The following is a 144,179-nucleotide window of genomic DNA, read 5'->3' on the forward strand; positions in this document are numbered from 1 at the left end:
CGGCAGTTTTCCAGCAACCCAAACAATTTGCAATTTATTAGAAAGGGCAAATAAAAATAAGACGGGGACAAGCGGCGTGGGCATTGTGTGAGTGGACTAATGTTAGAGTGAGGAGGCTTTGGCTCAACAAGTTCACAGATTGGGTGAGGTAAGTATCTGGTAAGTTGCTTCTTCTACATGCTTCATTCTTCATCTGTTAGTGCATAGTTAGAGCAGTGATAATGGCTCCAGTGGCTGTGTTGCATTCTTTGTACGAGATGTGTAAATTCTGGGAGACCACCAGCCTCCCAGATAACCACGCCTGCACCAGATGCATTGAGCTGCAGCTCCTCAGGGAATGTGTTAGCAAAATAGAGCTGCAGCTTGATGACCTTCAGCTCATATGGGAAACAGAGGGGACGATAGATATGAGCTAAAGGGAAGTAGTCACACCTAAGTTGCAGGAGGCAGGTACCTGAGTGACTGTCAGGAGACGGAAAGGAAATGGGCACCAGTACAGACTACCCTGTGCCCATTCCCTCAATAATAAGGGGGAACAACTAACTAAGGGGGGACCCCAGCGACCTAAACTCTGGCATTGGCTCATAGGGAAGTGGGGAGAAGAGGACAGCTGTTGTAACAGGAAATTCCAGAGTTAGAAGAGCAAACATGAGTTTCTGTGGACGCGATAAAGACAAGAGGATGGGATATTGCCTCCCAGGTGCCAGGGTCAGGGACTTCTTGGATTGGGTCCATGGCATTCTAAAGGAGGAGAGAGAGTAGCCAGAAACGTTGGTACATATTGGTACTAATGACATAGGTAGGAAAAGGGAGGAGGTCCTAAAGAGAGAATTTAGGGAGCTAGGTAGAAAGCTGCAAAGCAGGATCTCCAGGGTATTGCTGCCTACGCCACGCACCAGTGAGGATAAGAGCAGGATGATTTGGCAGATGAATGCTTTGCTGAGGAACTGGTGAAGGGGGCAGGGGTTCAGATTTATGGATCATAGGGATCTCTTCTGGGGAAGGTATGACCTGTACAAAAGGGACTGGTTACAGCTGAACCCAAGGGGGATCAATATCCTTGCAGATAAGTTTGCCAGAACTGTTGGGGAGGGTTTAAACTAATTTGGCAGGAAGGTGGGAATGGAAGTAATTGGGCTGAGTTGGGATACCAATAGAGCCAGTGGGCAGTGAAATTGTCAGGAAGGACAGGCTGATGATAGAGCAAATTTGCAGTCAATGAGATGAGTTGCAGTGTAGCAAGATGACAAAATTGAAAAGGGTAACAAATACAGGGCTGAAGGTGTTATATTTGAATGCTTGCAGCATATGGAATACGATAGATATTCTTGGAATGCAGTTAGAGATTAGCAGGTATGACATTGTGAGCGTCACTGAGTTATGGCTGAAAGAAGATTATAGTTGGGAGCTTAACATTCAAGGATGCAGAAGGAGTGGAGTGGCTCTGTTGGTAAAAAATGAAATCAAATCCTTAGAAAAAGGTGACATAGGATTGGAAGATGTGGGTAGAGTTATGAAACTGTAAAGGCAGAAAAACCCTGACTGGAATTATATACAGGCCTCAAACAGTAGCTAAGATGTGGTCTATAAGTTACAACGGGAGATAGAAAAGGCATATCAAAAGGGCAATATTACAATAATCATGGGAGATTTCAAAATGCAGATAGATTGGGAAAATTAGTTTGATGCTGGATCCCAAGAAAGAGAATTTGTAGAATGCCTATGAAGTGGCTTTTTAGAGCAGCTTGTGGTTGAGCCCACTAGGGGATCAGCTATTTTGGGTTGGGTGTTGTATAATTGACTGAATTTGATGAGGAAGCTTAAGGTAAAGGAACCCTTAGGAGTCAGTGATCATTATATGAGAGAGAATTATGAGAGTGTTCCTTTACCTTAAGCTCCCTAAACCCTGCAATTTGAGAGGGAAGCTGAAGTCAGATATATCAGTATCACAGTGGATTAAAGGAAATTACAGTGCATGAGAGGGGAGGTGGCCAAAGTTGATTGAAAGGGAACACTAGCAGGGATGACAGAAGAGCAGCAATGGCTGAAGTTTCTGGGAGCAATTCAGAAGTCACAGGATAGATGCATTCCAAAGAGGAAGAAGTATTCTAAAGGCAGGATGATGTAACTGTGGCTGACAAGGGAAGTCAAAGCCTATATAAAAGCAAAAGAGAGGGCATATAATAGAGCAAAAATTAGTGCAAAGTTAGAGGGTTGGGAAGCTTTTAAAATTCAACTAACAACAACTTAAAAAGCCATAAGGAGGGGGAAGATGAAATATGAAAGTAGCTAGCCGATAATATCAAAGAGGATACCAGAAGATTTTTCAGATACTGTACATAAACAGTAAAAGCGCGATGACAGTAGATATTGGACTGCTGGAAAATAATGCTGGAGAGTTACTGATGGGGGACAAGGAAAATGTGGATGAACTGAATCAGTCTTTACTGTGGAAGACACTAGCAGTATGCTGGAAGATTGAGAATGTCAGGGGGCAGAAGTGAATGTGGTTGCTAAAATTAGGGAGAAGATGCTTGGGAAGCTGAAATGTTTGAAGGTAGATAAGTCACCTGGACCAGATGGACTATACCCCAGGGTTCTGAAAGATGTAGCCAAAGAAATTTTGAAGGTATTAGTAATGATCTTCCAAGAATCAATAGATTCTGGCATGTTTCCGGAGGACTAGAAAATTGAAAATGTCACTCTACTGTTCAAGAAGGGATGGAGGCAGAAGAAAGGAAAGTATAGGCCAGTTAGTCTGCTCTCAGTGGATGGGAAAATGTTGGAGTTGATAGTTAAGGATGATATTTCGGGGTACTTGGAGAGACATGATAAAATAGGCCAAAATCAGCATGGTTTACTTAAGGGAAAATCTTGCCTGACAAATCTATTGGAATTTTTTGAGGAAATAACAAGCAGGACAGACAAAGGAGAATTGGTGGATGTTGTGTACTTGGATTTTCAGAAAGTCATTGACAAGGTGCTGCACATGAGGCTGCTTAACAAGGTAAGAGTCCATGATATTACAGGAAAGGTACTAGCATGGATAGAGCATTGGCTGATTGGCAGGGGTGTGAATAAAGGGAACATTTTCTAATTGGCTGCCGGTGACAGGTGGTGATTCACAAAGATAGGTGTTGGGACCTCTCCTTTTTTACATTGTATGCCAATAACTTGAATGATGGATTCAATGGTTTTTTGGCCAAATTTGCGGATGATATAAAGATAGGCAGAGGGGCAGGTAGTGTTGAGGAAGCAGGGAGGCAGCAGAAGGACTTAGAGAGATTAGGAGAATGGACAAAGAAGTGACAGATGGAATACAGTGTCGGGAAGTGCATGGTCATGCACTTTGGTAAAAGGAATAAAAGCATAGAGTATTTTCTAAACAGGGAGAAAATTCAAAAATCTGAGGTGTAAAGTGACTTGGGAGTCCTCATGTAGGATTCCCTAAAGTTTAACTTGCTGGTTGAGTCAGTGGTGCGGAAGGCAAATGCAATGTTAGCAAACACGAGTAACTTTTATATGTGTTGCTTGCAATGTTAGCATTTATTTTGAGAGGACTAGAATATAAAAGCAAAGATGTAAAGCTAAGGCTTTAGAAGGCACTGGTGAAGCCTCATTTGGAGTATTGTGAACAGTTTTGGAACTTATCTGAGAAAAAATGTGCTGACATTGGAGAGGTTTCAGAGGTGGTTTACAAGAATGATTCCAGGAATGAAGAGGTTATCATATGAGGAGCATTTGTTGGCTCTGGATCTGTACTCACTGGAACTTAGAAGAATGAGGGGGATCTCATTGAAACCTATCAAATGTTGAAAAGCATAAATAGAGTGGATGTGTAGAGGGACATCCTCAGAGTAAAGGAACATCCATTTGGAATGGATATGAGAAGGAATATCTTTAACGAAACGGTGAATCTGCGAAATTCATTGTCACAAGTGGCTGTACAGGCCAGGTTATTGGGCATATTTGAGGTAGAGAATGATACATTCTTGATTAGTCAGGCTGTGAAAGGTTATGGGGAGAAGGCAGGAAAATGGAGTTGAGAGGAAAATGGATCAGCCATGATGAAATGGCACAGTAGACTCAATGGGCTGAATGGCCCAATTCTGCTCCTATGTCTAATGATCTTATAATAGACAATAGGTGCAGGAGTAGGCCATTCAGCCCTTCGAGCCAGCACCACCATTCACTGCGATCATGGCTGATCATCCACAATCAGTATCCAGTTCCTGCCTTATCCCCATAACCTTTGATTCTGCTATCTTTAAGAGCTCTAGCCATCTCTTTCTTCAAAGCATCCAGAGACTTGGCCTCCACTGCCTTCTGGGGCAGAGCATTCCACATATCCACCACTCTCTGGATGAAAAAGTTCTTCCTCAACTCCGTTCTAAATGGCCTACCCCTTATTCTTAAACTGTGGCCTCTGGTTCTGGACTCACCCATCAGCGGGACATTGCTTCCTGCCTCCAGTGTGTCCAATCCCTTAATAATCTTATATGTTTTGATCAGATCCCCTCTCAGCCTTCTAAATTCCAGTGTATACAAGCCCAGTCACTCCAATCTTTCAACATATGACTGCCCTGCCATCCCGGGATTTAACCTTGTGAACCTACGCTGCACTCCCTCAATAGCAAGAATGTTCTTCCTCAAATTTGGAGACCAAAACTGCACACAATACTCCAGGTGTGGTCTCACCAGGGCCCTGTACAGCTGCAGAAGGACCTCTTTGCTCCTCTACTCAATTCCCCTTGTTATGAAGACCAACGTGCCATTAGCTTTCTTCACTGCCTGCTGTACCTGCATGCTTACTTTCTGTGACTGATGTGCAAGTACACCTAGATCTCATTGTACTTCCCCTTTTCCTAACTTGACTCCATTTAGATAATAATCTGCCTTCCTGTTCTTACCACCAAAGTGGATAACCTCACATTTATCCACATTAAACTGCATCTGCCATGCACCTGCCCACTCACCCAGCCTGTCCAAGTCACCCTGCATTCTCATAACATCCTCCTCACATTTCACACTGCCACCCAGCTTTGTGTCATCTGCAAATTTGCTAATGTTACTTTTAATCCCTTCATCTAAATCATTAATGTATATTGTAAACAGCTGCAGTCCCAGCACTGAACCCTGCGGTACCCCACTGGTCACCGCCTGCTATTCCGAAAGGGACCCGTTAATCGTTACTCTTTGTTTCCTGTCAGCCAGCCAATTTTCAATCCATGTCAGTACCATGCCCCCAATACCATGTGCCCTAATTTTGCCCACTAACCTCCTATGTGGGACTTTATCAAAGGCTTTCTGAAAGTCCAGGTACACTATATCCACTGGCTCTCCCTTGTCCATTTTCATAGTTACATCCTCAAAAAATTCCAGAAGATTAGTCAAGCACGATACTCCTTTCGTAAATCCATGCTGACTCGGACCTATCCTGTTACTGCTATCCAGATGTGTCGTAATTTCATCTTTTATAATTGACTCTAGCATCTTTCCCACCACTGACGTCAGGCTAACCGGTCTATAATTCCCTGTTTTCTCTATCCCTCCTTTCTTGAAAAGTGGGACAACATTAGCCACCCTCCAATCCACAGGAACTGATCCTGAATCTATAGAACATTGGAAAATGATTACCAATGCGTCCACGATTTCTAAAGCCACCTCCTTAAGTACCCTAGGATGCAGACCATCATGTCCCGGGGACTTATCAGCATTCAGATCCAACAGTCTATCCAACACCATTGCCTGTCTAATATAAATTTCCTTCAGTTCATCCATTACCCTCGGCCCTTTGGCCACTATTATATCTGGGAGATTGTGTCTTCCCTACTGAAGACAGATCCAAAGTACCTGTTAGATATGTAAAAAGGAAAAGACTGGTAAAGACAAATGTAGGTCCCCTGCAGACAGAAACAGGTGAATTGATTATGGGGAGCAAGGACATGGCAGACCAATTGAATAGTTACTTTGGTTCTGTCTTCACTAAGGAGGACATAAATAATCTTCCAGAAATAGTAGGGGACAGAGGGTCCAGTGGGATGGAGGAACTGAGCGAAATACATGTTAGTAGGGAAGTGGTGTTAGGTAAATTGAAGGGATTGAAGGCAGATAAATCCCCAGGGCCAGATGGTCTGCATCCTAGAGTACTTAAAGAAGTAGCCCAAGAAATAGTGGATGCATTAGTGATAATTTTTCAAAACTCGTTAGATTCTGGACTAGTTCCTGAGGATTGGAGGGTGGCTAATGTAACCCCACTTTTTAAAAAAGGAGGGAGAGAAAAACCGGGGAATTATAGACCGGTTAGCCTAACGTCAGTGGTGGGGAAACTGCTGGAGTCAGTTATCAAGGATGTGATAACAGCACGTTTGGAAAGCAGTGAAATGATCGGACAAAGTCAGCATGGATTTGTGAAAGGAAAATCATGTCTGACGAATCTCATTGAATTTTTTGAGGATGTAACTAGTAGAGTGGATAGGGGAGAACCAGTGGATGTGGTATATTTGGATTTTCAAAAGGCTTTTGACAAGGTCCCACACAGGAGATTGGTGTGCAAACTTAAAGCACACGGTATTGGGGGTAAGGTATTGGTGTGGGTGGAGAATTGGTTAGCAGACAGGAAGCAAAGAGTGGGAATAAACGGGACCTTTTCAGAATGGCAGGCGGTGACTAGTGGGGTACCGCAAGGCTCAGTGCTGGGACCACAGTTGTTTACAATATATATTAATGACTTGGATGAGGGAAATAAATGCAGCATCTCCAAGTTTGCGGATGACACGAAGCTGGGTCGCAGTGTTAGCACTGAGGAGGATGCTAAGAGGATGCAGGGTGACTTGGATAGGTTGGGTGAGTGGGCAAGTTCATGGCAGATGCAATTTAATGTGGATAAATGTGAAGTTATCCACTTTGGTGGCAAAAATAGGAAAACAGATTATTATCTGAATGGTGGCCGATTAGGAAAAGGGGAGGTGCAACGAGACCTGGGTGTCATTATACACCAGTCATTGAAAGTGGGCATGCAGGTACAGCAGGCGGTGAAAAAGGCGAATGGTATGCTGGCATTTATAGCGAGAGGATTCAAGTACAGGAGCAGGGACGTACTACTGCAGTTGTACAAGGCCTTGGTGAGACCACACCTGGAGTATTGTGTGCAGTTTTGGTCCCCTAATCTGAGGAAAGACATCTTTGCCATAGAGGGAGTACAAAGAAGGTTCAGCAGATTGATTCCTGGGATGGCGGGACTTTCATATGAAGAAAGACTGGATGAATTGGGCTTGTACTCGTTGGAATTTAGAAGATTGAGGGGGGATCTGATTGAAACATATAAGATCCTAAAGGGATTGGACAGGCTAGATGTAGGAAGATTGTTCCCAATGTTGGGGAAGTCCAGAACGAGGGGTCACAGTTTGAGGATAGAGGGGAAGCCTTTTAGGACCGAGATTAGGAAAAACTTCTTCACACAGAGAGGGGTGAATCTGTGGAATTCTCTGCCACAGGAAACTGTTGAGGCCAGTTCATTGGCTATGTTTAAGAGGGAGTTAGATATGGCCCTTGTGGCTACAGGGGTCAGGGGGTATGGAGGGAAGGCTGGGGTGGGGTTCTGAGTTGGATGATCAGCCATGATCATAATAAATGGCGCTGCAGGCTCGAAGGGCCAAATGGCCTACTCCTGCACCTATTTTCTATGTTTCTATGTTCAACTCGTCTGCCATTTCCTTGTTCCCCATAATAAATTCACTTGTTTCTGTCTTCAAGGGCCCAATTTTGGTCTTAACTATTTTTTTCCCTTTCACATACCTAAATACATACATAACAACAAATTTCACAAGATATATGCCGGCAATAACACACCTGATTCTGGTTCTGATGGTAGGTGTCAAGGCCACTGGACAGTTTCATTTAGGTACATTATCCTTCAGCTTTTTATGTGCATTGTTCCAGATATCCAGCATCTACAGTCTCTATTTCATCTTGTGTAGGTTAGATAATTGCTTAGTAACAACAAAAGCTTGCTGTTTTGCACCTTGTTGGTAAGAAACATAGAAACATGGAAATCTACCAGCACACTACAGGCCCTTCAGCCCACAATGCTGTGCTGACCATGTAACCTCCTCTAGAAACTGCGTAGAATTACCCTACTGCATAGCCCTCTATTTTTCTAAACTCTGTGTACCTATCTAAGAGTCTCTTAAAAGACCCTACTCTATCCTCTTCTACCGCTGTCGCTGGGAGCGCATTCCACATACCCACCTTGGTACTTTGGAGCTCCCAACAGTCTACTACAAACAACATTAAGTACTGTCTAAAACTGAAGTTTAAAGAGCCCAGGTTCTGTATTCTGTTTCTCTGTTATGTCAGTGATGGGATAAGTTTCATAGCGGTGTTGTGCCTCTACCACTACCACTCTCTGAATGTTTAGAGCCTGAAACTAATTGCTTTTATATTGCTCATTCCCCAATCTTATACAAATGATGAGGATTCAAAATTAAACACAATAGTAATAAAGGGTGGTAATAAAATTCCATCTATTTACTTTACACTGCAACTCAATTTGCATATCAATTCAATGTTCTTTAAGTAAACTAAATGAGGTAATTGAGAACAAAGAAGCACTAACAAGAACTGGATGCCTTTGAATGGCTCTCCCGATGCATCAGGTCCAGACTCATTTTTATTCAATAAAGCACTTCCTCTAATGATACCAAATGACAGCTCATTGTGATGAATTTGACATGCACTTTAACACTTAGAGAGATGCAAAACACTTTGGCCACAGGCTATGGAGAATCCTGGCATAGTCTGAATACTTCCTCTACAAGTATGGACGTGTCCAAACTCCACACATCGGGTGTATAATGACACAGTTCAGGGTTAATGGAAGCCAGTCAGCTGGTTCCTGTTTAGAGTTCAGTCATCAAGGTTTTTAAGGGTAGCAATAACAGTTTTCAATTGCACAATGAGCAGTAGTTTCTACATCCTGTACATAATTTTCTCAAGTCCAAAAACATGCGAAAGTTACCTTTATGTGCTCGTAAATTGGTGTACTGTAAAGGGCTGAGATTGTGGCGCGCTGTATCTTCCCTCACTAATATGAGTGGCATTCAGAGACGGCAGCTCCTGTTTCTCAGAGAATCATATTGCATTAGAGCAAGTTAATGCTCTAGTTAATTGTAAACTGGTTATTATTTAAGAGTGAAACTTACAGCAAGGATTGCACACCAGAAATGGGTGAAATCTGATCTCTAGGCAGCTTATCATTCAGCAGACCCCACTATAAGACCAATACTCCAGCCTTGCATCATTTCATGTGGCAACATTGGCACTTACTCAACAATGTGGAAAGTTGTTGTTTTGTGTACATCTAGTTCACAAAAAGCAGGAAAAGTCCAATCCAGCTAATTGCCACCAGAACAACCACTGACAAGTCGTGGAAGCTGTTACTGGCATTGCTTTCGTGCAGCATTTATCAATAGCTTACTGACTGAAGTCTAGTTAATGATTCCCCAGGATTTTGCTCAAGAGCTCTTCTGGTTTTTGTCCAACAGAGGCCCAAGAAATGAATTCCAGAGGTGAGGTGAGAGTGATATGGCAGCATTTGAGTGTGATTCAAGGTACACTGATAAAGCTGAAGACCATGTGTATCAATGGAAAAACAACCCAGTGAATGCGGTCATCTCTTGTGCCAAGGAAAATGACTCTGGTAATCAGGCTTCAATCATTCAAAGTTCAAAGTAAATTTTATTTTCAAAGTACATATATGTCACCATATACAACCCTGAGATTCATTTTCCTGTGGACATATTCAGCAAATCTATAGAATAGTAACTATAACAGGATCAATGAAAGATCAACCAGCGTGCAGGAGACAACAAACTGCAAATGCAATTATAAATCAATACGACTAAATAACAGGAACATGAGATGGTGAAATGAAGAGGCCTTAAAAGTGAGATCATTGGTTGTGGGAACATCTCAATGTATGGGCAAGTGAAGTTGAGTGTCGTTATCCCCCTTTATTCCAGAGGGGGTTGATTGAGAGGTAGTAACTATTCTTGAATCATTCTATTCCTAAGACATCACTGCAGGATACAGTCCTGAGTGCACAGTTCTTGGGCCATCCAGTTTCATCAATGACTTTACATCCACCAAGGTAGCGTAATGGTTAGCACAACGCTATTACTGCTCGAGATGTTGGAGTTTGGAGTAAAATTCTGTCATCACTGGCAAAGAGTCTGTATGTCCTTCCCATGGAATGCATGGGTTTTCTCCAGATCCTCTGGTTTCTTCTCACAGTCCGAAGACATACTGGCTAGTATGTTAATTGGTCATTGTAAATTCAAAGGTTCCTTGCCTTGCCCGACGCCAGCCCCCTAGGCCTGAGTTGTCATAGTAGTAGTAAGGTACATTTTAATGTCAGAGAAATGTATACAATATACATCCTGAAATGCTTTTTCTTCGCAACCATCCACAAAAACAGAGAGTGCCTCCAAAGAATGAACGACAGTTAAATGTAAGAACCCCAAAGTCCCCCTCAGCTCCCCTCCCTCCCACACATAAGTGGCAGCAAGCAACAATCCCCCACCGGCAAAAAAAAGCATTGACACCCACCACCGAGCACTCAAGCATGAGCAAAGCAACAGCAAAGACACAGACCTGCAGTACTCCAAAGACTGCTTATTCACCCGGCATTCGACGTGCCACAGGCTCTCTCTTTCCCTAATAAGGGAGAAAGAGGTGTCCCCATTTCACAGCGAGAGGGGAGACATAACAAACAACTCACTGGTTTATGATGTTAAAAATCCGTTGCGTCACTTTTTCCAAGCTCTGTGCCCAAAGATCTCAGGTCTCTGGGCACACAGTCTTAGATCTTCCGACTCCCACGACACACTGATCTTCTGCTTGGACACCGACCTCCAATTCCCACCCCCGTCCTCAGAGCCATGAAAGCTTGGTCCTCTGAAGGCGAACAGAGCTCTTAGGCCGAGTCCTTGGCATGCCAAACAATGGCTAGTTGTGAAACCCTGAGAGTGGGTCTCATTCCCGCAAAGAACTGTAGTCAGCGCGTAACTCCAGGTTAGGGTCTTTGAAATAACCCTGAAAGGAAAAAATAGAGATGTTAAGGATGGAAATAGAGCTGTTTCTGAAGATGCAAGCAAAGGAGTTGCCGTTAAGAGCCACTAACCCTCCTAAGCTCTGCCTTAGGAGGGTTAAACTGGGGATTGCTGGGTGGTGTGGCTCAAAGGGCCAGAAGGGCCTACTCTGTATCTCTAAATAAAATAAAAAATTAGGTGACAATTGGAGATGTTGGCTGATGGTTGCACAATATTCAATTATGCAACTCCTCAGCAGATGAAACAGCCCTTATCTACACGCAGAGAGATCTGAACAAGAATAATTGTCTGGTAAATGGGAGGGAGCAGCCAGGCCACAAAAGGGCTGATCAATACCACCTCCAACAATAGTGAGTCGAAACACCTACCCTCGGCATTCTGTCACATTAGCTTTGCCACATGCCCCACCATCAGTGTGCTGTGCTAACTGCTGACATAAGTACCATGGTTTCGGATCAGTCACAGGCTAGACATCCTGACACCTGCTGATATTCCAAGATTTTCCAGCAGCTATCCCCCCGCTGGATGAGTGCAGCTCTAACAATCTCAAGAAGTGTGATGCCATCTAGGACAAAGTACCCCATCAGTTATATTAAATAGTCATACATTACCGCAAGGCACATCAACACTAATGTGCTCCACCTGCAGTTTATTTACTTGGTGATAGTAAGGAGTAGGCTCTCCCAGCTCGTCAAGCCACGAAGCTGATAAACCCGACTAATCCTAACCTACTCTTGGGACAATTTACAATGACTCACGAACCCACTCGCTACATCTTTGGACTGTGGGAGGAAAGCAGAGCATCCAGGGAAAAGCCATGCATTCCACGGGGAGGATGTACAGATTCCTCATAGGAGAGTACCAGAACTGAACTCCAAACTCCAGAATGCCCTCGCCTGTATTAGCATTGTGCTAACCGCTAAACTACCATGGCGCGTAGCATGGTCCAGAGTACTTCAAAAACACCATCCAGATCTACAGACTCTTCCACCAAAATGGGGATATGACTGAACATCCCAAATCGCAGGGATATTTTTTAAAAGTTACCTAATAAGAAAAATTCTTACTCTGCTGGAATGGGTGAACTGTGAACAAGTAGGTAGAGGTGAGAACACTGACCATAATTTAAATCATCAATGATCTTTGTTTATGTGTAGTTTTTCATTGATTGTGAATGCCTGCAAGAAAATGAATCTCGGGGTTGTATGGTGCCATATACGTAAATCAACAATAAATTTATTTTGAACTTTGAACATTGCATTTGCCTTCCTTACCACTATCTCAACCTGCAAGTTAACCTTTAGGGAATCCTGCTCAAGGACTCTGATTTGGTTTTAGTTAAGGATCTGAGAGTATGGCCTTGGCTCCCCCACCACCAGATTCAGGAACAGCTATTACCCTGCAAACATCAAACTCCTGAACTGGCGAGGATTAATTCAATCACCATTACTCTAAACTGATTCTTAGAGCTAGAAACTCACTTTCAAGGACTCTTTACAGCTCATGTTCTCAGCAGAGGGTGCGAGGCGATAGATGGAGGAGGCAAAAGGCTGACGATGGAGTCTCTTGGAGGAGAACGGTGGAGCATGGAATCAGGTGAGGAGAGGTGGGAGAATGGGGAGGGGAACAAGAGGAAGGATTTTGTGGGTGATGGGTGGAGTGAGTGGGTGGAGGGGTAAGAAACAGGGTGATGGAGACTGGGGTGGATGTAGGAAGAGCTGGGCAGACCCAGACAGTGGGGGAGCAGTTTACTGGAAGCTGGAGAATTCAATGCTCATGACATCAGGTTGTAGTATTTTTCCCTTCAGCCCTATCACCTCCATTCAAATAAATGGCTTTTCAGATCCTGCAGCTGGTCTAACCCATCACATACAATGCATGGAATTGGCTGAAGGCTGACTGGGAGTCTGAGGAGACCCGAATGGATCGTCTACTATGCATTTCTGTCTGAGTATGGTCTTGAACATGCATCTTTTGTAACCGTGTGCTGAGCTCTATCATCACCTCCTTCTCATAGTATTTTTTTTTGAGTTGTCTACCACCATTTAGACTGGATAAGCTGACTCTGATATCTAACTTGCACGTGTTTTAGCTATAGCCGGCGGGGGGAGGTGGGGGGGGAGCAGATAATTTTCAGTTACTTGCTGGTGCTAACCCTCGCTGTTTTCTAAACTCATGCAACAGAGTTGGCTTTGGCTTATTGGCAATGTCAGAGTCGAGGGGCAAGGGTTTAGATTTGTAGAAGATACCTGACCCAGGAGTATGCCACTAGTTCATCAAATCCATACTGATTGACGAAAGAGCCACTCAACCTGATTCCAACTCCGCCAGGTTTATTTCCCAGCAGTCCAAACCTGAGAATGATTGAATTGTGATGTGTGGTTTCACATCCAACATGTTGTTAAGATGTGAGGTCCAGGCTCTTACGATCTTCTGGGTAAAAATAGTTTTCACATCTCCCTTCTAATCCTTATACTAATTAGCAACATAGTTTTCTGATTCATCTTCAAAAGTAACAAGATCCTGCCTAATTATGCTTTTTGGACAAGTCATAATTTTATGCTCCTCAATTTGATAGCCCTTTAACCTTTATTGTTCAAAAAAATTCCCAGCGTATTGATTGATTGATTGATTTATTTGTATTTAAGGATACATCACAGAACATCTCTTTCCAACCCAGTGAGCCACAACCTATGTATTCAACCCTAGCCTAATCACAGGAGAATTTACAATGTCCAATTAACCTACTAACCAGCACATATTTTATTTATTTAATTCCTTTAGTGATACACCATGATGTTGGCCTTTCCAGCCCTTCGAGCTGCACCACCCCAGCTACCCCCAACAGCCCCGATTTAACCCCAGCTAATCAATGGGACAATTTACAATGACCAATGAACCTACCCAGTATGTCTTTGGGCTACACACATCAAAGTTGCTGGTGAACGCAGCAGGCCAAGCAGCATCTGTAGGAAGAGGTGCAGTCGACGTTTCAGGCCGAGACCCTTCGTCAGGACTACAGATGATGCTTGGCCTGCTGCGTTCACCAGCAACTTTGATGTGTGTTGCTTGAATTTCCAGCATCTGCAGAATTCTTGTTGTTTATGTCTTTGGGCTGTAGGAGGAAAGGAGAGCATGCATTCCATGGGGGAAGACGTACAAGCCCCTCACAGCAGATGCCAGAATTGGACTATGAACTCTAACACCCCGAGATGAAATAGCGTCATGCTAACTGCTATGTTACCGTGGCACGCACAGCCAGGATCATCCAGCCCGGGTAGAATTGTAATGAATCTTCTCCACTGTAATTAGATTTCTCCTGTATTGTCACCAGAGCTGTACATGGGGCTAAGTTGCTGTCTCATTTGTATTTTGCTCATTTATTCAATGTCTTAGCTAATAAAACATTCCATGTAGCCAAAACATGCTGACCTATATACCCAATTTCTAATAGGAACCTACATGCTTCCTTAGCCTTCTTAACTGCGCCTCCTCCCACTCAGCTTCCCATAAGGACTTTATTTCTTTCTCACAGTTTCTCTTGTTTGGTTATTTCTGTTCTGATGTGGAGATTTTTGTCTATACAACGCAAACACAAGGAATTCTGCAGATGCTGGAAATTCAGGCAACACACATCAAAGTTGCTGGTGAACGCAGCAGGCCAGGCAGCATCTCTAGGAAGAGGTACAGTCGACGATTCGGTCCGAGACCCTTCGTCAGGACTAACTGAAGGAAGAGACAGTAAGAGGTTTGAAGGTAGGAGGGGGAGGGGGAGATCCAAAATGATAGGAGAAGACAGGAGGGGGAGGGATGGAGCCAAGAGCTGGACAGGTGATTGGCAAAAGGGATATGTAGCCTCCAACCTGAAGGCATGAACATTGGCTTCTCTAACTTCCGCTAATGCCCCCCCTCCCCCTCGTACCCCATCCGTTATTTATTTTTATACACACATTCTTTCTCTCTCTCTCTCCTTTTTCTCCCTCTGTCCCTCTGACTATACCCCTTGCCCATCCACTGGGTTTTCCCCCCCTCTCCCTTTTCCTTCTCCCTAGGCCTCCTGGCCGATGATCCTCTCATATCCCTTTGCCAATCACCTGTCCAGCTCTTAGCTCCATCCCTCCCCCTCCTGTCTTCTCCTATCATTTTGGATCTTCCCCTCCCCTTCCCACTTTCAAATCTCTTACTATCTCTTCCTTCAGTTAGTCCTGATGAAGCGTCTCGGCCTGAAACGTTGACTGTACCTCTTCCTAGAGATGCTGCCTGGCCTGCTGCGTTCACCAGCAACTTTGATGTGTGTTGTTTGTCTATACAAGTCTTCTCATTTTCCTTGAGCACAAAGTCCTCTATACAACAAGATGAAAGGGGTTTCAGACATAATCAATGCCTTTTTTATTTTAAATTTATTTATTCACATTTTTTAAATGTCATAATGAGAATTGAATTAGCAGGCTAAACTTTATAATAGTATTGTATTATAATTTTAGACTGAAAATTGTGAGTATATTGCCCAGATGCATTGTTAATTGCAATGCCCATTATTAGTTTGTATTTCCAACTAAATTTGTCAGTAAAAGTGTGTTAAAATTTAAAACATGGATAAACAAGCCTTACATTGCAGCTGCAATACCTGGTCAATTATTTTGGTCAAAAATGTTTGCCTTTTTAAAGGACCCTGGTTTGCACACATTCATTAACTGTATGGCAATTTGGGATGTCTTGAGGATGTGGAAAGTGAAATGTTGATTTATTTCCTCTAAACATTATAGATATATTTCAGCTAATAAAGCAAATGTATGAAAACAAATTACAATGTTTTTTTGGTGTGAAGACATTAGAAGATTACAACTTTATTTATTGTAAGGATTAACATCACTGTCAATGAGTGCAGGCTTGGAAAAGCTGCTTCTTAATTGAAGTGATGCACTGGTGATCCATTTACACATTACGTTTGCCCACTAATTGTACCCAGTGTACTCAAGCTGAAAATACAAAACACATCCAACGACCATGAAAAAAATTCCATGTGTTATTTAGACTGATTTAGTCTGGAGAATTTCCTGTCTGCCTTTCTAAATTGGTATCTTTAGGGCACTAAACATTCTCTTGTCACTCTGAAAAATGTTAGTAATACTTTTGCACGTAGACGCCATTTGAAACAAATGCTGATTATCAGAAGTGATGTATTGACATCAATTTATTTCCAAGTGAAGGGCTTTCCATGGTAGGGCTACTAGTGTTTCCTTAGGTAAAATCTGTTCCCCTTTCCTCAGCAGCAGATTCATCATTGTTCCATGAAAAACTGGACCCCTGACCTTACCAGTTGGACAATGGAGCTAGATTTATAGGTTTCGAGCTATTCTACTGTCTCGGAATACAAGTTAAACCAAGAGATGTAAGATTGAGATCTGAGTTTGGGGAATAAAATTGGGTAATGCGATTGGTTTCATACAAGTTGAACCTCATGTTCAGAAGAAAGAAAAGCAGAATCTGCTTTTATATAGCAGTTCTAATTGTCTGCATATAAACTCCCAACCTACATTTATGGTCATCACCTCAACTATGCCCTATGAAATATCTCTCTTAAATCCTATCATGTCAATATTGGTAACACCATTATACTCGCTTCACTTCCACACCCTCCTTCACTCCATGCCAGCCCCCAGAGACTGAAAAAAATCTCTTCCAAAGTCCCAATTGATTTGGTGCAACTGCTTTTGGGAATGAAGAGAGAAATCTCTTGCCACAGAATGCCTATCCTCCATCCCCTTATTATAGCTACTGATTTTATGTGGCAGTGCAATTAAATAATGAAAGGACTTCAACCTGAGACATCATATAAATATCTGTCTATATCTCTATCTCTACCTCTATCTCTATCTCCATCTCTACCTCTATCTCTAGCTCCATCTCTACCTTTACCTCTACCTCTATCTCTATATCTCCATCTCTACCTCTACCTCTATCTCCATCTCTACCTCTCTCTACCTCTTTTTCTATCTCCATCTCTACCTCTACTTCTATCTCTACCTCTGCCTCTATCTCTACCTCTATCTCTATCTTTATCTCTATCTCTATCTCCATCTTGACGTTGACCTCGACCTCAACCTCCATCTCCATCTCCATCTTCATCTCTATCTCTATCTCTATCTCTATCTCTACCTCTATCTCTATCTGTACCTGTACCTGTACCTCTACCTCTATCTCCATCTCCATCTCCATCTCTATTTCCATCTCCACCTCTACCTCTATCTCTTCCTCTATCTCCATCTCTACCTCTAACTCTACATCTACCTCTACCTCCATCTCCATCTCTCTATCTGTATCTCTCTCTCTCTCTATCTCTATCATTATCTCTACCTCTGTCTCTACCTCTATATCTCTACCTCTACCTCTATCTCTCTCTCCCGCCATTGATGCGGCCTGACTTGTTCAATGCTTCCAATATCTTCTATTTTAATTTCAGATTTCTAGCATTTGCAGTTTTATTTGATTTTGATAAGGTAAATGTCATTTAGTTTCAGCTATGGGGCCCCCACCCAAGAGCAGGGAGCGAGGCAATGTGGGAGGAGAAGATGATGGCGTGACGCAGCTCGCAGCGGCCACTTCGGTGGTGATGTCTGTTATTTGTCAAGTAGGGTGCCGTGCACAATCCTGATTTGATGGAGACAGACATGAGAGCACAGAGGAACATCTGGAGAAACTTCTGAAATGCCTGCTTCGATGCTGCTGTTACTGTGTGGTCCAGAATCTCCGGAGGGGAAGGCCCCGAGTCGTCAGCTTTGCTTGTTGCTTGGCGGCCGGGGTGGGATCGAAGCGCTCAGCAGAGGATGGTGCTTGGAGAGGCTGTGTTGGAGGCTCAAAGTTTTTGGACGGACTCAAAGCCCGCTGTGGTCGGGTGCTTCCAATGTTGCTGCATCGGAAAGTTTGTGGTGCTTGGAGGTTCATGGCAGGGAGAGTTTCTCCCTTCTGCTGCCTGCGTCAGATGATGGGGCTATCAGAACTTTGAGACTTTCTTTTACCGTGCCCATGGTCTGCTCTTTATCAAATTATGGTATTGCTTTGCACTGTTGTAACTATATGTTATAACTATGTGGTTTTGTAAGTTTTAGTCTTGGTATGTCCTGTGTTTTCTTGTGACATTATTCTGGAACGTTGTATCATTTTTTGATGCATGCATTTCTAAATGACAATAAACGAGGACTGAGTGGCCTCATAATCTAACCTAATGTTTGCCCATCGATGGAGTGGACTTGGAGCCAATTTGAAGTGTCAGATCCAAGGCGAGTCAGAGTCGAGACAGTGGAGCCTGGGCCCAGGCGAGAGGAACAAGCCAATGGTTGACCAATTTAAGCACCAAGCCAGATTGGAAAGATCAGGTATGGGCCGAATCAAGATGGCTGCTCCTGGGCCTGAGAGCATTAAAAAGCAGCAGGGCCTGGGTCTGAGAGTGGGGAACAACCTGCTGTTAGCCAGTTTGAGTGCTGGGCCAGATTGAAAAGGTCAGTGCGTCGGGGTCAGAGGAGATGGATGGGCCAGTGTTCAGCTTGCTGCTTGTAACGTTTATTCATCTCTGTGCTGAACTAAAGTTGTGGCCTGTAACTAACAGGCTCCTGGATCAGCTGTGACTGGCTTTGTGGCTGTCAACTCACTTTCGTGGCCGTCAGTTCTGAATGTCATTTGCTTACTTTTATTGTTTGCACAATTTGGGTTTTTTTCTGCACAACGGGTGTTTGACCGTCTTTTTTTAATAGGTTCTATTGGGTTTCATTGTTTAGTGCCTGCCTGTGAGGACACAAATCTCAAGATTTTATATAGCATACAAACTTTGAAAATAAATGCACTTTGAACTTTGATGTTCATTGAGGATTAAGTATTGATCTGGAGAAAATTGCCATGGGATATTTTCCCAGTTTTCTGAGAAGGCATTCAAGAGATTGATATAAATTTTCACTTGAAAAGCAGCACCTTCTCCAAACAGCACTGAAAAGTAAGTCCAAAGTGAAATGCCCATATCCCCAACCTGGACAAATCTTCTGTATCGGAAGCAGAACAAAGAGAATTACTTTTCTCTCAAGGGCTTTTGAATCTCTGCCATGTTCTACAGCATGGAACTGAGGATTCTTTGTCATTGATTATATATAAAACTAATATCAATAGATTTTTTGGACACCAAAGGAAATCAAGAGATATGGGGAAAGGACAGGAATGTGAAGGTGGGGATAAAATCAGCCAAGAAAGGGAATGGTGAGCACCTCTACTTTTCACTGGTTATAATTTGTCATGATCAACCAGTGTTACTGGTTGACACATAATGCCGACAGACTGAAAATACATCTTTTAAAAAGATAGGAACCTAGAGTAAATTTATTTTTTATTGCTTTTCTTTAATTTATCTGAACTGTAAGGATATTGAGAGCCTGTCACATCAACACTGTATACTATTGGGACAGATCACTTACTGAGATTTTAGAACATGAATTAATAACATTAACATCTTCACCATTATAAGTTAAGTTGCTGAATCATAAAATGTACTGTGATTTTTGACTGTTACGATGTTGGACAGATTAATGTCCCCTCATGAACAAATATTCTAAAGAGAGAACATGGCGACAGTGAACCATGCCGCCAAGGGCGACACCCTTCAGACTGCACAAAGCTACTTCTTTAATTTTTTTTACAGCTTCTTTTTCTTTCAGATGTGGCTCTGCTAATGTTGAAGCCTGTGATCTACATCTTGGTGGTTTATTTTTCGGGCTGATTGAGTGATTTGGTGCTTTGCTGTCTCTGAAGGAGTTTGGTGAGGTCTCAAGTGAATTGCATGGCCTTGAGGCCAAGAAGCCTGGCAGACTGGCTCTGCGGCCTAACAAACGACATAGCACTAGATTGAACTGAACTGAGATAAACTGAACATGCCTGGACTCGATTACTTTCTGGGTTGGTGTTTTATATTCCGCGTTTTTTGCTTTTTTTTTTGCTGTTAGTGCAATGTGTTTTTTTGCACACGGGGTGGGGGGGGGGTGTTCTGATGTTTTTCCTTGAACGGGTTCCATGGTATTTCTTTGTTTCATGGCTGTGGGAAGACGAATCTCAGGGTTGTATGCTGCAGACATACTTTGATAATAAATTTATTGCGGATCTTTGAATTGGTAGATCACAGATCCCATATTATCCAGATACAAAGAGATGGATGTGATGGAATCTCTGCACATTACAAAAAAAGCTTATCTTACCTTTTTCCCAAAAGTCAAAGCCAACTATATTCTATACAAATAATTATGATATGCCCTATTTTAAAGAAGTGAGGCCATCTGGCCTGGAATACAACTTAGCTAAAGGATATGTCGGAGAAGTGCCACATTATCAACCACACACTTGTAAGTAACACACCTGTTTCTTCAAACATCGAATTTGGCTGACCATTTAATCACCACTTTGCATTGTGAATAACGTCCAGCTCTCAACATCTCTCCTTCACTGCAGAGCGCAGTGCAGGTACAATTGTGAAAAACGTCCGGCTCTCCACGTCTCTCCTTTGCTGCAGAATGCAGTGCAGGTACAATTGTGAGTAATGTCCAGCTCTCGACATCTCTCCTTCACTGCAGAGCGCAGTACAGGTACAATTGTGAATAACATCCGGCTCTCAACATCTCTCCTTTGCTGCAGAATGCAGTGCAGGTACAATTGTGAGTAATGTCCAGCTCTCGACATCTCTCCTTCACTGCAGAGCGCAGTGCAGGTACAATTGGGCTTTTGGTTGCTTATCCCTAAATCTGAGCCTCTGTAAATCTTACAGGGCAGACCATTTTAATACCAAGTCAACAACCAAAATGGTCAACAATGCTGTTGTGCCCATCTATAGCACCTCCTGGAGTGTCCACGAATATCCGAACGATGCATTATAAAACTTTTGGTGAGACCAATCATAAATTGGGGGATCGCTTCGTCAAGCACCTCCACACCACCTGCCACAAGCCTGACTTCCTGGCGGGCAAAAATTTTAAATCCTTTTCTCATTCCTCATCCTTCTCTTGTGCCAAGATGAAGTCACCTTCAGGGTGAAAGAGCAGCACTTTATAATCCATCTGGGTAGCCTTCAACCTGATGGTATGAATATTGATTTCTCCTTCCCCTTCTTCTTCTGTTCCCTTTTCTGACTTTTCACCTCCTCTCACCTACCTATTACTTCCCACTGGGTCCCCTCTTCCTTCCCTTTCTCCTATGTTCCACTCTCCTCTCCTCTCAGATTTTTTCTTCTCCAGCCCTTGACCTTTCCCACCCACCTGGCTTCACCTATCACTTTCCAGCTAGCCTCTTTCTCCTCTCCCCACCTTTTTTTTGGCATCTTCCCCCATCCTGCTCAGCCCTGAAGAAGGGTCCCAGCCCGAAGTGCCGACTATCTATTCATTTCCATGGATGCTCCTGACCTGCTGAGTTCCCCTAGTATTTTGTGTGTGTTGCTTTGGATTTCATCTGCAGACTTTCTCGTGTTTATAATAGTACTGCAGTACTTCTGATTCTCCAATCCTTTGTTGCATTTTTTCTTTTAATTTCAGCCTCTTAAAAACTAGTAATTATTAAATTATTTGTACTTATGAAGCAAAAAAGACTTCGAGTGTTGGAAATCTGAAATAAATGCAGGAAGTGCTGGAAATACTCCACAGGTCAAACAGTGACTGCGGAAAAAGAAACAGACTTGAAGTTTTGTTTGTCAGAAAAGGGGAAAGAGATGAAAAAGGCAGTTTTACATGGCAGGGATGGTGGGGAGGATGGATAAGGAAAAGGGGATATTTTTGAAAGGCTAGGGGATGGTGACTCGACAGCACCCAACAAAAACAACAAAGCCAGGGTTGCCATGGTAATTAACTGTTGGAGAAGCTACCTGGTTGATAGATTGGTCAGGAAAAAAAAGACATAAAAGCTGTGAGAACACTATGGAATGGCCTGCAGGTCAGCTAGGCTAATAGAGAGAGAAAAACTGAATCATTATTACAGATAGATGGTCTTCAGAAAACCTGGACAGGATTGATACAGACAAAGAAAATGAGTTTCCTGCAGCTGTTTACTCTGATATTAAAGGCCGCGAATGTCCACATTGAAGTTGAGATGCTATTCCTCAAACTCACTTTAAGTCTCATTATACTAGTGAGTGGGTTGGGGATGGAGAATTAAAAAAACAGTGAACTAGAAGTTCGTGGTTGCACTGCCCGCTGAATGCAGGCTCTTTGCAACGTGGTACTTAAATCCTCATTTGAACGTTTGCACCGTAGGAGAAACCACATTGTGAGCACCAGTGCAAGCACTGGAATGCAAGTGAAGTGCTGATCTCCAGGAAGGACAGGGTGGGTTGTGAGAAGGTTGGAAGTGAGGAGGTGAAAAAAGAGGTGAAGCAGCTTCTTGCATTGCCCTCCGAATGGGAGTGGACAGTGGAGATGGAAGAGCTGAAGAGGAATTGTAAGGGGAATGGTCTCTTCAGCACACTGAAAGGGAGGGGAGGATGTGACTGGTGGTGGAATCTCATTGTAGTTCGAGGAAATTGTGAAGGATGATCTGTGAGTGCAGAGGCTGGTGGTTGAAGGGTCAGGATCATGGGACTTCCAGCCTTTGCACTGTACAAGTGGAGAGGGGGTGAGAGCAGAATCAGAATCAGGTTTATTATCACCGGCATGTGACGTAAAAATTGTTAACTTAGCAGCAGCAGTTCAATGCAAGACATAATCTAGCAGAGAGAGAAAATAAAATAATAATAATAAATGAACAAGTAAATCAATTACGTATATAGAAAAGAATTTTTTAAAGTGCAAAAACAGAAATACTGTATATTAAAAAAAGTGACTTAGTGTCCAAAGATTCAATGTCCATTTAGGAATTGAATGGCAGAGAGGAAGGAGCTGTTCCTGAATCGCTGAGTGTGTGCCTTCAGGCTTCTGTACCTCCTACCTGATGGTTACAGTGAGAAAAGGGCATGTCCTGGGTGCTGGAGGTCCTTAATAATGGACGCTGCCTTTCTGAGACACCACTCCCTGAAGATGTCCTGGGTACTTTGTAGGCTAGTGCCCATAATGGAGCTGACTAGATTTACAACCTTCTGCAGCTTCTTTTGGTCCTGTGCAGTAGCCCCTCCATATCAGACAGTGTTGCAACCTGTCAGAATGCTCTCCACGGTACAACTATAGAAGTTTTTGAGTGTATTTCTTGACATTCCACATCTCTTCAAACTCCTAATAAAGTATGGCCACTGTCTTGCCTTCTTTATACCTACCTCGATAAGTTGGGACCAGGTTAGATCCTCAGAGATCTTGACACCCAGGAACTTGAAACTGCTCACTCTCTCCACTTCTGATCCCACTATGAGGATTGATATGTGTTCCTTCATCTTACCTGTCCTGAAGTCCACAATCAACAGAAAATAGAGGTGCAGGAAATAGATGAGATGTGGGCTCTGACTACTCTGGGAGAGGGGAAGCCACAGTTCAAGAAGAAAGCTGATAGGTATTCTTTCAATTCATGTTGAATCTTATTGAAAATTGATAAAAGTAAAATGCAGGCAGTTTAACTAGAAAAAATAGTTGAAGGAAGGAGGTTGTCCAGTGAAGCCCCCAGGACCACATCCAAACAGAGTTGATAATGCATTTATGTGTAACAGTATACAAAGAAAAGTTCAAAGTTAATTTTATTATCAGAGTATATATATGTTACCACATATATATAGATTTCAGTAAGACATTTGGTAAGGTTCCCCATTCAAGGCTCATTCAGAAAGTAAGGAGGCATGGGATCCAAGGAGACCTTGCTTTGTGGATCCAGTATTGTCTTACCCACTGAAGGCAAAGGGTGCTTGTAGATGGCTCGTATTCTGCATGGAGGTCAGTGACCAGTGGTGTTCCTCAGGGATCTGTCCTGGGACCCCTCCGCTTTGTAATTTTTATAAATGACCTGGATGAAGAAGTAGAAGGGGGGGTTAGTAAGTTTGCTAATGACACAAAGGTTGGGGGTGTTGTGGATAGTCTGGGCTGAGAAGTGGTAGGTGGACTTCAACACAGATAAGTGTGAAGTGGTTCATTTTGGAAGGTCAAATTTGAAGACAGAACATAATATTAATTGTAAGATTCTTGACAGTGTGAAGGATTTGAGAGATCTTGGGGTCCATGTCCACACAACACTCAAAGCTGCTGCGCAGGTTGATTGTGTTGTTAAGAAGGAGTACGGTGTGCTGGCATTCATCAACCGTAAATGGAGTTCAGGAGCCATGAGGTAATGTTACAGCTATATAAGACCGTAGTTAGACCCTATTTGGAGTACTGTGTTCATTTCTGGTCACCTCACTACAGGAAGGATGTGGATGCTGTAGAGAGAGTGCAGAGGAGATTTACGAGGATGTTGTCTGGATTGGAGGGTGTACCTTATGAGAATAGGTTGAGTGAACTTGGCATTTTCTCCTTGGAGCGACAGAGGATGAGAGGTGACCTGACAGAGGTGATGAGAGGCATTGATCGTATGGATAGCCAGAGGCTTTTTCCCAGGGCTGAAATGGCTAACAGTAGTGGGCATAGTTTTAAGGTGCTTGGAAACAGGTACCGAGGGGATGTCAGGGGTAAGTTTTTTACACAGAGAGTGGTGGGTGTGTGGTTTGCATTGCCGGCAATAGTGGTGGAAGCAGATACAATAGAGTATTTTAAGAGACTTTTAGATAGGTACATGGACCTCAGAAAAATAGAGGGACATGTGGTAAAGAAAGTCTAGGCAGCTTCTAGAGTAGGTTACCTGGTCAGCACAACATTGTGGGCCAAAGGGCCTGTAATGTGCTGTAGATTTCTATGTTCTACGTTCTATATAAGCGAGATTCATTTTTCTGCAAGGAAGGGAGTGTGTTTCATGATCGAAGTAAGCGAGTGTGCAGGAGAAAGGTTCAGAGACAGGGAAAGCAACACCCACAAAATGCTGAAGGAACTCAGTAAGTCAGGCAGCATCTGTGGAAATGTATTCCTCCGGAATTTTGTATGTGTTGCTTTGGATCTCCTGCACCTACAGACTTTCTTCTGTTTATTATAGAGAGAGAAAGTGTGTTCAGGGCTATGCTTGTGATTATGTATAGATGTACACAAGTGCTTTTCAAGGCCTGTAACATACGATTACCTTAGGATTTTAGGCGAAGAAAGCTTCTTCTGTGGTTGACACCTATTCAAATAAGTGCATAAACTTCTGGTGTCGGGGGCTAGAACACTGGACGTCTCATTATCCTGTGCTCACCTGTTCCTCCTTCCATTCTCACTGTGGTCTTCTATAACTTGTGTACAAATACCCAGAAGGAGAGCTTTGCAAATAACACCTATCACTATATTAAGCATTCAAATAAACAATGTCCTCCGGAAGGAAGGTGCAACATGAAGATCAAAGGCCTTTACAGCTTAAAGATGATCGCATGGCACCTTCAACCAATCTTTCAAAAGAATTTTGGGTTGTAAAGGTGACGTCTTTACATTGTCTTACAACAAACAATTGGATTTGTGAACATAAACACATTAGAGACTTTCAAGAGTGTTTATCTGGTATTAATGTTCTCTAATTAAAGAGCAAGTTAAAAGGAGAGGTATTTACAGCCCGGCTGAACAGAACCCCAGCCACCTGGAAAAACAAACGTTCAGATTGTAACAAGATATGGAGTGTATTGGAAGGGGTAACAAATAAAACTAAAGAGTTAAACAAAAGGCCTCGAGGGTCATTAGCACTTCTCTGTAACATTAATGGGATGAGCCCGCCTCAATACTTTACTGGCTTTAGGCACAGGCAGTAAAAAGAATGGCTGAAGAAGTTTTCAAAGTGAGTTTTAACCGATAGCTTCAAAGCTTTAGAGGTAGTTTGATGCCGTGAGGACCCTTGCTATGTCACCAAAGACTCGTGCAAGTTTCTATAGATGTACTGTGAAGAGCATTCTAACTGGTTGCATGACCGCCTGCTATGGAGGGGCCACTGCACAGAACCGGAAAAAGCTGCAGAAAGTTGTAAACTCAGCCAGCTCCATCATGGGAACTAGCCTCCCCAGTATCAAGGACACCTTCAAATGGCAAAGCCCCATCATTAAGGACCCACATCAACCAAGACATGCCCTCTTCTCATTGCTACCTGCAGGGAGGAGATACAGGAGTCTGGAGACACCACTCAATGCTTCAGGAACAACTTTTTCCCCTCTGCCGGTTAGATTTCAAAATGGACAGTAAACCCATGAACGTTACCTTACTAATTTTTTGCTCTCTTTTTTACACTACTTACTTAATTTAATTGCTTATATCTTTCTTATTGTAATTTGTAATTTTAAAAAATTATTATGTATAGCAGTATACTGCTGCCACAAAACAACAAGTTTCACAACACATTCCAGCCTGTATCTTTAGAACATAACAAATAGGTAAAGGAGTAGGTCATTAGCCCCTCTTGCTTGCTCTGCAATTTAGTAAGATTATGGCTGACCATTACAGTACAGTAAACCTTAGCCACCCTAGATTTTTTATATGGTTTTAAATGGTGTGACCTCCACAGAGCCCAGATCTTGACATCATTGAGGCTGTTTGGGATTACCTGGAGAGACAGAAGCAAACATGTCAGCCAAAGTCTGCAGAAGAAATGTGACAAGTTCTCCAAGATTTTCTTATAAAACTGCACGACAGTGTACCCAAGAGAATTGATGCAGTTTTAAAGGCAAAGGATGGTCACACCAAATATTGATTTGATTTATTTTTGTACTGTTTACTGATATTTGTAGTAAATTTTTTTATCTTTAGAAACTTTTTGTTTCATTATTTTTGAAAGCATCTTCGTTTTACAGAACTTTTTAGCATGTGCCTAAAACTTTTGCACAGTACTGTACATGAACAGCAATATCATGCACACTAACCCGTGTAACGCGCTATAAGGATTCATTGCTAATGTTATAGCTTCTCTGTAATGTTTCAGTGCTGAGGTAACAGTTTCTCTGTAGCAGCAATGTTTGGGTTATGGCTGGAGATAACAGGATTGTGGTTGTGCATGTTAGCCAATCAGGAGATTGTTGCACTGTCTTGTGGATCTGGAAAGAGACTTTTCACGGTCTTTTGTCGAGGAGAGATGAAGAGGGAAGACGCGTGGAGAGAGCTGGCAGACCACCGGATGGAGTGGACTGGGATCTGAGGGTCTGAAGGTCGGCAACACTCGGAGGAGATCGATGGTGGAAGAATGGTGATTGAGTGAGCTCCAACGTGCACTTTTGACTTTTCCTTGAAATGGGCCCTTTTAAAATTTTCATTATTAACCCTATACTCAGATTAGGATTCATAAAGTTTTATCATTTATTTGCATATGGTGTACTGTCTGATATTTTGCGTTGCAGGTTTGTAACTGGGGGTACGTTACACAGCATCCACACGAATGTGATTTCTCAGTTTGGCGGGGCCAGAGGCTGTTATCCCCTAGACAAACACGAGCTGGGCAAGCCTGAGGCTCACACCCATATCCCTTGATTCCCTTCACATCCAGCCACCTCTTTCTCTCTCCTGAATAGTGGACATTTGATAGAGCTGTTCAAAATTATGAAAGGTATAGATAAGGTAAATGCAAGCAGGCTTTTTACACTTAGGTAAGGTGAGACAAGAACTAGAAGTCAGGAGTTAGGAGTGAAAGATTAAATATTTAAGGAGAACCTGAAGGGGAGCTTCTTCACTCAGAGGGTGGTGCAATTGTGGAACAGGCAGCCAGTGGAAGTGGTGAATATGGGTCTAATTGCAACACTTAAGGGAAGTTTGGATGGGGGTATGAAAGACTATTGCCCAGGTGCAGGTCAATGGGAGTAGGCAGAAAAACAGTTTGGCACTGATTCGATGGGCCAAAGGGCCTCTTTCTGTGCTGTAATGCTCTATGACTCTATGAATATACTCAGCAACCAAGTCTCCATAAGTCCCCTCTGTCAGAGAATTCCAAAAGTTCACACCTTCTGGGCAAAGAAACTTCTTTTCAGTTTTGCCCCTCATTTGTTGATTATGGCCCTTGTTTCCAGTCGCCCCAGCCAGGGAACAACCATCCCTGCATTGCTGTTGTATGGCATGTGACTCAGTTTACCCACGAGTTCCGCAATAGAGTGGTCATGATGCCCTCTGCTTCACCAAACTTCATGGATTTATCCATTAGCTCTCAAGAGTAGACAGAACAGGCAGTATTTCTGCAGAAAAAGTACATCAGGGTTGTTTGTGGTGACATGTATGTACTCTGATAATAAACTTTACTTTGAACTTTGAACATTTGCCCCATTGTAGCCCTTCCCAAGATGCAGGTGGTCAGAAGCTGCACTTATGTACTAAGGGAGAGCTCCCTGGTAACTTCATTCAAAGTGCACCAAACTGTATCCCTGGAGGTATTCTGTCTGGGTGGCAGCTTCAAACAGAGGATATCTCTTCTGCGGGAGATGTATTCCACCAGTGTTTGGGTGCCTTGTCAGTAAATCTTAAGAGGCTGCTTCCTGCCACCTGGTGAGAGAGGGTGAAGAGAGCCTTGCGTGTTAGCACCTTGAAGGGCTGGTTGATAAGCCCTTAGCTGTGTGCTTAAGTGCTGGAAGCCGTGAGAATTTTCATCAATCATAGATTGCCAGAGAAATTAAAGGTAATATTAAACCTAATAAAAAGGCTGATAACAGTTCCAGAAAAAATTCAATTCACCTACAGATTGGGAGTACTTTAGAATACAGCAAAAGATGACCAAGGGAAAACAGAATATGGTAGCTCAATAACAAAATATATAAAACCAGATTGTAAGAGATTCTATAATTTTTGTAAAAAGGAAAAGGAATAGCAGGGCAAAGCTGGGAGGGGAGTCCTGTATTGATAGAACTGAAAGAATTTATAATTGGCAATGGGCAGAAGAATTAAATTAATAGTTTATCTAACATCACAGATGAAGATACAAAATGCCTACCAGATTCACCAGACAACCTAAGGCAGAGCAAATGAGGAAATAGAAAGAATTAGTCTTAGTTAAAAATAACTACTGTAAATCGGCAAAAACCTTATGATTTATATTTTACTGATCTGCATCTGAAAGAAGTGGTTATAGATATAAGGAGAGGGAGAAAACAAGGACAATGCTGAAATCTATAACAAAGTACATAATTTTAGAACATGCAAAAAGGAATGACAGGAATGAATAGAGTTAGTACAGATTTATAAAAGGAAATTATGTTTGACTAACCTACGGGAGGGGAGTATGACTAGTAAAATGGATAGAGGGGAAAGAATGGACGTAGTATATTTAGATTTTCAGAAGGTTCCATTTAGGAGGTTGATCAGCAGAATTAAAGCAGATGGAAATGGGGCAATATACAGGTAAGAACCAGTTATAAGACAAAAAAGCAAGGTATTTAAATAAATAGGTTAATTTCAGCTTAGCAGACTTTGACTTGGATTGGTGTGTCGACCTCAAATATTCATATTATATTGGCTTAGAAGGGCAAATACCACAGTTTCGGGTTTGACCCACAGAGTTATAGAAGTCTGCGGAATGTGTGAGTGTGTTGCCTGTGCGGCTGTAATGGGAGGGGGTGGGGAGAACATGAATGTATTTAACTTGTATACCAATAATCGAGCAATGTTTTGGCCGGAAGCCCCAACAGTTTCTTCCCCAGCCCAGACATGCTGCTCAACCCGCTGAATTCCTCCAGCAGACTGTTTGCTGTTCTGGTGCCCAGCAGTTGTGCACAGCACCAGTCACACCTTGATGTTGATGTAGCATCACACCTGTCAGATCTCACCTGCCTCCTGTTGTTCTACTGGTTTGAGACTCAATGGCAACACCTTCCAGCCCCTTCTCCTCCATTACTCATCAGCTGAAATAATGCCATCGCTTGCTCAATCACCCCTAAAAACCTCTCTCCAGCACGTGTCCCTGTCAACTTTAGCCTAAGTGGATAGTATAAAGGACATGGGCCAATTTGTAATTATTGACCCTTCAAACTTCTCTATCTCAAGTCAAAATGTTAGTTTATGAAAAGCTGGGTGGTGGGACGGGTTCTGTGAATTAAGTTACTTTGTGCTTGGGTGTGTTTTTCATTACACTTCAGTGCAGGTAATCTTGTCATATCTGGTCTATTCATCAAATTTCTTCCACCATTGAGTCAGAAGTATCCCAGTGACCTCTTCTCAAGCACAGTGAGTGCCAGACCACGGCTACCCCTCCAGTCCTGAGCCCACTACCCACTATTTCATGCATTAAATTTGTTGACTAAATCTAAGCAACCTCACCACCCCACCCCTTGCTGAAGGCTCAGTCTATTTCCTGGGAGTTACGATGCAGATTGTTGCAGTCCATGCCTGGCAGTGAGTACTCTGGTAAGAGTGGTGTACACCGAGGTGTCTGCAGGTGCGCAAAATGGGCGAGGTGCCTTTGGGAACCATGTGCAAACCACTATAATACCTAACCATTTTGCAAAAGAACCTAATCATATTTTAGGCCAAGTTTACATTTATTTCTATGGTGAGCCTTAGCACAAAAGCAAAAATGTGTGACATCCAATCTCCAATGTCCTTGCTGGGGATGCCAATCAAAATAAAAGCACTTGGAGTCAATTCCTGCACAGAATTTTGGCAGATTTACTTTGTACGTCATTGCCTTTGTAGCTACACACTGTCATAAGCTATATAAAGAAATAACTGCTGTGATGAGAAGACAAGGGAAAAATAAACTAAATTACATATCTGGGCCAAGGGCATGTGAAATATTAATGCTTTGGGCAGAAACACTTCAACAGTACAGTTCTGACAAAGGATTATTCTTTTCAAATATGGATTTATAAGTTTTCCCTTCAGGTGCTGAAGATATTTTGAACATTTAGAATGTCAAGATAATTGGCAAAGGGCGTTGCTCTTCCTTTCAAGATGAACCAATAACAGGCTCTCATTTAAAAAGTGCTTTTCGTACAAAAGAAAACATCTTTGCAGGAGAGGAAGAAACAAATATTGCTGAGGTGTCCTAAGGAGTTGAGGGGCGTGGGATTAAATGGCATGAGGGTGATGAAGAGAGATGACAGAAGGCTTGCTCAAAAAGAAGCATCTTCAGGAAGTTTTTGAAAGTGAGAACAGAGAAGTCCACTTCAAGAAAGTACTATAAATAGCTCCACTGAGCAGTGACTTTGTTAATCAAGGGGAAGGTACCTAAGGGGAAGGTGTAATATAACTTCATCAATGTGATAAACACTCACCAAGTGGAAATTTGCATTCCATACCATTCTGAAGACAGTCTGACATTCAACGTCAAGACCTTGAGAATACAGTTGTATCTTTGTTGACTTTCTTTAGTGACAGCCCAATGCTCAAAATAGTTCTGGTAAACTTGGATCAAGTAACACATAACTTACATCTTATTAAGAAACTTGCTTTATAATGTGCTGTGGAGGAAGTAAGCAGATTACCATCCAAGTATAACTTTTGATGGAAAGCAAACTTCTAGAGAAATGTAATTGGGAAAGTGTGGGTATACAAAGCTAACTCCAGTGGAGTCAGCCTCCTGACAAGATGCTGGGGACATGACCCTTCATAACCAACGACCTGTTTGTTAGAGAAGCAGCTGACAAAACTCCTCAATCAGGTATTGCCACTTCTGACTTTATTGTCATCCAAGGGCCTCTGCATCACCTGCACATAACAGGTACTGAAGGCCGCTGGATTGAACACCTTCATTAATCTGGCCTCAAAACAAACATATCTGCAAGAAAATCAATGCTCTCTCACAATTGCACCTGTAACAATACTCTTGGCTTCTCGGCTGAAAGAAACAACCTGTTCTGATGAGATCCAGGAAACACACACACACACAACATGCTGGAGGAACTCAAGCATTTCAGGTGTGTTGCTCGGATTTCCAGCATCTGCAGATTCAAATCTTCAGCAGATGCAATCATCTACCCATATGCACATTTCTGGAGCATCTGGACAATAGAGACACCTATGTTAGACTGTCATTTATTGACTACAGCTCCACCTTCAATACTGTTATTCCAAGCAAACTCATAAACCTGAGGCTCAACTCCTTCCTGACCAACAGACTGTAATCAGTATGGATAGACACCAACATCTCCACCACACTTCTTCTCTAGACTGGTGCACCACAAGGCTGTATCCTCAGCCCTCTACACTGCAGAATATATGGCCATATTCTGCTCTGACTCCACCCACAAATCTGTAGATGAGATGACTGTAGTTGACTGTATTTTAAATAATGAGAATTCAGAGTACAGGAGGGAGTCTAGTGAAATGATGTCATGACAGCAACCTTTTAAGTCGATGTCAGAAAAACAAAAGAGCTGGTCATTGTCTTCAGGAAAGGGGTGGAGGACATGCCCCTGTTTACATCAATGGCACTGAGATGGAGAGAGTTGACAGCTTTAAGTTTCTAGAATTAAACATCACCAGGAACCAGTTGCCCTTACCCAACCATATTGAAGCCATGGCTAAGAGAGTTCTCCAGTGCCTCTACTTCTAAAGGAGGCTAAAGAAATTTGATCCTCAATAATTTTGATCGAAGCTCCAGAGAAAGCAACCTGTCTGGATGTATCACGGCTTCGTATGGCAAGTGCACTACCCATAACCTCAAGAAGATGCAGAGAGTTGTGGATACAACACACCATGGAAACCAGCCTCTCCTTCATGGACTCCGTTTTCACTTTTCACTGCCTCAGTAAAGCAGATTGACCCACAATCTACCTCACTGTGACCTTGCTCCTTACTATCAACCTACACTGTACTCTCGCTGTTAACTGTTGTAAGGAATTGATCTCTATGGATGGTATGCAAGACAGGTTTTTCACTGGCCATATGACAATAATAAACTGATTTACCAGTTTAATCCAAGCTTGATAACAATACATCAGGCTCATAATTTGCCTCGCTGTTATCTCAATGGCTTCCCTGTGGTGGTTGCTTAAAATGTCAGCTGTATTCACATCAGGGTGGCATTTTACACCTTCTGTCCATATAATCAATATGCAGACATAGTTATTCTCTCCTGACAGACAGCTTCTTCCCTTAACCAAGCTTTTGATCAAATGAGACACTTAAAGCTTTACAGTCAATGGACTGAATTGATCTGGTCCCAGGGTCAATTCCACAAGTAAAGTTGTAGACAATGAGACATGATCTAATAACACCCTCAGTTCCCTGGGAGATTAAATTACATGCTGTGGTATAATGGGCAAATGATATTCCCTTAAATTAGAGAACGCAATCTCAATAACAACATGATTTGTTTAAACTTAGATGCTGGGTCTGATGACTTATTCTACTCATGGTTTTGTTACAAATGAGTGCCTTGCTATATTCCATTTTAGAAGAGAGTCAAGAGCCAACTACATTGCTCTAGGTATGGCTATGGGCCAGACCAGGTAACTACAGCAGAGATTTGGATGGAGGATGCTATGAACCAAAGGTTCTTACACAAGGTTTACTGTCATCATTACTAAAACCAGCCATTTAAAATTAATTTCAGATAGTTTAACTAACTGAATTTAACTGCAGTGTTGCTATGGCGATGATTGAACTCATATCTCTGCAGTACTAGTAAAGTCCTCTGAACTATTCACTCACAACAAAGGAGCCTGGAAGCCATTCACCGTTCTAACACTGGCACACTGTGGCTGCAATGTGAGTATCTACAAAATGCATAATAATTACATGCATAAATTACTACAATAAGCAATCTCAAAACCATCACCTATTGCCACCAAGAAGAACTCACTTTTTGCAGGACCTATCCAAGCTGCATAGCATCCTGATTTGGACCTTCATTATTGCAAGATCTAAATCATGTAACTCTCTCCCAACTACGGGAGGGTCTTCACCAGATGATTGCAGAGTTCATGCAAGTGACTCAACTCCATCCCAGCAAGGTCACTAGGCATCAGAAACAGATGCTGACCTGGCTAGCTATATCCCATTGAAAAAGGAATTTTTTAAATGTGAATGAAATATTGGCCTTCTTTCACTTTCTTGATTTGAATCTTTGCATTGAGAGGCAGACAAGAAGCACATCTGTTTTAAGAAATAGAAAAAGTAGAGAAAAATAGGTTCAGGAACAGGACACTGGGTCTTTTGAGACTCTTCCACCATTCAATACAATTGGAGCTGATATTTTATCACAATACTATATTCCCAAGTTCTTCCCATGCTACTTGAAAATGTGATGACTTTTAATGGTCATTAAGTGTTATTTTAAACATTTCTCAATGAGTCCACAATTGCATTATTGTGAAGGTCCTGTTAACACATCTGAGAACTGACCTTTCTTCAAGCAGATAGAACAGAGCTGGGAGTGTAGAGACTTTGAACTATTTATTATAATAATTATATCTCTATAAATATATTTTATAATCAATGGCAAGAGATCTGCAAATGGGACATGAAAATGCTAGGTATAATTCTTTGCTGAGGGATTTAGCAAACTCTAACTTCAAATAACTCCTGATTCATTAGCAAAGATGCAGAATTTTGCATTTCTATTCATGTATTGTGTTACAATTGCTTTAGTGGTAACATATATTCCCTGATTGAAGCCTCTGTGACAATAGCCAGAAACCAAGAGTAAGGCATTATTTTTATTTCAAAAATAGACTTTAGTCATGGCAAAAACAAGTTGCAAAGGAAGAAACAGAGCAAAGAAAAGTTTGCAGTCACCATTGTTACATTCAGTAGCTTAAAGAAACAAATAAAGCACCATTACCACTCTCATGGCTCCCTGAGGTGATGCCTCTTTCATTGATTGAGGGTCTTTACCATCTACTCTGCCCCTCTATGTGTGGTAGCCGAAGGACTCTAAACTGTGGTCCTTCCTCACAGAGCCTTAGCATTGCTTGCACCACGCTTCAGTGCATCTCTTAGCATATACTCCTGCAGCCTGGACCATGCCAGTCTGAAGCATTCTCTTACAGACTGTGCTGGAAGAGGAAGAGGTTTCATTCAGGCAGACAAAAGGGCAACTTTCTCTTAGCTGATGACCTTCCAGCAGGAGCTGAGGTCTGCCTCAGAGTGCATTCCCAGTTTCTTTCAGAATCCGTTTCTTTCATAAACGGTAGGTATTGAGACAGCTTCTAGCTGATTGGACGTTACTCAGTAGGGTTACGAGGTCTATCTTCTGTAATGTATCTGACAACCTTCTACTGCTCAGGGATACCAATGCCTACATGTAGGACAGAGGGTTGGATGTGTGCAAATCATCTTGGACTAGGAGAAGGCCTTTGACAGTATATCACGCAGGTACATAATGGTCATGCTCCCAAAATGAGTTTTGGGGAGGGAATCTGAAATTGAATCCTACCGCTGTATATAGCAATCCTTAATGTAGTTCAAATCAATAGATGGGAGACAGTTCTCCCATCAAGTCTGGAGTCAGGGATGGTTGTGCACTCTCCCCGTCTTGCTTGGGTACTGCGTAGAATCTATTGCCCATCCATCAAGAAGGACGAGAGCAAAGGTGAGTGATGTTGGCTGGCAGTGGAGACACACACAAGTCAAAACCTTTCGATGCATGGACAATGTCATCGCCTTCTGCTTGAGTTGATGGTCAGTCTGCAGATTAATAAGCATCTTTGACCAGTTTGAGTTGGCATTAGGGGCCAGAAACAATCGCAGGAAGATCGAGGTCATGCTCTTTGCTAACTTGCCCAACCAATCCAATGACCCTACACTATCGGGCCTGGTTAACCGAGGGTGCTTAGGATTTGGCTCAGAAGGGCTGAAGCTTGCAACAAGAATTGGCTGCAGCAGATTGGAAAGGCAAAACAAAATTGGATTTGTAGAGATGGTATTCTCTGTCAAAAACAGGTGCAATATGCTCTTAAGGCAGCTGTACTTGGTGTGAGTGGGGACTGCTCTTCGCTCCTCTGCTTTGGGCACATTACACAGGGGTTAGTGAATAAAAGTTTTCGTTTCCTGCAAGAGAGCTTAATCTGTGCACTGGGAGACAGTAGTGTCTTGCCCCATTAATGTTGACAGGGCAGACACTGGCCACAGTTCATCCTCAAGTCTGAGTCACCATGTTAATATATAATGAATGAAGTAAACCTGGAATTGACAAGCTTGTCTTTGTCAAACTTATGGAAGATTTTAAAATGCACTGCTGTGCAGTTGGCTTGAAAACAGTTTACATATGTTAATAATAATATGAAAATACACAGGTGCCTGCATATTTAGAGCCCAGATCATTGTTTATTGAACACAGAATAGTACAGCACAGGAACCAGGATGCCAGATGCTTATCTCTAAGTAAGAAGGTATATACGCTCTAATAGAACAACTAACATTGAAATATTCCCACAACCATTGCTCTCACCTTCAAAGACTGTTTATCTCGTTATTTCATGTTCTTGTTATTTATTGCTATTTATTTATATTTGCATTTGCACAGTTTGTTGTCTTCTGCACTCTGGTTGATCTTTCAGTGGCACTGTTGTAGTTACTATTCTCTAGATTTACTGTGAATGCCTGCAAGAAAATAAAACTCTGGTTTGTATATAGTGGCATGTATTTACTTTGATAATAAAATTTACTTTGAACTTTGAACTACGCACTTTAGAAGCCCTGGCTTGCGTACTGGTGGACAGCTCGGTCACCACAACCATGGTTGACCTCTTCCAATGGAGAGCCTCACACAATTCCAGCTTGGTTCTCCACACATTCCCATCAAATCCCAATGGATTCTACCACCCTCCAAAACACTAGGGAAAATTCATAGTGGTCATTTAATGTACCAACCTCCATGTCTTTGGGATGTGGACGAAGAAGCAGCCGAGAAACTCTGAGCACTTAGCACTGAAGGTCAGCATTGAACCCAAACTGCTGAAATTGAGTCAACAGCTCGGATGGCAGCACCACTATAACTTACTTTATAGACATGAGGTTAAGGAAACAACTTTCATTTTCTTGAGAAAAACTGCAGATGCTGGAAATCCAAAGCAACACACACAAAATGCTGGAGGGACGCGGCAGATCAGGCAGCATCCATGGAGAGGACTAAATAATCAATCTTTTGGGCTGAGAAGCTTCATCAGGACTGGAAAGGAAGGGGAGGAGTCAGAATAAGAAGGTAGGGGAAGGGGAGGAAGAAGTATAAGGTGGTAGGTGACAGGTGAAACTGGGAGAAGGGGAGGGGTGAAGTAAAGAGATGGGAAGTTGATTGGTGAAAGAGATAAAGGGCTAGAGAGGGAAGAATCTGCTGGGAGAGGACAGAAGGCCATGGAAGAAAGGAAAGGAGGAGAAGCACCAGAGGGAAGTGATGGACAGGTAAGGAGATAAGATGAGAGAGGGAAATGGGAATGGGGAATGGTGAAGGGGGGCACTACCGGAAGTTCAAGAAATTGATGTTCATGCCATCAGGTTGGAGTCTCCTCTGATGGAATATAAGATGTTGCTCCTCAAACATGAGTGGGGCCTCATTGTGTCAGTAGAGGAGGTCATGGACTGATATGTCAGGATGGGAATGGGAAGTGGAATTGAAATGGGTGGCCACCGGAAGATCCTGTTTTTTGTGGTGGACAAAGTGAAGGTGCTCAGTGAAGCACCACTCTATGTCAGGTCTCACAGATAAACAAAAGGCCACACCAGGAGCACCGGGTACAGTAGATAACCCAACAGATGCGTAGGTGAAGTGTCACCTCACCTGGAAGAACTGTTTGGGGCCCTGAATGGTAGTGAGGGAGGATGTGTAGGGGCAGGTGTGGCACTTGTTCTACTTGTAAGGATAAGTGCCAGGAGGGAAATCAGTGGGGAAGCACGAATGGACAGGGGAATCAAACAGTGTGTGATCCCCGCGGAAAGCGGGAAGTGGGGGGGGGGGAAGATGTGCTTTGTGATGGGATCCCGTTGAAGATGGCAAAAGTTATGGAGAATTATGTGCTGGACATCGGGGTTGGTGGGGTGGTAGGTGAGGACAAGAGGAACCCTATCCCTGGTGGGGTGGTGGGAGAAAATAGAAGAGATGTGGTGAGGGCAATGTTGATGGTGGAGGAAGGGAAGCCCTTTCCTTGGAAGAAGGACGACATCTCAGTTGTTCTGGAATGCAAAGCCTCATCCTGACAGCAGATGTGGTAGAGATGGAGGAACTGAGAGAAGGAGATGCCATTTTTACAAGTGACAGGTGGGAAGAGATATAGTCCAGTTAGCTGAGAGAATCATTTGGTTTAAAAAAAGTATCAGTAGATAGACTGTCACCAGAGGAGGAGACAGAGAGATTGAGAAAGAGGAGGGATGTTTCAGAAATGGACCAAGTAAATTTGAGGGCAAGGTGGAAGCTGGAGGCAAAGTTGATGAAACTGATGAGCTCAGTATGGGTGCATGAAGCAGCACTGATGGAGTTGTTGATGTAATGTAGGAAAAGTTGGGGAGCGATGCGGTGTAAGCTTGGAACATGGACTGTTCCACGTAGCCGATGAAAAGGCTGGGACATATGCAAGTGCCCATGGCTACATCTTTGATTTGAAGGAAATGGGAGGAGCCAAAGGAGAAATTATTGAGGTTGAGGACCATTTCTGTCAGGTGGAGAAGAGTGGCGGTAGAGGGGAACTTGTTGGGTCTGTTGTCCAGAAAGAAGCGGTGAGCTTTAAGGCCCTCCCAACGGGGGATGACGTATGGAGGTGTATAGGGACTGGACATTCATAATGAAAATGAGACAACCAGGGCCAGAAAACTTAGTTATTAACTTCTCCCCTTCCTTTCCAGTCTTGAAGTAGGGTCTCAGCACAAAACATCAACTGTTTATTCCTCTCCATGGATGCTGCCTGGCCTGCTGAGTTCCTTCAGTGTCTTTCATATTCTACTGCTATTTGGTAAAAATCTAATACCCACAATTGATCTGACTTTTACATAAATGTTTTTGCGGTGGAAATAGTAAATATCAGTTGATGGTAGTGAAAAAGCACAGCAAATTTTATTGGTGAGTGTGGTCTGGAAAATGTTTTAATTACACTAAAAAGGGAAACGAGTCTCACACGAATTGAGATAGGTATACAGAATTGTTAACTTCATTTTTTCATGTTCAGTACATGAAACAGAATTATTTTACTCTTCCAGAAAATGAACAAATTCCTGACAAAGTTTGTTTAGAAACTTGGCAGAACTGTAACAGTCCAGTGGCACATATTAATGGGGAGGTTACACAGGCGAAATGGTGGAAGGGGAAAGTAACTATACAAGTGATAAAGCCAAGAAACTTACATACTGTACACCCGGAGAGAGATGGGCTAAACTCCTGTTTCCATTCATGGATGTATCATTGTTTAATAATCAACACGATTAAACGCTAGCTGTTGTAAGTTTACAGGTTTGTCGTGATGAATTTGAAGAAGATGCTCTCGTACTTCAGCAGCAGACACAAAATGCTGGAGGAGCTCGGCAAATCAGGCAGCATTTATGGAGGAGATTAAACAAGCAGCATTTCTGGCTGACAGCCTGCGTTTATGCTCTGGTGCTTCAGACTCGTAAGTTTTAAGACTTGCTAAAATAGTTGTGTGAGGATGGGGGAATGAAAGCTGTCAAAGGCAAACAGGCACAGGTGGATAATAAGTATCTTTTAATCAAATTTCACATTAGTCTTTAGTGAAATTCCAATTCCTTGTGTTCTTTATCCATCAGGATGGTTAAGTATCACTGAGGTGTCAAATTGCTATTGTTTATTTTTCTACAAATTCTTAGGTAGCAAGAGAAAAAAAGAGCAGCTTGATCTGTGTCATAACCCTGACTCTTCAAAACCAGGGATCCATGCTGAGGCATGGCCATACCGAAGAGCCTAAGTAGTTTCCTCTGTTGCAATGCTGACAGAATATGAATATTCACTTGATGGATTTGCCTAAATACCAGACAGCTGGCTGCATATGCTGATTGAGATTATGACGTGAACACTTGTCAAGCTAACATCAATTCTATTAACAGCACATTTCACAGCATTGAAATAACTGGCAAAGTTCTTCAACTTTAGGTATGTGACTGTTTCCAAATAATAAGAAGTCAAGTGATTCATGCATTCATGCATTACCGCAAATGTGGTGCTAACTATTTTCCAATTAGCAACAAAAGAGTCAGGAAGGCAATATGATTTCTTGCTCCATTAAATAATGAAAAAGAACCCTTATGTTTTTGACTACTTTCAGACACCATGTCTCATTTTGAAGGCAATTTTAAGAAGGGTTATTCCCCATCGAGCCTGTTGATGCAAGGGTAGAACATCAGTTAAGGATTAATAGTTAATTATACTGAACATTTAAAGCTGAGTTTCTTTATTGAGATGAAGAAGCTGATCTTGGCACCTATTTATCAATGTAAATCTATACTACAACACAATTCATCATCCCCAGCCATGATTCAGTACAATAAGATGACTGAGCCGAATGAATTTCTGCTCTCATTGCTATTAAGTGATTTTCATTAAAAGTGGTCATACATGCTGATTTATTATGCCAGGTGAAGGAAAATTCAGGACAGATTTCAATAGGCTCCCAATCAATCAAGTACATTCTTTTGAATAATACTGTATACCATATATTTGCCACTGCTTAGGGTGCATATCATAGTAAAGAGAATTTCTGCTCCATGATGTAGCTGAGGGTAATATAGAGAAATGGACTATAAACTGGCTATTCAATAGATAGCGGAGTGTGAATAACTAAATACTTCTCAGGTTGTCAAACTTAAGCTCCAGTTTCAACAATTTGGTTGTGTGCAGCAACTGTCATTTGGCAATTTTGCTGATGTCTGCAGATCCTTTGTGTATCGTTAAGCACGGCAGAGTTTTCAAATGGCATTATCAATATATTTTTGTAGTTAAGGCCATCAGTAAATAGTTTAATGTCTACTGATGTCAAGTTGTGCTATTGGTTTCATGTGCTTTGGATGGGATGGGGTTCAATCCCTCACCACATACTTGTTGAAAATCACATTACTTTTCTCTGTGATTCTTGTGCAAGATTGTGGATCAACCATTCAGGCTTTACCCCACAATATGGAGAAAGGAAAACAACACAGGGCATTCCTGTCCAACACATTTCAAGATTTTGATTCCTCGGAGTTCAGCAGCAAATATTACATCCTTCAAATTCTATCTTAATTCATACCCTCATTTTAAAGTCTTCTGATGTCTACTTCTAATGTGTTTTAAAATATCTCCACTTCTATATCCGAGCGCTCATTTTCAATACTAATGACTCATGACTCTCTGTCTCCCAATTTAAAATCAATTTAACTTTTAACAGTATTCACAATCTTATGCATCCCCATAAGATCTACTGTATGCTGCTTCCTTGTAAAAAATTGAAGGCCAAGTTTCACCAGTATTTCCTCACAGTTCAGATCTCTAAATAGGAAAGTTGGTTGATTGTTGTCGCATGTGCTGAGGTATAGTGAAAAACCTTGTTTCACTTGCTATCCATTCAGATCATTTCATCACATCAATACATCAAGGTGGTACAAGGGAAAAGCAATAACCGAACGCGGAGAAAGTGCGGCGCAGGCAAGGCCATCACGAGGTAGACTGTGAGGTCAAAAGTCCATCTTGTTGTAAAGTAGTCCAATAACAGGAGGATAGAAATTGTCCTTGAGCTTGGTAGTATGCACTTCTAGGCTTTTTATCTTCTGCTGAAGTGGAGAGGGAGAAGAGAGAATGTCCAGGGTGGGAAGGGTTGCTTCACTGAGGCAGTGGAAAGCACAGACAGAGTCCATGGAAGGGAGGCTGCTTTCCATATTGTGCTGCTGCCGTCTCAGACAGAGCAGCTGCAATACCAAGCCATGATGAATCCAGCTAGGACGCTTTCTATGATGCATGAGGATCAACAGGGTCATGCCGAATTTCTATAGCCTCCTGAAGAAATAAAGTCACCAATAGTGCTTTCTTAGCCATAGTATCAATATAGCTGGACTAGGACATGCTACTGGTGATGTTTTCTCCTAGGAACTTGAAGCTCTCAACCATTTTGACCTCAGTACCGCTGATGTAAACAGCAGCACATGCACCACCCTGTTCTCTGAAGTCAACGACCAGCTCCTTTATTTCGCTTGTAATGATGGAGAGATAATTGCCATGAGACCATATTACTAGGTTCTTTATCTCCTTCCTGTACTTTGGCTCATTGTTATTTAAGATCTGCCACTATGATGGTATCATCAGCAAACTTATAGATGAACTTAGGGCAGAATCTAGCCACACGTTTGTGAGTGGATAAAAGATGGGGAGAGGGGTAGTGTGGTGAGGAGGCATCCTTTGAAAGGATCATTGCTAAGGATAAAAGTGGTGAAGGTTTTGCTGCCTATCCTTATTGATTGCAATCAGTTGGTGAGGAAGTCAAGGATCCAGTTGCAAAGGAAGGTGTTGAGTCCCAGATTTAGGAGTTTGGAGATGAGTTTTCTTGGAACTATGCAATTTCAGCGATAGGTTAATTGCAGTGGGTCAGTTGCCTGGGAGGCTGAAGTTGAAGTGTGCCTTGACCAGTCTCTCAAAACACTTCTGTGAGATTTGGAGGCAATTTATTGCTATTCCAACACTATTCATATGACTAAACAGCCCAAAATGCCAATTCCACTGACCTAATAGTTCTGTAAGGTTATGAAATCCATGATATGCTTGATGATATCCCCTTGCTCAACTTCATTTATGATTGTGCAGTCAAACCAATCTCTCATCTAATAGCAACATCTAGTAACCCTGAGGTCATAGCAATACTTTTGCTAGATACCAACCTCAGTCTTCAGTCTACAAATATATTCCAAAGTACAAGAAACTGTTCACAATGCTCCTAGTCCATATAGAAGACTTTATATTTTCTGTGTAAGCTACAGATAAGGTGACATCTGTTTCCATCGTATTATCAATCAACCAATCAATCATGCCTTGGCTTCACGAATGAAAATTTAGGAAGTGGGCTGCCCACGTCTGCTGTAGGCTGGCTGGTGGCTGATGAGGCCAATTCTCGAAGAAGGAGACAGTCTGGTGAAAGGTATGTCGCCAGGCCTCGCGATCAGAGGCTAGATTAGACCACTGGGGATGGTCAGTGTGACAGGCACCAAGGGATTTCTTCAAAGAGTCCTTGTACCTCTTCTTCGGTGCCCCTTTGTCATGGTGCCCAGTGGAGAGTTTGCCATACAGCACAATCTTGGGCAGGCGATGATCCTCCATCCTGGAGACATGCCCTGCCCAGCGCAACTGCGTCTTCAACAGCATGGCCTCGATACTGGTGACCGCCGCCTGTTCGAGGACTTCAATGTTGGTGACGAAGTCATTCCAGTGGATGTTGAGGATGGTGGGGAGGCAGCGCTGGTGGAAAAGCTGAAGGAGTCGTAGGTGGTGACAGTAGGTGACCCACGACTCGGAGCCGTACAGGAGGGTGGTCAGTACAACGGCTCTGTACACACTGATCTTTGTGCATTTCTTCAAATGCCTGTTGTTCCAGGCTCTCTGTACAGCCTGCCGAATGCGCTGTTGTCAATCCCTTTGTCGATCTTGGCATCTGACGAGATGGTGCACCCCAGGTAGCTGAACTGGTGGACTGTCTTCAGCTCTACCTCACCGATGGTAATGCAGGGAGGGTGGTAATCTTCCTGAGGTGCGGGCTGATGGAGAATTTCTGTCTTCTTCAAGCTGACTTCCAGTCCGAAGAGCTTGGCAGCCTCTGCGAAGCAGGATGTTATACGCTGCAGGGCTGTCTCTGTATGGGCAACAAGGGCAGCATCATCGGCGAAGAGTAGCTCTCGGATGAGTTGCTCCAATGTCTTGGTGTGAGACTGTAATCGCCTCAGGTTGAACAGGCTGCCATCGGTGTGGTACCGGATGTAAACACTGTCCTCATCATCAAGGTCTTCTGTGGCTCTTTCGAGCATCACGCTGAAGAAGATGGTAAAGAGAGTCGACGCGAGGATGCTATGGGCACCCGTATGGGTCCTAGCTATGCCGGCCTTTTTGTTGGGTTTGTGGAACAATCTATGTTCCGTGCCTATTCTGGTATCTGTCCCCCATTTTTCCTTCGCTACATCGACGACTGCATTGGCGCTGCTTCCTGCACGCATGCAGAACTCGTTGACTTTATTAACTTTGCCTCCAACTTTCACCCTGCCCTCAAGTTTACCTGGTCCATTTCCGACACCTCCCTCCCCTTTCTAGATCTTTCTGTCTCTGTCTCTGGAGACAGCTTATCCACTGATGTCTACTATAAGCCTACTGACTCTCACAGCTATCTGGACTATTCCTCTTCTCACCCTGTCTCTTGCAAAAACGCCATCCCCGTCTCGCAATTCCTCTGTCTCCGCCGCATCTGCTCTCAGGATGAGGCTTTTCATTCTAGGACGAGGGAGATGTCTTCCTTTTTTAAAGAAAGGGGCTTCCCTTCCTCCACTATCAACTCTGCTCTTAAACGCATCTCCCCCATTTCACGTACATCTGCTCTCACTCCATCCTCCCACCACCCCACTAGGAATAGGGTTCCCCTGGTCCTCACCTACCACCCCACCAGCCTCCGGGTCCAACATATTATTCTCCGTAACTTCCGCCACCTCCAACAGGATCCCACCACTAAGCACATCTTTCCCTCCCCCCCTCTCTCTGCATTCCGCAGGGATCGCTCCCCACACAACTCCCTTGTCCATTCGTCCCCCCTATCCCTCCCCACTGATCTCCCTCCTGGCACTTATCCGTGTAAGCAGAAAAGTGCTACACATGCCCTTACACTTCCTCCTTTACCACCATTGAGGGCCCCAAACAGTCCTTCCAGGTGAGGCATCACTTCACCTGTGAGTCGACTGGGGTGATATACTGCGTCCGGTGCTCCCGATGTGGCCTTTTATATATTGGCGAGACCCGACGCAGACTGGGAGACCGCTTTGCTGAACATCTACGCTCTGTCCGCCAGAGAAAGCAGGATCTCCCAGTGGCCACACATTTTAATTCCACATCCCATTCCCATTCTGACATGTCTATCCACGGCCTCCTCTACTGTAAAGATGAAGCCACACTCAGGTTGGAGGAACAACACCTTATATTCCGTCTGGGTAGCCTCCAACCTGATGGCATGAACATCGACTTCTCTAACTTCCGCTAAGGCCCCACCTCCCCCTCGTACCCCATCTGTTACTCATTTTAATGCACACATTCTTTCTCTCACTCTCCTTTTTCTCCCTCTGTCCCTCTGAATATACCTCTTGCCCATCCTCTGGGTCACCCCCCGCCCTTGTCTTTCTTCCCGGACCTCCTGTCCCATGATCCTCTCGTATCCCCTTTTGCCTATCACCTGTCCAGCTCTCAGCTCCATCCCTCCCCCTCCTGTCTTCTCCTATCATTTTGGATCTCCCCCTCCCCCTCCAACTTTCAAATCCCTTACTCACTCTTCCTTCAGTTAGTCCTGACGAAGGGTCTCGGCCTGAAACGTCGACTGCACCTCTTCCTACAGATGCTGCTTGGCCTGCTGCGTTCACCAGCAACTTTGATGTATGTTGCTTGAATTTCCAGCATCTGCAGAATTCCTGTTGTTTGCGAGGACGCAGTCTTGCTTTACTCAGTTGCCTATTGGGAAGGGTTCTGAGAGGTCGTTGTTGTGTCTGACTTGGCCACTCTGATCTTCATGTAGCTGGATGACCAGGCTGAGGAACTTTGGGGGTCATCCAGTCGTTCCATGATTTGCCACAGACCTTCCCTGCTCATGGTGTCGAACGCTTTTGTAAGGTCGACAAACGTCACATACAATCCCTTGTTCTGTTCCCTGCATTTCTCTTGGAGCTGCCTGAGAACAAATACCATGTCGGAGGTGCTCCTGTTGGCTCTGAAGCCACACTGGCTCCCTGGGAGATGTTCTTCTGTAATGATGGGCACCAGTCTGTTCAGGAGTACTCTTGCGAGGATTTTTCCTGCGATAGAGAGAAGAGTTACCCCCCGGTAGTTGGAACAGTCAGACTTGTCCCCCTTGTTCTTATACAGGGTGATGATGACTGCGTCACGGAGGTCCTGTAGTAGTTTACCTTGTTCCCAGCAGCAGACAAAGAACTCATGAACTTTGGTGTGTAACGCTGGGCCCCCATGCTTCCAAATCTCAGGTGGGATTCCATCAACTCCTGCTGCCTTGTCACTTTTCAGCTGCTCTATGACCTTGACTGTCTCTCCTAGGGTTGGGATCTTGTCCATTTCTGTTTTCTCTGGCTGTTGTGGGATGTGATGAACTGCTGAGTCTTGGACCATGTGGTTGGCGCTGAAGGGAGTCTGGAAATGTTCCGACCGCCGGTTCAGGGTGGATGCCTTGTCTGTGAAGAGTGCCTGACCGTCTGCACTGCACAAGGGACTCTGGACCTGGTGCGAAGGGCTGTACCCGCTCTCAGGGCTTCATAAAACCCTCTGTAGTCACCGGTGTCTGTGCAAAGCTGAGTTCTCTTTGCGAGGTTGATCCACCACACGTTCTGAATCTCTCGAAACTTGCGCTGGAGGTTGCTGCGTACAAGGTGGAAGGCTGCTTTCTTATCAGGACAAGACGGCTGAGCAAAGTGTGCCTGGTGGGCGGATCTCTTCTTCACCAGCAATTCTTGGATCTCCTGGTTGTTTTCATCGAACCAGTCTTTGTTCTTCTTTGTGGAAAACCCTAGGATTGTTTCAGAGGTTTGCAGGATGGTGGTTTTTAGGTGTTCCAAAAGCACTTCTGCAGAGGAGTCTGCAGGGAAACCGGGATCCTGAAGCCTTGACTGAAGATTCGTCTGAAAGTCAGCTTTCACTTCAGCTGACTGGAGGTTGCCAACCTGAAACTTCTTCCTTGGAGTGCCTCCTCTCTTTGGGTTGGGTTTGAAATGGAGACTGAGTTTGCAGCAGACAAGACGATGGTCCATATGACACTCTACACTGGGCATCGCTTGGGTGAGTAAGACGTCCCGAAGGTCTCTCTGGCGCACCAAGATGTAGTCTATGAGGTGCCAATGCTTGGACCAAGAATGCAATCTGGGTCGTCTTCAGACTGTCTTTCTGCTGGAAAATGGAGTTGGTGATGGTGAATTGCTGCTCCGCACAAAACTCTAACAGAAGGCGCCCGTTGTCGTTGCAGTTTCCAACACCATGTTTGCCAAGTACTCCTTTCCAGGCTTCTGAATCTTGGCCTACTCTGGCATTGAAATCTCAAGGATGAAGACCTTGACATCTGCAGGGGCGTTCTGTACGAGGTTGCACAGATCAGTGTAAAACTTGTCCTTTACTGCAGGATCTGCTTGAAGAGTGTGGAATGCTGCTTGGTTCAAAGCGGGAGGCGCATGGAGATGATGCGGTCGGAGTGACCTGTGGCAATTTTTCATGTTTGGAGGCAATGGAGTTCCTGACCATAAAGCCACCGCCAGAAAGACACCTGTCAGTCTCTGGCTTGCCTGACCAGTAGAGGGTGTAGCCAGCACCATGTTCTTGAAAGTTGCCTTCCTCTGGGAAGCAGACTTCACTGACAGCAGCGATGTCGACATTCAATCTTGAAAGTTCATGTGTAACGAGAGCGGATCGTCGTTCTGGGCGACCACTGTCCGCTGTATCGAACATGGTTCTGATGTTCCGGCATGCGAGATTTAGTCCTTGCACTCCTTGTAAGGCAGGTGTGCACCTTTTCTTGTTTGTTGTTGTTCGACCGCATTTGAGGATACCCGTTGACCGTGGCTAGCCAACTGGGGGAAATGGAAACGGGCTTTGGTTAGGCCACCTTTTCTAGCCCCTCTCCGTGTGGAGCAAGCAGTGCTGTCCCTAGAGGAGGCTGCCTGGTCGTTCAGGGTGCTGACCAATGATATCGTCGTCTCCGGGGTCAACATCAGACGACCCGTACACCTGAACCGCCTGCATGCAGGATCGGAACTGCGGCTTCCAGTGCCATCTTCCACCTGCCGTTTCCGCCCCTTTCCCATCACTGCAGGGCTTGATGAATGGTCGGGGAGGATGGTCTGGGATGTGGGCGTGTCCTTCGGCCCGCGCTATGGTATTTTAGGTGGAGTGCAGTGTGCGTGGTACTGGCCCCACCCTTTACACCCGGAGTTCACCTGCTATAGCCTAGCAAGCTGGGACGGTGACAGCGAGGTCGTCGGGTCATAGGAGTTATGTCGGAGTGTCCTTCTCCAAGGTGGATAGCCTGACGAGGCTAACAAGCCCCACCTGCCCAGGCTTGGATTCAGAGTTGTCCTTCTCCTAGGCTGGCTGCCAACCAAGGCTAATGAGCCCAGCCTACCCATCCAGTTATACCACCGGACACTCGGTCACGCCATGACGTAGCAAGCTCGGTGGAAACGGGGGACACCGACAAGAAGATGTTGCTACGTATGCAGTAATGTAGGAGAGGCCATTTGCAGTGGCCTCCTGCCTAGCAGGCCAGACAGTGACCACGCGGTAATCACTACACCAGGAAAGGTGAGGCGATGTATTGCGCGTATACTTTCCCTGGGTGAGCGGGACATCAAGGGGACCTCACCTGCCCCCCCAATTGCATTATATCCGTAGTATAAAAGTATCAGAAGTAGAGAGAGTGAGGAGAGAGTGTGCAGCTTCAAGTTCCTGGGTGTCAAGATCTCTGAGGATCTAACCTGATCCCAACATACTGATGTAGTCATAAAGAAGGTGAGACAGCAGCTATACTTTATTAGGAGTTTGAAGCAATTTGGCATGTCAACAAATACACTCAAGAACTTCTATAATTGCACTGTGGAGAGCATTCTGACAGGCTGCATCGCTGTCTGGTATGGAGGGGCTACTGCACAGAACCGAAAGAAGCTGCGGAAGGTTGTAAATCTAGTCAGCTCCATCTTAGGTACTGCCTACAAAGCACCCAGGACATCTTTAGGAAGCGGTGTCTCAGAAAGGCAGCGTCCATTATTAAAGACCTCCAGCACCCAGGGCATGCCCTTTTCTCACTGTTACCATCAGGTAGGAAATACAGAAGCCTGAAGGCACAAACTCAGCGATTCAGGAAGAGCTTCTTCCCCTCTGCCATCTGATTCCTAAATGAACTTTGAAGCTTTGGACACTACCTCACTTTTTTTAATATACAAAATTTCTGTTTTTGCACATTTAAAAAAAATAATCTATTCAATATACGTAATTGATTTACTTGTTTATTTATTATATTTTATTTTATTTTTTTCTCTCTCTCTGCCACATTACGTGTTGCATTGAACTGCTGCTGCTAAGGTAACAAATTTCATGTCATATGCCGGTGATAATAAACCGGATTCTGATTCTGATTCTGATAATGCTTATGATAGTTTAATATTTTTACAATACTGGAAAATTTGGATAATGCAATTTTTTGGTTAAAATCTGAATTAAATTAACAAGTTTCATTCAGATCAGATTTTCTCCTGCTACAGTAAGATTCCAAGAAATTCATACAAATTAACTCAAATATTTTGGGGGAAATGGCTTTAAAAAAACAAACACTTCAGCAAAAACACTGTTGGTAATGTGTGTGACCATGAAGGTGGCTGATTTGGCTACAATACTCTTTGTTGTTGAAGAGGTAGTTGTCATTCAGGGATCAAACTTGAATAATGTCTGGAACAGGTATTCGTGGGCACTCTGTTTAGAAGCTCACATCAAAAGAGGCAACATATTTGGAGGAGGAGATGAAAGAAGAAGAACAGGTGTGGATACTTCAGCAGGTTTTATCTTTCAGAAGCTTTCTAAATGTTTACTGATCCTTCTCAAGAGAACAGATAAAGTGCAATCTCAAGTAAAACTGCATGCAACTTTAGAAGTAATAGGTAATTGCCAAATTAGCCTTTCAACACTTATGTTCCTACAAAACTCACTGAGTATAAGTATTAGACTGTTACTTTTTTAAAATTCACAAAAGTATGACTTGCGGAGGGCTATTTCAAGAGCGAAGCAACAATTCCGAGTGTGGTTGGAGGTGACATCGGATGCACATCAACCCTGGCAGGATTTGCAGGACGTTACTTCCTACAAAGTGAAATCCAATAGCATGGATGTTAGCGATGCTTCACTACTAGATGAACTCAACACCTTCTATGACGGCTCTGAAAGGAAGAATGTAACTACAGCTGTGAAGATCCCTGCTGCACCCGGTGACCCTGTGATCTCTGTCTCCGAGCCAATGTCAGGCTGTCTTTCAGGAGGGTGGACCCTTACAACATGGCAGGCCCCAGCGGAGCACCTGGTAAGGCTCTGAAAACTTGTGCCAACCAACTGGCAGGAGTATTCAAAGACATTTTTAACCTCCCACGGATATGGTCGGAAGTTTCCACCTGCTTCAAAAGGGCAACAATTATACCAGTGCCTAAGAAGAGCAGTGGGAGCTACCTTAACAATGTTTGTACAGTATCACTCACATCGATGGTGTTGAAATGCTTTGAGAGTTTAGCCTTGGCTAGAATCAACTCCTGCCTCAGCAAGGACCTGGACCCACTGCAACTTGCTTTTCGCCACAATAAATGGTGCCTCAGAAAGGCGGCATCCATCATTAAGGACCCCATCACCTACACATGCCCCCTTCTCATTGGTACTGTCAGGGAGGAGGTGCAGAAGCCTGAAGGCACACACTCAATGATTCAGGAACAGCTTCATTCCCTCTGCCTAAATGGCCATTGAATGCGTGAACTTTTTAAAATATATATTATTTATATTATATATATTATTTCTGTTTTGCACTATTTTTGATTTAACTATTTAATTTACACATATATACACGGTAATTGATTTACTTATTTATTTTTTTCTTTCTATATTATGTATTGCATTGAACTGCTGCTGTTAAGTTAACAAATTTCATGACCCATGCCGCTGATAATAAATCTGATTATAATTCTGATTCTGAAGTAACGTCAGCATTCAGTGTAATTTTATGTTTTAGTGAAACTAAAGGTTGTTCAGAAATTAAACCCAGTCGTACCAAATTGACATGGTATGATGACTCTTGACAAATATGGAAATATCTACAGATTTACTAGTTTGTTAGTCAACAATACGGTTAATGTTTTGGATCAAACATAGTTTTAAGTGCAAAGAGGCTATTTCAGACTAAACTGAAATCATGGCTGGACACTTGACAGCTCTGACAGGGCTTACACAAAATCATTTCCTGCAAGGCAAGATCAGCTAGCAATGCCCCATCACTCCCAGATGATCCCAATGCCTTTTATGGACATGTTGATCAGGAGAACTATGACTCACCCACGCAAGCTGGATGGTCCTGTAATCTCATTCTCTGAGACCAACATCCAGGCATCCTTCAAGAGGGTGAATGCATGAAAGGTATCTGATACAGATGGCATACCTGGCCACCTACAAAAGATTTGTGCAGACTAAGTAATTTGACAAAGTAGTTATGGACATATTCAGTCTGAGTTCCCATCTGCTTCAAATAGGCATCTATTGTAGTGGTGCCCAAGAACAGAATGGTGACCTCCTTCAGTGACCACCATCCAGTAGCTATCACATCAACTGTAATGAAGTGCTGTGAGAGATTAGTTACGGCACAAATCAACTCCTGCATCAGAAATGACCTGGATCCACTTTGATTTGCCTACTGCCACAAAAGATCAATAGCAGATCCTATTTCTTTGACTTTTCAGTCTGCTCTGGGCTACATGGACAACTGGAACTCGTATATCAGGCCGCTGTTCATTGAGTACAGGTCAGTGTTCAACACAATCGTCCCATCCAAACTCATCATCAAGCTTGAAGAACTGGTCCTCTGTATCTCCCTCTGCAAATGGATCGTCATTGGACTTCAATCAGCAAGGACCGGTAACAACATCTTCTCCTTACTGACCATCAACACAGGTGCTCTCAAGGCATTGTGCTTAGCTTTCTGTTCTCCTCTCTATACACACAGGATTGTGTGGCTAATCACAGCCCAATTCCAAATACAAACTCGCTCTTATTAGGTGAGCCACAGATGCCGATGAGTCAGCTTACAAGAGCAAGACAGGACACCTGGTCGAGCAGTCAGTAAAACTAAAGAGCTGATTATTTAGCTAAAGGAAGGAGGGTGATCATGCGCCAGTCTACACTGGGAATTTGGCAGTGGTGAGTCAGGAGCTTTAAATTGCTCTGTGTTAACATATTGAATGCCCTTTCCTGGGCCCAGCATGTGCATGCAGTCATAGGGAAGGCCAGCAATGTGTTTTACTTTCTTAGGAGGTTAATCTGGTTCAGCTTGTCACTGATCATTCTAACAAACTTCTACAGATGTACCGTTGAAACTATCCTGACTGATTGCATCATGGCCTGGTACGGCAAACTGAGCATACAGGAATATAGTAAGCTGCAGAGAGTAGAGGACCTAGTCCAATGCATTACAGGCACATCCCTCTCCAGTATGAGTAGTATATGCAGGAGGTGCTGTCTCAAGGGGACAACAGCCATTGTCAAAATCCCCACCATCCGGGCCATGCCGTCTTCTCACAGCTACCAGCAGGCAGGAGGTACGGACGCCTTAAGTCCCACACCACTAAATTCAAAGACAGCAACTTCTCTTCAATCACACACAAAATGCTGGAGAAACTCAGCGGGCCAGGAGAGGAATGGAATGGAGAGGAATGAACAGCTGACATTTCAGATCGAAACGCTTCAACAGGACCCTTCATGAGTCCTGATGAAGGGTCTCGGCTTAAAACGTTGACTATTTATACCTCTACATAGATGCTGTCTGACCTGCTGAGTTCCTCTAGATTTCCTCTGTGTGTGTTACTCTGGATTTCAAGCATCTGTAAAATCTCTTGCGTTTATGATTCCCTTCAATCATTTTAGTTCTTAAACCGACTGGCATAACCTTAATCAGTACAGTTCAACAACTGATTTGATCACTTTGCACTAAAACGGACTTCATGTTTTTTGGTTCTAATTGTGTTCTTTCCTGAAAAGATTGTGCATAATTTCTTGCACCGGTAATGCTGCTGCAAGTAAGATTGTCATTGCATTTGTACATGACAACAAACTTGACTTTGCCTTTGATCTCCTTACACAGCGAGCAGTCAATTAACTTGTGACACTGATGGAATAAATCATATTAATACAAGAACAAATCCATCTCCATAAATGTCATGACAAAGATATATATAAAATCATCAGGTGGGAGTTATGGTGGGTGGAAGCTTACTTTGTTGAACAAATTAGGCAACATTACTCAATCCTAATGACTTCCTTCCTCTTAATAACTATGACGCCGGTTAGCATCAGTTTCCCCCCCTCTTTTCACCTGTGTGACTAATTTGCTAGTCAATAGCCTGCTGTGACTTGATTGAGAGCTGTGCAAACAGCAACACCACTTTCAGCATGTTGACTTTAACACCACTTTACGTCGCATAAGTATAAATTGTAATCTAAATACTTTGCTAAATTACGATTATTTTTCCTGTAATATTGCGTAATATTATATGCATGGAGAGTATAAACTGTGGTAGAATACAATACCATTGCTGCATCGTGCCTCATGGATACTCAGTTTTGAATTGCCAGATTGATTCTAAATCTATAAGACCATAAGACCATAAGACATAGGAGCAGAATTAGGCCATTCAGTCCATTGAGTCTGCTCCGCCATTCCATCATGGCTGATCCCGGATCCCACTCAACCACACACACCTACCATCTCACCATATCCTTTGATGCCCTGACCAATCAGGAAACTATCAACTTCCGCCTTAAACATCCCCATGCACTTGGCCTCCACTGCAATCTGTGGCAGAGCATTCCACAGATTCACCATTCCCTGGCTAAAAAAATCCCTTCCTCACCTTCGTTCTAAAAGGTTGCCCCTCAATTTTTGAGGCTGTACCCTCTAGTTCTGGATATCTCCACCATAGGAAGCATCCTCCCCACATCCATCCTATCTATCCCTTTTAACATACAGTAGGTTTCAATGAGATCTCCATGCATTCTTCTAAGTTCCAGTGAGTACAAGCCCAAGGCTGTCAAATTTTCCTCATATGTTAGACTCTTCATTCCCGGAATCATCCCTGTGAACCTCCTCTGGACTCTCTACAATGACAACACAACCTGTCTGAGATGTGGGACCCAAAACTGTTCACAATACTCCAAGTGCAGCCTGACTAGTGTCTTATAAAGGCTCAGTATTATTTCCTCACTTTTATATTCTGTTCCCCTAGAAATAAATGCCAACATTGCATCTGCCTTCTTTAATACAGACTCAACCTGTACATTAACCTTCAGGGAGACTTGCACAAGAACTCCTGAGTCCCTCAGCACCTCTGATCTTTGAAACTTCTCCCCATTTGGATAATAGTCCGCATGATTGTTCCTTTTACCAAAATGCATTATCATACATTTCCCAACACTGTATTCCATCTACCACTTTTTTGTCCATTCTTCCAATTTGTTTAAGTCCTGCTGCAATCATAATGTTTCCTCAACACTACCTACCCCTCCATCTATCATCGTATCATCCACAAACTTTGCCACAAAACCACCAATTTCATCATCCAAATCATTGATAAACAAAAGTTTTTAGAAGTATGAGGGGTGATTGATAAGTTCATGGCCTAAGGTAGAAGGAGTCAATTTTAGAAAACCTAGCACATTTATTTTTCCTACATCTACACACTTAGTCCAGCAGCCATTTAGCATACGGATCCCTTCTTTGTAGAAATCGGTGTCTTGGACCTCCAGGAGTGGTCTATAGCAGGGGTGATTGATAAGTTTGTGGCCTAAGGTAGAAGGAGGTGAGTTATTAACCAAACTTTCTGCATTTTCACTCAAAGAGTTGAACTACATGTGCACGTAATGAGTGCTGTATAACTGATCTCCTTCTACCCTAGGCCACGAACTTATCAATCACCCCTGCTGTGGACCACTTCTACAAAGAAGGGATCCGTATGCTTCACGACCGCCGAACTAAGTGTGTACATGTAGGCGGGGACTAGGTTGAAAAATAAATGTGCTCAGTTTTCTAAAATTGACTCTTTTTACCTTAGGCCATGAACTTACCAATCACCCCTCATATATAAAGTGGAAGAGGGTGGCTAAAGTCAATGTAGGTCCCTTGCAAAACAAGAAGGGGAAATTGATATTAGGTGATAAGGAAATGGCTGAGGCATTGAATGACTATTTTGTGTCAGTCTTCATGGTGGAGGTCACATCTAATATGCCAAAGAAGGATGTTATGGATGAAATGGGAGGTGAGGACCCCGATAAAATCACTGTCACTAAAGAGATAGTGATGAGAAAACTAGAAGGCCTGAAGGTAGATAAGTCCCCTGGTCCTGATGGGATGTATCCCAGGGTGCTGAGGGAATTGGTGGAGGTTATAGGAGACGCGTTGGTAATCATTTATCAAAACTCTCAAGACTCTGGGCAGGTCCCGGCAGATTGGAAGACAGCAAATGTCACACCACTCTTTAAAAAAGGATGTAGGCAAAAGACGAGCAAATACAGCCCAGTTAGCTTAACATCTGTAGTCGGGAAAATGCTTGAAGCTGTTATTAAGGAAGAAATAGCGAAACATTTAGAAAGGAGTAGTTCCATTAGACAGACGCAGCAAGGATTCAGAATGGGCAGGTCCTGTTTGACAAACTTACTGGAGTTCTTTGAGGACATAATGAGTGCAGTGGATAGAGGGGAACAGGTGAATGTCGTATACTTGGATTTCCAGAAGGCGTTCGATAAGGTGCTGCACAAAAGTCTTATAAATAAGGTACGGATGCATGGAGTCAGAGGAAGTGTATTGGCATGGATAGTGGATTGGTTAACCAATAGAAGGCAGAGAGTTGGTATAAATGGGTGTTTCTCCAGTTGGCAGTCAGTGGTGAGTGGGGTGCTGCAGGGGTTGGTGCTGGGCCTACAGCTGTTTACCATTTACATTGATGATTTGGAAGAGGGGACTGAGTGTAGCGTAGCAAAATTTGCTGATGACACTAAACTGAGTGGGAAAGCAAATTGTAAAGAGGAGGTGGAGAGTCTGCAGAGGGATATAGATAGGTTAAATGAGTGGGCCAAGGTCTGGCAGATGGAATACAACATTGGTAAATGTGAGATCATCCACTTTGGAAGGAATAATAGAGGGGCAGATTATTATTTAAATGGTGAAAGATTGTAGCATGCTGTTGTGCAGAGGGACTTGGGAGTGCTTGTGCATGAATCGCAAAAAGTTGGCTTGCAGGTGCAACAGGTTACTAAGAAGGCAAACAGAATGATGGCCTTCATTATTAGAGGGATTGAATTCAAGAGCAGGGAGGTCATGCTGCAACTATACAGGGTACTGGTGAGACCGCACCTGGAGTACTGTGTGTAGTTCTGGTCTTCATACTTGAGGAGGGATATACTGGCTTTGGAGGCAGTGCAGAGGAGGTTCACCAGGTTGATTCCAGAGATGAAGGGGTTAATTTATGAGGAGAGATTGAGTCACCTGGGACTACAATCTCTGGAATTCAGAAGAATGAGAGGGGATCTTATAGAAACATACAAAATTTTGAAAGGGACAGATAAGATAGAAGTAGGAAAGTTGTTTCCATTGGTAGGTGAGACTAGAACTAGGGGGCATTGCCTCAAGATTCAGGGGAGAAAATTTAGGATGGAGATGAGGAGAAACTGTTTTTCCCAGAGAGTGGTGAATCTGTAGAATTCTCTGCCCAGGGAAACAGTTGAGGCTTCTTCACTAAATATATTTAAGATACAGTTAGATAGATTTTTACATGGTAGGGGAATTAAGGGTTATGGAGAAAAAGCAGGTAGATGGAGCTGAGCTTATGGACAGATCAGCCATGATCTTATTGAATGGCAGGGCAGGCTTGATGGGCCAGATGGCCTACTCCGGCTCCTATTTCTTACGTTCTTATGTTGTAATGTGAAAAGCAGTAGTCCCTATACTGACCCGTGTGGAACACCTCTAGTCACTGGCAGCTAACTGGAAAAGGATCCCTGTATTCTCACTCCCTGCCTCCTGTCTGTCAGCCATTCCTCTATTCATGCCAGTATCTTTCCTGTAACGCTATGGATTTTGTCTTGTTAAGTAGCCTCATGTGTGGCACCTTATCAAATGCCTTCTGAAAATCCAAATGAATGACATCCACTGCCTCTCCTTTGTCCACCCTGCTTGTCACTTCCTCAAAGAACTCTAACAGATTTGTCAGGCAAGATTTTCCTTCATAGAAACCATGCTGACTTTGATTTTTTTTTAAATCATTTATCATTAATCTAAACACAAGAAAGTCTACAGATGCTGGAAATCTGAAGCCACACACACAAAATGCTAGAGGAACTCAACAGGTCAGGCAGCATCTATGGAAAAGAGTAAATAGTCAAATTTTCAGGTCAAGACCCTTCTTCAGGACTGAGAGAGAAGATACCAGAAATAAAGGGCAGGGTGAGGGGAAAGAGGCTAGCCGGAAGATGATATGTGAAGCCAGGTGGGTGGGAAAGGTCAAGGGCTGGAGAAGAAAGAATATGGTAGGAGAAGAGAATGGACCACAGGAGAAAGGGAAAGAGGAGGGGACCCAGGGAGAAGGAATAGGCATTTAAGAAGAAGGTCGGAGTGGGAAATAGAGGAGGGGTGGGGTGTGAGGGGAATTTGTTCACCGGAAGGAGAAATCGAAATTCATGACATCAGGTTGGAGGGTACCCAGATGGAATATTAAATGTTACCTCTCCACCCTGAGGGTAGACTCATCTTGTAACAACAGAAAGCCATGGATTGACATGTTGGAAAGAAAATGAGAATTGGAGTTAAAGTGCTTGGCCACCGGGAAGTCCTGCTTGTGGAGGATAGTATGGAGGTGCTCGATGAAGTGGTCCTCCAATTTACGAAGCTGCATGGGGAGCACTGGACACAATAGACGACCTTAACAGATTCGCAGGTGAAGTGCTGCCTCACTTGGAAGGACTGTTTGGGGCCCTGAATGGAGGTGAAGGAGGAGGTGAATGGGCAGGTGTAGCACTTTGACCACTTGCACGGATAAGGGCGTGGAGGAAGATTAGTGAGGAGGGACAAACGGAGAAGGGAATTGCAAAGGGAGTAATCCCTGTGGAAAGTGGAGGGGGCAGAAGGTAAAGCTATGTTTAGTGGCAGAAGCTGCAGAGAACAATGTAATTCTAAATCTATCCCATTTAGCACAACTATAGATTCATAGACACAATGGGAAATTTCCTTGCTGTGAAGCCAGGCTTTGCCTAGATGTTCTCTGCAGTCCTAATACTATAATGGGCAAATGTATCAGCACCAGGTAGACAAGGGTCCAAGTGAACATCAGTCACGTTGGTTCAGCCACAGCCTACAAGCTGTCAGCCAGAGCATGTTTTGTGTCCTTGCTCCTCAGTGCCTTCTTCTCCTCTTGTTTTCTGTGGAGAAATACCGATTCATCAGCTAAGGGAAGAGGCTGGTAGGTTGCACACATAGAAGATTCACTTACTGGTGATTAGCCCAATACCATGTGACTTCATGGAGTTCAGGGTCAAGGTTAAAGACCTGAACTTCTTTATGACTGAATCTCTTTGTGAAGATACATCTGCTGGGTTCATCATACCGGAGGATAAGATATAATAATAATAATAATAATAATAACGTAAGAGAAGAGTCTGGGGCTGCTGCAAATGCAATTAGGCCAAAATATTAATAGCTGCCCCAATTTAGATACCATTCCCCATATGATTGCAAGGTCAACAGGGCTAGGAGCAAGATTGCCGGTAAAATTCACTTCAGAAAGTCACTACTGAATCTACCTGTGCTACCCTTCCAGGCAGTGTGGATTTCAGATATTTCAATATTAGACATAAGAATGTACCTCTGGTTACTCACACTATACTATAATATGCATCCACTGTTTCCTTAGATTTCTTGGCAATACTAGTTCTGTCCAGATCCATTAATAAATTTAAGTTAATAGTTAAGGTTTGTGTTTTTATTACAATAATTGATTTAATATGAAAAATAATAATGATTCAAAAATTATATGCATTGAAATCTTGGGTGCATGACAGTTGCAGTCACTGAAAATATTAACTACTTTCATAACTAATCCATCCAAATCCTGAAATATAAGTAGACAAAACCAACTCAGTTCTTAAAAAGTCTTAGCATTCTTTTGTGATTGGTTTACTGTATGATGGCAGACCAAAGTGATTAGCTTCAGCCCCATTACCAGTCCCAATACTAGCAAGAAATGCTTTAATAGTTTTATGTTTTTAGATTTAAATGTCAAAGAGTGGGAAATGTAAGCCAGGCCTTTGCATCATAAATCATAATACAGGGTTTTATTCAGATGCTATCACAGGTACTTCATTTTCATTGTTTGATTATAGCTTTAAGTATGTTCAAATATTTTTTTAAGTAACTTTCATTCCAGAGTGGGTCTTTAAGGGAAAATGGAAGCACATTCTTTGGAATTATTTTTGCCAAATAATATTAAATACAACCTGGTGAAACCACCTGGTTTGGGCAGCATGCCATCCCAGTTTGGGTCAATTCACGTGAGGTTTGTTTGTCAGAAAGCTGAGCAGCCCTCTGCCTGTGAGTGCAGAAGAGTGTGTCTGGCACTTTAAATGACACTGTCTGAGCTTTCAGTGTTCTTAAAAGATGATTCTTCCATCAGTGAAAAACACCAATCATGGTTTAGTCCAACATGGTTAAAAGTCTCACGAGAATCAGATTTTGGCATTGCAGTAGTACTGTTGATGTCACAATGACAAGCAGATTGCCAGAGAAATGGTGCTAGCCTACATTAGATATTTGCCTGGAGATGTCCATAGCTTATTAATGATTGTCATGAGCTGACTCAGAAATGCACACAAAATTGCTTCAACCTTATTCATCTGATTATTGTTTCACAACAGTTTTTTGGCCATTGCACAAATTTCTAGGCCTTTCTCTAAACATTGGAACAAAAAGCACTTTATATTTAAAGATTCTTCCATCCACTGATTTTTTTCAGTTCTTCATCTTAGAAGGCTCCTCACACATTCCATTTACCACAATAGTTCAACACCTCACTATAACCCTCACATTCTGTTATTCTAACATGATGTGCAGTTACTCTGCATCAGCAGTTTAACTGCCAGCAATATTAAATAACAACAGAACACACATCTTAGTGGTCAAACTGAATTCGTAGGTATAGGGTTGCAAGAACTCGTAAAGAAGGTTTGCCTTTGACATCTGAAAGCCTATTTGACTGTTCACAGTGTAAGCAATTTAAACAGTTATACCTGTCAACACATTATGTAGGCAAATGATTTTTCATATGATATTGTAAATTCTGTTAAAGGCTTATACATTACCCATAACAAACAAAAGCTGGAGTATGAAACACCATATACAATCATTCTGGGACACGTTGTGATGATAGAGGGATAATTTCTCATGTTTCACAGGTTTAAAAGCCATTTTGTTGATATTTCATACATATGTTGTTATGTTCTGTAACTCCAAAACATAAAACTAATTGAAAGAAAAGCATGGAACAGGGGAAAATGTGTACGCTTCCTAGTTTTACTTTTAGTGAGGCGTACACTTATGACATGGTGGCATAATGATGTTCACCCCATTCAGGTTCTTTTTCATATAACCCGTAATGAGTAATGTAAACAGCAAAGAATGCTTAATCTAACAACTGATTAGCAATATTACTCATATAACACTGAAATATTAAATTCACAACACATACTACACACACACACACACACACACACACACACACACACACACACACAGAGTATATAATTTATTCAGTATAATATTTAACACAACCACCATTGTTGGTAGAATATCAGATGGTGACGAGAGGGCATACAGAAGCGAGATATGCCAACTAGTGGAGTGGTGTCACAGCAACAACCTGGCACTCAACCTCAGTAAGACGAAAGAGCTGATTGTGGACTTCAGGAAGGGTAAGGCGAAGGAACACATACAAATCCTCATAGAGGGATCAGAACTGGAGAGAGTGAGCAGTTTCAAGTTCCTGGGTGTCAAGATCTTTGAGGATCTAACCTGATCCCAACATATCAATGTAGTTATAAAGAAGGCAAGACAGCAGCTATACTTTATTAGGAGTTTGAAGAGATTTGGTATGTCAACAAATACACTCAAAAACCTCTGTGGATGTATCAAGGACAGCATTCTGACAGGCTGCATCACTGTCTGGTATGGAGGGGCTACTGCACAGGACTGAAAGAAGCTACAGAAGGTTGTAAATCTAGTCAGCTCCATCTTGGGTACTAGCCTACAAAGTACCCAGGACATCTTCAAGGAGTGGTGTCTCAGAAAGGCAGCGTCCATTATTAAGAACCTCCAGCATGTCCTTTTCTCACTGTTACCATCAGGTAGGAGATACAGAAGCCTGAAGGCACACACTCAGCGATTCAGGAACAGCTTCTTCCCCTCTGTGATTTGATTTTTAAATGGACATTGAACCCTTGAACACTACCTCACTTTTATAATATATATTATTTCCGTTTTCTGCACAATTTTTAATCTATTCAATACATGTACCTGTAATTGATTTACTTATTTATTATTACTATTATTATTTTATTTTGTTTTTTTCTTCTATATTATGTATTGCATTGAACTGCTGCTGCTAAGTTAACAAATTTCACGACACATGCCAGTGATAATAAACCTGATTCTGACTCTGATTCTGATATAGACATCCACAGCATAGTAAGTTTTGAATTGCTCCATTCAGGTGTAAAGGTTTAGGCTGTGGAGGATTTCTTTACTCTTGTGGGATAACACTTTTCCTAACAAGGGAGGTCACTCTGTTTGGCAGGTGAGACTTGTGGCTGGAGAACACTCCCAGGGGCCTCCTCCATGGTAGCTGTAGGAGTTGATTCTGGGACTGCAGGGAGTGGTTCTGACAGCTCTGGGCACCTTTCTTCTCTAACAACTGACTCTACTCTCCTCAAATGATTGATATGTCATCTCCAGATAACATCAGATGCAATCTCCACTATGTAGGGCAGTGGTGCAGTTCTGCTCTTAATCTTTCTAAGTTTTGATCAGCTATATAGTCCCTCGCCAGGACTGCTCGTCCGTGAGTGAAACATTGAACCTCCTTGTTTGAGGAGCCTTCAGTTTGTCTCAGCTGTTTGTCCTACATACTCCTTCTGAGATTGAGTTTGAGGAGATCCAAGTGTGAGTGCAAGGGACAACCCAGGAACAGCATAGCTGGTAAGTTGTTGGTTGTGGAGTGTGCTGCATTGTGATATAAAAGGAGGAGGTTGGTGAGCTTCCGATTCAGTGTTAGTGTAATGTGTTCTGCTGACATTGCTACAGTGCATTCTTTAGGGGCCGGAGAAACCTCACTGACAAACTATTAGTAGCTGGGTGGTATGGGGAAAATATAGAAACATAGAAACATAGAAAATAGGTGCAGGAGTAGGCCATTCGGCCCTTCGAGCCTGCACCGCCATTTATTATGATCATGGCTGATCATCCAACTCAGAACCCAGCCTTCCCTCCATACCCCGTGACCCCTGTAGCCACAAGGGCCATATCTAACTTCCTTTTAAACATAGCTAATGAACTGGCCTCAACAGTTTGCTGTGGCAGAGAATTCCACAGATTCACCACTCTCTGTGTGAAGAAGTTTTTCCTAATCTCGGTCCTAAAAGGCTTCCCCTCTATCCTCAAACTGTGACCCCTCGTTCTAGACCTCCCCAACATCGGGAACAATCTTCCCGCATCTAGCCTGTCCAATCCCTTTAGGATCTTATACGTTTCAATCAGATCCCCCCTCAATCTTCTAAATTCCAACGAGTACAAGCCCAGTTCATCCAGTCTTTCTTCATATGAAAGACCTGCCATCCCAGGAATCAATCTGGTGAACCTTCTTTGTACTCCCTCTATGGCAAGGATGTCTTTCCTCAGATTAGGGGACCAAAACTGCACACAATACTCCAGGTGTGGTCTCACCAAGGCCTTGTACAACTGCAGTAGTACCTCCCTGCTCCTGTACTCGAATCCTCTCGCTATAAATGCCAGCATACCGTTCGCCTTTTTCACCGCCTGCTGTACCTGCATGCCCACTTTCAATGACTGGTGTATAATGACACCCAGGTCTCGTTGCACCTCCCCTTTTCCTAATCGGCCACCATTCAGATAATAATCTGTTTTCCTATTTTTGCCACCAAAGTGGATAACTTCACATTTATCCACATTAAATTGCATCTGCCATGAGTTTGCCCACTCACCCAACCTATCCAAGTCACCCTGCATCCTCTTAGCATCCTCCTCACTGCTAACACTGCCGCCCAGCTTCGTGTCATCCGCAAACTTGGAGATGCTGCATTTAATTCCCTCATCCAAGTCATTAATATATATTGTAAACAACTGGGGTCCCAGCACTGAGCCTTGCGGTACCCCACTAGTCACCGCCTGCCATTCTGAAAAGGTCCCGTTTATTCCCACTCTTTGCTTCCTGTCTGCTAACCAATTCTCCACCCACACCAATACCTTACCCCCAATACCATGTGCTTTAAGTTTGCACACTAATCTCCTGTGTGGGACCTTGTCAAAAGCCTTTTGAAAATCCAAATATACCACATCCACTGATTCTCCCCTATCCACTCTACTAGTTACATCCTCAAAAAATTCTATGAGATTCGTCAGACATGATTTTCCTTTCACAAATCCATGCTGACTTTGTCCGATCATTTCACCGCTTTCCAAATGTGCTGTTATCACATCCTTGATAACTGACTCCAGCAGTTTCCCCACCACCGACGTTAGGCTAACCGGCCTATAATTCCCCGGTTTCTCTCTCCCTCCTTTTTTAAAAAGTGGGGTTACATTAGCCACCCTCCAATCCTCAGGAACTAGTCCAGAATCTAACGAGTTTTGAAAAATTATCACTAATGCATCCACTATTTCTTGGGCCACTTCCTTAAGCACTCTGGGATGCAGACCATCTGGCCCTGGGGATTTATCTGCCTTCAATCCCTTCAATTTACCTAACACCACTTCCCTACTAACATGTATTTCGCTCAGTTCCTCCATCTCACTGGACCCTCTGTCCCTTACTATTTCTGGAAGATTATTTATGTCCTCCTTAGTGAAGACAGAACCAAAGTAATTATTCAATTGGTCTGCCATGTCCTTGCTCCCCATAATCAATTCACCTGTTTCTGTTTGCAGGGGACCTACATTTGTCTTTATCAGTCTTTTCCTTTTTACATATCTATAAAAGCTTTTACAGTCCGTTTTTATGTTCTCTGCCAGTTTTCTCTCATAATCTTTTTTCCCCTTCCTAATTAAGCCCTTTGTCCTCCTCTGCTGAACTCTGAATTTCTCCCAGTCCTCAGGTGAGCCACTTTCTCTGGCTAATTTGTATGCTACTTCTTTGGAATTGATACTATCCCTAATTTCTCTTGTCAGCCACGGGTGCACTACCTTCCTTGATTTATTCTTTTGCCAAACTGGGATGAACAATTGTTGTAGTTCATCCATGCAACCTTTAAATGCCTGCCATTGCATATCCACCGTCAATCCTTGAAGTGTCATTTGCCAGTCTATCTTAGCTAATTCATGTCTCATACCTTCAAAGTTACCCCTCTTTAAGTTCAGAACCTTTGTTTCTGAATTAACTACGTCACTCTCCATGTTAATGAAGAATTCCACCATATTATGGTCACTCTTACCCAAGGGGCCTCTCACGACAAGATCGCTAATTAACCCTTCCTCATTGCTCAAAACCCAGTCCAGAATAGCCTGCTCTCTAGTCGGTTCCTCGACATGTTGGTTCAAAAAACCATCCCGCATACATTCCAAGAAATCCTCTTCCTCAGCACCTTTACCAATTTGGTTCACCCAGTCTACATGTAGATTGAAGTCACCCATTATAACTGCTGTTCCTTTATTGCACACATTTCTAATTTCCTGTTTAATACCATCTCCGACCTCACTACTACTGTTAGGTGGCCTGTACACAACTCCCAGCAGCGTCTTCTGCCCCTTAGTGTTACGCAGCTCTACCCATATCGATTCCACATCTTCCCGGCTTATGTCCTTCCTTTCTATTGCGTTAATCTCTTTTTTAACCAGCAACGCCACCCCACCTCCCCTTCCTTCATGTCTATCCCTCCTGAATATTGAATATCCCTGAACGTTGAGCTCCCATCCCTGGTCACCCTGGAGCCATGTCTCTGTGATCCCAACTATATCATAATCATTAATAACAATCTGCACTTTCAATTCATCCACCTTATTACGAATGCTCCTTGCATTGACACATAAAGCCTTCAGGCGCTCTTTTACAACTCTCTTAGCCCTTTTTAATGCTTGCCCTGGATTTGTCGGCCTGCCACTTTTACTTTTCCCCTTTGTACTTTTTGCTTCTACGCTCACTTTACACCCCTCTGTCTCTCTGCACTGGTTCCCATCCCTCTGTTGTGAACTAACCTCCTCACACCTAGCCGCTTTAATTTGATTCCCACCCCCCAACCATTCTAGTTTAAAGTCACCTCAGTAGCCCCCGCTAATCTCCCTGCCAGGATATTGGTCCCCCTAGGATTTAAGTGTAACCCGTCCTTTTTGTACAGGTCACACCTACGCCAAAAGAGGTCCCAATGATCCAAAAACTTGAATCCCTGCCCCCTGCTCCAATCCCTCAGCCACGCATTTATCCTCCACCTCATCGCATTCCTACTCTCACTGTCGCGTCTTATTCCATTAATTTTCAGGAATGACTGAAATTGTGGTCCACTGTCACTGACTAAGTGTTCTGGAACACGAGTCTTTGAGAAGAGGCTCTCAACACATCAACAGTGTGCGAGGCTGTAGTGGAGGTTATTGAGAACACTTCCAGCCACTTTGTAGCTGCATCCACTGCTACTAAGAAAACTGAGCCCTTGAATGGTCCAGCAAAATCCACATGAATTCTCTGCCAGGAAAGGCAGGCCATCCCCAGGGATGGAGACACGCTGCTCTTGGTACCTTCAGGATCTGTTGGCATCCTGAGCAGGACATGGTAAGCTGCTCAGTCTGCCACAAGGCAAAACTTCGAGCCAAGGCTTTCATTTTGACCACACCTAAGTTCGAAGGATTAAAAGTACATTTATCATCTAAATATGTATGCCATATACAACCCTGAGACTTGTCTTCCCCACAGGCAGCCATGAAACAAAGAAAACCATGGAACCCATTCAAAGGAAAAGATCAACCCCACCACATGTGGAAAAAAAGACAAATCACACAAACAGCAAAAGGAACATCAATTCCCCCCCACACACACTAAAAAACAAATCACACAAACAGTAACAGGAACAGCAATTCCCCCCCACACACACTAAAAAACAAATCACACACATGGTAACGGGAACAGCAATTCCCCCCCACACACACTAAAAAACAAATCACACACATGGTAATGGGAACAGCAATTCCCCCCCCACACACACTAAAAAACAAATCACACAAACAGTAACAGGAACATCAATTCCCCCCCCACACACACAAAACAAATCACACACATGGTAACGGGAACAGCAATTCCCCCCCATATAAAACAAATCACATAAACGGTAACAGGAACATCAATTCCACCCGCCCCCCACACACACACACACACACACAAAAATCACACAAACGGTAACAGGAACATCAACCCCACCCCCACACACAAAACAAATCACACAAACGATAGCAAGAGCATCAAACCCCCCCCCACACAAAACAAATCACACAAACGGCAACAACAAAGAATGAGTGAAAACAGAACATTAAACACAAAATCAAAGGAGTCCATATTCAGTTCAGCTCAGTGTTCATTATCTGCAGGTTGCCCCAATTCAAAATCACCCACCATGACAACCAATAAAGGAATGACCAGAAGAATCGACAAACTGCGGACCCAGGACTTCGGTAGCATCCTCCTACGGCATTCAGGAAGAGAGAGACCATTCGAATGAAGGGGTCTTCCCTCAAGAGCAGTGAGTGAGATGGAGAGAGACTGTCACTTGCAGGCACCTTCCTGCAGTAGCACTGTACACTCGCTTGCCTTCTGCACTTGCCTCGATGTTTCAGTCTTCCACGCTTTAATCGGTGAGATCGGCAAGAAATAGAGTCAATCCTGGGCTTGCACCCCATCTCTAAGCTTCTTGACCTCAAGGCCACTTGCCTTTCTGAACCTTCCCAGAGGCAGCAAAGCACCAGATGGTTCAATTGGCTTGAAAACATACCATGGAACTGCAGATCACAGGCTCCAGCAATACCAGAACCACATTTGAAAGAAACAGATGACTGGCACATAGCTCCTCCAACAATTTAGCTCTCAGCTTGAATGGTACAACAATTTTCAATCCCTACATAAGGCAACCCCCGTCAAGGGCAAATTCAGTCCGGCACTGGTAAAAATGGGGGAAGTGGGATTTCTATTGCATATTCCAACCATTTTGAGTTGCCATCTAGACCTGAGATAGTGTGGGGTCTTTGCTGGTTTCCTTTTGGATCATCTCTGCCATAATAGAGAGATATTCAATTTGCATTAGAGAGAATACGCCAAGAGGAGTGTCCTCTTTTGTAAATTTGTCATGTATTTCCTTTTCCAGGGGATAATCCATCTGCATTTCCATGAATGCTATTGTTCTCTTGACTTGGATCTTGTAATTGTAACCTCCAAGAAACGGAACCCACCTCTGAACTCATGCTGCTGCTGTCAGCGAAACACCCTTCTGTGGATTGAAAACGGACACTAGTGGGGGATGATTAGTAATGAGGGAAAACTCTCTCCCATGCAAGTTCTGGTTGAAAAATTTTACACCCCAAACCAGACTCGAGGCCCCTCTGTCAATCTGTGCATAACTTTTATCTGCAGCGATAAGGGAACATGATGCAAAGGCTACGGGGCATTCTCTTCCTTCGCTCCTAACGTGTGACAGGACTGCACCTATACCATAAGGTGAGGCATCACAGGCAAGTTTCACTGAACAATGTGGTTCGTACTGTGTGGGTACAGTGTCTGATGTCACCATTTCCTTGTCTTTTGGAAAGCCACCTCACACTGCTTTGTTCATTGTCATTTCATCCGGATATGTAGTAATGAGTTTAAGGGGTGGAGCACAATATCCAGGTTTGGCAGGAAACTGATACAGGAATTAACAAATCCTAAAAAGGACAACAGCTTTGACACATCATTTGGCCTTGGGGCCTCCACCACTGATTTAATCATTTTCAGCACACTTGTGTGTCAATGGTGTGACCATGGTAAGTGATGCTTGGTTTAAAGAATTCACTTTTGTTCTGTGCTCTGAGCCCATAATCTTAGAAAGTTTTGGCACTGCCTTGAGATTTTAGAGATGTTCCTTGTCATCCTTACTGCTAACAATGATGTCATCCAGGTAACACTGAGTGCCTGGGCAGCCTTGCAGCACCTGGTCTATAGTTTTCTGCTAGAGTGTAGGTGCAGATGCTACTCCAAAAATAAGACATTTATAGCAATAAAGCCCTTTGTGAGTATTTACGGTGAGAAACATTTTGGACTCTTCTTCCATCTCCATCTGTAGGTAGGCCTCCTTAAGTACATTTTGCTGAAGGTTTGCAAAGATATCCTCTATCGTGGGCAGAGGATATTGACTTACTTTCAGTACTGGGTTGATGGTGAACTCAAGATCACCACAGATCCTGACCAACCCATTTTTCTTGGCTACTGGGACTACCGCATTGCTCAAGAGCTTCATTCAAACTTGAAAAGAATTCCTTTAGCCTTGATGAATTATGTAACCAACAAAGAATGCTGAATCAGACAATATATTTACAATATTATATATTTACAACACCACGTTAGCCGTTTGTCACAGCTTCGGTGCACCGTTTCATCAGGGTGGACTGATTTTTATAACAGCCAGTTTTCTGTTTATAGTCGTTTTGTGTATCCCCAAAATACTGTATACTTGTGTTGGAGAAGTAGCTTGGAAAAAACCACTGGCCTGGAAATTAGTTGGTATAAATCAAAGAAAACACAAGTAACCAAGCTGCATAGTTGAAAATTAGCTGAATTATTTGCTATTTATAATAAATATTAGAGGTTAGATTAGATTATGAGAACACTCAGTCCTCTTCTATTGTTATTTAGAGATGCATACATGCATTAAGAAATGATACAATGTTTCTCCGGAGTGATATCACAGAAAACAGGACAAACCAAAGAATAACACTGACAGAACCACATAATTATAACATATAGTTACAGCAGTGCAAATCAATACCACAATTTGATGAAGAACAAACCATGGGTATGGTAAATAAAGTCACAAAAGTCCCCGAGTCGATCGACTCCTGAGCCCCCAATAGCAGGCGGCAAAAGGGAGAAACTCCCTACCATAAACCTCCAGGCACCATCAACTTGCCGATGCCTTGGAAGCAGCCGACCACAGCCGACACTGAGTCCATCCGTCCGAAAACTCCGAGCTTCCGACCAGCCTCTCCGATACAGCTTCCCAAGTGCCATCCTCTGCCGAGCACCTTCAACCTCGCCCCGGCCGCTGAAACACGCAAAGCCGAGGATTTCGGGGCCTTCTGCTCCGAAGATTCCGGTTACCACGCAGTAACAGCGGCAGCGAAGCGGGCATTTCAGAAGTTTTCCAGATGTTCCTCCATACTCTCATGTCCGTCTCCATCAAATCGGAATTGTGCACGGTCCCCTACTTGACAGATACCAGACATCACCACCGAAGTGGCCGCACGCGCTGCCATCGCGCCATCTTCTCCTCTTCCTCATTACAATATTACTCCTCATTACTTATTGCAATACAATATATGATCATTTGGCCTACAGGACTACATTGGCTCTCAGCAGAGTAACTCAATCAATTCCATTTCCCGATAACCCAACGATTTATTCTCGCTCACAGCAGATGATCAGAAGTGAACTGTGTTTGAGAGGTAATAAAAGCTTGAAGGTCTCATTATGGCAGAAAAAAGCAGTCTGAAAGTTAGAAACTTTATACCAAATTAAAGCATGACATCATTCTGTTTAATCTTAAAGTACTGATAAAGAATGTTACATAATTTGCACAGTAACAATTAGATAAGACAATATTTTCTGATTCTTTCCAACTTAACGTTTTGTTTTGCACTTTCCATTGAAACTCGTGGACCAAAGAAATCTTCCGCTTCACTACAAATATTATCAACTTCCTATTATACAAAAACCCATATTTTCCATTTTTATAAACAAACACATCTGCCTTACAGAGAGAAAAAAAATCTCAAATTTCAAAGTAAATTTATTATTGAAGCACATATATGTCACCATACACAACCCTGAGATTCATTTTCTTGCAGGCATACTCAATAAATCCACAACTGAATAATAACCATAAAAGAATCAATAAAAGACTGCACCAACTTGGGCATTCAACCAGTGTACAAGAGACAAGAAACTGTAAATACAAAATGAAAGAAATAATAAATATAAATAAAAACATTGAGAACTTGAGATGAAGAGTCCTTGAAAGTGAGTCCTTAGGTTGTGGGAACATTTCAATGATGAAGTAAAGTTGGGTGAAGTTATCCCCTTTAGTTCAAGAGCCTGATGATTAACTGTTCCAGAACCTGGTTGGTGCAGGTCCTGAGGCTCCTCTACCTTCTCCCTGATGGTAGCAGTGAGAGGAGAGCATGTCTTGGGTGTTGGGGTTGCTGTTCTCCTGTTACAGCGCTCTGTGTAATTGTGTTCAATGGTGGAAAAGGTTTTACCCGTGATGAACTGGGTTGTATCCACTTCTTTCTGTAGGATTTTCCATTCAAGGGTATTGGTATTTCCATACCAGGCTGTGATGCAGCCAGGCAATATACTCTCCACCACATATCTGTAGAAGTTTGCCAACATTTTAGATGTCGTGCCAAATCTTTGCAAACTCCTAAGGAAGTAGAGGTGCTACCGTGCCATCTTCGTAATTGCACTTAGGTGCTGAGCCCAGGTAAAGACAACTGAAGGTAGGAACAAAGAACAAAGTTTCAGTGTGTTTTCATATTTCGAGGTAGCTGTGGTACTTGTCAATGTAGTTAACTTCTGCATTCAGACAACAGAGCCTTGACTAACTCAACTTTAAGGCAACCTCACTGAGGAAGTTTTTAGAAACAGTCACCAGAGCATTTCTAACAGGCTTCCACAGACAAAAGGAGATTTTTAAATGAGATTTTAAGAACAACCTTACACATTTTCCGCTTGGTAATCTCTTCCTATGACAAAGCACAGCAATATTAGCAATTCCTCAAGAATGCCCAGGCCCTTGTGATTCACACAAGTAAATCACATCTGGTCGGCTGGTGGCACAGTGACATCAGTGCTGAGCTCCGGAACGGAGGTTCCCGTGTTCGAATCCAGTCAGGCCATTCCCGAGTATGCTTTTCATCCGTGCTGGGTTGCGTGTTGAGCTCGCAACTTGACCTCATAAAATAAAGAAACATACTGTACTGTGAAATGTCTGTGTGCCACACAGTCTCTCGTTCCGCGCCTTGCAAGGCATGAAAATGCCCAACGCTGGCCTCTCAGGTCATCATCATCATCATCATCAAGTAAATCAGCCTGCTAAGGTGTCCTGGGCTGATTTTGCAGGCTCCTTGTGCAACCACTGAAATGATTACATTCAGATTGGGAAGAAGTGTCACAGCTAGTTTCTCGGGGATGGGAAGATGAGGAGTAAATTTCACCCCGGGAGCCGTTGTTACAAACAGCAGTCTTATAATTTGCTTGCTTCAGATGTGAGGTCAAGTATTCACATAGAATTTAATTGTCATAGTGTTAGTTGTTCCATTTAGATGGGTATTAATAAACTTCATAGGTTAGATCACCTGATGCTTCATTCACTCTTTGCTCATCTTGTACATTTGGCTACAGCATCTGTGATCCTGCCAAACACTCTCATCTGGAAATCTGGCAAGTGGACTCACATTGGTTCACCGGGAAGGTTACATAATGACAAAGATCATCTGGTCTGTGATGATGCAATTCCCTTTGTTTCATAGGTTGTTGATAGGTAAATTCCTTGTTTTTCATGTTTCTCAGCTGTGTCTTTTATACCCATTCTGAGAAAGGATGCAGCTGAGAAATGTTTCTGCATTCCCCATTCTACCTTGATGGAAGGAGCTTGATCTTTTTCTTTCAAAAATATTGAAAATAGTAGGACAGACATCTAGCTTCATTCGTTCCAATTACTTCTGCTTTACTGGTGATATCTTGTGTAAACAATTATGTAGGTTCACAATATTTACAGAATTGATTTCCCTGTCTCCTCCCCCATATTGGGAGCTCAGAGAGAACTACAGTCCCTGGAAATGACAGAACCTTATTCACTCGTCCAAGGCTCAGCAATCATCTTACACTAAAAGGCCTAGTGGAGCTGGATTCATGAATGGTAGATGCCTGCTGTGCACAGAGTGGAAGATTTTAATTCCCAACAGTATGGTGAGGGACTGCCTTGGCCCACAAGCAAGGGATGGGAAGGTGGCCAACTTGGTAACTGGCAAAGCACCCTACTGATCTAGCCACTTACTGACTGGGAGCAGGCTACTGCCATTCAGTGAGTTCAATATGCAGCCCATTTAAGTGGCATGTGTTGCAGTTATAAAGAGCTCCAGCAACCTTTATTTTTAGGCTAACCAGACTCTATTTGTCACCCCCCCCCCCATCTCCTTGCTGGCTCTACTTGTGGGGATAGTGAAGGAATGCAAAGCAGATAATAATGGCAGTAACAATTCAAATTACTTCAGCCCCAAATTATTCAGGGAAGACTGACTGCGGAAGTTTCAATATAGCTGTGAGCTGACTTTTCAAAAGTATATTCTTACTTTGATTCCATAAGCACTGTGGAGATAAACTATGAGAATGGAGAGAATTCTCAGCACTTTAGCTAAGTTAGATACCATCAGAAATAACGTTTTCTTTCATCTGAATAAAAAAAAACTACAATGGACAAATTTTTATTTGATTTAAAGTTGATGGTTTTATTTTATTTAAATGTTTAACTACTTTAGTGCTTAAGAATTTTACAAGCTCTACTACCACCTTTATTGAGAGCTGCTTCCTCACATTCCACATACCCGATTTCGATTCTGACCTCAGGAGCTCTCTGTGGGAGATAGCATATTCTACCTGTGACTGTCGGGTTTCTTCTGGGTATACTAGTTATATTTAGTAATCGGAGAATGTGCTGGTAGGTTGCAAACAAGAGAATCTCTGCAGATGCTCGAAATCCAAGCAACACACATAAAATGCTGGGGGAACTCAGCAGGCCAGGCAGCGTCTATAGGAATTAGAACAGTTGACGTTTTGGGCTGAGACCCTACAGCAGGACCCAGGGTCTCGGCCCAAAACGTCAACTGTACTCTTTTCCATAGATGCTGCCTGGCCTGCTGAGTTCCCCTAGCGTTTTGCGTGTGCTGCTGGTAGATGAATTGGCTTTTGTCCATTGTCCCTTAGCGTAGTCAGTAGAAGAAGAATTGAAAGGGCAATTTGTGGGTATGTGAGGAAGAGCAGTCTGCAGAGACACAGGGGATTAAGTCTAGAGCAGGGGTTCCCAGCCTGGGATCCATAGACCCTTCGCTTAATGGGATAGGTCCATGGCATAAAAAAAGTCGGGAACCAGTGGTCTAGGGGGAATTAGATTGATGCTTCAAGGAACTGAAATGGACAATGAGCCAAACAGCCTCCTCTTCTCACTTATTAATTCAAAAATTTTAATAACGTAGAAAATTAACATTTCTGAATGTCAAGGATATTTAGAATATTCTCATAAAAATCGCTGGTGAACGCAGCAGGTCAGGCAACATCTATAGGAAGAGGTACAGTTGACGTTTCGGGCCAAGACGTTTTGTCAGGACTAACTGAAAGAAGAGACAGTAAGAGATTTGAAAGTGGGAGGGGGAGGGGGAGATCCAAAATGATAGGAGAAGACAGGAGGGGGAGGGATGGAGATAAGAGCTGGAAAGTTGATTGGCAAAAGGGATACGAGAGGATCATGGGATGGGAGGCCTAGGGAGAAAGAAAGGGGGAGGGGGAAGGCCAGAGGATGGGCAAGGAGTATAGTGAGAGGGACAGAAGGAGAAAAAGGAGAGAGAGAGAGAAGGAATGTGTGTATATAAATAAATAACGGATGGGGTACGAAGGGGAGGTGGGCCATTAACAGAAGTTAGAGAAGTCAATGTTCATGCCACCAGGTTGGAGGCTACCCAGATGGAATATAAGGTGTTGTTCCTCCAACCTGAGTGTGGCTTCATCTTGACAGTAGAAGAGGCCGTGGATAGACATATCAGAATGGGAATGGGACGTGGAATTAAAATATGTAGCCACTGGGAGATCCTGCTTTCTCTGGCGGACAGAGCATAGGTGTTCAGCGAAATGGTCTCCCAGCCTGCGTCAGGTCTCTCCAATATATAGAAAGCCGCATCGGGAGCACCGGATGCAGTATATCACCCCAGCCGACTCACAGGTGAAGTGTCGCCTCACCTGGAAGGACTGTCCGGGGCCCTGAATGGTAGTGAGGGAGGAAGTGTAAGGGCATGTGTAGCACTTGTTCCGCTTACAAGGATAACTGCTGGGAGGAAGATTGGTGGGAAGGAATGGGGGGGACGAATGGACAAGGGAGTCGCGTAGGGAGAAATTCCTGCAGAAAGTGGGGTGGGGGGAGGGAAAGATGTGCTTAGTGGTGGGATCCCGTTGGAGGTGGTGGAAGTTACGGAGAATTATATGTTGGACCCGGAGGCTGGTGGGGTGGTAGGTGAGGACAAGGGGAAACCTATTCCTAGTGGGGTGGTGGGAGGCTGGGGTGAGAGCAGATGTGCGTGAAATGGGAGAGATGCTTTTGAGAGCAGAGTTGATGGTGGAGGAAGGGAAGCCCCTTTCTTTAAAAAAGGACATCTCCTTCGTCCTGGAATGAAAACCCTCATCCTGAGAGCAGATGCGGCGAAGACGGAGGAATTGCAAGAAGGGGATGGCATTTTTGCAAGAGACAGGGTAGGAAGATGAATAGTCCAGGTAGCTGTGAGAATCTGCAGGCTTATAGTAGACATCAGTAGATAAGCAGTCTCCAGAAATAGAGACAGAAAGATCAAGAAAGGGGAGGGAGGTGTCGTAAATGGACCAGGTAAACTTGAGGGCTGGGTGAAAGTTGGAAGCAAAGTTAATGAAGTCAACGAGTTCTGCATGCGTGCAGGAAGCAGCGCCAATGCAGTCGTCGATGTAGCGAAGGAAAAGTGGGGGACAGATACCAGTACAGGCTTGGAACATGGATTGTTCCACAAAGCCAATGAAAAGGCAGGCATAGTTGGGACCCATATGGGTGCCCATGGCTACACCTTTAGTTTGGAGGAAGTGGGAGGACCCAAAGGAGAAATTATTAAGAGTAAGGATTAATTCCGCTGGACGGAGCAGAGTGGTGGTAGAGGGGAACTGGTTAGGTCTGGAATCCAAAAAGAAGCGGAGAGCTTTGAGACCTTCCTGGTGGGGGATGAAAGTATATAGGGACTGGACATCCATGGTGAAAATAAAGCGGTGGGGGCCAGGGAACTTAAAATCATCGAAAAAATTCAGAACGTGAGAAGTGTCACGAACATAGGTAGAAAGGGATTGAACAAGGGGGGATAAAACCGTGTCGAGGTATGCAGAAACGAGTTCGGTGGGGCAGGAGCAAGCTGAGACAATAGGTCTGCCAGGACAGGCAGGTTTGTGGATCTTGGGTAGGAGGTAGAAACGGGAAGTGCGGGGTGTGGGAACTATAAGGTTGGTAGCAGTGGATGGGAGATCCCCTGAGCGGATAAAGTTGGTAATGGTGTGGGAGACAATGGCCTGGTGCTCCCTAGTGGGGTCATGATCGAGGGGTAAATAAGAAGAGGTATCCGCGAGTTGTCGCTGTGCCTCAGCAAGGTAGAGGTCAGTACGCCAGACAACAACAGCACCCCACTTATCGGCGGGTTTTATAGTAAGGTTAGGATTAGTGCGGAGGGAGTGGAGAACAGAGAGTTTGGAAGGAGTGAGGTTGGAATGGGAACAAGGTGCGGTGAAATCGAGACGGTTGATGTCCCTGACGCAGACTGGGAGACCGTTTCACTGAACACCTATGCTCTGTCCGCCAGAGAAAGCAGGATCTCCCAGTGGCCACATATTTTAATTCCACGTCCCATTCACATTCTGATATGTCCTTCCATGGCCTCCTCTACTGTCAAGATGAAGCCACACTCAGGTTGGAGGAACAACACCTTACATTCCGTCTGGGTTGCCTCCAACTTGATGGCATGAACATCGACTTCTCTAACTTCTGTTAATGCCCCACCTCCCCTTCGTACCTCATCCGTTCTTTATTTATCATTATTATTATTAATTTTTTTCTCCCTGTCCTTTTTCTCACTCTGTTCCTCTCAATATACTCCTTGTCCATCATCTGGGCTTCCCCCTCCCCCTTTCTTTCTCCCTAGGCCTCCTGTCCCATGATCCTCTCATATCCCTTTTGCCAATCACCTGTCCAGCTCTTGGCTCCATCCCTCCCCCTCCCACTTTCAAATCTCTCACTAGCTCTTCCTTCAGTTACTCCTGACGAAGGGTCTCGACCTGAAATGTCGACTGTACCTCTTCCTATAGATGTTGCCTGGCCTGCTGTGTTCACCAGCAATTTTTATGTGTGTTGCTTGAATTTCCAGTATCTGCAGATTTCCTCGTATTTGCGTTTAGAAAATTCTCTTTGTTTTTGACTGTTTTGTTGATTGGCTCAATCAGGGTCATGGCTTAGACAGCTGTCAAATATTTCTCAGCGGTTCTCACTCCTTAACCCCCGAAAGCACTCCATGTGCCATTGCTGAATTGAGGATAGAGATGACATGGAACCACAAGGTGATAAATGTAGATCTACAGTACACATGTAACTGCAGGACTTCTGTTGGAATATGGAATAAAGGAGAGCTGGCACTGAATTAGCAGAGACAATTAGCTTTCTATTGAAATACTAGACATCCCTTATAAGAGAAAGACCATAGAACAGTTCAACACAGGGACAGACCCCCACCCCTGCCCACAATACATGACGCTGAATTAAACTAAATCTCTTGAGTGTGTACATTATGCATATCCCTCCATTTCCTGCATATTCATGTGTCTATTTAACAGCCTCTTAAATACCACTATCATATCTGCTTCCACCACTACCCCTGGTAGCCCATTCCCAGCAATTACCACGCTCAGGGTAAAAAAAAATCCCTGCACATCTCCTTTAAACTTTACCCCCAACACCTTAAATGCATGATCTCTAGTACTGGACATTTCTACCCCCGGATAAACATTCTGACTGACCACTCGATCGACGCCTCTCATAATTTTATAAACTTCAAGCAGGACTCCCCTCAGCCTCTGATGTTCCAGAGAAAATTGTTATGTTTTGCACCTTCAAAACATTAAATTAATTCAAAGGAAAGAGGCCAGAATCCAGGAATCTGCGTGTAACATTAGTTTTAAACTAGGGTGCACGTGTGACGTGGTACAGCAATTGAAGTATTTTTACATATACTCTATAATTAATTATTTAAACAAACAAGAATGCTTAATCAAACTATATATATATACACAAGATTACTCAAATATCATTGAAATATTAAATACAGAATAAAAATAAGCTAAGTTTGTCTAATCCCTATTTATAGCACATGAACCTCTAATCCAGGCAGCATCCTGGAAAACTTCTTATGCATCCTCTGCCAAGTGCAGCCTCACCAGTTTTACATAACTGCAACATGACTTCCTGACTCAGATACTCATTGCACCAACCAATGAAGACAAGTATGCTGTCTATCTCCCTTACTACCTTATCTATTTGTGATATCTATTCTGATTGTTATACCCCATTGCACTTCCTTTGATCTAACTTGGCCAATATCTTTTGTATCAATAAACTAAGCTGTTGTGTAGGTAATATTTGAGCAACATTGTGTGTGTGTGTTATAAAGCATTCTTGTTCATTTAAATAATTCATTACAAATTATGTGTATAAATACATGAATTGCATATGCATTATGTCACCACATGATACATGCGCACCTTGCTTAAAGTAAACATGAAGTTGGACTCACATTTCGAGTTTCCGTATCTTCCTTTAATTAGTTTAATGCTTTGAAGCTGCAAGACATAACATAAGTCAATAAAGTCCCACTAGTTGGTGCAGATAGTCATTGTCCTAGAGAATAAGATTTATATACCAAATAGTAAATGACAGCATTGGAAATGAGTTCCTCCAGTATCCTCAAGATTTTCATTATCTGCAGAATAATTTGTGCCACCAAATTGAAGTTAAGATAGGGCATCATGGTAGCATAGTGGTCAGCACAATGCTTTACAGTACAGGTGACTCGGCTTCAATTCCCGCCATTGCCTGTAAGAAGCTTGTGCATTCTTCCCATAACGACATGGGTTTCCTCCGGATGCTCGGGTTTCCTCCGGATGCTCCAGTTTCCTCCCACAGTCCAAAAATGTACCAGTTGCTAGGTTAATTGGTCATTGTAAATTATTCCATGCTTAGGCTAGGGTTAAATCGGGAGTAACACACATCAAAGTTGCTGGTGAACGCAGCAGGCCAGGCAGCATCTGTAGGAAGAGGTGCAGTCGACGTTTCAGGCCGAGACCCTTCGTCAGGACTAACTGAAGGAAGAGTGAGTAAGGGATTTGAAAGTTGAAGTAAATCAGGAGGATTGTTGGGTGTTGTGGCTCAAAGGGCCAGAAGGGCCTATTCTGGGCTGTATCTCAATAAATAAGTATCCAGGTCTCCTGAATTCTTCCCTCTTCACACACTATAATTCCATATCTTAATATCTGGTTCCTAGTTACGTGTCTGTTTCTGTCAGCCTCATTCTTTACCACTTCATATCACCTGTTTACCATTTCAAGTGAAAGCTGTAAGGTGGAACGAACTTTTGAAATAAAGTTTGCAATTCACTTCAACAGTAAATTCAGAAATTGCTCAAATTAATAGAGGGCGTAATTAACCGTCTCTAAATTGCACTCCACGAGCATGGATTAATTAATCATTGTCATCTTCAATTATTGTCAAGGGCTACCCTTTTTCTTCCTCATTATCTCTAACAACATAGTTATTTGTACTTACATAAATATGAAACTGGAGGTAAATAAGATCACAGATAAACATTGGCTATCAACTGCAACATTTATATAGCATTAGAAACCATAGGTAAATCCAGGCACTGAAACAAAGCAGTACGGCTAGAGGGCAGCAAAGACTAATGTTATATAGTACGTAGGACACTAGGCAGTTCAACAGCAGCTAAGATACAGGCAGAAGTTGGTCATTAGAGGGATATGATACCTTACCACTCCTGAAGCCTCCACTGTTGTAGGTTCTAAATTTCAGCCAATCTGGAACACTGGAGATGTAGAGACAAAAAGGGAACTGATGTCAATGGCAGGCATTAACAATCCAAAGTCAATAATAATTTGCTTTTATTTATACTTCCAATTGTCATTCAGCCAGGGTTGATGGAAATGTATATGATAGGACAGGACCACAATTGCCTACAATTTATTCTATGGCTGGACATTTTAGTGGTCATTATCAAGTGCCACATATGCATTGTCACCACTCAAAAGTGTCTACTGAATTACCTCTAAGTCAGGCACATTGGGCAGAAAAATAAGTTCTGACTCCTGAGCATTGGAATATACAAGTTAATTGATTTGTTGAAATTATTGAGAAGATGGCAAGTCATTTTGCTTAAATTATTTTGCTGCAATTATTTTCTATCTCAATTTGATCAAAAGTTTGAAATGCTGGAGTTGATAGATTACAGCAGTTCAAAAAATTAGTTTATTAAAGCATTTTGCCATATATTGAGATCATAACCACTAGTGCAGGATTTTTTCCAAATAAAAGTCAATGTTGCAAGCTGATGCTAATATGCAAGAAGCCTAGTCATACTGCAGTACTCTGCAGTAAATAATCATCAGTCTTGTTAGTCAAGCAATAACACTGACTTGTATAATCATTCACTCTCCAGTACTGACCAGCAGCTTCAACATGTACTATGTATGAAATGCATCAAACTACGTTTTTTTCAACAGCATTTCTCAAAATTGTACCTTCTTGGAGATGCTTCTTGTCATCCTGACTGGTAACAATAATGTCATCCAAGTAACACAGAGTGTCCAGGCAGCCTTGCAGCCCTATGGCTTTCCGCCACAGTGCAGGTACAGATGCTGCTACAAAAATAAGCCTATTATAGCGATAAAGCCCTCTGTGAGCGTTTTTGGTGAGAAACACTCTGAATTCTAATTACATCCCCATTTGTAGGTAGGCCTCATTAAATGTTACTCCAGAAAGGCATGCAAAAATATCGTCTATCCTAGGCAGAGGTTACTGATTTACTTTCAATACGGTGTTAAAATCACCACAGATCCTGACAGACCCATTCTTCTTGGCTACTGGGACAACTGGTATCACCCTTGGGTTACACTGAACCTCGGAAAGAACTCCTTCATCCTCCATACAATCTAGCTCACTGTTTACTTTATCACAGATGGTCTAATGAATTGGATGGGCTTTGTAAAACTTGAGTGTGGCATTTTCATTTAACATTATTTTACCCTTGATATGTTTTTCCAATGCCTTCCTTGAATACTGCTTTGGCATTATCCAGTATTGAATTGACTTCATTACTTACATCCTTCATATACATGAGGAGTAAAAATCTTTACATTATGTCTCCATCTAAATGTGCAATTAATAGTAATTTATAATAAATAGTATGTACAATAGGACAGTCAATTTAGCATAAAAATACAATTGTATTAGTATGAATTAATCAGTCTAATGACCTGGTGGAAGAAGCTGATCCGGAGCCTGTTGGCTCCTTCTTATTTCGCTTTCGGTTGACCCTTTTGCAGGGGATGTTGCATGCAAATTGTGGATGGATCTCCAATAAAGTTGTAGTTTACTCAGCTAATCACACCCCACAATTCTGACCCTCCGGGTTTTACCACATACAAGCCCAATGTGGCTTGTTGGTTGTTGTATTTCACTGTTTTGAATGTCATCTTTTCTCCAGTAGAAGGTTTTAGTTGGATATCTTAACACAAGAAATTCTGCAGATGCTGGAAATCCAAAGTAAAATATTGGGATTGTCTGTTGTATCCAGTGCTCCCGATGCAGCCTCCTCTACATTTGCAAGACCCATTGTAAATTGCGGGACTGCTTTGTCAAAACACCTCCACTACATCTCCCAGAAGTGGAACTTCCCAGTGGCCCAACATTTTGATTGCATTCCCATTCACATTCCATCATGCTGGTCCATAGTCTCATCTTGTGTCACAATGAGGTCACCCTCAGGGTGGAGGAGCAACACCTTATATTCCGTTTGGGTGCCCTCCAACTTGATAGCATGAATATCGATTTCTCCCCTTCTTCTATTCCCCACTCTGGTCTCTTACCTCTTCTCATTTGCCCATCACCTCCCCCTGAGTCTCCCCTTCTTATCCTTTTCCCTATGGTCCATTCTTGTCTCCTATCAGATTCCTTCATTTCCGGCTCTTTGCATTTCCCACCCACTTAGCTTCACCCATCACCTCCTAGCTATCCTTTCCTGCACCTTTTTTATTCTGGCATCTTCCCTTCTAACTTTCCGGTCCTGAAGAAGTGTCTCAGCCTTAAACATTGTCTGTTTGTTCATTTCACAGGTGCTGCCTGACTTGCTGAGTACCTCCAGCATTTTGTGTATTTTAGTTGGATATCCTAGGCTTCAGTTTAGTATCTTTGAAATGCATTTCAAATTCATTTTGTGGAATGACTAAAACAGCCAAGCCAGTGTCCAATTCCATTTTAATTAATTTGTTCTTCACTTCTGGTCTATTGTTAGTTTTCATATTGTAAATATTAAGGCTATCATCATTATTAGGTTCTTCATTAACAGCATGCAGATTTTAAACTTTTTCTCTTCCCTGAGCAGACTATTTATTTTTGACTGCCTAACGTGCTCTTTTTCTGTATTCTACTTTGTTACATTTTCTTCAAGTTTCACCTTTAAATCTGCATTGGTCTGGTGTATGTGAGCCCCTGCCACAACGGTAACACAATTTGTTTGGCCAGGCAGATTTCTCTTTAGATGTTGCAATTTTGTTCACACTCACTTTCATTCCTGACTGGAACTCAATTGCATCTGTTTGCTGTTTCACTGATACAGCTATTTCAACTACTCTTTTAACGGTAAGCTGTGCTTCAATTAGGAGCTGTTTTTGAATGCTTTCCTGTAAGATTCCACAAACTGAACAATCCCTCAGTGCATCATTCAGCCCATCACTGAACTCACAATCCTTGGACAGTTTCTTCAATTCAGCGAAGTAAACTGAAATGGACTCCTCTTCATTTTGATTCCGCTTCTGAAACCTATAGTGTTCTGCAATCAACAATGGTTTCAGTTCTTTCACAACATCAGCACAGCTCAATCTGGTTGGCTTGGTTGGAGCAGTCAAACTTCTAAGCAAACTGTTGCTTATAAACCCAACGCACTCACCAAAACTGACACTTGCTTTTCAGTGTCTATTTCATTTGCTTCAAAATACTGTTCAATTTGCTCAGTATACAATATTCAGTTATCTCTTGTGCAATTGAATGTATTTATCTTTCCGACGTAGTCAGTTATTTCTGCTATTTTAAAAATGTATTATTATCACCCAGTACTCACTGTTTATAAACCCATAAGTTTGTCTGCTTTCCTCCTTTTTAAGAAAAAACTCAAATATCTTCTTCTCTTGCAAAGAAAGCATATTGCACTTTTTTAAAAAACACAAATGTCTCGCTGTAATTCAACGGGTAGGTAGTCCTCTTCAGTTTGTTTTAAAGTTTACTCATTGCCACTTATGTATTATAACTCTAAAGCACAAAACTAGGTGGAAAAGGTATTAAGTAGGTAGAATGGGAGAACAGAGGTTGCTCTTTGTAATGAGCTAGTGATAACTGCCTTGGAGAATACCAACAGAAGTGCAATTATATTCTTAAATAACAGGACATCAAGTTTGATGCACCAGCAGAAAAAGTGAATTCATGAAGGGATTTGGAAGTACAGGATAGCCAAAAGGACAGTAAGATGAAAGGAGGCATGTTCATCTCCAACAGGAGAAAGGACAGAGCAAAAAATATTAAAATAGGAAGGAAATGTCTTCTATGAGAATATTCTTATTAATTGCCACACAGCCAAAGTTTGCACATCTGAATCCTTTCAAAATATCTAGAAAAAAATTTAAGCATAATCACAGCAAATATTAAAAAAGTAATGAGAAGGGAAAGTAATATAAAACAAATGATTGTGATATACTGTATATAATTTAATAGATATGTTTGTTCTATTTTTAAAACAGCTCCTGGTGACAATATATTTTACTTAAAATGAGCTCCCAAACTCTACTGGTGTGTGTTCAATTTTACTTTTTACTGATGAATCATTTGTATGATTCCCCTATGCCTTGTACCTACATGGCACATAGCTTTAAAAGACAAATTCATTAAGGTAGGTCCCTTAATCACTTTTTAATTGGAAACTGGGCTGTTATGTCAGAAGCTGTAATTTGTACTCTCTGCATGCAGGCTATAGTTTCTTAAACTCCAATCTCTGCTTAAATGTACCATGAAATTCAGAGCGACAGACTCCGGGAAGACTTAAAGATTTATGCATGTGAGAAGAACACATGTTGCTGCTCAAAATTAGTTTTTAAAGGTTTAGGGAGGCTTAAAGAGAACAAAGATTTAATTTAGATTCCTACAGAAATTATCCTTTTCTCTCACACTGTGCCATTTAAGTAAGTACAGCCCAGTCCATTTTAATAATTAATATCATTTGCAAGATGGGCAGCATTATATAATCAGAGCTGAGGTACTTGGTAGACGTAAAATCAAACTTCAACCTCAAGAAAAAAAATTGACATTCTGAACAAAACTGACTCTTTAAAAGCCATTAGGAGCCGACAATTATTTAAATCACAAATTCTCCTGATTTCCCAAAAGCATGAGTTTACATTTTACCAATAATTTGACTCTTCTGTTGGAATGAAGGATGTCCTCTAGTTTGGAGCAAGCTCTGCTTAATTGACAGAAAACACATCATGCTATGCTACTGTATTGTGGATTATAAATTTATAGAATTATATTTTTGTATCTATTGACGACTCCATTTATAACCTTTATTGCGTGTCATCACAGAAGTAAGAAGTAGTTTTGGGGCAGTGGATGGATAGAGGTGGGAAGATAAAGAGTACAAGGTGGTTGAGTAGCAAGTAAAGAAATCATCCATTTTGAGCAGTGAAAACCCTGTCTAACTCAACAGAAGGGTCTCATTTAAATAAAATTGTTTGAATACTTCCATCTAGCACTCAAGCAGTAACTTTCTGTGACTTACTGGTTGGAAAGTTGGGTAGATTAGTCATGGGAATGCAACCAAGGACATATGGGAATCAGGAAGGTTGAGAATTCCTTTAATGTTGAACTTAGTGGCTTTGTTCTTTCTTCTAGATCCAATTAGTGAAACTGTAGGGCTGATAATTCCTCAAAGGTTAGAATGAATACCAAGGCAAGAGTGGCCAAAGACTCCTTGTAGACCTGTTGGAAGAGAAAACAATTGTTGTTGGGGCAAGACTACAAAAGTCTTCTTATTACAAAAAGTAAAAAGAGTGGTGAATTTTGAAAGTGTATTTGGGCCTCTTCTCAACAATCACATTCTTTAATGTTACTTATGTTACTGAGCACTAAAAGAAATACTGATCGGACGTTAAACAACAGTTTGTGAACCCCGTAGAAATTTCTCTATTTCTGCTTAAATATGACCTAAAATGTGATCAGATCTTCACGTAAATCCTAAAACTAGATAAAGAGAATCCAATTAAATAAATAACACAAAAACATTACACTTGTTCATTTATTTATTGAGAACAATAATCCAATATTACATGTATTTTTTGGAAGAAGTATGTAAACCTTTGGTATAATGCCTTCCACAAATACTATTTGGAATCCTGTGTTCCAGTCGATGAGATGAGGTTGGAGATGAGGGTTATAGAGGTGCCCTGCCCTATAAAAAAGACACACCACATCAGGTTACTGACAGAGCCTGGTCTTCTCAAGAAAGATCTCTTTATGTGCCCCATGCCTCAATCAAAACAACTTACAGAGGACCTTAGAAGAATTGTAGAGATACATGAAGCTGGAAATGGCTACGAAAGCATTTCTAAAGACATGAGGGTTCATCAGTCCACAGTAAGAGAAATTGTCTACAAATGGAGGAAACTCAGAATTGTTGCTACTCTCCCTTGGAGTGGGCAATCTGCAAAGATCACACCAACAGCACAATGTGCAATGCTGAAGGGGGCGAAAAGGAACCCAAGAGTAACAGCAAAAGACCTGCCGAAATCTCTAGAACTTGCTGAAGTCTCTGTTCATGTGTCCACTATAAGAAAAACACTGAACAAGAATGGTGTTCATAGAAGGACAACACGGAGGAAATTATTGCTCTCCAAAAAGAAAAACAATGCTGTACATCTCAAGTTTGCAAAGGACCACCTGGATGTTCTACAATGCTTCTGGGACAACGCTCTGTGGACAGATGAGGTAAAGGTTGAACTTTATGGCAGAAATATATATTGCTATGTTCGGAGGGAAAAGGGCACTGCAGACCAACACCAAACCCTCATGCCAACTGTGAAGCACGGTGGAAGGAGCATCATGGCTTGGGGCTGCTTTGCTGCCTCAGGGCCTGGGCAGCTTGCAATCGTTGAGGGAACAATGAATCAAAAATTGTATCAAAACATTTTACAGGAGAATGTCAGGGTAGCAGACCATCACCTGATGCTTAACATAAGTTGGATAACGCAACAAGTCAATGATCTGAAAGATAAGAATAAATCAACAACAGAATGGTTTAAAAAGAAGAAAATTTGTGTTTTGGAATGGCTGAGTCGAAGTCCTTACCTTAATCCTATAGAAATGTTGTGGAAGGACCTGAAGCAAGCAGTTCCTGCAAGAAAGCACGCCAACATCCCAGAGTTGAAGCAATTTTGTAAAGAGGAATGGCCTAAAATTCCCGCAAGCCAACATGCAGGACTTACCAACAGTTACTGGAAATGTTTGGTTGAAGTTATTGTTGTATGGGGTGGGGGGGGGGGTGGTCACACCAGTTACTGAAAGCAAAGGTTCACATACTTTTTCCAACAAATACACGTAATAGTAGATCATTTTTCTCAATAAATAAATGATCTAGTATAATTTCTTTGTGTTATTTTTTAAATTGCGTTCTCTTTATCTAGTTTTAGGACTCACACAAAGTTCTGATCAAAATTTAGGTCATACTTAAGCAGAAATAGAGAAAATTTTACAGGGTATACAAACTTTCTAGCACCACTGTATATCATAATGCCTATCATGTCATGACTTTGTAATCTTATGAAAAGGGCATAAAAGGTATTAAGTAAATTTAAGTTTTCATTTTAATCACAAGCTCCTGGAAGCATGCAAGAAAGCAAGCTTGGAATCAGGCATGAAAGCTCTTATAATTGTACATCCACTCATTGTCAAGGCTTGCAGAAGAGTAACAGCTAATTAGGTAAAGTACTGGAATTATGTCAAGCAAAAAATCAATAGCTCTTTTAGAAAGACAGGAAGTATTGACTGAATAACACACAGAAACAAAAAGTACGTGTATTAAATGGACGTGTGTATATAGCATTTCGCAATTCTAATTTTATTTCACTGCTACAGCAATTCAAAGGAAGTAACAGAGTAAAAGTCTCTCCAACTGGTCGCAGGCCAGTACCTAGAGGGAAGAAAATGGTAGAAGTCAGGATAAATTAGTCATGAAATAGTTGCACAGTAAATAGTGTCCTAGGTTTCATAATGAACAGAAACAATGTATACTTTGTCAATTAAATTCTGTCTGAACACGAGGAAATCTGCAAATGCTGGAATTTCAAGCAACACACATCAAAGTTGCTGGTGAACGCAGCAGGCCAGGCAGCATCTCTAGGAAGAGGTACAGTCAACGTTTCGGGCCGAGACCCTTCGTCGGGACTAACTGAAAGAAGAGTAAGAGATTTAAGGAGTTAACTTCCGTTAATGCCCCACCCCCCCGTACCCCATCTGTTATTTATATATATATTCTTTTTTTCTTCTTTTCTCTCTCTCTCTCTCTCTTCTTTTTCTCCCTCTGTCCCTTTCACTATACCCCTTGCCCATCCTCTAGACTTTATCCTTCCCCCTTTCCTTCTCCCTGGGTCTCCTGTCCCATGATCCTCTCATATCCCTTTTGCCAATCAACTGTCCAGCTCTTGGCTCCATCCCTCCCCCTCCTGTCTTCTCCTATCATTTTGGATCTCCCCCTCCCCCTCCAACTTTCAAATCTCTTACTGTCTCTTCTTTCAGTTAGTCCTGACGAAGGGTCTCGGCCTGAAACGTTGACTGTACCTCTTCCTAGAGGTGCTGCCTGGCCGACTGCGTTCACCAGCAACTTTTATGTAAATTCTGTCTGATACTATCGTTGAGTGCCAGTTGGTGATGTTGTGGCATTCCCGCTGGACTTCAAGGTGAGTAGTCCCAGGTTCGAATCTGCTGGCACCTTTCCTGCTTTTCATTCGTGATGGGCTGAGCATCAAGCTAGCAGCTCGGCCTCATAAAAAAACAGACAAGTGCTGAAGAATGGCAAGGTTGCTGCCCGATGCGCCACAAAGCGCAGAGAGAAACAACTATCACTGAGTAATCATTACCAGGTAAGCATGAACTTACCTTAAAGCAACCTACCTCAGTCTACTTCAATTTTCAGGTAAATTGCAATTGAAAAAAATGGACACTATAATTATAGACCGGTTAGTCTAACGTCGGTGGTGGGGAAACTGCTGGAGTCAGTTATCAAGGATGTGATAACAGCACATTTGGAAAGTGGTGAAATCATCGGACAAAGCATGGATTTGTGAAAGGAAAATCATGTCTGACGAATCTCATAATATTTTTTGAGGATGTAACTAGTGGAGTGGTTAGGGGAGAACCAGTGGATGTGGTATATTTGGATTTTCAAAAGGCTTTTGACAAGGTCCCACACAGGAGATTAGTGTGCAAACTTAAAGACAACGGTATTGGGGGTATGGTATTGATGTGGTTGGAGAATTGGTTAGCAGACAGGAAGCAAAGAGTGGGAATAAACGGGACCTTTTCAGAATGGCAGGCAGTGACTTGTGGGGTACCGCAAGGCTCAGTGCTGGGACCCCAGTTGTTTACAATATATATTAATGACTTGGATGAGGGACTTAAATGCAGCATCTCCAAGTTTGCGGATGACACGAAGCTGGGCGGCAGTGTTAGCTGTGAGGAGGATGCTAAGAGGATGCAGGGTGACTTGGATAGGTTGGGTGAGTCGGCAAACTCATGGCAGATGCAATTTAATGTGGATAAATGTGAAGTTATCCACTTTGGTGGCAAAAATAGGAAAACAGATTATTATCTGAATGGTGGCCGATTAGGAAAAGGGGAGGTGCAATGAGACCTGGGTGTCATTATACACCAGTCATTGAAAGTGGGCATGCAGGTACAGCAGGCGGTGAAAAAGGCGAATGGTATGCTGGCATTTATAGCGAGAGGATTCGAGTACAGGAGCAGGGAGGTACTTCTGCAGTTGTACAAGGCCTTGGTGAGACCACATCTGGAGTATTGTGTGCAGTTTTGGTCCCCTAATCTGAGGAAAGACATCTTTGCCATAGAGGGAGTACAAAGAAGGTTCACCAGATTGATTCCTGGAATGGCAGGACTTTCATATGAAGAAAGACTGGATGAACTGGGCTTGTACTCGTTGGAATTTAGAAGATTGAGGGGGGATCTGATTGAAACGTATAAGATCCTAAAGGGATTGGACAGGCTAGATGCGGGAAGATTGTTCCCGATGTTGGGGAAGTCCAGAACGAGGGGTCACAGTTTGAGGATAGAGGGGAAGCCTTTTAGGACCGAGATTAGGAAAAACTTCTTCACACAGAGAGTGGTGAATCTGTGGAATTCTCTGCCACAGCAAACTGTTGAGGCCAGTTCATTGGCTATGTTTAAGAGGGAGTTAGATATGGCCCTTGTGGCTACAGGGGTCAGGGGGTATGGAGGGAAGGCTGGGGCGGGGTTCTGAGTTGGATGATCAGCCATGATCATAATATATGGCGGTGCAGGCTCGAAGGGCCGAATGGCCTACTCCTGCACCTATTTTCTATGTTTCTATGTTTCTAATGTACAAAATATCCATTTCTCCTTCAAGAACTTGAGTTTTGTAGAGCGTTGTTAAAATAGTAAAATGGGTTGTAAGGATGAAGATCCACACAAAAGCCTTAGAGAATCTCACAAGACCATAAGACATAGGAGCAGAATTAGGCTATTCAGCCCATCGATTCTGCCCCGCCATTCCATCATGGCTGATCCTGTATCCGACTCAACCCCACACACCTGCCTTCTCACCATATCCTTTGATGCCCTGACTGATCAGGAAATGATCAACTTCTGCCTTAAATATACACACGGACTTGGCCTCCACTGCAGTCTGTGGCAGAGCATTGCACAGATTCACTATTCTCTGGCTTCCTCCTGACCTCTGTTCTAAAAGTTCACTCCACAATTTTGAGGCTACGCCCTCTAGTTCTGGATACCCCCACCATAGGAAACATCCTTTCCACATCTACCCTATCTAGTCCTTCCAACATTCAGTAAGTTTCAATGAGATACCCCTGCATTCTTCTAAATTCCAGTGAGTACAGGCCCAAAGCTGCCAAACGCCCCTCATATGTTAACCCCTTCATTCTTGGAATCATCCTTCTGAACCTCCTTTGGACTCTCTCCAATGACAACACATCCTTTCTGAGATATGGGTCTCAAAACTGTTGACAATACTCCAAGTGCAGCCTGACTAGTGTCTTATAAAGGCTCAGTATTATCTCCTCACTTTTATATTCTAATCCCCTTGAAACAAATACCAACATTACATTTGCCTTCTTTACCACAGATTCAACCTGTACATTAAACATTTTGGGAGTCTTGCACAAGGACTCCTAAGTCCCTCTGCACCTCTGATCTTTGAAACTTCTCCCCATTTATATAATAGTCTGCACTATTGTTTCTTTTACCGAAAAGCAATATCATATACTTCCCAACACTGTATTCCATCTGCCACCTTTTTGCCCATTCTTCCAATTTGTCTCAGTCCTGCTGCAATCACATTGCTCCCTCAGCACTAACTACCCCTCTGACTTTGTATCATCCACAAAACAATCAATTCCATTATCCAAATCATTGGCAAACAATATGAAAAGTAGAGGTCCCAATACTGACCCCCTGTGGAACACCACTAGTCACCAGCAGCCAACCAGAAAAAATCCCCTTTAATCTCACACGCTGCCTTCTGCCTGTCAGCCATTCCAGTATCTTTCCTGTAACAACATAGGATTTTATCTTGTTAAGTTGCTTCATGTGTGGCACTTTATCAAATGCCTTCTGAAAATCCAAGTGAATGACATCCTCTGTCTCTCCTTTGTCCACCCTGCTTGTTACTTCCTCAAAGAACTCTAACAGATTTGTCCGGCGAGATTTCCCGTCATAGAAACCATGCTGACTTTGAATTATATCATTAGTCTCCAAATAACTCAAAACCCCATCCTTAATAATGGACTCCAACACTTTCCCAACCACTAAGCTTAGGCTTACTGGCCTGTAATTTCCTTTCTTCTGCCTTCCTTCCTTCTTATGAGCGGAGTGACATTTGCAATTTTCCTGTCCTCCGGGACCATGCCAGAATCAAGTGATTCTTGAAAGATCATGACCAATGCATCCGTTATCTCTTTGGGATGTAGTCCATCTGGGCCAGATGACTTATCTACCTTAAGACACTTTGAGTTTGCCTAGCACTTTTTCCTTTGTAATAGCAATGGCACTCACTCCTTCTCTCTGACACTCATGGACCTCTGGCACACTGCTAGTGTCTTCCACAGTGAAGACAGATGCAAAGATCCCATTAAGTTCATCTGCGATTTCTTTGTCCCCCATTACTACCACACCAGCATCATTTTCCAGTGGTCCAATATCAACTCCCACCTCTCTTTTATTCTTCATATAACTGAAGAAACTTTTGGTATCCTGCTTTCTATCATTGGCTAGTTTGCCCTCATATTTCATTTTTTCCCTTCTTAGGACTTTTTTAGTTGCCTTTTTTTGGATTTTAAAAGCTTCCCAATCATCCAACTTCCCATTCACTTTTCCTACCTTATATGCCCTTTCCTTGGCTTTTATGCAGTCCTTGGGTGTATGGGGTGTCAGGGAGGGGTAGCACCTCTGGTGGGGGAACATGTCGCGTCCTTTTCAAGGCGGTTAGTCTGCCTTTGGTCCCCACCTGGCACTCAGCTCTCACCTGTGGCTCCCCGTAGCTGTTTGCATGCGACAGCGGCCACACCCCGGGCAACGGCTTCGACAAGCCGGCTAAACCAGGTGAGGGTAGCCGACGGATCTCAAACCCTTGGTGAGATAGGGAGATGTCTATCCCAGCATGTGACGACAGACTCCGGCGGATTGAACGGATGAGACCAATGGAAGGTCAAACGGTCAAGAAGGCGGTCTCTGCAAGCGTCGTGGAACGTGTAGAGCAGGACAAGACACAGAAGACGTCCTGGTCACCCACTGCGCCTAGTCCCATCTCCAGCCGTCTCGACTCTGCCTTGCCACTGGATCCAGCTGGGAATTGGGAAGAGAGAGTGAGGCTGATGCTGCGCAACTCTCCCTCATTTAAATCCAAATCATGTGCTAGTCTCGACACCATCAATGGTGTTGGGGTCTTCATCAACGACGACGATGGACAAACATGCAGTCCTTAACTTCCTTTGTCAGCTATGGTTGCCTATCCCTGCCATTCAAGAACTTCTTTCTCTGTAGTCATATCTACCCTGCACCCTGTGAACTATTCCCAGAAACTTCAGCCATCTCCGCTCTGCCATCATCCCCACCAATATCCTCCTCCAATCCATCTAGGCAAGCTCCCCTCTCATGTCTCTGTGATTCCCTTTATTCCATTGTGAGATTGATACATGTGAGTTATGCTTTTCCCTCTCAAATTGGAGTAACAAATCAATCATATTATGATCACTGGCTCCTAAGGGTTCCTTTACATTGTTGTTCAATCGTTTAGTCGAGTCCGACTCTTCATGCCTCATGGACCATGGGGGCCATAGGGTTTTCATGACAAGATACGGAAGTAGGTTGCTGGCCCTTTCTTCCGCACAGAAACTGCTGCTGCCCAGGTTGGGACCCGGCTGGGTTTGAACTCAGCACCATCTGCCCTGAAGTCCAGTCCTGATGCCACTACACCACCAGCCAGCTGCTTCTTTACGTTAAGCTCCCTAGTAAGATTTGGGTTATTACACAACACCCAGTCTAAGATAGCCTTTCCCTGAGTAGGCTGAAGCAGAAGCTGTTCTAAACAGCCATCTTGTAGGCATTCAACAAGTTCCCTCTCTTGCGATCCAACACCAACCTGATTTTCCCAATCCCTTTGTATATTAAAGCTCCCCATTACAATTGTGTCATTACCCTTATAACATGCCTTTTCTAGCTCCCTTTGCAATCTCAGCCCCACATCTTGGCTACTATTTGGAGGCCTATATATGATTCCCATAATATTTTTTTAACCCTTGCAGTTTCTTATTCCCACCCGCAAACATTCAACATTCTTTGACCCTATGTCACCTCTTTCTAAAGATGTAATTCCATCACTTATGCCTTCCTGCCCATCCTTTCAATACAATGTATATCTTTTGATGTTAAACTCCTAACATCCACGACTAATTGATGCCCACAATGTCATACCAACCAATCTCTAGTTGTTATGAGTTTGTCCACCTTATTTTGAATGCTTCGCACATTTAAATACAGCACCTTCAGTCCTGCATTTTCTGCCCTTTTGAATTTTGCCTCATACACTACTTCAGCTGATAAAAAAAAATCAAAACTGTATTTACAGATGTTACAAACTTGAAGAAGGGCCTTAACCCAAAACAACGGCTGTTTATTCATTTCCACTGATGTTGCCTGGCCTGCTGAGTTCCTCCAGCTGGGAAGCAGGTACAGAGGAGATGTCGGGGTAAGTTTTTTTAATGCAGAGAGTGGTGAATGCGGATACAATAGGGTCTTTAAAGAGACTTTTGGATAGGTACATGGAGCTTAGTAAAATAGAGGGTTATGGGTAACCCTTGTAATTTCTAAAGTAGGGACATGCTTGGCACAACTTTGTGGGTCGAAGGGCCTGTATTGTGCTGTAGGTTTTCTATGTTTCTATGTTTATGTGTGATGCTTTGGATTTCCAACATCCGCATATTTTCTCATGTTTATGAATCCAGTTATGCTACTTTCATGTTAGACAACATTATTAATTTTCCAGTATTTTGCATGTGGCTAGAAAATGTGCTTTGCTGATAATGTGGAGAATTGATGTCTCCTAATTTGAACGCTTTTCAACTTAATCTTCCAAGTACATTCACAACACACCTGAATGAATTTGATGATTGAACTGACACCCTTTTCGAGTCAAAAATACTTTAGTAGGTAAAGTTATTCCGATACAAAGGGTCTATACTTAATGAAAAAAGATGATATCTTGCCTCAAGGCTCCAAAATCTTGTGTTCAGACTTCAATAAGTGATATCCTTTGATAGGGAGACACATTTTGACTGTAAAGCAGTCAAAAGCTTTAAAATTGTCCTGTGAATCTTTGTGATCATTAGTGTCTACAAGTTTTCATCGTACTGGCCCTAGGGATGAGAAAAGATTTAAAATGCTCATCATTATTGGGCGAGTATGAACTTACTTTAAAATCAGTTTTCTTTTCCAACACCTTCTACCTCAATTTTCAGATGCACTTTAATTGGGGAAAAAAAAGCCAGCACTAAAAAGTGAAAAATATTTCTAACTCATTTCAAACCTTGAGCTTTAAAAAGAGTTGTTAATCAGGTATCTAACTATCTACTGCCTGTACGCCGCTGGCGTTTCAGGCAACATTGAAGGTCCAGCATCTCTGGCGGTGTTCAGGTCTTCCTTCATCGTGTCAGCAGCTCTGTTTTCACTACTGTCAGTCATGCAAGTCTCAGGTGGAGACTCAGGAATACCGTCACACTCAGATGTAGAAGGGTACTTCATTGCTGTTTCCGTAACAGTTTTGCTTTACCAGTCAGAGTTGTTAGCCCGGAGCAGAACCCCGAACCAGAAGGACCGGTAGACCACTCTTAGCCTGGCCTCAACTCTTTTTCCTGTTTGGCAAGAGCCAAAGCATAAAGCCCTGACTCCAGCTAACATAGCTCTCAAGGTTATTGAGGCATGCAAGCCTCCAAACCCTATGGCATAGAGATGTGGTCCTCTTGCACATCATCAGGTATAATGGTTTAAAAAGGCAAAGGAACTGTCCTTAGAGGACCTCATACACATAAGTGAATTTATATTTCTCACAAGAAGGATGTTTCTGCATTGGATATCATGTTTGATTCTCCTATTATTTTAGATAGCACCAGCATTGCCTAATAGACTTATCATGCATTACAAAATAGAAGCTCTTTTCCTCTTATTAGGGAGAGAGAGCCTGTGGTATGTCGATTTACTGGTGAACGAGTAGTCTTTGGGTTACTACAAGTCTGCACCTTTATTGATGCTTTGCTGCACATTTGAGTGCTCGGCGGGGGGGGCGCCGATGCATTTTTGCTGGTGGGGGTGGGGGGGTCGTTGCTTTGCTGCTGCTTATGTGTGGGAGGGGGAAGCTGGGGAGGGGCTTTGGGGTTTGTCGTTCATTCTTTGGGGCTTTCCTCTGTTTTTGCAGATGTTTGTGAAGAAAAAGAATTTCAGGATGTATATTGTATACATTCCTCTGACATTAAATATACCTGTTGAAACCCATTGAGAAGCCACTGTATGAAATTAGGCCGTGTAGCACTGTTTGGCTTTAGGCTCTGGCCAGGATCTCTGTTGCCTATCTTGAACATTTCTCCTGAATTTATATGGTATAGGAGAAATTCTTGCTAAGTCTCTAGTTCTCTAAGGAAATCCTCACATTGATTATACACTGCCACATCTGCTGCTCACAGCCTATGGAAATCAAACAAACCGTCCCGCTGAATATCAATGCATCTTGCTATTACCAGACTGGTGCTAAGAGGATCATGTCATATCTACCAATATAGAGGCATACTCATAAAAGGGAGCTCTATACTCAAGAAGATATCAGTTCATTGCATCCTCCTTGGGGAGAGAACGTTAACTGAGCAGTCACGGGTTTCTCCAGGATCAAGCACTCCATATGGTGAAAGTAGTGACAGGCTGTAGCCACATTGTTTTAAGTCCCATAGCAGAGCACAGAGCGGCTTCAGAATCAAATGCATATCAGTCCATCACCCTGAAACTGATTTGCACCAATAGTTAGAAAATAATAATGGCCAATGCCCTATATTCATGCAGCAACAACGTTAACTTCACTACAAGATAGTCCACTTTGCTTACTACTTTTCTGCCACTGGGCCATTCAATTGGTAATTATTTGGGAGAAGAGTTGTCTTTTTCTCCTCAAATTTCTCACATCCATTTGCAATCTAAGCATAGATATAAGAGGAGCCATAGTGTTTCCTGCAATGTGAGTCAGCAGGCTTTAGGCAATCTTAGGCAATACTTTATCTGCCTGGAGTGCTTAGAGGTACCTTGCTGTGTAGCACAGAATGGACCTCCCAATGTTGCATCCTTCACAGCCTAGCAATTAAGCAGCCTCAGCTCTTGACAACGGCTGTCTACCAGGAGATGTGAGAGCAGCAAAAGGAAGAGATGAGAAAAATGAAGAGATAATGATTTTGGGAGTCCCTTCGGCTATCAAGAACACACTGACAGCATATTGCTATGAAGAGAAAAAGTTTCAAACAGTGAGGGAGCTGTGCTCCCAAACCCCAAGACCCAAGACCATCTGGGTATTAGCTGGGAAGTGGCAAGAAGTATAACCCTCTACCCGAGTTTAGGGCAAGGACCAACTCGAACAAGAGAATAGAATTACTCCCTTTTAACATTCAAGGGCATTAACTTTCCCAATTTTTCCACCATTAGCTTGGTGGTGCAGTGTAAGCAGAGGAGAGCTTGGAGTTGGTTATGTTGAGAGATCACTGGAATATCCAAGTGAATATTATGGTGTAAAGAAAAGTCACATGTCACAGAAATGGGCCCTTTGGCCCAACAAGTCTACGCTAACCTATTTACCCAACAACATTAATTCCATCTGCCAACATTAGGTATTTGTTCTTCTATACATTGCCTGTTCAAGTGCTGTTGAAATGTCCCTTAAACATTGTGATCACATCTAATTTCACCACCTCCATATCAACCAGTCTGATGTAAAATACTTCCCCCCCATACCCTCTTTATAACTCCTTCCTCTATTAAACTTAAGCCTTCCTGTTTTTGATATCAAAGTACATTTAATCAAAAGTACATTCATCTTTCCCATAGACAGCCATGAAGCAGATAAGAAACAAGAAACCCGTTCAAAGAGAAATAAATCAGCACTCCCCCACCCACAAAACAAATCACACAAATGGCAACAAAAAATTATGAGAGAGAGAGAGGGGGGGAGAGGGGGAGAGGGGGAGGGGGAGAGGGGGAGAGGGGGAGAGGGGGAGAGGGGGAGAGGGGGAGAGGGGGAGAGGGGGAGAGGGGGAGAGGGGGAGAGGCGAGAGAGGGAGGGGCGAGAGAGAGAGAGAGTCTTCAGCGGTGCTTTAATCGGCAAGATTGGCAAGAGATGGAGTTGATCATGGGCTTGCTGGCCTCCACGTTGCATAGTTTGCTCATGGCCTTGTGGTACTCCCTCAGAGACAGGGAAGCGCCAGGTCGCCTGATTGCCTGATTGATCCAGAAACACATTGCCAGAATGTAGAAAACATGACTCGAACAGTAGCAGAACCACATCTAAAATAAAAAGAAGACGTAAAAGTGAAAGGAGTTGCTCAGTGATCCACTTTGCTGACGTCGCCCTTGGTAACGTTGTTCACTGACGCCATCTTCCTCCCAAAGGAAAATGTTTCAGACAATCTATGACTCTTATAATTTTAAATATCTCTATCAGGTTACCTCTCAACCTCCTTCACCACAAAGAAAACAAGTTCAGCCTATTCAATCTCTGCCCATGCCCAGAGTTCTACAGTCAGGCAGTATTGTGATGAATCTCAGTTGCATTCTTTCCAGTATAATCACATCCTTCTTCATGATGGTGATTCAAACTACACACAATTCTCCATGTGGTCTTGTAAAGCTCCATGGAATTCCCCTCCCCACAACTTTTATACTCGATGCACTGACCTATGAAGGCAAGTTTACCATATGCTTCCTTCATCATTCTATTTACCTGTGTTGCCACTTTCGGGGAACTATGGACTTAAATGCTAAGGTCCCTCCATTCAGCAATGTTCCCTAATGCCCGTTCATTTACTGTTTATGTCAAACCCTTATACAACTTCCACAAGTGCATCACCCTACATCTGCCAAAGTTTAAATTCTATCTGCCAAAGTGCTACCAACTTTTCATCTCATTTATATCCTGCTGTTGCCATAGACAATCATGTTTGCTGCAAAAAGTATCTAACGATAAAATTAAAGGTGCGTGCGAATTGGAATTTCGAGAGTCACTTTCAGATAATCAATGGGATAAAATTTTTCATTTGGTAAGTACCTCACCTATTTGTGCCCATCATTCCTTTATACAGTTCAAGGTAGTACACTGGGCACATATGTCAAAGGATAAATTAGCCCGTATTTTTCCTAATATTAATCCTACTTGTGACAGATGTAATATTGAGGTGGCTACTTTAACTCATATGTTTTGGTCTTGTATCAAGATAGATAACTTTTGGAAAGATGTCTTTAAAACTTTATCAAAAGTTTTGAATTTGGACCTACAACCGAATTTAATTACAGCAATTTTTGGGATCGTTCCACCGGAAGCAGGATATGTTCCTGTTTCCGCTCAACGGATGATAGCATTTACAACTTTATTGGCTAGGAGAGCCATTTTGCTTAAATGGGAAGATTCTAATCCACCTACTGTTTTCTATTGGCTTTCCTCCATTATGTCCTGTCGAAGTTTAGAGAAAATAAGAAGTCGGACATTTGATACATCCTTTAAATTTGAAGAAACCTGGCGACCTTTAATTCAATATTTTTATATGGTTTGATCTATTGCTCTCCCAGTTACTCTCTTGAAACTTTGGATTTGATCAGATAGTTTTTCTTTTTTCTTAGTTTACTCTCAATATGGGCTGCCCAGTTCCCCTTTCTTTTTTTTTCTTTTCTATTATTTTTTGTTTTTGTTTATAGAGGACAGTGGGTTTTTTTCCTATATATAAAATTATAAAAGTCTCTTTATCTTTTTTATCTTTTTATGAAATGATAAGAGGAGTATTTCATTTTTTATTATATACTATTAGATTAATACTATGTATGATCTTGATAATGCTTATTTTACCTTTTGTATGTATTGTTATCGATATAGATATCTGAGATAATCCTCCTCTTGGTCATATACATGTACTTTTAAAATAATTAATAAAAAGTTTGAGAAAGAAAGACAATCATGTTTGCTATGCACACCACCAACATTTATGTCATCCGTAAAATACTATTCATATCTCCCACATTTGCATCCAGTTTGTTAATGTATCATAAATAGTAAAGATTCTAACACCAGTCCCTGTGGTATACCATTGGTCACAAGCACACAATCAGAAAAACATCCTTCCGCCATCACCTTGTGCTTTTTAGCACCAGTCTGATTTCAGATCCAATTATCTTGCTTATCTTGGATCCCATATGCCTTCTAGACCAGCCTTCCATACAAAATCTTGTTAAATGCCTTACTGAACTCCATCATAAGGCAATGTCCCCCACCCTCCTTTCATCTGTCTTCTTAGCTCCCTCTTCAAAAAAACTCAGTGAAACTAGTGAGACAGGATTTCCCCTGTACAGAGCACGTTAAAACTTGCAATATTTCCTTCAACTCAAGCACAATCCTGACTTAGAAATATATCTGCATTTTTCTTCAGCTGCTGACTCCGAAATCTGGATAAGCTTACCCCAGGTATTGCAAGTACTACTTCTGGTTTAAGATGACACTGCTGAAGTCCAGTGACTACTTACTGGCAGTTAACAAAACAAGGAATACAAATAAATACCTTATTAATAACATGATCACCACAAGAGGAAAGCAAAGGTGACGCAGAGCGAAGGTTGAAACATGCGGGCGTGAGGCAAAGTCAGGGCGAGGTCGCAGCATATTAGAAGCGAGCACAGCAGAGGAGAGGGAGATTTGAGGCCCACTCACCTAAACTGAGAGCGGGGTTTGATGGATCTAAGCACCAGGTTGATTTGGAAAGGTTGGGTACAAGCTGAAAAGTGGTGGTGTGTCATGGTCCGGATCGGGGTCCCTTTAAATTTACCTTGTTTATGTTATGATCCGGACCGTTGATTCCCTGTTTTCCCATGTCCCTCGGCTTTGGTGATTAGAGGCAATTAACGCTCAGCTGAACCGGTAGTTTATAATCTCCAGCTTTCAGCCGTTCAGCGCGGGAGCGTCTGCAAAGTCATCAAAGGTACGGTGTGCCGATGTCATCTGGCCGGAACAAGCCTAGTCTCTGCTGAAGTAAGTGCTGGTAATTCGCCCTTCCTCACCGGAGTGACCTTGTCCAGTTACCTCACCGAAGCGAGCCTGCAAAGTTTCCTCACCGAGGTGGGTCCATCAGTTAACCCGCCAGAGAGAATCAGGAGCCGCTGTCTACTGTTCCTGGGCCAAGTCTAGAGCTCGCCACTACCCGACGGCATCCAAGTACCACGTCCTGGCTCCGGCAGCATCCAAGTACCATGTCCTGGCTCCAGTGGCATCCAAGTAGCACGTCCAAGTCCTGGCCCTGGCGGCATCCGAGTACCAAGTCAAGTCCTGGTCCTGGAGGCATCAGAGTACCAAGTCAAGTCCTGGCCCTGGCGGCATCCGAGTACCAAGTCAAGTCCTGGCCCTGGCGGCATCCGAGTACCTAGTCAAGTCCTGGCCCTGGCAGTTTGTGATTCCTGTCCTACCCCCCTGTCTGAATCCCTTCTCTGCCCCCCTCGCCTCCAGCCCTCGTCTGTAGCCCTCGCCTGCACCTCGGTCTAGTTCTATCACTGGAGCTAGATAGGAACTGTGTCGTTCTTTGGTGTTTGTCTTGTCTTGTCCTTGCCTCTGTGGGGTAAGTCAGGCCGTCTTGCCGTTGCTCCGTGGGGGGGTCATGTCTTGTCTTGCCTTGTCCTCGCCTCCGTGGGGAAAGTCTGGCCGTCTTGCCATTGCTCCGCGGGGGGTCTTGTCTTGTCTTATCTTGTCTTGTCTTGTCCTCGCCTCCGTGGGGTAAGACAGGCCGTCTTGCCGTTGCCCCGCGGGGGTCATGAGTCCCAGCCCTATGTCCTGTTCCCAAGGAGGGGTCCCGGCTTTGTGTTCTGTGTACGTGTCCACTGTTACATGTACCTGCTCTCCCGAGACCGAGGCTCTGTGTTCCCATCTTCCTCCTCTCCCTAGCCCGTGTCATGTCCTTGCCTGGTTCTGGGGTCCGAGCCAGAGACAAGACCCAGGTACTGGGTCCTTGCCCAGTCTCTGGCTCGGAGTCCATACCCTAGGCTCTTCATGTCTCCTCTAGTTCTGGGATCCAACTCTGAGTCCTAGCCCAGACCCCTAGTCCCAGCCTAGTCGTAGTCCTGAGTCCTTGTCCAGTTTGCTACTCCTGCTCCTGCTTTGTTCTCCTGGTATCGAACAATAAACTAAATCTAAGTAACCTCACAAGATGTGTCATGCATTTGGGTCCACCCCTGCTCCCAATGCCCCCGCCATTGTGACATGGTGAGATCCAGGCCCAGAGCATATCAATGCGATAGGGCCCAGGTCTTAAAGCGAGGAACAACTCGATGTTTGTAAGATTTAAACACCGGGCCAGCTAGATTGAAAAGGTAAGATGTTGGGATCAGAAGTGAGGGTTGGGCCAGTCCTGCTCACTGCTCTACGATGCTTTCTCCACTCCACGCTGAACTGAGGGTGAGGCTGAGGCTGAGGCTGCGGCCTGATCTAGGCTTTGTGCCTATGAGGTCTACGATGTTATCTCCACTCCACACTGAACTGAGGCTGAGGCTGCAGCCTGCTCCAGGCTTTGTGTCTGTGAGCTCTATGACGTTTTCTCCACTCCACGCTGAACTGAGGGTGAGACTGTAGCCTGTTCCAGCTGCTCTGGGCTTTGTGTTTGAGGAATCACTTTCATTCTCAATGCTAATTGCTTACTTTTATTGTTTACATGATTTGTTTCTTTTTCTCTCTGCTCATTGGGTGATTGATGGCTTACATACTCTGAATAATAAATATACTTTGTACTTTGAACAATACAAGACAGCATCACCTTCTCCAAGGTAATTTGGGATGATTATTAAATTCTGGCCTACCAGCTGTGAACACAACTCAAAAGTGAATGAAAAATGAAACAAAAATTCATCATTGTTAACATTTTCCCTTATGTTTGCTGATTATTTTAGTCCTTTGCCCATAATCTCTTTGCCTGTCTTCTGTATGCCTTTGCCTGTCCTATATTTCCTGCAGTGTTCTCTCTTAGTGGTCCTGGTGGAGAAGGCTAGAGATGACCCCGAAATATGACTTTGAACTAGATTCCCTTCCCACTTCTATTTTTCTTATCTTGCACTTTATACTTTTAGGCTTCCATGTATCGCAACTGTTCATCTCAAAATGTAATGTTCATCGATTAGGAGAAAACTTTTGATTTCTTGTGAAAAAATGATACTCAAGAGTAATTTTGATTGTTCGTTGTTTCTTAATCAATGAAATATGAACCCAGGGATGTGCCAGTGCTGCCATTATTTAACAAATACTTGATTTTCATTTTGGTATGTTTTCAGAGACTTGACACAGCATGCTCAATAGCTTCCTTGATATTAAAACAGATATGAAAAGCCTGCAAGAACTGGCTGAATTTTATTTTTAGTGGCAATCAATTTCAAATCAATACAGGTTATGCACCTCTTATCTGAAATGCTTTGGGCCAAAACTGATTCAGATTTCAGATTTTTTTAGATTTTGGAATATTTGCATCTATATGATGAAATAGCTTGGGGAAAGGACCCAAGTCCATTTACATTACATATACAGCTGATATATGTATCCTGGCGGTAATTTTACAATATTTAAAATCTTTCAATAATTTAACATTAAATATATGTAATATTTAACATTAATTATTTATTTTAGTATTTAACAAATTAATATTTTAATTGTGCATGAAACAATAATGTATACATTGAACCATCAGAAATGTAAGCTACCACTGCCTTTGCTGCCCAGGTGGACAGTCAGTGGCTGTTTGGCATCGCATCATTCCCTACTCTAAATTGACGTGCTACCGGTTAGAAGTCTTTGTCTTACACTTATTCATCACATATATGTACCAATGCAGCCCTTCAGCGTGTTAGATTCTCATCAGTGACAATTTTGGCAAACTTATCAATCAATTTCTCTTCTGCTTCGTGATCAGCAGATGCTTTATCACCACAAATCCTTAAAAATTTAAAGCTGTACCTTTTTAAAAAATTCTGCAAACAGCCTGCTGAAAATTCACAATTACCTTCAATTTTCAGTTCACCGTGATAGATCTTTGCTTGTTTCATGATCAGCATATTGTTCAGCAGCACTGTTCACTCTGACCAAATCCACTCTTTCAATACAGATTCAAGATCTTTCTTTCTCACTTTATGCACTGTTCTTTTCTGTTTTTCATTAACTTCTGTTCATTACTTATGTGAGATCACTTCTCATAATTGCCTGTGGTGCACATTTCCTGGGAACCTTCCCAGTGCCTTGTGGAATTTTCTATTTGCGACCTCATGTTGGTGCTCAAAAATATTTCAGATTTCAGAGGTTTTCAGATTTTGGAATTTCCAGTAAGGGGTGCTCAACTTGTACAAGTGAAATTGGCTATTAAACAGTCATCTAATCTGCAAAACTATGTTCATGCCAGGATACAAGTTTGATAACTTTTCTTCCTCGGTATGTCCTTATATGAACATTACATAGAATTTACACCCAAAATAGTCCAAAAGTAGACCCAATTAGTCCTAAACTAATGTGTTACCTGAAGTTCTGTTGTTACATTCCCACTGCACATCACCCAAACTATCAGCATTACCTTCTATTTCTTCTTTCCACATACACTTATCCACCTGCCCCTTAAAAGAATCTGTGTCATTGATTTCGTCTACATCACAAATTTTAGCCATATTCTCCATAAAGAGTTTCTTCCTTAATTTCTTATTGTATTTACTAGTGACTACAAGCAACCACTACATCACAGAAATTCGCCCTTACTGAATTCACCAATTACTACCCAAAATAAGATATTCAATAGAAATCATTCTCATGGAATTTGTATGAAAGAAAATCAAGTTTCATTTCAATGCACATTTCTTGACACACTTGCAGATGACATAGCTTTACACTTATCCCCCCCCCCACCCTATTATCTTGGGGGACACCTATATTTTATAATTACAACTATTAATTTAGCACTTAGTCACCACTATAAATATTTTCTCTGATTTATCACAACAGTTGTTTATAATTTAGTTAGATCACTCCTCAGCCTTACATTTTCTACAAGAATTAACCCGGTTCTATATTTGCAGACTTTTATATTCCCAGTTACCTTATATTCACTCTGTTGTATTCCGAACAGCACTATCCTGGTTGCTCTTTCCAGGTTAGAAGTTTAAGGTATCAAATCTCACTTCTGAAATCTTGCACATAAACCATTTGGTCCCTTAGTGTGGCACTGAGAAGATGTGACTTTAAACTGAGCACAATACTCCTCCTTTATGAATGTAGAAATAACAAATGTATAAAACAAAACAGAGAATTATCCTACTGTCCTGGCCAATGTTTATAATTTCTCTGTTTCCCTGATTAATTTCTTCCTTTTTCTGATGAAGATCTTTCTCAAACAATTAATGCCATCTTCCTCAAGGATTATTTTTTTCTGATAATTTTCCTCTTTTCTAACAATATTATCTAAACTGTTTTTTAATTCCTTCTTTCCTGTGCAGGTACAAACCTTGACTTCCAGATATATGGATTAAAAAAACTATTTCCATTGTTGTAGGCTAATTGAATAAGTCTAAAATTAGTACACAAAAATTGGTCACTACTGCAGATAATTTAGGTAATTAAGTTTAGTAAACATTATAAGGCCAATATATGTTGGCTCAAGTGTGTAAACATGGTGAGTAGCTTGTAAATGTAATCGAGGACAAAAGACAGTCACTTAATGGGAATATTATAGCTGTAAGTCTCCAGTTTAAAGATTTAATTTAATCAAGAACCAAAGATTATTTCATGTTACAAGTCAGGTGGTAGAATAAATGAGTTCTCAGGTATTCACTTAAGTGGAATTGGCTCTAGTAACCAGTACTGATTTCTTTGGGGCACTGACAATGCACTGAACACTTCATCTGCCTTATTCAGCATGTCAAAGGTTATGTGTTAAGCACATGGTAAACAAGAGGAGACTGCTGGTGACTGAACAGCTGAAGAGCCCCCTTACTGGTGAGAACCAGATAATCCAATCGCACTCACCCTTCCATTTCCTTCAGAACACAGGCCTTGGTGCTGGATCAAGAATCCTCTTCATCAGACCTCTTTGATAAAGGAATTAAGAGGACATAGACAATCAGTGTCAGGGCTTTTCACAGCATTTCAGCCCTATCCTTTAATTAGATAAAGAGATCTGACCGCACGTATTAGATGCCTCTTAATGGTCCCATTATTAAGACCTGGGCTGAAGGTCTTGACCTGGTGATTATCACCTGCTACTGTTATTTAATTACATCCTGCTGGTAGTGAAGGCCTTGGTGAACTTACATTTCAGATCTTTGATTTAGCTGGAACAGATGGTTCAGAGACAGGACGGGACAAAAACCCCTCCATCTTTGTGACAATACACCTGAACACCACTGGGTTTCCATGAGTAATGCCTGCACTTTAATAATCCACTGCTAATTGCTGTTACATTTTTCTTAATCGCCTGTTCACTGAGTTCTGTATTTACCAGATAAGGCATTATTCTGCCTGTTGGTAGGCACGGTGGTCAAAACATATAAACATATGGATTAGGAGAAGAAGTAGGCCACTCAGCCCCTCAAAATTACTCTGCTATTTCACAAGTTCACAGCTAAACCAATTGTAACCTCACCTCTGCACTCCTGTCTAGCTGATTATCAATGAGAGTTGTTCAAAAATATTCAGTCTCTGCTTCCTCTGCCCTTTGAGAAGGGGTGTTCCAAGTACTCACAAAATATGAACATGAGAAAATAGTATCAGGAAAAGGCCATTTAGCCCTCATTCCTACCCACATCATTCAAATAATCATGCCCGATTTGCTCCAGGCCTCATCTTTTTGTGTTAGTTTCTGATAGCCCTCAGCTCCTTGATCTTTCAAAAATAATAATTACTTCCTCTTTGAATATCATCAATCATTTGGTCTTCATAACCCTCTGGAGCATGGAATTCCAGACTTCATCACCTCTGTGATAATGGGGTAATCAGCCAGATGTCAGCCAATCAGTCCAGATGAATGGGGTTCAACCCAAAACACTGACTGTCCACTTCCTTGCATAGATACTGCCTTACCCACTGAGTTCCTTGAGTTTACTGTTGACTTTACCTGAAAATCTTGAATTTTTTGAACTGCCTTACTATAATGCCTTTAATATCTTATTTTCTTATTAACACCTGTTTAAGTAACAGGCCTATAGTTATTCATTTCCATCTCACTTCTTTTTTTGGAAAAAGGTGATATGTTTGCTTTTACCCAATTTAATGAAACCTTTCCCAAATCTAACGAATATTAGAACATTAAAACCAATATGAAAATTACTTCTCTGGTTACTTCCTTTAAAACCTAATGACAAATTATTTAAACTATGCAATACCTACAGACTGAACAGCCTGCAACTACTCTGTTTTCTTTTCCTCTTGCCCTTTTATTGATCGATTTCAAAAGTTCATTTTGTTATCAAAGTATGTAAGCAACTCTGAGATTTGTCTTCTCCAGACAGCCATGAAATACAGAAAACCATAGTAGTTGATAGAAAGGCACCCTCCTGTACGAAAAGAAAAAGAAACAGAAACTCACAAACCCCAAGCCCCTCAACCTCTCCCTCACACAAAAACAGATCACCCACATGGAGAAACAACAAGAACATCAAACCTCAAACTCCCAATCTGCCAATCCACAACAAGAAAGAAAGGGCAAGAACATGAAAAAATATAGAACTGAAAGAGGCCAATATGAGCTACAGTGAGTATGAACTCCAGTCCAATCCATAAATCCCAGAATTTTGATAATACCTCAGGGTTTTGGGACCCAGCGGCCCTTCCGAGAACAGCGACTCGAAACTGAGATCAGCTATTATGCTAGTTGTATCTTCTGTAGTGAATACTGATACTAAATACCTGCTTATTCATCCATAGTATCCACATTTTCATTATTAATTCCCTAAATTCACTTGTTATAGGTCAGCATTTGACAGTACATTATTTTTTAAGTACCTTTATAAAATCTGACATTTTTTCTCTGAGCTTGTTTTATTTCATACTTTAATTTTACCTCCTTTTAGTCATTCATTGTCATTTTTGATATTTTCTGAACCTCTGTACAATTTTATGACTTATCCTTAAGATTTATACTAGCTTAAACTTTTTAGTTTATCCTGGATGCTGACTCCTCTGCCATATCTCATTGAAAAGTATCTACTGCAGATTAACTGAACGATGCAACAGTTTTGCACAGGACATCATCAAGCACTCTAACAGTCACTATTGGTCTATGGTATGTTACAATATCTGAGTATGTATTACATCTGTGAAAGACTGCTCAACATGCAGGCCAATCATGAAGCCAGTTGACAAGAAAGATTGCATAAAAGGTAAATGGTAAATGAATGAGAGAAAGTGATAGAGTGAGAGAGAGAGAGGGAGAGAGAGAGAGAGAGAGAGAGAGAGAGAGAGAGAGAGAGAGAGAGAGGGAGAGGGGGAGAGAGAGAGTGAGAGAGAGAGGGAAAGAGAGAGGGGAGAGAGAGAGAGAGGGTGAGAGAGAGAGAGAGAGTGAGAGAGAGAGTGAGAGAGAGGGAGAGGGAGAGGGGGAGAGAGAGAGAGAGGGAGAGAGAGAGAGTGAGAGTGAGAGAGAGGGAGAGAGGGAGAGGAAGGGGGAGAGACAGAGAGAGAGAGAGAGAGAGAGTGAGAGCAACAGAGTGAGAGTGAGAGAGAGGGAGAGGAAGGGAGAGAGAGAGAGAGAGAGAGAGCGAGAGAGAGCACTATGCAGCCAGTTTACTCTCCTTAAGTGTCCGGGATGGCAAGCAGAAATAGCTTTTTATTCCCCACGAACTCGTTCTGTGCACTAATAGCAAAATAAAAGTGACTGAGTCACCTGTACGCATTCAGTTTGAATGTATTGATCTAGTAAAATAGCACAAGAAGCTTTCTGCAGGATCTCCCTTTGAATTAACAGCAAATTCACAATTATGCTATTCTGAATTGAAGGAGTAGATTGCAGATTTTTAAAAATGGAACATAAAGCTAAAATGCCACTTTCCCCACACAGAAATTATTTGATGGTTAATTCCTAGAGAAGCAACAGATGGAATTTTGAAAACATACCCAAGAGCGGGACCAGGATTAGTTGTGAGTAGATCTATTGTTTGTGCTGATTGTCGTCTAACTGTAAGTAAGCAGGAACCTAAAAGTACTGACAGCTGTGCTGAGGAGAGCACAGTTAAAGCACATGTACCACAAAGAACAGTTGTCCTTGCCTTCTTCTTTTGTGTCAGAGCAGCAATAGACTTTCATTATAAGCCATGATGCTTCTTCTCAATAATTGGAACTCAGATGCTGCCTAGAAATATGGAAAATATTATTTTGTTCTCTTGTTGAAGAAATAACTGACCATTGAAAGTACTTGGGCATACAATCAAGAGGCAGAGGCAGAGTCAGACCAGGTTTAATATCACTGGTATATGTCATGAAATCTGTTGTTCTGCAGCAGCAGTACAATGCAATACATAAAAACTGTTAATTACAATAAGAAATGTATATTAAAAATAAATTACATAAGTCGTGCAAGAAGTGAGCAAGAATAGTGAGGTAGTGTTCATGGGTTGGTTCATTGTCCATTCGGAAATCAGATGGCAGAGGGGAAGAAGCTGTTCCTAAAATGTTGAGGGTGTGACTTCAGACTCCTGTACCTCCTATCTGAGGGTAACTATGAGCAGAGGGTATGTCCCAAGGGTATGAGCAGAGGGTATGGGGGCTCTTAACGATTGAAGCTGCCTTTTTGAGGTATCGCCTTTTGAGGATGTCCTCGATGCTGAGGAGGCTAGTGCCCATGATGGAGCTGGCTGAGTTTACACCTTCTGCAGCTATTTCTGACCCTGTTCAGTGGCCCGTCCGTACCAGACAGTGATGCAACCAGTTAGAATGCTCTACGTCTGTATAAAAATGCTGGGCTATTTGGTAACATGCCAAATCTCCTCAAACTCCCAATGAAATATAATCGCTGTTGTGCCTTCTTTGCAATTGCATCAATATGTTGGGCCCAAGGTAGATCTTCAGAGGTGTTGACACCCAGGAATTTGAAACTGCTCACATTTTTCACTGCTGATCCCTCAATGAGGACTAGTATATGTTCCCTCAATTTCACCTTCCTGAAGTCCACAATCAATTCCTTGCTCTTACCAAGATTGATTGCAAGGTTGTTGTTGTGACGCTCAACTCAACCAGCTGACCTACCTCACTCCTATATGCCTCCTTGCTATCATCGGAGATTCTGCAAACAACAGATGTGTCGTCAGCCAATTTATAGGTGTTTGAGCTGTGCCTTGCCGCACAGTCATGGGCGTAGAGAGAATAGAGTAGTTGGCTATGCATGCCAGAGAGGCATGCACATATCATGTGATAGTGTGATAACAAATGCAATTTATGCATTTACACATAAAACCCATAAAGAATTATTGAAACAAACAAGAATGCTTAATCAACAACATTTACAAAATTTCTCAAACATCACTGAAATATTAACTACAAAACACACTTCCCTGCTTAGTTATAAACTCCAATTCAATAGAGAATGCATTTCAACTATATACACAGTATATTATATAATACAACTACTATGTTGACATTCACAGCTTAGTAAATTTTAAATTGTCCCATTCAGGCCTAAAGATTTAATTGCTGTGGAGGCTTTCTTAGTCTTGTAGGGTAATATCTTTCCTGGAGAGTGAGATCACTCTGCTTAGTTGTTGAGACTTGTGACTGTGAAACAATCTCAGGTTCTGGGCCCTCCTCTGTGGTTGTTGTAGGATTTCACACTGAAACTGCAGGAAGTGGTTCTGACAGCTCTGGATATCTTCCTTCCTCTTTTTTCTTCTTCTATTTTGTGCATCTTGATCTTGGGATGGTCCAGTTAGTTCACTGAGTATTCTCTTATTCATCCATCCTTTACGATCTGTTCTCTCTTCTTGGTTTTGTCATCCACAGCAACATCTGATGACTCATCTCTTTTCATACCTCCATTGACTTCTTCCTTTTAGGCCTTCCATTCATTCATCTGGTCTTTAGTCTCTGCATCTACTTTTACAAGCAGTTTTTTGTCTCCCCCTTGAAGTTCATACAATAACCTTAATGCACACAGAGTAGATTCTGGTTCTTTATACTCATAAAAGCTGAATTCTTGCAACATTCCATGAAGCTCCTTGAAGTCATAGTCATAGTCATACTTTATTGATCCCGAGGGAAATTGGTTTTCGTTACAGTTGCACCAACCAAGTATAGAGTATAAATAAAGCAATATGAAACCATAAATAATTAAATAGTAATATGTAAATACCAGGAAATAAGTCCAGGACCAGCCTATTGGCTCAGGGTGTCTGACCCTCCAAGGGAGGAGTTGTAAAGTTTGATGGCCACAGGCAGGAATGACTTCCTATGACACTCTGTATTGCATCTCAGTGAAATGAGTCTCTGGCTGAATGTACTCCTGTGCCCAACCATTACATTATGTAGTGGATGGGAGACATTGTCTAAGATGGCATGCAACTTGGACAGCATCCTCTTTTCAGACACCACCGTGAGAGAGTCCAGTTCCATCCCCACAACATCACTGGCCTTACGAATGAGTTTGTTGATTCTGTTGTTGATTCTGTTGGTGTCTGCTACCCTCAGCCTGCTGCCCCAGCACACAACAGCAAACATGATAGCACTGGCCACCACAGACTCGTAGAACATCCACAGCATCGTCCGACAGATGTTAAAGGACCTCAGTCTCCTCAGGAAATAGAGACGGCTCTGACCCTTCTTGTAGACAGCCTCAGTGTTCTTTGACCAGTCCAGTTTATTGTCAATTCGTATCCCCAGGTATTTGTAATCCTCCACCATGTCCACACTGACCCCCTGGATGGAGACAGCAGTCACCGGTGCCTTAGCCCTCTTCAGGTCCACCACCAGCTCCTTAGTCTTTTTTGAATTAAGCTGCAGATAATTCTGCTCACACCATGTGACAAAGTTTCCTACCGTAACCCTGTACTCAGCCTCATCTCCCTTGCTGATGCATCCAACTATGGCAGAGTCATCAGAAAACTTCTGAAGATGGCAAGACTCTGTGCAGTAGTTGAAGTCCAAGGTGTAAATGGTGAAGAGAAAGGGAGACAAGACAGTCCCCTGTGGAGCCCCAGTGCTGCTGATCACTCTGTCGGACACACAGTGTTGCAAGCACACGTACTGTGGTCTGCCAGTCAGGCTTAAAACCAAACCACATTTTTCAAGGAACTGCCTGAATAGCACATCAGAAGTTTTTCCAGATTTGTTGCAACAAAAACTGTTCTGGTTGACCACTGCTTTTGTCACTTTCTCAATTCCTCTGAGCAGCATGGTTCTTCCTTGATTCAATATATTTTCCAACCAGAGGCACAGAGGTTGGCACTAATACCTGTTTTTCCCTCGAAATGCTTCAGTTTTCCTTGAATAATGCTGTAGCCCCATCTAGTATCTTTCTTAATTTGCTTTCAGATGATTATAGGGGATGTGGCATGCAAATGGTGGATGGATCTCCAATCAAGTTGTACTTGTCTCAGCTGATCACATCCCTAAAATGCTGGTCCTCCTGTTTCTATCACATACAAGCTCAACGTGGCTTGTTAGTTGTTGTATTTCACTGTTAAGAATGTCATTCCCACAAGAGTTATCTTTCCTCCAGTATAAGTTCTTAGATGGCTATCTGCAGGTTTCAGTTCAGTATCTTATTTTGTGGAATAACTGAAACAGCCGAGCTAGTGTCCAATTCCATTTTAATTAATTTCCCATTCACTTCTGGTGTAAACCATTTACTTGTTTATTGTTAGCTTTCACATTGTAAATCTCAAGGCTAAACAGCCCTGTGTCACTCTCATCATTATCAGATTTTCCATTAACAACATGCAGATTAGTGTTCTTTTTGAAACTGCACCTTAGCTTTTTATCTTTTTCTCTTCTCTGTGCAGTCCATTTATTTTTGTCTGCCTGACATACTCTTTACATGAGTCCTACTTTTCTGAATTTTCTATAAGTTTTGCCTTTAAATCCGCATTGGTCTGGTATATGTCACCCCCTGTCACAATGGTAACACAATTTGTTCAGCCAGGAAGGATTTTGTTGGGACATTTCAGTTTGGTTCATGCTCACTTTTATTCTTGACTGCAACTCAGTTGTGTCTCTGCTGTTTCCATTTATACAACAATTTCAATTGCTCTTTTAAATATAAGTTGTGCTTCAGTAAGGAACCATCTTTGAATGCTTTCTGGTAAGATTTCTCAAACTAAACAATCTCTCAGTGTATCATTAAGCCCATTACTGAATTGACAATGTTCAAAGAATCTCTTGAATTCAGCCACATACACTGAAGAGGTCCACCTTTACTTTTGGTTATGCTCATGAAACCTAAAGCATTCTGCAATCAATAATGACTTTGGTTCTAACTGTTCCTGCATTACTTACACAGTAGCAGCAAAGGTAATTTCTGCTGATTTGGCTAGAGCAGTTAAACTTCAAAAGAACCTAAACCTTTAAACCCAATGCACTCTGCAAGATTGGTACTTGTTCAGTAATGGCTATTTTGTTTGCATAATAATACTGTTCAATTAGCTCGGTATAGATGACCCAGTTATCTCTTGTGGAATCAAACATGCCAATCATTTCAATGTAGCCAGCAATTTCTGTTCTTTTTAAAATAATTATTATCTTCTGATAAACTCGTGAATCTTCCTTTTTCTGATTTTTCATAATACTTGCTGCGCTGCTCCATTTTTTAAATTCAACCATTTCTCACTGTGCTTCAGCAGGTCATTTGCTGTCTCTGGTTCATTTTAAACATACATTGTAGCCACAGTTATGTTTTGTAACTTCAAAACATTAAACCAATTCAAAGACAGACACAGGAGTCTAAAAATGTAAGTCTAAATTCATGTTTACTTTAAGCAAGGCATGAACTTATCATGTGGTTGCCTGATGATGTATGCAATTCACATATTTATACATATAACTCAATGAATTTAAACAAAAATGCTTAATCAACGACATATTTACAAGATTACTCAAATATTACTGAAATATTAAATACACAACAATTTGCAACTAATTTCTTACCTCCCACAGCTGCTGCATGACCCATTGATTTCCTTCAGCAGATTTTTTGCTTCTCCAATTCCAAAATCTTTTGTGTCTCCAAATTCCCAGCAATTCTTTTTCTTTGGCAGTCCCTTGGAATTACATGCTTCTACTAGTTATGTGGCTTATCAGGTATCCAACGTCCCAATGCAAAACTGCAGACTTTTCCATATATAGGGCTGCTTGGGAGTTAATGTGTTACTCTCTACTTTCTGCTGTTTATCAGGCCTTCAGTGTGTTCCTCATTCATCGATGTCCCCAGTGCCATCCCAAATTCGCTACTTTAAGAAGTTATGGGACAGGGATTCTCAAGATTAAGAAGACTGATGTTTTATTTTCAAGAAGGCTTTGAGTCCTGTACATCCTTTAATTTTCTCCTCTGTCTACCAGTAATCTCTTCTCCTGACAAAGCCTGGAATAGAGTCTGGCATCAGACATAGACACAATGTGGACTGCCCAATGGAGATGACCGAGTGTCATTGTTCCAACACTTATTCTTAATCCTTACCCCCAGCAATTATCCATGTAAATGTCAGCAAATTCAGAATGTCCACACATGCATATATATGCTTGATAACAGACTCTAACTGGTGAATCAATTGCTATATTGCACTACTAGACTGCATGTATTGTCCACTGGCACTATATATTTCACTGTGATTTCTGATTCAGTATCTTCAACCCCATTCAGATCAATGGGGATCTTACAGCTGCTAGGAAGTACAGTAAGAATAAGTTATTTATATTTTTAGCAATTCTTCGATACTTTAAAAATGTTTTAAAAGTTTGCAAGTATTTAGTCATCCCTTTCATTTTTAATGAGCTTTGAAAGTTTCTAAATCCAGGGACAACTTTAACAGATGGTAAAGAGGATTTGGTTTAGCTGAGTATCAAGCTCAAGTTCAGGTTTATTTCTGTTATAGGCATTTATATACAGGAGAAAAAAGCCACAAAAATAACTTTTTTTGCAACAACAGTACATTGCAAGACAAGGTCAAATGTAAATTAACAAAAATTAACATAAATTACCTGCAAGTTACATGTGCAAAAAAAAACACACAAAATAATAGACAACACTAGCGTAAGATAGAGAGAGAGAAGAAGAATACAGTCTGAGGTGGTTAATATTTTTCAGATTGCTCGGGTATCTGATAACAGTGGGGATGAAAGTGTTGTTCAACCATGAGATATGAGTTTTAGGCTCCTGTACCTCTTACCTGATGGCAGATCAAGAACAGGGCAGGGTATGGATGGTGCGAGCCCTTGATGATGGATAACAGTGGGGAGAAAGTGGTTGTTGAATCATGAGATGTGGGTTTTAAGCTCCTGTACCTCTTACCTGATGGCAGATCACGAACAGGGCAGAGTGTAGATGGTGCGGGTCCATGATGATGGGATGGAACCTTCATCGCGTGCTTTTTAGCAGTTTCATGGGCAGATATTGGTCAGATGTTATTTATCTTTCCGTATTTAGATGTCCTCCAAATATCTGTATTCATGGTCTCTCAGCTGGTGACCACCATGTGTTATTCCACCTCTCCAGGTGTCCAACTCATCACAGACCTTCCTTTTCAATCTTTCTACCTTGCCTCCCTTTCTCTGAAATTGAAAACTTGCCTTATCTCCAGCATATATTTTAGTTTTGATGGAAGGTCATTGGGACGAAACTTCAACTCTGTTTCTCTCTTCACAACTTACTGCCAGAACTGTTGAGAGTTTCCAGCATTTTTTGGTTTACTTATTCTCCAAAATGATTCCTATTGAGATGAAATTGTCTATCCCATCCAAACCACAATTTTCACACATAACTTTTTGTGATTGTTTCATACGTTGTTGATCAGCATGAGGGTAAATGGGAAATAAGGGGAAAAATTTCGATGCTTCCATCTTTAAAATATTTTATGCTATACAAACTTCTATAAGTGTTTTAATTTTTGAATACATACCAACTATTGAGATTATTACATTGAAAAAAAATGAGAAGCCAAGCCACTATGAAAAATAGACTGACAGAGCTGCCTTCCAGTGAGTGTAATACTGCAGAATCCTAAAACATACTGTTAGTATTATGATAGTAAGCAGTACAGTAATTACACTCTGCAGAAGCTCATCAAATTAATAGCTTTAGCCTGCTGTAAATGGTGAATGAATAGATGACCTAATGTATCTCCTTGTTAACAGAATACTCTTGAATGTAATTAATGACCGTTGGATTTTCTTGATTGAGGATTTGCTCTTCCAGCAAAGACAGCAGTCAGTAGTATACAAAGTACAAGGAAATTTACTAATTAATCTTATTCAGTTTCTCTATAATATCCTGATAAGTCAGAATTGGAATTGGAATTAGAATCAGAATCAGGTATCAGTGTTATTAACACCATGTGAAATTTGTTCTTTTGTGGCAGCGGAACAGTGCCAAGACATAAAATTACTTTAAGTTACAAAATAAATAAGTCCAAAAGATATGGGACAATGAAGCAGTGTTCATAGGTTCATGGACTGTTTCAGAAATCTGATGTAGTTTGCGGAAAAAACTTCAAAATGTCCAATGTTACTATCTATGCTTGCGGATGAAACCCTCCTTTCACCAACATCTCTGTTTCCCCAGCTAAAGAAATGTGGTATGTCTCTATCTACCCTTACTAGTTTTTATCGATGCACTGCAGGAAGCATTCTACATGGATGTATCATGGTTTAGTATCGCACCTGCTCTGCCTATGACCTCAAGAATCTGCAGAGAGATGTGGACACAGCTCATCACAGAAACCAGTTTCTGCTCTATGACTCTGTCTGTATTTCAAATTGGCTGAGTAAAATAGCCAGAATAGTCAAGGACCACACCCATCCTGAACATTCCCCCCCTTTTCTTCAGGCAAAAACTACAAAAGCCTGAAAGCATGTACTACCAGACTCGAGGACAGCGTCTGCCCCACAGTTGTAAGACTATTAAATAGTTTCCTAGTATGTTAAGTTGGAAGCTTGATCTCACAATTTACCTTGTTATGCTTTTGCACCTTACTGTCTACTTCACCGCACTTTCTCTGCAGTGGTTGTTATTGTTTTTACCTTCTTCTACCTCAATACACTGTAATCTGATCTAAATATCAACAGTAGGCAAGAAAAGCTTTTAATTATATCTCAGAATTTGTGACAATAATAAATGTGTTCCAATTCCAGTTCCTGCAAAGACTCCTCCTGCCTCTATCTGTATTTCCTCTGAAGATAAGCAGGTAAAAATTGATTCTGGAATCACTATGTAATTGAAGATGATTTTTTTGTTCCTTTACATTGTCTCTGAGGAGAATCTTGAGCTTTGCTTACTCCTACTAGTACGTGACCTTCATTGTGGCACGGTAAAGAATACAGTTGGAACCTATGTAAGAGTACATATTGTTCAGACTGACCCTACAGGCCATTAGCTGATTGTTAAACAATAATTAATATTTGGAACTATATTAGGATTTGCAATATTTACTGAGTATAAAATGCCTCTTGATTGCACAATGAAAGTTGCGGAAAATACCTGGAATATTAAGACCACGGAAATATTAAATTAAAATCATTAATTAATACCGTGCAGGAGATACCACAATTTCACTTACAAGGCTTCTGTTAGCTTTTCAAAATAGCTCTGAATTTAATTTCATTCTCTCATTTTATCCCCATTAACTCAGCAAGTTTTTGTCCTTCAAGAACTCAACCAATGAGCTTTTGAAAAATGTTAAATCGATTTCCATCATGTTTCTGGCAAGATTATTTCTGTTCATAACAACTTCATGTGGTAGTTTTTTTTAGTCCTAATATTACTTGTGGTTTTTCTGTCAATTACTATCAATCTATGTTCTCTGGTTAATGATCTTTAAGATTCTAACACTATAGAATTATCCTTTAACCTTTACTCCTCTGAGAAAACAATCCCAGTTTCCTAAAACTCGCCATTTCATTCTTGCTGTACTTCTAGTAAAGATTCTGTGCTGGCTCGCTAAGCCCTTGATATCCTTCCCAAAATGTGTGGGCAGAATTGGCCACAATACACCAGCTGAAACCTGACTACTGCTTTATAAATACTTAACACATCAAACATATCCATGTCATCTCCAAATGCTTGTTTGCACGCACCTGCCAGCCTCTCTGTTTCAGCAATCCTTGCAGTCACTTAAATACCCACAGAACCTGAATGGAAGCAAGTCATCATTGATCTCCTGGGATCACCTGAGGTGATAGTAGTCATAATATGTATTAATGTGTTGTGGTCCTAACACTACACAATGTACTTCTCTCCAATCTGAAATATAACCACCCACAAAGTCAGTTTCATATTCATTCCCGTTCTGATCCAACTTCTCCTTAATTCCAGGCTTCAATTTTGCCAGTACGTGTAATTTGGCATTTCATCAATACAGTGGATTCCGGTTAATTGGTCTGTTGGTTAATCAGAGAAGTTTCTACTTTGGGCCAACTCTTAAAGACCAAGAACTTATTGAGAGAATAGTCAGGATTATCTGAATTTATTTGGGACACTATGCTGCAAAATTAGGGCAGGAGATTAATGCCGAACAGCTTCTAACTAGTGTCAGTCACGCACACTTATGTAGTTGTTAGACAGAAAACCATGCTTGAGAGTGAACAGATTTTAAATAGCATCAGTTTTATGTGTTTTTGATCAAAAAGCAGTGACTTTTGTCACTGATAGTTGGCGAGAAATAAGTAGTAAGACAATTCTGAAATGTTTTGCTCACTGCACCTTCAAGCATTCAGGTTTGGAGATGCCTGAAATGGCTATGAGTAAAAATGAAACAAAATCACTATTTCAACAAGTAAGGAGTTATGAAGAATTTGAAGGTATCTACAATCACCTTAAATGTTAAAATTAAAATGAAGATTTGGAGGATGTATGAAGGCAGTCCATTACCTGCACCAGGTGTCTGCGCTGATTATGTTCATTTACAGTCAATCAAAAGAACACAACAGCATACACTGGATTAATTCCACTGTTGATAATAATTAGGAACTAATACACAGTTTTATAGTAGCATAGTAGTATTGATACAGTTCTAACTTGTTCTATTTTTTCATTTAAATACATAATTTGTTACTCAGTTATACAGTAGTTTGTCTTATTTATACCCTTTTAACTATTTCCATGAAACTTTGGCTAAATTGGGGCAGCCACTTACTTCGGCCAAAATGTACTGGTGCCCAAGGGGTCCCAACTAACCGGAATCTACTGTAACAACAACTTGGTGTTTATTAAATATCCTTTGAAAATCCAAACACACAAAATCAGTTTCACTAACTTCACCCACTTTCTATGTTGTTCTGTCAAATAACTCAACCAGCCAAACATAATTTGGCTTTATTAAATCTGTGCTGTCTTTAATTTACTAAACCACATTTTTCTTAATGTCAATTAATTTTGTTCTGGATAGCAGGACCACATTTGAACTCATGTGTGATGTATGTTGTGGAGTAGCTGAAGAAGTCATCAGTACAACTCACTTGCTTCTACGTTTATACATTTAATTTCATAGAGTTAGAATTAAGTTATGTATTTACAACCCCTTGGTGGGAATCAGCATGCTAATTTCATTATTTTAATTGCTTAATTAGAATAATACTAAATAAGGTTTGGATGTTTAACTGAATGTCAACAGATTTCAATCACAGAAGAAAGCGAATAGAGTTGGCATAAATAGCTACATACTCTAACTAGTCTTCAAGAGAAATGAGACAAAAGTGATGGTCAGTCTTTCTCTTTCTCTTTCTCTTCATCTATACTGAGCACTCAATGCATTGTGCATTCAGCTCCAAAATCATCAAATGTGATTTTGCACTCTCTCATTGAACCGTAAAGTTGAAATTGTCTCACACATATTGTCATGTCCACTGAACTTAATTTGTCAAAAATAAAACTGAAATAATACTAAATCCAAGGTCATGTAAAAAATAATGATGGATACACATCAGAAACTTCTAGGTTACAGCATGATTCAAACCTCTGGCTACAAACCTACTGCAGGTTCCAATTGATTTGATAATTAAAATTCAATTGACTGTTTCTCCACCATCAATGCTGGCATGATTAATTTGGTTCTTTGTCTTCCAGTTTAAAAATGGATAAAAAGAATTTTCAATCTTTCAGCCCTCTAGCCGTTTTCAATGGAATTTTGGACAACAGTGGCTATCAACAATTATTTCCTCCCTTATTTCCCTCAACAATGTAGAACACACTTGGATAGGAACTTTTTAATTTGGTGATCTTCACGCGTTTTAAGTAGCTCCACTAACTTTCATCTTATCTGATTTCTCTACTACTGCCTTCTAAGTTCTTCAGAATTCACGATGACTTGCTTCCATGATAGTTTTGCGGATCTTCAGGCAACTGACAGGATCAATATAGGAACTGCACTCTTCCACACGTGAAGCAGGAAGTCATTGCTTGGGCAGCCAGATGCATTGCTTGTGAGGTGGTGTATTCCTTCTGCCTCACTGGGCATCTCGTGGTTCACAAAACCATCCTCAATGCTCTTGGAGTGGTGATGGCTTGAGATCTCCAAGACTTAATGAGTATATTGCATTACTTTTCAAGCAGACTTTGAACAAATGGTCAAATCTTTTACTCCATCTGCCTGGAATCTTCACCTATGACAGAACTCAAGAATAGAGTGCCTGTTTTGGGATTCTCATATCCAGCATGCTAATGACACACCTGTCAGTCAACCTAATGAGTGCAATTAGGGCTTCAAAGCTGAGATGCCAAATTGGAAGTGGACACTGATGATAGTTTGAAATTTTGCATCAGAGACAGTTTTATTGGAGCCTCAAGTGCCTGCTGTTGGTAGTCCAGATCTCAGAAGCATTTTGCAAGGCAGAGATCTGGTAAACCAAGAAGTTTGTTCATTATCAAAAATCCCTTAGCTCAATCAACCAAAGGGTGCACTGGAAGATTGAAGGTAATGGTGAATCAAGGGCTGCCTTCACCAAATGTGAAGTGGTTCACATTTTCTAGGGACTTGCCATGAAGTTGACAGGCCACGCTATGCAGAGGCACTGATTGGAAGAGGGATTGGTCTTGTGGATGTTGAGTAAAGGGCATTTCCTTTGTGTGTGTCAGAGAAGGAGTCAATACTGGCTTGGAGTTCACTGAGTGTGTCATTAAAATATCCTCTGCAAACTGCAGCTTCACTATTGAAATTCAGATAACTTTGAATCTGTAGTTGACTCAGGCCGGATAGTTTCCGATTAGTACAAAGATCAGTTTCAATCCCAAAATGATGTCCAACATTCTGCAAAAAAAGTTTGAGGAGTTTCTACAGAAGTAATAATTTTGTAACTGTTAATACTTTGACTTCTTCATTTTGTACTCTCCCTACCTATTCTTTGGTTATCTCCTCCTTTTGATTGTTTTATCTTTGATCATATGTCTGATTCTTCACTTATTTTTTTTTCCCTTTTCATTGCTGTCTTTGTTAACCATTGTTATTTTACCTATATTGCCATGGAGGGTCGATCCCAATTACCTGCTTCAATTGCTCTGCCACTCCTCTGCTCTCCCCATAATGCAATCTGTTTTTGTTTCACATTTCCTGCAAGCTTCTCCTCTTTCTAACTTTAATATAAGAAAGGTCAACACAAAAATTAATGAAAAGAAAAAGGGTGTGATTATTAATATTTTATAAAATAAATACTTGAGGCAACCAAGTCCAGCTCCGGGCCTTCACATGTGGCTTAGCAACTAAGCCCCGCGGAATCATTTCTACTGATAGGAAAAGGGGAAAAGCCGGGTTATTTGCGCCTTAAAACAGTTTGTTTGGGCAGATGGGGCTCATCAGCTGTGGTTAGCATCTCATCTAGGACAAGGAAGGCTCTGATCTCAGCCTCTGCTGCCTTGTGGCTATACCTGCTCATGGAGAAGGCTTCAGAAGTTAACCTCAAGGAAAAATCCAGAGCTGGAGTCCCTGAGGTATCATCACTGACTGAAAACTCCTGCAATGTTGCTGGTGCCAAACTGAAATAGTCTCTGCCATTTCTTTGGGTTCATCAGGTATGTGGAGAGGAGGAGCTTACTACATGAATAACAGCTTGCTGTTCATACTGTATTGCCCAGATTTGCATATGTAGACAGCTGGGACGCAATATCCACGGTCAACTCTGACCAATGGAGGCCTCACTCACCTGAGGATATCTATTATAATTAAAACAAGGCAACAATACTCTATCCTCAAAATTAAGCTTTTAGTTGAATATTTCTCATATTCTTATTAAGTACGAGAACTTTTGTAGCAAGCTCTGCTAAGAATAGACTAGTCACAATTCAGAGTATGATATTGTCGCAAACAGCTGTCCATTGCATCGCAGTTTCAGTTTTATAGTAACAGTTTCTCCTTTTGAAACATTATATGAAGATTTTTAATATCATGTCTTTATTTGCTCCTTTCATTTTTATCTGAAACCTTGGTGTTGTTTTTCAAGCAGTATAAAAAGGAGTTTTCTAACATTATATAAATATAATTTATGCGAGCTGGGTTTATGTAGCTAGTTTATCAGCACTGTCTGTAATCTCCCACTTATTCACATTTTATACTGAATGGATATTAAATACAAATCCTTAAATGAGTATACCATTTTGAATTGATTTCCACTGTCTCTTTGTAAGTTCACTTAAATATCCACAACTCTGGCCTCTACGGGCAATTATATTTTCAACATAATGAAATTCTGATGACTCCTACTGCTTTCTCTGTAGTCAAACAGTTGGTGTTTTCCAATTTTATCTTGTACCTCAGATCAGAGTTTAATTGTTCCCAGAGGGTTGGAACTGTGCTTCAGAGCTTATTAAATAGGGACAGCTTGGAAAAGAAGGCTGAGTTATATCATTTCAAACAAGATCAAAGCATCACTTACCGTGGACTAGTTCTCCATTATCAGCCCTGACTTGACTACATAAAGTCAGGAAAATGGTAAATTATACACTAGCTTCTAACCTTCAGAAATGTTATTCAAAGGTACGGAATAAAGAGAAGTTAAAAACTGTTTCTGGTCACAAGGAGGAAAGCAGGAAGTTTACAAGAATGGTTTCTATTGCTGTGAAGAATGTTAACAACAGAAATAAATGCAATAGACAATCTTACCATTTAGGGATTAGAAACATGCAAGAAATTAACTATTTAGTATAGCTTATCCTAACTAATTCCTTTCCTCAATTTAATTTTCATTCACTGGCACGACATTGACAACTAACTCCAGTTAGTATCTGAACCCAGATCAACTTCAATATGTTTACTTCATGATCCAGATTTGAACTATTTGAACACTGAGCAGCTGAGCCAATGAAGACTATTCAGTACATAAGCAAGACACTTTACTTTTTCAGGCGTTTGATATTAAAAGAATTCCCTTTCTGAAGCTATCTATACAATTCCATTGGAGCATTTAGAACTCAGAAAGGGGGACTGAGTATTTATCAATAAAGGGATAATGAGATGTAAGGGCTTCCAGAGGTATGTAACCTCCAGGAGGACCATAACCTTCTCATGTTTTGAGGGTTGTGTGTCTCAATGCCCCGGTGGAAGAGTGCAGTTCCGATATTGGCTGGAGAAAGGGCTCTTGGTACTTGCATGACTGACAGTGGTGAAAACTGAGAGGAAGCTACTGACACAATGAAGGAAGCCCTGAACACCGCCAGAGATGGAGGACCTTCATTGCTGGCCTAAACGGCAGTGGCGTAACAGGCAGTAGAGATTGAGATAGGTATGTAAAAAGGAAAACAGAAGGAAAGTAGTTTTATTAAAATTATAGCACAGAGAGGCTGGTGTAACTGGTAGCTGATAAACTTCAAAGATCGAATGCTCCAATGAAAGTGGAAGCCACAGAGTGAGTGGATTTCTTTTAATTTCAAAAATAAACTTCATTCATAATAATAAAAAACATACAAAGGAAGGAACAATGTAAACCCTTTTACAGCCATGGTCATTACAATCAGTCATGAAAAACAAGCATATCACGATGCCAGTCACAGTCCCCTGGGGTAATATGCCCATTTCATTGTTCATTGTTCCAGCAGCTTCTCCACCCAACTCAGCCCTTCAATGTACAGTTACAGAAGGAGTCTATGCTATGGTCTTTTCCTACGGGGCTCTAGCACTGGCTGTGGTGTGTTTTGGTACACACCTCTACACAACCTAGAAGTTCGCATATTTGACAATTCTATTGATTCTGCAGCTTGCAAGGTATCAACTGTGAGTCCACTATTTAAGAAGGATGGAGAGAAAAAGTAGGGAACTACTGACCAGTTGGCTAAACATTTGTAGTACGGAAATTGATGAAATCGGTCATGAATGTAATAATAGAGCATTCAGAAAATAACAGAGTAAGCAGATTTATGTTAAAGCAGTAGAGATGCCAGGCAGGATAGTTGAATGCTCCTCTTGTGGGATGTGGGAAGGCAGTGAGACCTCCAGTGTCCCTGACAACTACATCTGAAACAAGTGCATCCAGCTGCAGCTTCTAACACTCCACACTGAGGAGTTGGAGCTGGAACTGGATGAACTCCAGATCATCTGTGAGACTGAGGGTGATAGAGAAGTAGTTACACCCAAGGTACAGGACACAGGAAACTGGGTGACAGTCAGAAGGATGAAAGGGGTTAAACAGCCATCCCCCTCAATAACAGGTATACCACTTTGGAGGACCTAGCAGAGAAAAGTCACAGCGGTGAATCTGGCTCGGTGGCTCAGAAGGGAAGCAGGGAAAACGAGGCAACATGTGATGATACAGGATTTGTTAATTAGGGGATCAGAATGGATGCGAATGAGATTCCTGGGTGGTATGTTGCCTCCCAGGTGCCAGGACCTGGGACATATTAGATCAAGTCCTTAGTATTCTTAAGTGAGAGGCTGAGCAGCCAGTGGCCACAGTCCATATTGGTACCAATGACGTAGGTAGGAAGAGGGACGAGGTTAGGTGCCAAGCTAAAGTCAAGTCAAGTCAAGTCACTTTCTATTGTCATTTTGACCATAACTGCTGGTACAGTACACAGTAAAAATGAGACAACGTTTTTCAGGACCATGGTGCTACATGAAACAATACAAAAACTACACTGAACTACGTAAAACAACACAAAAACTACACTAGACTACAGACCTACCCAGGACTGCATAAAGTACACAGAACAGTGCAGGCATTACAATAAATAATAAACGAGACAATGGGCACAGCAGAGGGCAGTAGGTTGGTAGTCCGATGGCTTGGGGGAGAAACTGTTACATAAATAAACAGCTGAATGGCAGCGTCCGGGATTCCGTCCAATTCTGTACTCCCGCCAAGTATCTCATTGGAGTTGGATGTAGTCCAATTGAATGTCCATTGGAGAGCAGAATGGACGGGAGAGCCGGTTGGCTACGGCTTGCCTTTTTCCTGGCACGGACTCCTGCCCGCTCGCCTCGCTTCCGCTTCACCGCACACCGCTTACGACGTCCCCACCTCCGGCCACCGGCATCAGGCAACTCCGAGGACTGTGGGCCCGATTCCCTCAGCAAGTCGAGGTCGCGCAATTTAACCAGCAGATCTTCATGAAGGTTTGTTTTTGGGCGATCTCTGTATTGTAGCAGTATCTGGCGATGGTAGATAGTCGCTCTGTTATCCATTGCCCTAAACCCTAATTGTGCCTTAAAATTAAATTAAAAAACTAAATTAAAGTAGCACCAGATCTGAACGGCCGCTGCTGCTGTGCGGCACCGCCTGCTGGATCCAGGACAGGACCTCCAGCGTTGTGAGCTCAGGACAGCACAGGCCAGAAATAGGAAGATCATACAGTTTAACACATGGGGTAAGGAGTTGGTGTCGGAGGGAGAGCGTAAGATTTTTGGATCAGTGGGCTGTCTTCCAGGGAAGGAGGGAACCGTACAGAAGAGACAGTTTGCACCTAAAATGAAGGAGGACTATACCCTAGTGGGAAGACTTGCTAGTACTGCACAGGGCGGGGGGTGAGTGGGCGGGGGTTGCAATTGTAACCTATAATTACAAGGGGATAGGGACCAGAGTATCAGAACAGTGGATTGGTTGTGGAGACAGATGTTGTTAAAACCTCGGACAAAGTCTGGAATCAAAGAGGAGAGCATGGTGGGACTATTGTTCCGAATTGTGTATATTTCAATGCAAGAGGTATCGAAGGAAAAGCAGATGAACTCAGGGCATGGATAACACCTGGAACTATGATATTGTGACCATTAGTGAGACTTGGTTGCAGGAGGAGCAGCATTGGGAGCTGAATATTCAGAGTTCCATTGTTTTAGACGTGATAGAGCTGGTGGGATTAAAGGGGAAAGTGTGGTGTTCTGAGTCAGGGAAAATGTCATGGCAGTGCTCAGTCAGAACAGACAAGAGAACTCGCCTAGTGAGATTTCATAGGTGGAACTAAGGAATAAGAAAGGTATGACCAGGTTAATGGGATTATATTATAGACCACCCAACAGTCCTTAGGATTTAGAGGAACAAATTTGTGGAGAGATCGAAGACTGTTGCAAGAAACATACGGTTGTGATAGTTGGTGATTTTTAACTTTCCACATATTGACCGGGACTCCCATACTATAAGAGGGCTAGATAGGAAAGAGTTTGTCAAGTGTGTTCAGGAAAGTTTCCTTAATTACTATGTAGAAGTCCCAATGAGGAGGTGTGCAGTACTTGATCTGTTATGAGAGAATAAGACAGAAGTTTGTGTAGGGAATACTTTGCATCTAGTGATCATAATGCCATTAGTTTTAAGGTGATAATGGAAAAGGATGGGACTGGTCCTCAGGTTGAGATTCTAAATTGGAGAAAACTAGTTTTGATGGTATCAGAAAGGATCTGGCAAGCGTGGATTGGGACAGGCTGTTTTCTGCTAAAGGTGTACTTGGTAAGTGGGAGGTTATCAAAAGCGAAATTTTGAGTGTAGAAAGCTTGTATGTGCCTGCCGGAATAAAAGGCAGGTTTAGGGAATCTTGTATTTCAAGAGATCTTGAGACCCTGGTTAAGAGAAAAAAAGGAGGTGCATAGAAGGTATAGACAAGTAGGAACAAAGGAAGTGCCTGAGGAGTATAAAAAATGCAAGAGAACACTTAAAAAATCCGGAGGGCTAAAAGTAGGCATGAGGTTATTCTCGCAGACAAGGTGAAAGAGAATCCTGAGGGCTTCTACAGAAATGTTAAGAGCAAAAGGATCACAAGGGGCAAAATTGGTCCTCTAGAGGATCAAAATGGTAATCTATGCAGAGAGCCAAAAGAGATGGGTGAGATATTAAATGGATCTTTTGCATCTGTATTTACTCAGGAGACAGACACAGAGTCTATAGCAGTGAGGTAATATAGAGCGAGGTCATGGACCCTATACAGATTACAGAGGAGGAGGTGTTTGCTGTCCTGGGGTAAATTAGGGTGGACAAATCCCCAGGGCCTGACGATGAGTTCCCTTGGACCCTGTGGGAGGCAAGTGCAAAAATTACTGGGGCTCTAGCAGAGATATTTAAATCTTCCTTAACGTCAGGGGAGGTCCAAAGGACTGGAGGATAGCTTATCTTGTTCTGTGTTTTTTTATAGATTATGAGGACACGCAGTCCTCTTTTATTCTCATTTAGTAATGCATGCTTTAAGAAATGATACAATGTTTTTCCAGAATGGTATCACAGAAACACATGACAAACCGACTTAAAAACTAACAAAAACCACATAATTATAACATATAGTTACAACAGTGCAAAGCAATACCGTAAATTGATAAGAACAGACCATGGCACGGTAAAAGTCTCAAAGTCTCTCGAAAGTCCCATCATCTCACACAGACGGTTAACCTCCAGCACCGTAAACTTGCCGATGCAGCATCCCAGAAGCATCCGACCACAGTCCGACTCCAAGTCCGTCCGAAAACTCCGAGCCTCCGACCAGCTCTCCAACACCAAGCACCAAGCACCATCCCTGCCGAGTGCTTTGACCCCGGCCCCGGCAACAGGCAATAGGCAAAGCCGAGGATTTGGGGCCTACGTCTCCGGAGATTCTCGATCGCATAGTGGCAGCGAAATGGGCATTTCAGAAGTTACTCCAGGTGTTCCTCCATGCTTCTCACGGCTGTCTCCATCAAATCCGGTTTGTGCACGGCACCCTAGTTAACACATACGATATTCATTCGGAACGGCCGCGCGCGCTGCATCGCACCGCCATCTTCTCCTCTGCAAAGGTAGTAAGCCCTTTAAGAAGCACTCTAAGAAGAAACCCTGAAATTATAGATCAGTGAGCCTGACATCAGTAGTGTGAAGTTATTGGAAGGTATTCTAAGGGATTGGATATACGAGTATTTGGATAGACATGGACTGATTAGGGATAGTCAACATGGATTTGTGAGTGGTAGGTCATGTCTAACCGATCTTATAAAGGTTTTCAAGGTAGTTACCAAGAAAAGTTGATGATCAGTGGATGTTGTCTACATGGGCTTTAACAAGGTATTCGACAAGGTCCCGCATAGGTAGTTGATGAAGAAGGTTCAGTCACTTCACAGTCAAGTTGAGGTAGTAAATTGGGTGAGACATTGGCTTTGCAGGAGAAGCCATAATGTGGTAGTAGGTGATTGTCTTTCTGACTGGAGGCCTGTGATTAGTGGAGTGTCACAGGGATTGGTGCTGTGTCCATTGTTGTTTGTCATCGACATCAACGACCTGGATAATAATGTGGTTAACTGGATCAACAAATTTGCGGATGACACCAAGAATGGGGGTGTAGTGGACAGTGAGGAAGACTATTAAAGCCTTATATTAGGATTTGGACCACATGGAAAAATAGGCCAGAAAGCTTGTTTCTGTGCTGTAATTTTCTATGATTCTTCTATGACACACTTCTTTAAGGATATGACAAGTTGAATAAACAAGCGGGAAGCAGCATAGGTGTTGGTCACTAAGTTCCCACATGAGCAGTTGGTCAATACAGTGACAGCAGTCGAGGTGATAATATACTGTACGACTCCTCAGGCATGGGTCAGCAGCAGCAAGGATGAGCATCTTCAATTTCCTGGACATCAACATTTCAGAGGCTCTATCCTGGGCCCAACATATTGATGCAGTCATGGAGGTACTTCAGCCGCTATACTTTGTTAGGAGCTTGGTATGTCAGCAATGATTCTAACCAATTTCTACAGATGTACCATGGAGAGCATTGTGACTGGTTGTATCACCTTCTGGAATGGAGGTTCCAATGCACAGGATCAAAAAAAGCTGCAAACGGTTGTAGATGCAGCCAGCTCCACCATGGGCAAATTCCTCCCCATCAGTGATGGCATCTTCAAAAGGAGGTGCCTCAGGAAGGTGGCATCCATCATTAAGGACCTTCACTTTCCAGGCCATGTTCTCTTCTCAATACTAGTATCAGGGAGAAGGTAAATCTTGCGGAAACATACTCAACCTTCCAGTAATTTAGCTCCTTCTCCTCCACCATCATATTTCTGAACGGCTCATGAACCCATTAAACACTACCTCTCTATTGTGCTCTCTAAAGGACTGGATATATATGAGTATTTGGATAGACGTGGACTGACCAGAGACAGTCAGCATGGATTTGTTAGTAGTAGGTCACGTCTAGCCAATCTTACAGAGTTTTTTGAGGAAATTATCAGGAAAAGTTGATGAAGGCAAGGCAGTGGATATTGTCTGCATGGACTCTAGCAAGGCACTTGATAAGGTCCCGCATGGGTAGTTGGTGAAGGAGGCTCATTCGCTATGATACTATTTCACTATTCAACATAACACTATTTAGTGTTATATTTTGTAACTTCAAAATGGTTAAACTAATTCAAAGGAAAAGACGAGAATCCAAAATGTGAGTCTAACTTAGCTTTTTACTTTAAGTGAGGCACGCATGTATCATGTGGTAGCATGATGACATGTGCAATCACGTATTTTTACATATAAACATAATCAATTATATGAACAAAAAAGAATGCTTAATCAAACAATATATTCATAAGATTAAATATTACAGAAATATTAAATACACAGCACTCCTCCCTGCTTACAAATAAACTCCATCTCAATATAGAATGCATCTCAACTATACACACAGTATACTACATAATACAACTACTATAGAGACATTTTTAGATGGCCCCATTCAGGTCTAAGTATTTAATCGCGGTGGAGAATTTCTTACTCTTGTGGGATAATGTCTATCCTGACAAGGGAGGTCACTCTGCTTGGCAGGTGAGATTTTTGGCTGTGAAAAGATCTCAGATTCTATAGCCTCAGGTTTGGTAGTTGTAGGAGTTGATTCTGGGTCTGCAGGAGGTGGTTCAGACAGTGGTTCCACCTTTCTTCTCTAACAATTGACTCTGCTCTCCTCAAATGATCGATGTGCTGTCACCAGGTGATATCAGATGCAATCTCCACTGTGTAGGAGAGTGGTCCTGTTCTGTCCTTCCCAGTACCCACTTTTGATCACCTCTGTAGTCCCTCATCAGAGCTGCTTGTTCAGCAGTGAAACATTGAACCTCCTTGTTTGAGGAGCCCTCCAGCTGTCTCAGCTGTTTGTCCTGCTTACTGCTTCTGAGATTGGGTTTGAGGAGATTTAAGCATGAACAGCAAGGACAACCAAGGAACAGCATAATTGGTAAGTTATTGGTTGTGGAGTGTGCTGCTTTGTGAAATGCAAGCAAGAAATTGGTGAGCTTCTGATTCAGAATCAGTGTAGTGTGTTCTGCTGTCCTTCCTCGCAAAGTGTTCTTTCGACCCTGGACAAACCTTTCCACCAAGCTATTTTTAGCTGGGTGGTGTGGTGCAGCTGTAGTATGTCTTATTCCATTCATTTTTAGGAATTACTGAAACTGTTCTGCCACAAACTATGGTCCATTGTCACTGACTGGAACACTAGTACTTACAAAGAAGCTTCTCAACCCTTCAACAGTGTGTGAGGCTGTAATGGAGGCTACTGGGAACACTTCTGGCCACTTCGATGCTGCATCCGCTACTACCAACAAATTTCTGCCCATGAATGGTCTGGCAAAATCCACATGAATCCTCTGCCAGGGGAATGCAGGCCTTTCCCAGGGATGGAGAGACTCTGCTCTTGGCAAATCCTGGACGTGTTGGCATCCCGAACAACGCATGACAAGCTGCTCGATCTGCTGATCTATCCCAGGTCATGAGATGAAACTTCAAGCCAAGGCTTTCACTTTGACCACACCTTGATGACCAGTATTAGCTCCTCCACCACTTCAGCTCTCAGCTTGGATGGTACAACAACTCTCAATCCGCACAGAAGGCAACCTGCGTCAAGAGCAAGTGTGTCCGGCACTGGCAAAAATGGGGAAACTAGAGTTTCTGTTGTACATTTCAGCCACTTTGGGTGGCTATGTAGACCTGAGACAGTGTGGGGTCTTTTCTGGTTTCCCTTTGAATCATCTCTGCCGTAATAGGGAGACTTTCAATTTGCATTTGGGAGAATACATCAAGAAGAGTGTCTTTTCTTGTAAAATTTTCAGGTATTTCCTTTCCAGGGGTAAACAGGACAATCCATCAGCATTTCCTCTGGAATTCAATCTTGTAATTGCGTCCTTCAAGAAACAGAGCCTACCTATGCATTCGTGTTGATGCTGCTGATGGAACATCCTTCAGTGGATTGAAAATCAACACTAATGGTTGCTGATGAGTAATGAGGGTAAACTCTCTTCCATACGTGTACTGGTTACAATGTGTTACACCCAAACCAGACTCAAGGCCTGTGTCAATCTGTGCGTAATTTTTCTCCACAGCGGTAAGGGAACATGGTGCAATGACTATAGGGCGTTCACTTTCATTGCTCATAACATGATATGACTGCACTTATACCATAAGGTGAGGCATCACAAGCAAGCTTCACTGAAAATTGTGGATGATTATGTGTGAGGCAACATCTGATGTCACCTTTTCCTTTACCTTTTTGAAAGCCACCTCACACTGCTTTGTCCATCGCCATTTCTTCCTGATCTAGGAACATAGAAACATAGAAAACCTACAGCACAATACAGGCCCTTCGGCCCACAATGCTGTGCTGAACATTTATCTGTAGTAATGAATTCAAGGGATCGAGCTCAGTAGCCAGATTTAACAGGAACCTGTAATAGTAGTTTACAAATCCCAAAAAGGATTGCAACTATGACACATCCTTGTGGCTTCCACCACTGCTTGAATTTTCTCAGCACGCTTGTGTAATCTTTCTGTGTCATGCTCTGAACCTATAATCTACTAATCTTTTAATACTGTCTTGAGGTTTTGGAGCTGTTCTTTGTCATCCTTAATGGTTACAATGATGTCATCTAGGCAACACTGAGTGCCTGGACAGCTTTGCAACACCTGGTCCATAGCTTTCTGCCTGAGTGCATATGCATATGCTACTCCAAAAATAAGCCTTTTATAGCGATAAAGCCTTTTGTGAGTGTTTTGGACTCTTCTTCCTCCACCTCAGCTAAGTTCACTTTGCTGAAGTGTTGCCCTCCAGAAAGGTTTGCAAAGATATCTTCTACCCTGGGCAGAGGTTATTGATCTACTTTCAGAAATGGGTTAGTGGTGACATTAAAATCACCACAGATCTTGACAGACTCATTTTTCTTGACTACTGGGACCACTGGTGTTGCCCATGGGCTCCACTCAACCTTGGAAAGAACTCTTTCAGCCCCCATGCAATCTAGCTCACTGGAGACTTTATTGCAGATGGTATAAAATTTGGACGAGCTTTTAAAAACCAAGGTGTCACATTTTCATTTAACACTATTTTACCCTTGATATGCTTGAGGTTTCCAATGCCATCCTTGAACACTGCTGTGGCATCATTCAGTTCCTTCCTTAATTCGCTTTCTTCATTGCAGGGATGAGGAATACAAATGGTGGATGGATCTCCAATTAAGTTGTAGTTGTCTCAGCCAATTACACCCTGCAATGCTGGCCCTCCTTTTCTTTCAGCACATACAAGCTTAATGTGGCTTGTCAATTATTGTAATTCATTGCCACAAACACCATTCCCACAGGAGTTATCTTTTTTCCAGTATAAGTTCTTCATTGGATATCTACACTCTTCAGTTCAGTAACTTTGAAATGCCATTCAAACACATTTTGTGCAATGACTGAAACAGATGAATCAGTGTCTAATTTTATTTTAATTAATTTGCTGTTCAATTCTGGTGTAAGCCACATAGATTGTCTCCTGTTAGTTTTCAAATAGTAAATCTTAAAGCTATTCAGTCTTGTATCATAATTACCATTATCAGATTTTTCATTAACAGCATGCAGATTAGTACTCATTTTGAAACTGCAACTTGGCTTTTTAGCTTTGTCTCTTCCCTGTGAAGTCCATTTAGTACTGTCTGCCTGACATGCTCTTTGAATGTGTCCTACTCTGTTATATTCTGTGCAAGTTTCGCCTTTAAATCTGCATTGCTTTGGTTTATGAGAGCCCCTGCCACAATGGTAACACAATTTGTTCGGCAGTCCGGTTTCTGTTTAGACATTGCAATTTCATTCATGCTCACTTTCATTCCTCACTGCAACTTAATTGTGTGTCTGTCAGCTGTTTCCACTGATTCAGTAATTTCAATTGCTCTTTTAAATTGAAAGATAGAAACATAGAAAAACTACAGCACAATACAGGCCCTTCGGCCCACAAAGCTCTGCTGAGCATGTTCTTACCTTAGAAATTACCTAGGGTTACCCATAGCCCTATATTTTTCTAAGCTCCATGTACCTATCCAGGAGTCTCTTAAAAGATCCTATGTTTTCGCCTCCACCATCATCGCCAGCAGCACATTTCATGCTCTCACCACTCTCTGCGTAAAAAACCTTACCCCTGACATCTCCTCCATACCTACTTCCAGGCAGCTTAAAACTGTGCCCTCTTGTGCTAGCCATTTTAGCCCTGGGAAAAAGCCTCTGACTATCCACACGATCATTGCCTCTCATTATCTTGTACACTTCTATCAGGTCACTTGTCATTCTCTGTCACTCCAAGGAGAAAAGGCTGAGTTCACTCAACCTATTCTCATAAGGCATGCTCCCCAAACCAGGCAACATCCTTGTAAATCTCGTCTACACCCTTTCTATGGTTTCCATATCCTTCCTGTAGTGAGGCAACCAGAAATGAGCCCAGTACTCCAAGTGGGGTCTGAGCAGGGTCCCATACAGCTGCAATATTATCTCTTGGCTCTTAAAATCAATCCCATGATTGATGAAGGCCAATGTACCATATGCCTTCTTAACCACAGAGTCAACCTGCACAGCAGCTTTGAGTGTCCTATGGACTCAGACTCCAAGATCTCTCTGCCAAGAGTCTTACCATTAATACTATATTCTGCCATTATATTTGACTACCAAAATGAACCACCTCACACATCTGGGTTGAACTTCATCTGCTACTTCTCAGCCCAGTTTTGCATCCTATCAATGTCCCGCTGTAACCTCTGACAGCCCTCCACACTATCTACAACACCCCCAATCTTTGTGTCATCAGCATATTTACTAACCCATCCCTCCACTTCCTCATCCAGGTGCTTTATAAAAATCATGAAGAGTAGGGATCCCAGAACAGATCCCTGAGGCACACCACTGGTCACCGACCTCCATGCAGAATATGACTCGTCTACAACCACTCTTTGCCTTCTGTGGGCAAGCTAGTTCTGGATCCACAAAGCAAGATCCCCTTGAATCCCATGCCTCATTACTTTCTCAATAAGCCTTACATGAGGTATATTATCAAATGCCTTGCTGAAATCCATATATTCTACATCTACTGCTCTTCCTTCATCAATGTGTTTAGTCTCAAAAAATTCAGTCAGGCTCGTAAACCACGACCTGCCTTTGACAAAGCCATGCTGACTATTCCTAACCATATTATGCCTCTCCAAATGTTCATAAATCCTACCTCTCAGGATCTTCTCTATCAACTTACCAACCACTGAAGTAATGTAAGTTGTGGTTCAGTTAGGAGATGTTTTTTAATGCTTTCTTGTAAGATTCCACAAACTAAGTGACCTCTCAATCCATCTGAGAATACTCAGACAATCTTTTCAATTCAGTCACATACATTGAAATGTATTCCCTTTCCTTTTGATTCCACTTATAAAATCTAAAGCGTTCTGCAATCAACAAAAGCTTCAGTTCTAAATGTTCCTGCATCACTTTAACAATATTTTTTTTCTTGTTTTCCAGAAGTTATAGGAGCAGAATTAGGCCATTTGGCCCATCAAGTCTGATCCACATTTCATCATAGCCGATCCTTTCTCCCCCTCCACCTCAGACTCCTTCCTTCTCCCTCTTTCCCTTCATGCCCTGACTAGTCAAGAATTTATTAACTTTTGCCTTAGGTATACCTAATGACTTCTCCTCCACATTTGTCTGTGGCAATGAATTCCACAGATTCACCACTCTCTGGCTAACAAAATTCCTCCTCATCTCTGTTCTAAAAGGGCATCCCTGTATTCTGATCTAAGACTCCACCAACATAGGAAACATCTTCTCCACATTCATTCTATTGAGGCCTTTCAATATTTGATGTTTCAATGAAGTCGCCCCTTATTCTTCTGAATTCCAATGAGTAGAGGCCCAGAGCCATCAAGTACACCTCAGATGACCAGCCTTTCAATCCCAGAATCATTTCTGTATACTTTATTTGAACCTTCTCCAATATCAGCACATCCTTTCTTAGATCAGGGACCCAAAACTGCTCACAATACTCCAAGAAAGGCCTCATCATTGTTTTATAAACCCTCATCATTGCATCCTTGCTTTTATATTCTAGTCCTCTCAAAATAAATGCCAACGTTACATTTGATGTTCCCATCACCAACCGAACCTGTAAATTAACCTTTATGGAATCCTGATAAGGATTCTCAAGTCCTTTTCCACCTCAATTTTTTAAAATTTTCTCTCCATTTAGAAAATCATCCACAGTTTTATTTATTCAACCAAAATTCATTACCATACAATTCCCAACGCTCTATTCCATCTGCCAATTCTTTGCCCACTCTCTTAATCTGTGTTAAGTCTTTCTGTAGCCTCTCTGCTTCCTCAAAACTATCTTCCCCTCCACCTTTCTTCATATCATCTGCAAACTTGGCCACAATTCCATCAATTCCATTATCCAAACCATTGACATACTGTGTAATGTAAAAAGACATGGTCCCAACACAGACTCCTGTGGAACACCACTAGTTACTGGCAGCCAACCAGAAAAGGCTCCCTTTGTTCCCTCTCTTTGCTTCCTGCCAATCAGTCAATGCTCTATCCATGCTAGCATCTTTCCTGTAATACCACGGGCTTTTAACTTGTTAAGCAGCTTCATATGTGGCACCTTTGCAAAGGCTTTGTTATTTCTTCAAAGTATTCCTACAGATATGTCGAGCAAGAATTTCCCTTAAGGAAACCATGACTATGGTCTATTTTATCATGTGCCTCAAAGATCCCGAAACCACATCCTTAATAATTGACTCCAACATCTTCCCAACCACTGAAGTCAGACTAACTGGTCTGTAATTTCCTTTCTTCTGCCTCTCTCCCTTCTTGAAGATGGAGTGAGATTTGTAATTTTCTAGTTCTCCAGAACCATGCCAGAATGTGTTGATTCTTGAAAGGTCATTACTAATACCTCCACAATCTTTTCAGCCATCTCTTTCAGAACTCTGGGGTATCTACCACTTTGTCCAGGTGACTTAACTATCTTTATATCTTTCAGCTTCTGAAGAACCTTCTCCCTAGTAATGGTATCCTCACTGACTTCTGCCCCCTGACACTCTTGAACCTTTGACATATTGCTAGTGTCTTCCACAGTGAAGACTGATGCAAAATACTTATTCAGTTCTTCTGACATTTCCTTGTCCCCCAATACTAGCTCTCCAGCATCATTTTCCAGCAATGCAATAACTAATGCCTCTCTTTTTCACTTTATATATCTGAAGAAACTTTTAATATCCTCATTAATATTATTGGCTAGCTTACATTTGTATTCCATCTTTTCCCTCTTTACAACTTTTTTAGTTGCCTTTTGTTGGTTTTTAAAAGCTTCCCAATCCTCTAACTTCCCACTAATTTTTGATTTTTATGTTGGCTTTGACTTCTCTTGCCAGCCATGGTTTGCCATCCTGCCTTTAGAACACTTCTTCTTCTTCTTCTTCTTCGAGATGTATATAGCCTGTGCCGTATGAATTGCTTCCAGAAATCCCTGACATTGCTACTCTGCCATCATCCCTGTTAGTGTTCTTTTCCGATCAATTTGACCAGCTCCTATTTCATGTGTTTGTAATTTCTTTTAGTCCGCTGTAATACTGATACATCTGACTTTAGCTTCACCTTCTGAAACTGCTGGGTGAATTCTATCATATTATGATCACTGGCCCCTAAGTGTTCCTTTACCTTAAGCCCTCTAATCAATTCCAGTTCATTGCACAACACCCAATCCAGAATAGCTGATCCCCTAGTAGACTCAAATACAAGCTGCTCTAAAAATCCATCTTGTAGGCATTCTACAAAATCCCCCTTTGAGATCCAGCACCAAACTGATTTTCCCAATTTACCTGCATATTGAAATCCCCCATGACTATCGTAAAATTGCCCTTTTGACATTCATTTTCTTTCTCTCATTGTAATTTGTAGACCACATCTTTACTACAGTTTGGGGGTCTGTATGTAACTCTTTACAACACCCATCAGGGTCTTTTTACCTTTGCAGTTCCTAAGCCCTACCCACAATGATTCTACTTCTTCCAATCCTATGTCACCTCTTTTCTAATGATTTGATTTCATTTTTTTACCAACAGAGCCTCGACACTCCCTCTGCCTAATTGCCTGTCCTTTTGATACAATGAGTATCCTTGGATGTTAAGCAGCCAGCTATAATCTTTTTTCAGCCATTATCCAGTGATGTCCACAATGTCATGCATGCCAATCTGAAACTGTGCTAAAAGTTCTTCTACCTTATTCCATATACTGCGTGCATTCAAATAATACACCTTCAGTCCTGTATTCACCCTTTTTGATTTGTCGGCCTTTTAAATTGCAACTCATCCTGTTGAATGCAACTTTACTCTGTCATCAGCCTCTCCTTGCTCACAGTCTCATTACACATTGCCTCTGTTTGTAAACCAACTACCCCATCCTCAGCACTATCACTCCGGTTCCCATCTCCCTGCCAAATTAGTCTATACCCTCTCGAACAGCTCTAGCAAACCTGCCCGCAGGGATATTGGTCTCCGTTGGGTTCAGGTGTAACCTGTCCTTTTTGTACAAGCCGTGCTTTCCCCAGAAGAGATCCCAATGATCCATAAATCTGAAACCTTGCCTCCAGCACCAGTTCTTCAGCCATGCATTCATTTGCCAATTCATCCTACTCTTGGCCTCGCTGGCATGTGGCACAGGCAGCAATCCAGAAATTACTACCCAGGAGGTCCTATTTTTCATCTTTCTATCTAGCTCCCTAAAATCTCTCTTCAAGACTTCCTCAACCTTTCCTACTTACGTCATTGGTGCTAATATGTACCAAGAATTCTGGCCGCTCACACTCTCCCTTTAGAATGCCATGGACTCAATCGGAGACATCCCTGACCCTGGCACCTGGGATGTAACATACTATCTGGGTGTCTCCATCATGCCCACACAACCTCACCTCTATTCCTCTGACTATGGAATCTCCTATCACCACTGCAGTCCTCTTCACCTCTGTTCTCTTCTGAGCCACAGCACCAGACTTGGTGATAGAGACCTGGTTGCAGCAGCTTCCCCTGGTAGATCACTGCCTCCCAACAGTATCCAAAGTGGTATACTTACTATTGAGGGGAACGGACACAGGAGCAATCTGCACTGACTCTCCATTTCCCTTCCTTCTCCTGACAGTCATCCAGTCGCCTGCTCCTGCAACCTAGGGGTGAGTACCTCCATGTCACCCCTATCCATCACTTCCTCAGTCTCCTGTATGAGCTGAAGGTCATCAAGCTGCAGCTGCAGCTCGGTAACACATTCTCTGAGGAGCTGCAGCTTGATGCACCTGGTGCAGATGTGGTTATCCAGGAGGCTGGATGTCTCCCAGAATTCCCACGTCTCACACACAGAACAAAACACTGTCCCTGGAGCCATTCTCACTGCACTAACTGTGCTCTACAGAAGAGGAATAAGAATGAAGAAAATGATGAAGGAACTTAATAGATACTTACCTCCCCTAAGCCAAAGCCACTCCAACACTGGCCAGCTAACACAATGGTTACTCCAAGAATGGCTGCTCTACTTTCCCCTGCCTTATTTTTATTCACCCTTTCTAATAAATCCCACTTACTGATTGGGCACAGTTGAATTCCAGTAAACTGTCGCAAATCACTGCCTTTTTCATCTTCAGCTGTGAACCTTATTGAAAACGTATCTTCTTGTCGTGTTCTCGCTCAATGACTGGGTGCAGTCCAACTCCAATAAACTTCCACGAAGCACTGTCATTTTAATCTTCAGCCATGAACCCAAGTGAAAACATATCTTCCTCTTGTGCTCCCATTTGCTGATTGACTCCTGATTTGGTTGGAGCAATCAAACTTCAAAGCAAACTGTATGCCTTTAAACCCAATGCACTCAGCAAAATTTGTACTTTTTACTCATTGGCTATTTGATTTTTTTGAAAATACTGTTCAATTAGCTCAGTACACATGAACCAGTTACCTGTTGAACAATCAAACACGTCAATCTTTCCAATGTAGTCAGGTATTTCTGATTTTTTTTGATAATGAATTTTTCTGTTTTCTACTCTTTAAAAAATTCAACTGTCTTTGCATGTGCTGGGCTGTTTTTTTCCTACTTGCCATTCCTTGCTGCAATTTTTTTTAACTCGAATATCTCAATGTACTTCAACAAGTCAGTAGCCATCTTAGGTTTGTTTTAAAAATACTTCAACACCTGAGTTATGTTTTAGAACTTCAAAACATTAAATTAATTCAGAAGGAAAGACCCGGAGTCTGAAATGTGAGTCTAACTTAGGTTTTTACTTTAAACAAGGCATGTACCTAGCACATGGAAGTGTCATGATGAATGCAATTAATGTATTTTACATAGATATATCCAAATGAATTATATAAACAACAAAGAATGCTTAATCAAACAATATATTTACAAGATTACTCAAATATTATTAAAATATTAAATACACATCTATTTTACATATTTCTTAGAATCACTTATAATAAATTTTTATGTACTGCGCTGTGCTGCTGCCGCAAAACGTATTTCACAACATATGTTAGTGATAACAAACTTGATTCTGATAGAGTTAGAATTGTTTAAGATAGATAGCAAAGAATGGAAATACACAGATCCTTCTCGAGCTGGCTGGCTATGATTGGTGTTTTGTTGTGATCACTGCTAGTACCCCAGCTATTCACAACCAAAACAGAAATGAGCAAGCTCTGGGACCAAGTGTCATACTTCCAGGTTTGTTGTTAATGTAAAACTAGGTGTGATTGTGAGAAAGGCAAATTATGTAAGGATGCTTAAAGGGGATATCTACCAGCCGGCTGAGTGGGCAAGAATTGTATCCCATGAGGGATACAATTGTCCCATTCCAGGAAGGATGTGGAGGCTTTGGAGAGGGTGCAGAAGAAGTTTACCAGGATGCTACCTGGATTAGAGGACATGTAGTATAAGGTGAGGTTGGACAAACTTATATTGTTTTCTCTGGAGCAATGGAGACTGAGGGGTGACCTGATAGAAGTTTATAAAATTATGAAAGGCTTAGGTAGACAGCCGGTATCTTTTATCCCAGGTTTGAAATGTCTAATACCAGAGGGCATGCATCAAAAGTGAGAGGGATTAAGTTCAAAGGAGATGTACAGACAATTTATTTTACACAGTAAGTGGTGGGTGCTTGGAATGTGCTGCCAGGGGCAGTAGTGGAGGACAATATGACAAAGGCATTAAAATGCCCTTAGATGAACAGAGAATGGATTAATTCAAAATAGCAATCAATAGATATCTGGATATGAGGGGTATCAAGGGATATGGAGGCAAAGCAAGAAAATGGATTTGAGATAGATCAACCAACATCCTAAAAAATGTCGAGCAGGCCAAGGGGCTCACTCCTGCTCCTAGTTGTGTTTTGTAATGATTCCCATTGTTCTGTAGTTCTCTATACTTCTCAATCTAATTTAATAAAATGTATCGAAATCATTGCTTAATATACTAGCTCAATAAGTATTAATAACTTCTATTGATAATTTCATTTTGGAAGTCTTGAAAAGAACAGAGTTTAATAATTTTGAATATACATTTTCCCTCAGATGCAGTCCTACTTCATCACTTTTCTCATCATGACCATATCCTCTCAAATGTAGATTGTGCCACTGGAACTATGGCATGATTGGGTCAGAATGTTCTCACCCATCTCTTTTGAGATCCTCCATTTAAGTAAAGTCTGGTTGAGATCCCAGGAACTAGTCAGACTAACAGCTGCTGATGTTCAGTTAACCATCAATACCACTGAGACATCAAACCACCAGGAACTAGTTGAAAAATCAGTATGTTAACAACATCTGTTCAACAAGCTTGATATCTCATTCCTTATAGATGAAACCATTGTCAGTGGTAGCCCCTTATTAGAGAGGTTTGCACTGTATGAATTCCACACAGTGACCTCTCTCCCGTATTTTACTGTACACCCCTTTCCTTATTTAACTTGGTCTCAGCTGTTGGAAACTAAGGTGTTTCTTCCAAATGCAGCACCAGTAATTTGTGCACAGGCAAATCATTAGACCAGCCAGCCAACCTCAGGGGGCCGTGAACACTGAGTGGATCACTGATGCTGATAAATTTAGTCGTGAAATGACGACAAATTAGCTCACGGAGTGTGCTACAAGATTCAGCCATCCAAGCATCTTGTTAACCTACCAGACAGCTGGCTACTTGACAAATAATTGTACAACCAGTTAATGGTTATTCCAAAGAGATGCTCCCCACCCCCACCAACACCACCCCTCCACATCCCCAGAGGTGTCAGAAGAACCACTCTGATTTAGACTAGCAGCTTCCATTCTCGTTGGATTTCTCTTGGTTATACCGTATTCCTGAAAAACAGAAAGGTCATCTCTTAACTAAACTGCTACTAACAGACTAAGCTGTTGCTTTCAGGACTGAAATCAAAGGTTTAACATCTGGTGGCTGAAATTCATATTTCTCTATGTAATTCTCTCCACTGAAATTCAGCGGTAAATGACATAGTATTGCAGTAATTAACTGTTTGACTGCTTAAAGGAGAGGAAGTTCTATTAGTGTCATTGATGATGTTAATATACATTCCATCTGTTCTACTTCTATACCAATTCCCATAAGTGCAAAATTTTGGGCAATTATCAGAATGAAATAATTTATATTACAGACAAAACACTACATTGTCGCTATTTTGCATTTGGCATCACTGGAATGATATAACCATCTAGGGTCGATTGTGAATGTAGAAGCTTTCCATACATTCAAGATTAGAGTCATAGAGTCAATGAGATACAACACCAAGTTCACAACAACCACCCATTTACTCTTGTTGTGCATTATTCTAATTTTTATAAAGTTCTCTCCATATTATCACCAACTGGAACCAGTTATTGTCTTTGTCTCTGTAACAATATGCCTCTCATCCAGTCTGAGAGGTTTAACAGAATTGCATTGTTTTCTTGGGTGTGTTGGCAGCTCATGGGTGATCCAACAGAAATATATAAAATTATTCGAAGTATGCAGAGTATAGATAGTCAGAGTCTACCTCCCAAAGTGGAAATGTCAACTTCTAGAGAACAAAGGTTGAAGGTAAGAGGGGTAAGTTTAAAGGATAAGTTTGTTTTTATATAGTGAATGATAGGTACTTAGAATGCACTGCCAATGGAATTGGCAAAAGCAGACATCTTGCTAATATGACATTCAGACAGACACACGAGGAGGCAGGGAATTGAGGGATATAGACCACATGTGCAGTTCAAATCGGCATTGTGGTTGGCACAGACATCATGGATCGCAGCAGCAACTCCTGTGATGTACTGTTCTATGTTTAAATTTCCAGACCCCCAACCCAAGACCCCAGATTCTACCACAAGGGAAAATTTATAATGGTCAATTAACCAACACACATGTCTTTGCATTGCGGAATGAAGCCAGAGCACCCAGATGAACCCTATGCAGTCATAAGGAGAACATGCTGATGGGTAGCTGGTGTTGTGAACCTGGGTAGCTGGAGTTGTGGATCAGCAGCTCTACTAGCCTAATTAACAAATTCCTTTCAACACTGCACCAAGATGGTGGAATATCTTTTTGAAGATCTAAACGTATCAAGAAACACTCAAATTATCACGATGGCAGCACAACAGGTCTATTTCTATTTGGTAATAGTGTAGAGATGAGCTCAAAAAGAGGTTTTTTGCTGTGGTATAACTTAGTGGCAGCAACAAACAAAGCAGACCTGGTAGGCCATTCTATCCATTCCACTTATCATGGGTCCAGTGTTCAACTACTGAGAAAGCATCTCACTGAACAATTGTAGGGGCTTTGCCTCCTTTATTATAACCAGAAGCCCATCTGAGTGAAGTGCAACCAAGACATTGATCCTACATATACCTTGTTTTGATATGAGTCTCAGCCTTCACATTTTGAAATTTACCTTCTTATTGTACGGTTTCACACTCTGTATAGCTGTGCTAGGTCCTCTCTCATGATGTCACAAAGTCATAAGAAGAATAGTCACTTTTGACGACTCAATGTTAGGCACCATAATATTGGAAAGAGAAGTAGATTAATTCTGAAGATTTCACTCATACACTTTCACTTTTCACTTTGAGGATTGTGGGTAAAGAGAATTATCCCTTTAAATGTAATTCTTCTTACAGTAATGACATGAAAACAATCACATAAGTCACTCTCTTAAACTGTGATTCTCTTTTACAGTTCCTCAAGATTCTATCGGAGAATCAAAGCAGGCAGATTACAGCACGCTTGTGACAGCTGGGGAAGTGTGCAGTATCCCAGTGGGCTTTGCTGTCTGTCTTCGCCACGTTAGCACCACAGCTGCGGATCCTGTAGTCTCGGAAAAGGTGTGGGTGAGATTCGATAATTAATGTGCAGCCTTGGTCGTCAGCACAGATTGTTGCTGGCCTTCTGAATCACCGCATCTTGTTTTCACTGAAACAGCAACGACACGTTGCAAAGCCAAACTTTCAGGGATGGAGGGGAGATTTTACTTGGGGGGGAAACATCAGTTCACATTGTTAGAATCCCTCAGGGCCCTTAAAATTATACGAATAAGGTAAAATATGTTCTGTTCATAAAACTGCACTCATTACCCAAGCTCACTCTGAAGGTTCAGAGGTTGCAACAAAAGGAAGATTAATCTCATTGCACCCTCTTTCAAACATGTTCTGCATATAAATTACTGGAACAAAAAATGTAATTATCATTATAATGTTATGATTCTTACTTCCTCTAATTATTTTTTCCAGGCTGTCTGTAGTATGAGGTGATCCTCCCATGCAGTCATCTTCCTAACCCGCAACAATATAGGGCAGACTGCAATCAGATGGTTGAGCACTGTCATTTCCCTCACAAGGTTTAGTTAAGTACACCCTGGTTAAGACTGGTGTACAGACCAGTGGAACACGACTGGGAACAAGAACCATTCTTGGTATTTTCATTTGTTTTCTCTACACTAAAAATCAGAACTCTATTTTCTAACACTATAACAGATTCATTCCAATTATCAATTTCTTCATTTGATTCTTCCTATGAAGTAGTTAGATTTTCAAATTCGAATGTTACCATTCTTACTGTTAACACCTTTCTTCCTCTTGGCAGGAAATAAGGAAGACTTGCTTCAACTCTCTTTCTGTGGGTTCCGAGGTGCTTCATGAGGCTGAAACCAGATAGGCAAATTCTGACAGAGATGGGGCAGGGGGTGCTTCACGAGTAGATAGGCAGTTAATGTGGGAAATGGTGTATTCTTCCTACCAATTTTTCCTTGGATTCCATATCTGTTTGACAAAGAGATGTAAGGCTCTCTGTGCCAGTCCACATGTATCTTCTCCAATTTGATGTGACTTTGTGGGGAAGTTATGTTTTATCAAGAAGGCTTCCAGAAAATTCTTGGCACATTTCCAGTCCTCTTTATAAATCTTTTACTCAGAATACAGTGTCTGTTTTTGGAGTCAGCAATCAATTACACAAATTATGTGGCTTGTCCATTGGAGCGAACAGTGTAATTAGAGCTTCAGCATTGAAAATGTTGTTCAGGAAGAAGAAACTTGAAGTTAGTTCTCTTTCCTTGCTGCGTATGAAAAATTTTGAAGAGGTAGCATCAATATACTCTCCTA

Source organism: Mobula hypostoma, chromosome 7 (assembly GCF_963921235.1).
Source record: "Mobula hypostoma chromosome 7, sMobHyp1.1, whole genome shotgun sequence".
In the NCBI taxonomy this organism is placed as follows: Eukaryota; Metazoa; Chordata; class Chondrichthyes; order Myliobatiformes; family Myliobatidae; genus Mobula; species Mobula hypostoma.